Here is a 121,896-nt window from a genome sequence, read left to right on the forward strand (position 1 = left end):
CCACCCCCCCTCTCTCCGTCCCTCCCACCCCCGTCTCTCCCTCTCCGTCCCTCCCACCCCTCCGTCCCTCCCACCCCCGTCTCTCCCTCTCCGTCCCTCCCACCCCCGTCTCTCCCTCTCCGTCCCTCCCACCCCCCGTCTCTCCGTCCCTCCCACCCCCCGTCTCTCCGTCCCTCCCACCCCTGGTCTCTCCGTCCCTCCCACCCCCGTCTCTCCCTCTCCGTCCCTCCCACCCCCCGTCTCTCCCTCTCCGTCCCTCCCACCCCCCGTCTCTCCCTCTCCGTCCCTCCCACCCCCGTCTCTCCCTCTCCGTCCCTCCCACCCCCCGTCTCTCCCTCTCCGTCCCTCCCACCCCCCGTCTCTCCGTCCCTCCCAACCCCCGTCTCTCCCTCTCCGTCCCTCCCACCCCTGGTCACTCCGTCCCTCCCAACCCCCGTCTCTCCCTCTCCGTCCCTCCCACCCCCCGTCTCTCCCTCTCCGTCCCTCCCACCCCTGGTCACTCCATCCCTCCCGACCCCCGTCTCTCCCTCTCCGTCCCTCCCACCCCCCGTCTCTCCGTCCCTCCCACCCCCCGTCTCTCCGTCCCTCCCAACCCCCGTCTCTCCCTCTCCGTCCCTCCCACCCCCCGTCTCTCCCTCTCCGTCCCTCCCACCCCCCGTCTCTCCCAATCCGTCCCTCCCACCCCTCGTCTCTCCGTCACTCCCACCCCCTGTCTCTCCGTCCCTCCCACCCCCTGTCTCTCCGTCCCTCCCACCCCCGTCTCTCCCTCTCCGTCCCTCCCACCCCCGTCTCTCCCTCTCCGTCCCTCCCACCCCCGCCTCTCCCTCTCCGTCCCTCCCACCCCCCGTCACTCCGTCCCTCCCACCCCCCCTCTCTCCGTCCCTCCCACCCCCGTCTCTCCCTCTCCGTCCCTCCCACCCCCGGTCTCTCCGTCCCTCCCACCCCCGGTCTCTCCGTCCCTCCCACCCCCGTCTCTCCCTCTCCGTCCCTCCCACCCCCCGTCTCTCCGTCCCTCCCACCCCTGGTCTCTCCGTCCCTCCCACCCCCGTCTCTCCCTCTCCGTCCCTCCCACCCCCGTCTCTCCGTCCCTCCCACCCCCGTCTCTCCCTCTCCGTCCCTCCCTTCCCCCGTCTCTCCATTCCTCCCACCCCCGTCTCTCCCTCTCCGTCCCTCCCACCCCCCGTCTCTCCGTCCCTCCCAACCCCGTCTCTCCCTCTCCGTCCCTCCCACCCCCCGTCTCTCCGTCCCTCCCAACCCCCGTCTCTCCCTCTCCGTCCCTCCCACCCCCCGTCTCTCCGTCCCTCCCACCCCCCGTCTCTCCGTCCCTCCCACCCCCCGTCTCTCCGTCCCTCCCACCCCCCGTCTCTCCGTCCCTCCCACCCCCCGTCTCTCCGTCCCTCCCACCCCCCGTCTCTCCCTCTCCGTCCCTCCCACCCCCCGTCTCTCCCTCTCCGTCCCTCCCACCCCTGGTCACTCCGTCCCTCCCAACCCCCATCTCTCCGTCCCTCCCACCCCCCGTCTCTCCGTCCCTCCCAACCCCCGTCTCTCCGTCCCTCCCACCCCCCGTCTCTCCCTCTCCGTCCCTCCCACCCCCCGTCTCTCCCTCTCCGTTCCTCCCACCCCCCGTCTCTCCGTCCCTCCCAACCCCCGTCTCTCCGTCCCTCCCAAACCCCGTCTCTCCCTCTCCGTCCCTCCCAACCCCCGTCTCTCCCTCTCCGTCCCTCCCAACCCCCGTCTCTCCGTCCCTCCCAAACCCCGTCTCTCCCTCTCCGTCCCTCCCACCCCTGGTCACTCCGTCCCTCCCACCCCTGGTCACTCCGTCCCTCCCACCCCTGGTCTCTCCGTCCCTCCCACCCCTGGTCACTCCGTCCCTCTCAACCCCCGTCTCTCCCTCTCCGTCCCTCCCACCCCCCGTCTCTCCGTCCCTCCCAACCCCCATCTCTCCCTCTCCATCCCTCCCACCCCTGGTCACTCCGTCCCTCCCACCCCCCGTCTCTCCCTCTCCCTCCCTCCCACCCCCGTCTCTCCCTCTCCGTCCCTCCCACCCCCCGTCTCTCCGTCCCTCACAACCCCCGTCTCTCCCTCTCCATCCCTCCCACCCCCCGTCTCTCCGTCCCTCCCAACCCCCGTCTCTCCCTCTCCGTCCCTCCCACCCCCCGTCTCTCCCACTCCGTCCCTCCCACCCCTGGTCACTCCGTCCCTCCCACCCCCGTCTCTCCCACTCCATCCCTCCCACCCCTGGTCACTCCGTCCCTCCCACCCCCGTCTCTCCCTCTCCGTCCCTCCCACCCGCCGTCTCTCTGTCCCTCCCACCCCCCGTCTCTTCGTCCCTCCCACCCCCCGTGTCTTCGTCCCTCCCACCCCCCGTCTCTCCGTCCCTCCCACCCCCCGTCTCTCCGTCCCTCCCACCCCCGTCTCTCCCTCTCCGTCCCTCCCAACCCCGGTCACTCCGTCCCTCCCACCCCCCGTCTCTCCCTCTCCGTCCCTCCCACCCCCCGTCTCTCCCTCTCCGTCCCTCCCACCCCCCGTCTCTCCCTCTCCGTCCCTCCCACCCCCGTCTCTCCCTCTCCGTCCCTCCCACCCCCGGTCACTCCGTCCCTCCCACTTCCCGTCTCGCCCTCTCCGTCCCTCCCACCCCCCGTCTCTCCGTCCCTCCCACCCCTGGTCACTCCGTCCCTCCCACCCCCCGTCTCTCCGTCCCTCCCACCCCCCGTCTCTCCGTCCCTCCCACCCCCCGTCTCTACGTCCCTCCCACCCCTGGTCACTCCGTCCCTCCCAACCCCCGTCTCTTTCTCTCCATTTCTTATGGGGCTGAGTTAAGCATAAGCAAATAATTAGGTAATTGCCCTCTTGATTGAGCTCAATAGGAAACGTTTCAATTAGGCTAAAACTGCACCAGGAGGAAGTAGGCTCTTACGAAGGGAAACATTCCTTGTCATGCAACTGTCAACCCCCAGCCCACACCACTCACTCGAGCACACACATAAACACAAACACACACACACACAGACCCTGAGCCCACACCACGAGCCTGGCTTAATTGGATACCAGAAGAGGAAATTATGGGGAGAAAAAATGAACTTGTTTCAGACAACAACAAAAAAGAGAGTCACGGAGAGGATGGAGAGAGGGATAAGAGGAGTGGGGATGGAGAGAGGGATAAGAGGAGTGGGGATGGAGAGAGGGATAAGAGGAGTGGGGATGGAGAGAGGGATAAGAGGAGGGGGGATGGAGAAAGGGATAAGAGGAGTGGGGATGGAGAGAGGGATAAGGGGAGGGGGGATGGAGAGAGGGATAAGAGGAGTGGGGATGGAGAGAGGGATAAGGGGAGGGGGGATGGAGAGAGGGATAAGAGGAGTGGGGATGGAGAGAGGGATAAGGGGAGTGGGGATGGAGAGAGGGAAAGGGGGGTGGGGATGGAGAGAGGGATAAGAGGAGTGGGGATGGAGTGGGGATGGAGAGAGGGATAAGAGGGGGGGTGGAGAGAGGGATAAGGGGAGTGGGGATGGAGAGAGGCATAAGGGGAGTGGGGATGGAGAGAGGCATAAGGGGAGTGGGGATGGAGAGAGGGATAAGGGGAGGGGGGATGGAGAGAGGGATAAGGGGAGGGGCGATGGAGAGAGGGATAAGGGGAGGAGGGGATGGAGAAAGGGATAAGAGGAGGAGGGGATGGAGAGGGATAAGAGGAGTGGGGATGGAGAGAGGGATAAGGGGAGAAGGATAAGAGATGGGGGGATGGAGAGAGGGATAAGAGGAGGGGGATGGAAGAGAGGGATAAGAGGAGGGGGGATGGAAGAGAGGGATAAGAGGAGGGAGGATGGAGAGAGGGATAAGAGGAGGGGGGATGGAAGAGAGGGATACGAGGAGGGGGGAAGGAGAGAGGGATAAGAGGGGGGATGGAGAGAGGGATAAAAGGAGGGGGGATGGAGAGAGGGATAAGAGGAGGGGGGAAGGAGAGAGGGATAAGAGGAGGGGGGAAGGAGAGAGGGATAAGAGGAGGGGGAAGGAGAGGGATAAGAGGAGGGGGAAGGAGAGGGATAAGAGGAGGGGGGATGGAGAGAGGGATAAGGGGAGGAGAGAGGGATAAGGGAAGGGGGGATGGAGAGAGGGATAAGGGGAGGGGAGGGGGAGAGGGATAAGGGGGGGTGGGGAGAGGGATAAGAGGAGGGGGGATGGGGAGAGGGATAAGAGGAGGGGGGATGGAAAGAGGGATAAGAGGAGGTGGGATGGAGAGTGGGATAAGAGGAGGGGGGATGGAGAGAGGGATAAGAGGAGGGGGGATGGAGAGAGGGATAAGAGGAGGGGGGATGGAGAGAGGGATAAGGGGAGGAGAGAGGGATAAGGGAAGGGGGGATGGAGAGAGGGATAAGGGGAGGGGAGGGGGAGAGGGATAAGGGGGGGGTGGGGAGAGGGATAAGAGGAAGGGGGATGGGGAGAGGGATAAGAGGAGGAGGGATAAGGGGAGGGGGATAAGAGGAGGAGGGATAAGGGGAGGGGGATAAGAGGAGGGGGATGGATAGAGGGATAAGGGGAGGGGGGATGAGAGCGGGATAAGGGGAGGGGGGATGGAGAGAGGGATAAGAGGGGGGATGGAGAGAGGGATAAGAGGAGGAGGGATGGAGAGAGGGATAAGAGGAGGGGGGATGGAAAGAGGGATAAGAGGAGGTGGGATGGAGAGAGGGATAAGAGGAGGTGGGATGGAGAGTGGGATAAGAGGAGGGGGGATGGAGAGAGGGATAAGAGGAGGGGGGATGGAAAGAGGGATACGGGGAGGGGGGATGGAGAGAGGGATAAGAGGAGGGGGGATGGAGAGAGAGATAAGAGGGGGGGATGGAGAGAGAGATAAGAGGGGGGATGGAGAGAGGGATATGAGGGGGGGGTGGAGAGAGGGATAAGAGGAGGGGGGATGGAGAGAGGGATAAGAGGAGGGGGATGGAGAGAGGGATAAGAGGGGGGATGGAAGAGAGAGATAAGAGGGGGGATGGAGGAGGGGGGATGGAAGAGAGAGATAAGAGGAGGGGGGATGGAAGAGAGAGATAAGAGGAGGGGGGATGGGGAGAGGGATTAGAGGAGGGGGGATGGAAGAGAGAGATAAGAGGAGGGGGGATGGAAGAGAGAGATAAGAGGGGGGATGGAGGAGGGGGGATGGAAGAGAGAGATAAGAGGAGGGGGGATGGAAGAGAGAGATAAGAGGAGGGGGGATGGGGAGAGGGATTAGAGGAGGGGGGATGGAAGAGAGAGATAAGAGGGGGGATGGAGGAGGGGGGATGGAAGAGAGAGATAAGAGGAGGGGGGTGGAGGAAGGGGGATGGGGAGAGGGATTTGAGGAGGGGGGATGGAGAGAGGGATAAGAGGAGGGAGGATGGAAGAGAGAGATAAGAGGAGGGGGGATGGAAGAGAGAGATAAGAGGGGGGATGGGGAGACAGCAAGACATGATTGCAGTAATTATAGCTCTATTTCAGCTGGTCTTTGCTCTGTCCTCTTCCCAAATTGCACTTATTCCCTTTTTAGTGGACTACTTTTTGGGGGGTGGAAAGTAGTGTGCTGTGAAGGGAGTAGGGTGCCATTTTGAGACTCAGCCTCTCTGATATGATTTGCTGCTGATCCCTTGTCTAGATAAGACTGAGAGTTCTCGGGTGGCCCAGCCTCACCGCCTGTGAGTGAGTTTGGAAAGACTTACTGAAAGGATTTGGAGGATAAATGTTTTTTCTGCACCGTCCATTGCTTTAAAATAAGTAACAATTGCCTCATCCTGGGTTTGGATTTGGACTCCCATGCTAACCCATCTCCTATGCCTTCAACCCTAACGGGTCTGACGGAGGTGAATGACAGCCTTTCCTTCTGTCGTCACTCTGACCTCTGCGGCACTGCACTGTTTCAGCAGGCATAGCACAGTTCGTGTGTGTGTGTGTGTGTGTGTGTGTGTGTGTGTGTGTGTGTGTGTGTGTGTGTGTGTGTGTGTGTGTGTGTGTGTGTGTGTGTGTGTGTGTGTGTGTGTGTGTGTGTGTGAGAGAGAGAGGAGGCTCTGGCCTGTGGTCTCTCCAGCCATGTCCCAGTGGGTAACAGTGTGGTCAGGAGAGTAAACTGTGGTCTGTGTTAATACACTTCCTGTCTCTGGCCCACCAGCTCACTCTAGCTGAGTGGTTCACCTCCGTACTCTCTCTCTCTTCTCTCTCTGTCTCTGTCTCTCTCTCTCTCTCTCTCTCTCTCGTTCGTCTCTTCACACACTATTTCTCACACAGCTGAAGGGTTAACGTAACGTCTGGATTCCTCACACTCTGTCTCCTTCTCTCTCCCTCTTCCTGTCGCTCTGTCCGCCTGTCTCTCCGAGTAAGCATGAGGCAATATAGCCGCAACAGGTGGAGTGGTAATTCCAATTGACAACCATGACAATCTGACCCATACTGACCTGGACCGCCCCAGACCCAACCCAGTCCCAACTTGTCTCCGAGGGCTCACTGCTCCCTCCCATCCTGTCTGAGTTGAGTTAGGCCGGACACACACACACTCACATCCGCAGTTATAATTCAGTAGTTTGTGCATTGTGTGACAGTGTTGAGTAATGACTGCCCTGGAGTCAAGTGCCAACCTTCGCCCACCCCTGTTTCGTCCCCCCTCTGCTTCCTGCCAAACGTGCAGCCTTTGCCTGTCTGTGCTCAGGTGCATGCTGCTGAGTGGGTTGAATGGGAGGGCTGTCAGGGGAGTGGTGAATGGTTTCTGCTTTAAACGTGCATTTTATGGCCTCCCGTGCGCCGCAGCAGTCTAAGGCACCGCATCGCAGTGCTAGAGGCGTCACTACAGACCCTGGTTCGATCCCGGGCTGTAACACAACCGGCGCCGTCCGGGTTAGGGGAGGGTTTGGCTCAACGCGCTCTAGCGTCTCCTTGTGGCGGGCCGGGCGCCTGCAGGCTGACCTCGGTCGTCAGGTGAACAGTGTTTCCTCCGACACATTGGTGCGGCTGGCTTCCCGGGTTAAGTGGGCGGGTGTTAAGAAGCGGGGTTTGGCGGGTCATGTTTTCGGAGGACACATGACTCGACCTTCGCCTCTAGAGCAGCGATGAGACAACATCGAAAATGGGGAGAAAAAAGGGGGTAAAATACACCCCAGAAATACATGTGCATTTTATTGAATAATACGAACCATATTCGGCGATATCCTCCTTGTTTGTGGTCACTGGGTGGCAGAGCTGCTGGGTTTTCTCAGGACTCGTAGTAGTATAATGAACCATGCAGTTTTACGTCCAAGCAGCACACACACGGGCACTCACTTATAGGGGCACCAGTAATCATTTCATTTAGCTAGCCGACCCACCTCATTTACATTTTCCGGGGCATTTTTCATCATAAGCGTATTCTGTCATCAGTATTTTGGAAGGTAGATTGAGGGTTAGCATCGTTAGTGTTGTAGAGAAGGCCAGGGCCCGGCTCAGTGGAACACCAGGGCCATTATAGAACCCACTAGTGTGTGTGTGTGTGTGTGTGTGTGTGTGTGTGTGTGTGTGTGTGTGTGTGTGTGTGTGTGCATTTGACCCAGGAAGGCTGCACCAGGAGCTGGCAGGAGGAGGAGGCACCCCTGCTAATGTTTTAGCCCTAAAATGAGTTCCATTCCCTGGGAAATGGTGCTCAGAGTCAGGGGTGTAATACTCATATGGAGCAGTTTATGAGGATTAGGTGGTTTTATTTAGTCTACAGGGTCCAGACCCAGACCTGGGCTCCTCTCTGCCTCGTCATCCTCTCCTTTTCTCTCTCGCTCTCTTTCTCTCTCGCTCTCTCTCTCTCTCTCTCTCTCTCTCTTGTTATTCTCTCTCTCGTTTCTCTCTCTCTCGATATTCTCTCTCTCTCATCATTCTCTCGTTATTCTGTCTCGTTATTCTCTCTCTCTCGTTATTCTCTCTCTCGTTATTCTCTCTCTCGTTATTCTCTCTCTCTCGTTATTCTCTCTCTCTCGTTATTCTCTCTCTCTCTCGTTATTCTCTCTCGTTATTCAATTGACTTTATTGACATGGCAAGTTCATTATTACTTACATTGTCAAAGTATACAAATCGAAAAATAAAAATCAAATATATATTTATATATATACAAAATATATATATATTTATATATAAATAAATGGTGGGACCAACAGTAATAATAATAGTAGTAGTGGACATGGGATTACCATTAACAACAACTACAACAACAATATTAATCAGAACAACAATACATTAAATCAATGGTAGTAGACCAGTGTCAACATGACTTGAGAAGACATATGACCTGGTATGAAAGACAAAACAAAACTAAGCTAAATGGGAAATATTATCAACATTACTTTGCATTTTTCACTGGCTGTCCCTCAGGCTGTGGCAGGAGGACACATATTTGGCTGCCAAAACTGCACATTTTGGCTTATCACCCAATAAATATTAGATTTTTTTCTTCATCTTTTATAGTTTCAAATTCTTTGTATTGAGTTATAATTTTGGGAAAAAAAATATGCTCTTAGGTCTGAGTATTCTCTCTCTCTCGTTATTCTCTCTCTCTCGTTATTCTCTCTCTCTCTCGTTATTCTTTCTCTCGTTATTCACTCTCGTTATTCTCTCTCTCTCGGTATTCTCTCTCTCTCTCGGTATTCTCTCTCTCTCGGTATTCTCTCTCTCGTTATTCTCTCTCTATCTCGTTATTCTCTCTCTCGTTATTTTCTCTCGTTATTCTCTCTCGTTATTCTCTCGTTATTCTCTCTCTCTCGTTATTCTCTCTCTCTCTTGTTATTCTCTCTCTCTCTCGTTATTCTCTCTCTCTCGTTTCTCTCTCTCTCGTTATTCTCTCTCTCTCTCGTTATTCTCTCTCTCTCGTTTCTCTCTCTCTCGTTATTCTCTCTCTCTCGTTATTCTCTCTCTCTCTCGTTTCTCTCTCTTGTTATTCTCTCTCTCTCTCTCTTGTTATTTTCTCTCGTTATTCTCTCTCGTTATTCTCTCTCTCTCGTTATTTTCTCTCGTTTTTCTCTCTCTCGTTTCTCTCTCTCTCGTTATTCTTCCTCTCAATATTCTCTCTTTATCGTTATTCTCTCTCTCTCGTTATTCTCTCTCTCTCGTTTCTCTCTCGTTATTCTCTCTCTCTCTCGTTATTCTCTCTCTCTCTCGTTATTCTCTCTCTCTCGTTATTCTCTCTCTCTCTCGTTTCTCTCTCTCGTTATTCTCTCTCTCTCTCGTTATTTTCTCTCGTTATTCTCTCTCTTTATTCTCTCTCTCTCTCGTTATTCTCTCTCTCTCGTTATTCTCTCTCTCTCGTTATTTTCTCTTGTTTTTCTCTCTCTCGTTTCTCTCTCTCTCTCGTTATTCTCTCGTTATTCTCTCTCTCTCGTTATTCTCTCTCTCTCGTTATTCTCTCTCTCTCGTTATTCTCTTTCTCTCTCGTTATTCTCTCTCTCGTTATTTTCTCTCGTTATTCTCTCTCTCGTTATTTTCTCTCGTTATTCTCTCTCTCGTTATTCTCTCTCTCGTTATTCTCTCGTTATTCTCTCTCTCTCGTTATTCTCTCTCTCTCTTGTTATTCTCTCTCTCTCGTTATTCTCTCTCTCTCTCGTTATTCTCTCTCTCGTTATTCTCTCTCTCTCTCGTTATTCTCTCTCGTTATTCTCTCTCGTTATTCTCTCTCTCTCGTTTCTCTCTCTCGTTATTCTCTCTCTCTCTCTCTCGTTATTTTCTCTCGTTATTCTCTCTCGTTATTCTCTCTCTCGTTATTCTCTCTCTCTCTCGTTATTCTCTCTCTCTCGTTATTTTCTCTCGTTTTTCTCTCTCTCGTTTCTCTCTCTCTCGTTATTCTTCCTCTCGTTATTCTCTCTTTATCGTTATTCTCTCTCTCTCGTTATTCTCTCTCTCTCGTTTCTCTCTCGTTATTCTCTGTCTCTCTCGTTATTTTCTCTCGTTATTCTCTCTCTCTCGTTATTCTCTCTCTCGTTTCTCTCTCTCGTTATTCTCTCTCTCTCTCTCGTTATATTCTCTCGTTATTTTCTCTCGTTATTCTCTCTCTCTCTCTCGTTATTCTCTCTCTCTCTCGTTATTCTCTCTCTCTCGTTATTTTCTCTTGTTTTTCTCTCTCTCGTTTCTCTCTCTCTCTCGTTATTCTTCCTCTCATTATTCTCTCTCTCGTTATTCTCTCTCATTATTCTCTCTCGTTATTCTCTCTCTCTCGTTATTCACTCTCGTTATTCTGTCTCTCTCGTTATTCTCTCTCGTTATTCTGTCTCTCTCGTTATTCTCTCTCGTTATTCTGTCTCTCTCGTTATTCTCTCTCGTTATTCTCTCTCGTTATTCTGTCTCTCTCGTTATTCTCTCTCGTTATTCTGTCTCTCTCGTTATTCTGTCTCTCTCGTTATTCTGTCTCTCTCGTTATTCTGTCTCTCTCATTATTCTCTCTCGTTATTCTGTCTCTCTCGTTATTCTCTCTCGTTATTCTGTCTCTCTCGTTATTCTCTCTCGTTATTCTGTCTCTCTCGTTATTCTGTCTCGTTATTCTGTCTCTCTCGTTATTCTCTCTCGTTATTCTGTCTCTATCGTTATTCTCTCTCGTTATTCTGTCTCTCTCGTTATTCTCTCTCGTTATTCTCTCTCGTTATTCTCTCTCGTTATTCTCTCTCGTTATTCTGTCTCTCTCGTTATTCTGTCTCGTTATTCTGTCTCTCTCGTTATTCTCTCTCGTTATTCTGTCTCTCTCGTTATTCTCTCTCGTTATTCTGTCTCTCTCGTTATTCTGTCTCGTTATTCTGTCTCTCTCGTTATTCTCTCTCGTTATTCTGTCTCTCTCGTTATTCTCTCTCGTTATTCTGTCTCTCTCGTTATTCTCTCTCGTTATTCTGTCTCTCTCGTTATTCTCTCTCGTTATTCTCTCTCGTTATTCTGTCTCTCTCGTTATTCTGTCTCGTTATTCTGTCTCTCTCGTTATTCTCTCTCGTTATTCTGTCTCTCTCATTATTCTCTCTCGTTATTCTGTCTCTCTCGTTATTCTCTCTCGTTATTCTGTCTCTCTCGTTATTCTCTCTCGTTATTCTGTCTCTCTCGTTATTCTCTCTCGTTATTCTGTCTCTCTCGTTATTCTCTCTCGTTATTCTGTCTCTCTCGTTATTCTCTCTCGTTATTCTCTCTCGTTATTCTGTCTCTCTCGTTATTCTGTCTCTCTCGTTATTCTCTCTCTCTCTCTCGTTATTCTCTCTCTCTCTCTCGTTATTCTCTCTCTCTCTCTCTCTCATTATTCTCTCTCTCTCTCGTTATTCTCTCTCTCTCGTTATTCTCTCTCTCTCGTTATTCTCTCTCTCGTTATTCTCTCTCTCTCTCGTTATTCTCTCTCTCGTTATTCTCTCTCTCTCTCATTATTCTCTCTCTCTCTCTCATTATTCTCTTTCTCTCTCTCGTTATTCGCTTTCTCTCTCTCGTTATTCTCTTTCTCTCTCGATATTTTCTCTCGTTATTCTCTTTCTCTCTCTCGTTATTCTCTTTCGTTATTCTCTTTCTCTCTCTCGTTATTCTCTTTCGGTATTCCCTTTCTCTCTCTCGTTATTCTCTCTCGTTATTCTCTTTCTCTCTCTCTCCCTACCTATTCACGTTTATTTGTTTTCCTGCTATTGGACAAACATGATGTAGGGACTGTGGTGTGGAATAGTGGTAGACTGTGTGTGCCCAGGCGGCAGGCCTCTCTCTCTGTGTCAGTCTCTTCTCTACTGGCTTTGACGAGCACCAGGCCTGTAATAGTGAGCACTACCACACACATACACCTGCAGATACGGACAGACAGCCCGTCCAGGCCTCTCTCTGTGTCAGTCTCTTCTCTAAGGGTAGTGACTGGCAACGGGCCTGCTGTAATAGTGAGCACTACCACCTGTGGCAGGTGGGCTGTGTAGCAAAGACTAAAGTTAATCCCGGCTCGTATCAAAAATGTTCAACTCCATTTGGACTCCAAAGTTTCTTCGTTCTAGTATCTGTCTGTTGTGGAGTTTCTGTGTTCTTGTGTCTCTAAGTACTGTTCATACTGTGGGTTTGCATCTGTCTGTGTGTGAGAGAGGCAGGCGGTGAGTGTGTCAATCAAAATGTATTTATAAAGCCCTTTTTACATCAGCAGATGTCACAAAGTGCTGTACAGAAACCCAGCCTAAAACCCCAAACAGCAAGCAATGCAGATGTAGAAGCACGGTGGCTATGTGTGTGTATTTCCTCCCTCTTTTTCCCAGAAGGGAAAGTCTCATGTTCTCTCCTTAACTCGTCGCTGCAGAAGGTCAATTGCAACCAGTTGGCTGCCAGGCTGGTCCAAAGTAAACATTTAGAGAGAGGGGAGCGAGAGGAGGGAGGGGGGGCTGTACAGGCAGGTATCTGAGGCCCCGCGGGCTGCTTTGATCAGCTCAATGCTGATTTCCCCCCTTTCCTTTGACCTAACTACCTCCTCTCTCTTTCTACCTCTCACTTTCACTCTTCCTCTACTGCTTCTCTCTCTCTCCCCCTCTTCCTCCTTCATGCTAGATGGTTGGTGGGCCTTGTTCCCCTCAGGGTGAGGAGCTGCCAGGGCGCGCGCACACACACACACACACACACACACACACACACACACACACACACACACACACACACAGTCAGTCTCTCAGGGATCCGAGCGGCTGCAGCTCTGTCCTGTCTGTGAGATGGTCCGTCTCCTGGGCTACAGTCTCCAGGGAAACCGTCTACACGTCAGGCCCGGCTGTAGTCCGGTTAGTTTAATAGAGCTGGGGGATCACAGACAAGCACAACTCTCTGGCCCAGTGTGTGTGTGCGTGTGCGCGTGTGCGCGTGTGCGCGTGTGCGCGTGTGCGCGTGTGCGCGTGTGTGTGTGTGTGTGTGTGTGTGTGTGTGTGTGTGTGTGTGTGTGTGTGTGTGTGTGTGTGTGTGTGTGTGTGTGTGTGAGAGAGCCCGCCCAGCATCTGATATGTATACACTTTAAACATAAAACCACAGAGACATCCCCCCCTAAATGTATAAGCTATACTCTGTCCGGGGTATGGTTCTCATTTGCACTGCGCCTTCTAGATTTATGCAGGTCGAATCTGTGGCCCGTTCGTGTTGGAAAGGTGTGTGTGTGTTGCGCGTGTGTGTGTCCTAGACAGGTCTGTTGGTTATTTGCTGTGAAGTGTCACGCATGGTGTAGCTTGGTCAAAGGAGAGGGACAATACACACACACACACACACACACACCCTTGAGCCTGATGGCAAGCGACTGGTTCAACTGGAGCTGGGGGAGCATTATGCAGAGCTCAATAAGCCCACATTAATCACACTCCCATCAGTCTCCATGCCTATCAGCAGGAAAAGCTCGTTAGTTAACCTCATTAGCATAATGTATTCAGGCCGGGCTTACTTTACACACAGGGCCACACTCCAAGACCCTTTTGAGCTGGAAAGTGGAATGATACTTTTTCCGTTGAGCACATACCATGAATAAGACACTGAAAAAAACGTCATTCCGTACAGCCTTAAGCTTATGTATCGCAAATAAATTAGTAATGCAGAAATACAACATTTTTTTTCACTGGCAAAAGAGGATTTGATATTGTAGCCTTTTCCTGAAACACCAATACCGTCTCATCTGGACCACAGTCCTTTGCAGTTTTCAATGTTCCTGCTCGAGAATCCTTACCAAGTCATGAGAAAACTTGAAAGGAAATTGATTGAGGGTTTTGAGGCCTTTCTTTTCTGCGGGACTTGAGGGGTGGGGGCCTGACCGGGGGTATGGAGGGGCAGAGGGTTCGTGAGGCAAAGGGGGTCTGGCCTCCTCTCTTTTTGTCTGGGAGGGAAAGTGAAAGCACGCAGAGAGACAGAGAGGACCGTGCCTCCAGGCAGCCACTCTTGCTACAGGTGCTTATCGTTTACTCTGTGACTCATCCTTGTTTTGTTTTGGAGGCGTCACCTTCTCTAATGGCATCTTCTACCTCCATCAGTACCTCTGGACAACCAGGGTGTGGGATGTTAGACGTCCTATGGAAAGAAGTGGTCTCACACCATCGTAAAGAGAGTCTTGCGTCATCTATCTATGCCTGCTTGTCTGTATTGAGATGTAACACTCTTGAGTATTCAAATCCCTCACGTACACTCTCTCTCCCTCCCTTTCTCTCTCTCCCTCCCTTTCTCTCTCTCTCTCTCGCACACAGACGCCACACACACACACACAACACATACTCTCGCTCTCACACACATTTGCATACATACGGAGCGCGGTGTGTTGTCTTAGTGTCGGGTGGTAGGGCAGCAGGCTGGTCGTTGGGCCTGTAAATCAGCCTCTTCCTGATGGAACTCTGATGGACAGGAAGCTAATGTGTCCCTGGTTGATCATTACAGCCAACCTCCCAGATCGCCTCCCTCCCTGCCTGCTGCAGATCCATCCTGCTGCTCCCCTCATCTACACACACACACACACACACACACACACACACACAGGGACGGACGGATGGACGGACACACACACACACACACACGCACACACAGGGAAGGACGGATGGACACACACACACACACACAGGGTCGGACGGATGGACACACACACACACACAGAGTGAGCCATCCCAGGCTGCTGCCTGCTGGAGACCAGAGAGACAGTAACAGAGACACACATGTTGAACATAAACTGGCTGAGCTGTGTCAAGAGTTCATCGGCAACATCTGTCATAGCAGAGCAGGCACCCAAACGGCTATATCCACCCTCACACCATCACCACTTTCCTCTCTCTTTCTCTCTCACCCTCTATATCCACCCTCACACCATCACCACTTTCCTCTCTCTTTCTCTCTCACTCTCTATAGCCACCCTCACACCATCACCACTTTCCTCTCTTTCTCTCTCACCCTCTATAGCCACCCTCACACCACCGCCACTTTCGCCTCCCCTAATCTCCCCCTCTCTCACCGCGAACTCCCCCTCACACTCCCCTCTCTAAATCCTCCGATCAAAGAACCTACGGTAGAGACCCTACAGTCTCCTTCACACTACTGTCATCACCAATCAATCACTACCCACTACCCTTCTTCATCTGCCCTTCTTCACATCCACTGCAGTCAGGTAGCAGTTCTGCTGTCACAAGCAGCATTCAGATGCAGATGTCTTAGTAGTCACACGTGTAGGGTTGCAGGTGTGATTGCAGAGGACACTGAAAATCTTCGGCTGCGAACTCCAACATGCAGGACTAGTGAAATAAAATAATGAAAATGGTAATACACATTTTTTGAAAAATCGCTATATACATCATAATAACTGTGGCAGTGATGAATACATAAATATCTATTGGGGTGGAGGCAGAGTACAGATTGTTGAGGAGGTGGGGTGGAATGAACATAGGGGGAGCATCATTGGACAGGTTTTCTCTCAGTCCCATGTAGGGCTGGGCGATATGGCCAAAATATTATATCACCGTATAAAAAAAATAAAAAAAAAATAAATGGACGGGATGACTGGGTTTGACGGTATTTTTAGTTTTTGATTTATTAAAGTTGTACATTTGCTTTATGAGTAGTGAGTGATCCTAGGGTGCCAGCCAACACATACATTCTAAGTGACTTCAATGAGTCTTTCTCCATTATGATTGTTTTATGCTGTTCAATTCAACTTCAACCAAAACAAATCTCAGCACTTTTATCATTTCTGCATTTCCTGCACTCAATTGCAGTGGTGGAAAAAGTACCCAGTTGTCATACTTGAGTAAAAGTAAAGATACGTTAACAGAAAATGACTCAAGTCAAAGTGAAAGTCACACTACTTGAATAAAAGTCTAAAAGTATTTGGTTTTAAATATACTTAAGTATCAAAAGCCAATGTTATTGATAAAATGTACTTAAGTAGAAATAATTCTTAAAAGTAGAAATAATTCCTTATATTAAGCAAGCCGGATGGCACCATTTCCTTGTTTTTTTAACTTACGGATAGCCAGGGGCACACTCCAACCGACATAATTTATACGGTTCAAAGTACCCAGATCAGAGGCAGTAGATGACCAGAGATGTTCTCTTGACAAGTGTGTGAATTGGACCATTTTCCTGTCCTGCTAAGCATTCAAAATGTAACGAGTACTTTTAGGTGTCAGTGGAAAATGTATGGAGTAAAAAGTACAGTATTTTCTTTAGGAATGTAGTTTAGTAAAAGTTATCAAAAAAAAAAATTTGTAAGTTCAGATACCCAAAAAACTGCTTAAGTAGTACTTGAAACTATTTTTACTTAAGTACTTTACACCACTGCTCAACAGAGATCATTGCCACGTAGGACTGCACGATATGGGCAAATAATCTAGGACTTCTTTTTAACCAAATGTTGCAATTGCAATTTGACTTGCGAATTAGAGCAAAACTGTTGGAATCATAAAAATAGAATGACTATTCTAATTCTAAAGTTAGAATATAATAGTTGGCACTTTGAATACAGTGTTTGAGATGAAAACAAATTAAAATGCCAGGGAGGAGTTATTGTGACAGGGTAGGGACTAAAGTGTTGATAAGTGTTTCCTAGGGAACCCTATAAGCTTTGGCTACATTGCATGTTTTCTCTTAGCTACTTCCTGTATCTAACATATTCTTCCTTTGCATATTCCTCTTTGATTTAGAAGATGCTGTTGCACAAACAACATGCTGATTTAGGTCTACACCATCACTGGTATTATCAGGCTGTATTAGCTAGCTACATTTGCCCTTATTAGCTAGCTATTAGCATTAGCGGCTAACAATTAGCGTCTCACAAGATTTAGGGCAACTTGCTCAAGACAAACTAGCTGTTTGCTGATGTACGAAACACAAACTAATAGTGTCCGTATAGAACGCTGTTGGATTTATATTGAGAAGCAAAGTGAAAACAGCGTTGTCGTCAACATTGTTGCATGTGCCGCATTGACCAATCAGACCGAACACAAGTGTCCCGTGGTTGAGGAACATGGAAAGTGGCACGGAGAGAAAGAGCGGAGAGAGATGACTCAAGTAGCGAAGTAAACTACAAAAATGGACATTACACATGGCGTATCACATTTAACAAACCAAACATTCACATACCGGTATAGAAGGTAAAGTAAAAACCCAAACCGGTCCCTAAAATACGGTATACCGCCCAGCCCTAGTCCCATGGTCTGTTGCCTATTTCATGCAAATTGACCTGTTCCTTCTACATTCCTTCCACTTTGGTTTGGAAATAACCTTTTTGAAGAGCAGTTTAATCCTGACAGGTCTTTAGGTATTTTGGATTTTCTTGATAAATGACAGGATCAAACAGTATAGTGATGAGTAGATCCGTGTTTGGTTCAGTTGGAGAGAGTCCAACACAGAGATCCAGACCCCTCAATTACGATATGATGGCGCTTGCTCTCAACTACGTGTCGCTGAATAACATTATCAACTGCAACAAGACCATGTGGAAGTGAACCGTATAACACTGAAGTTGCTCAACACTGATTTTGCTCATATTGTTATTTTAGATTGTTTTCATTTTTTGGGCCAGTGTATATGGTGCAACTTTGTGTGTGTGTGTGTGTGTGTGTGTGTGTGTGTGTGTGTGTGTGTGTGTGTGTGTGTGTGTGTGTGTGTGTGTGTGTGTGTGTGTGTGTGCAGGCCAATAGGCGGGTTTGTGGGAGCTTTTGTCTGTGGGAGGGTATTTAGATGGAGTTAGGTTTGATCTATGAAGTTAACCATAGTTGCAGTATTAGTTTTCCTCGCCGCGCTGAGAGAGAGACATGGCCTGAAGCCATCTGCCAAAACACCAGCCATCAAACAAGTGCCTTAGTACACACACACACACACACACACACACACACACACACACACACACTACACACACTCACCGTACGTACACAAACACACTCACCCACTAACCCACACCATGTCACAGAAACAGCCACTTCGTCACTCTGCCCCCCGCCCGGGACAATTAATTACCCTGATTTAAATAATGCCTATAAATCACACGCACAACACTGAGCCCCTCTGCTGATTGCATAATTATTGCATCAAACCGCCGCCGTATGTAACATAATCACACTCTCTCATCAGGCCTAAACCACCAACGTGCACACGGAGTTGGTTTATGTAATGTTTGGAAAGAGAGATGGAGAGAACTCTCTCTTTCTCTCTCTCTCTCTCTCTTGTGTGCGCTCTGTGTGTCTTGGGGAAAGTCAGAGGAAATGGCATGTGCTCTCCATCTCTCTCTCTCTTTCTCCCTCTCCTCTCTCTCTTGCAGACCTAGACCACTGTTAGCAGCAAGCCCTGCTGCTGTGTTTGTGTGAGGAGTGAGGTTTTTTCTTCTTCAGAGTGGTGAAACATGTTGGGACTGTGTTTGGCCAGTGATGGCTGAGTGCGTTTACACTTCAGTAATGACTTCCTGCCTCTGAGTCTCACGCTGTGAGGAATCCTGCATACTACTACCTCCTACTACCACCTTCTACCACCCCCTACCACCTTCTACCTCCTACTACCACCTTATACCTCCTACTACCACCTTATACCTCCTACTACCACCTACTACCACCTTATACCTCCTACTACCACCTTATACCTCCTACTACCACCTTATACCTCCTACTACCACCTACTACCACCTTATACCTCCTACTACCTCCTACTACCACCTTATACCTCCTACTACCACCTTATACCTCCTACTACCTCCTACTACCACCTACTACCACCTTATACCTCCTACTACCACCTTATACCTCCTACTACCACCTTATACCTCCTACTACCACCTTATACCTCCTACTACCACCTTATACCTCCTACTACCACCTTATACCTCCTACTACCACCTTATACCTCCTACTACCACCTTATACCTCCTACTACCACCTTATACCTCCTACTACCACCTTATACCTCCTACTACCACCTTATACCTCCTACTACCACCTTATACCTCCTACTACCACCTTCTACCTCCTACTACCACCTTATACCTCCTACTACCACCTTATACCTCCTACTACCACCTTATACCTCCTACTACCTCCTACTACCACCTTATACCTCCTACTACCTCCTACTACCACCTTATACCTCCTACTACCACCTTATACCTCCTACTACCACCTTATACCTCCTACTACCACCTTATACCTCCTAGTACCACCTTATACCTCCTACTACCACCTTATACCTCCTACTACCACCTTATACCTCCTACTACCACCTTATACCTCCTACTACCACCTTATACCTCCTACTACCACCTTATACCTCCTACTACCACCTTATACCTCCTACTACCTCCTACTACCACCTTATACCTCCTAGTACCACCTTATACCTCCTACTACCACCTTCTACCTCCTACTACCACCTTATACCTCCTAGTACCACCTTATACCTCCTAGTACCACCTTATACCTCCTACTACCACCTTATACCTCCTACTACCACCTTATACCTCCTACTACCACCTTATACCTCCTAGTACCACCTTATACCTCCTAGTACCACCTTATACCTCCTACTACCACCTTCTACCTCCTACTACCACCTTATACCTCCTAGTACCACCTTATACCTCCTAGTACCACCTTATACCTCCTACTACCACCTTATACCTCCTACTACCACCTTATACCTCCTACTACCACCTTATACCTCCTAGTACCACCTTATACCTCCTAGTACCACCTTATACCTCCTACTACCACCTTATACCTCCTACTACCACCTTCTACCTCCTACTACCACCTTATACCTCCTAGTACCACCTTATACCTCCTACTACCACCTTATACCTCCTACTACCACCTTATACCTCCTACTACCACCTTATACCTCCTACTACCACCTTCTACCACCCCCTACCACCTTATACCTCCTAGTACCACCTTCTACCTCCTACTACCACCTTATACCTCCTAGTACCACCTTATACCTCCTACTACCACCAAATACCATTTACTACCACCTTATACCTCCTACTACCACCTTATACCTCCTAGTACCACCTTATACCTCCTACTACCACCTTATACCTCCTACTACCACCTTATACCTCCTACTACCACCTACTACCACCTTATACCTCCTACTACCACCTACTACCACCTTATACCTCGTACTACCACCTACTACCACCTTATACCTCCTACTACCACCTTATACCTCCTACTACCACCTACTACCACCTTATACCTCCTACTACCACCTTATACCTCCTACTACCACCTTATACCTCCTACTACCACCTTATACCTCCTACTACCACCTTATACCTCCTACTACCACCTTATACCTCCTACTACCACCTTATACCTCCTACTACCACCTTCTACCTCCTACTACCACCTTATACCTCCTAGTACCACCTTATACCTCCTACTACCACCAAATACCATTTACTACCACCTTATACCTCCTACTACCACCTTATACCTCCTAGTACCACCTTATACCTCCTACTACCACCTTATACCTCCTACTACCACCTTATACCTCCTACTACCACCTACTACCACCTTATACCTCCTACTACCACCTACTACCACCTTATACCTCCTACTACCTCCTACTACCACCTTATACCTCCTACTACCACCTTATACCTCCTACTACCACCTTATACCTCCTACTACCACCTTATACCTCCTACTACCACCTTATACCTCCTACTACCACCTTATACCTCCTACTACCACCAAATACCATCTACTACCACCTTATACCTCCTACTACCTCCTACTACCACCTTATACCTCCTAGTACCACCTACTACCACCGTATACCTTCTACTACCACCTTATACCTCCTACTACCTCCTACTAACACCTTATACCATCTACTACCACCTTATACCTCCTACTACCACCTTATACCTCCTACTACCTCCTACTAACACCTTATACCATCTACTACCACCTTATACCTCCTACTACCTCCTACTACCACCGTATACCTTCTACTACCACCTTATACCTCCTACTACCTCCTACTAACACCTTATACCATCTACTACCACCTTATACCTCCTACTACCACCTTATACCTCCTACTACCTCCTACTAACACCTTATACCATCTACTACCACCTTATACCACCTACCACCGTATACCACCTACCACCTTATACCACATTATACCTCATACTACCACCTTATACATCCTACTACCAACTTGTACCTCCTACCACCTTATACCTCCTACCACCTTATACCAACTTATACCTCCTACTACCACCTTATACTAGCTACTACCACCTTCTACCACCTTATACCACCTTATACCTCCTACTACCACCTACTACCGCATTATACCTCCTACTACCACCTACTACCACATTATACCTCCTACTACCACATTATACCTCCTACTACCACCTACTACCACATTATACCTCCTACTACCAACTTGTACCTCCTACCACCTTATACCTCCTACTACCACCTACTACCGCATTATACCTCCTACTACCACCTACTACCACATTATACCTCCTACTACCACATTATACCTCCTACTACCACCTTATACCTCCTACTACCACCTACTACCACATTATACCTCCTACTACCACCTACTACCACATTATACCTCCTTCTACCTTATACCTCCTCCTGCCTCCTGTTACCAACTTATAACACCTACTACCATCTTATACCTCCTACTACCACCGTATACCCCCTACTACCAACGTATGCTACCTACTACCACCTTATACCTCCTACTAGAACCGTATACCTCCTACTACCACCTTATACCTCCTACTAGAACCGTATACCTCCTACTACCACCTTATACCTCCTACTAGAACCGTATACCTCCTACTACCACCTTATACCTCCTACTAGAACCGTATACCTCCTACTACCACCTTATACCTCCTACTACCACCTTATACCTCCTACTACCTCCTACTACCACCTTATACCTCCTACTACCACCTTATACCTCCTACTACCACCTTATACCTCCTACTAGAACCGTATACCTCCTACTACCACCTTATACTACCTACTACAACCTTATACCTCTTACTACAAGGTGGTAGTAGGAGGTATAAGGTGGTGTTAGGTGGTATAAGGTGGTGGTAGGAGATATAAAGTGCCACATACTATAACCTTATACCTCCTGCTTCCACCTACTACCACCTTATATCACCTACTACCATCTAGTACCACCTTATACCACCTACTACCGTTTTATACTTCCTACTACCACCTAATACCACCTACTACACAGCTCCTACATACCTCCTATGCAGCTGGTTCACAATATCTAAGGAAGTATCGAGCTGTTGCCCGCCTGAGGTAGAGTTTCTCATAATAATCTGCACACCACATTACCTACCGAGAGATTTTTCATCTATATTCTTTGTAGCTGTTTACTACTCCACACATAGAGATGCATACAAAGCTCTCCCTCGCCCTCCATTTGGAAATCTGACCATAATTCAATCCTCCTGATTCCTGCCTACAAGCAAAAATTAAAGCAGGAAGCGACTAGATCAATAAAAAAGTGGTCAGATGAAGCAGATGCTAAGCTACAGGACGGTTTTGCTAGCACAGACTGGAATATGTTCCGGGATTCATCCAATGGCATTGAGGTGTACACCACATCTGTCATTGGCTTAATCAATAAGTGCATCGATGACGTCGTCCCCACATAACCGTACGTACATACCCCAACCAGAAGCCATGGATTACAGGCAGCATCCACACTGAGCTAAAGGCTAGAGCTGCCGCTTTCAAGGAGCGGGAATCTAACCCGGAAGCTTACAGGAAATCCCGCTATGCCCTCTGACGAACCATCAAACAGGCAAAGTGTCAATACAGGACTAAGATCGAGTCGTACTACACCAGCTCTGATGCTCGTCTAATGTGGCAGGGCCTGCAAACCATTACAAACTACAAAGGGAAAACTGTGGAGAGCTGCCCAGTGACACGAGCCTACCGGACAAGCTAAACTACTTCTATGCTCGCTTTGAGGCAAATAACACTGAAACATTCATGAGAGCATCAGCTGTACCGGAAGACTGTGGGATCACGCTCTCCGCAGCCGATGTGAATAATACCTTTAGACGGGTCAACATTCACAAGGCCGCAGGGCCAGACGGATTACCAGGACGTGTACTGCGAGCATATCAACTAGCAAGTGTCTTCACTGACATTTTCAACCTCTCCCTGTCCAAGTCTGTAATATCAACATAATTTAAGCAGACCACCATAGTGCCTGTGCCCAATAACACTAAGGTAACCTGCCTAAATGACAACCAACCCGTAGCACTCACGTCTGTAGCCATGAAGTGTTTGAAAGGCTGGTCATGGCTCACATCAACACCATCATCCCAGAAACCCTAGACCCACTCCAATTTGCATACCGCCCCAACAGATCCACAGATGATGTGGTCTCTATTGCACTCCACTCTGCCCTTTCCCACCTGGACAAAAGGAACACCTATGTGAGAATGCTATTCATTGACTACAGCTCAGTGTTCAACACCATAGTGCCCTCAAAGCTCATCAATAAGCTAAGGACCCTGGGACTAAACACCTCCCTCTGCAACTGAATCCTGGACTTCCTGACGGGCCGGCCCCAGATGGTAAGGGTAGGTAACAATACATCCGCCACGCTGATCCTCAACACAGGGGCCCCTCAGGGGTGCGTGCTCAGCCCCCTCCAGTACACCCTGTTCACTCATGACTGCATGGCCAGGCACGACTCCAACACCATCATTCAATTTGCTGATGACACAACGGTGGTAGGCCTGATCACCGACAACAACGAGACAGCATATAGGGAGGAGGTCAGAGACCTGGCCGTGTGGTGCCAGGTCAACAACCTCTGCCTCAATCAAGACAAAGGAGATGATTGTGGACTACAGAAAAAAGAGGACAGAGCACGCCCCCATTCTCAACGACAGGGCTGCAGTGGAGCAGGTTGAGAGCTTCAAGTTCCTTGGTGTCCACATCACCAAAAAACTAACATGGTCCAAGTACACCACGACAGTCGTGAATCACGCACGACAAAAGTTATTCCCCCTCGGGAGACTGAAAAGATTTGGCATGGGTCCTCAGATCCTCAAAAGGTTCTACAGCTGCACCATCGAGAGCATCCTGACTGGTTGCATCACTGCCTGGTATGGAAACTGCTCGGCCTCTGACCACAAGGCCCTACAGAGGGTAGTGCGTACAGCCCAGTACATCAAGGGGGCCAAGCTTCCTGCCATCCAGGACCTCTATACCAGGTGGTGTCAGAGGAAGGCCCTAAACTCAGACTCCAGCCACCCTAGTCATAGACTGTTCTCTCTGCTACCGCACGACAAGCAGTACCGGATCACCAAGTCTAGATCTAAGGGCTTGTAAACAGCTTCTAGCCCCAAGCCATAAGATTCCTGGACATCAAGTCAAATGGTTACCCAGACTATTCGCATTGTCCTCCCCCCCCCTCTCCACACCACTGCCACTCTATGTTGTCATCTATGCATAGTCACTTTAATTAACTCTAACTACATGTACATACTACCTCAACTAACCGGTGCCCCCGCACATTGACTCTGTACCGGCACACACCTGTATATATTGTTATTTAGTTTTTTACTGCTGCTCTTTAATTGCTTGTTACTTTTATCTCTTATTCTTATCCATATTTTTTTAAACGGCACTGTTGGTTCGGGGCTCGTAAGTAAGGTCTAAACATGTTGTATTTGGTGCATGTGATTAATACAATTTTATTTACTACCACCTTATACCTTCTACTACCACCTTATACCATCTTATCCTACTACCACTTTATACCACCTACTGCCACCTTCTATCACCTTATACCATCTTATCCTACTACCACTTTATACCACCTTATACCATCTTATTCTACTACCACTTTATACCATCTTATTCTACTACCACTTTGTACCGTCTTATCCTACTACCACTTTATACCATCTTATCCTACTACCATCTTATCCTACTACCACTTTGTACCACCTTATACCTCCTACTACCACTTTATACCACCTACTGCCACCTTATACCACTTTATCCTACTACCACTTTATACCATCTTATACCATCTTATTCTACTACCACTTTATACCATCTGATCCTACTACCACATTGTACCATCTTATCCTACTACCACTTTATACCATCTTATCCTACTACCACTTTGTACCACCTTATGCCTCCTACTACCACCTCATACCATCTTATCCTACTACCACTTCATACCACCTACTGCCACCTTATACCACATTATACCATCTTATCCTACTACCACTTTATACCACCTACTGCCACCTTATACCACCTTATACCATCTTATTCTACTACCACTTTATACCATCTTATCCTACTACCACTTTATACCACCTACTGCCACCTTATACCATCTTATCCTACTACCACTTTATACCATCTTATTCTACTACCACTTTATACCACCTACTGCCACTGTATACCGCCTTATACCATCTTATTCTACTACCACTTTATACCATCTTATTCTACTACCACTTTGTACCATCTTATCCTACTACCACTTTATACCATCTTATCCTACTACCACTTTGTACCATCTTATCCTACTACCACTTCATACCATCTTATCCTACTACCACATTGTACCATCTTATCCTACTACCACTTTATACAATCTTATCCTACTACCACTTTATACCATCTTATTCTACTACCACTTTATACCACCTACTGCCACCTTATACCACCTTATACCATCTTATCCTACTACCACTTTATACCACATACTGCCACCTTATACCACCTTATACCATCTTATCCTACTACCACTTTATACCATCTTATTCTACTACCACTTTATACCACCTACTGCCACCTTATACCACCTTATACCATCTTATTCTACTACCACTTTATACCGTCTTATTCTACTACCACTTTGTACCATCTTATCCTACTACCACCTTATACCATCTTATCCTACTACCACTTTGTACCATCTTATCCTACTACCACTTCATACCATCTTATCCTACTACCACTTCATACCATCTTATCCTACTACCACTTTATACCACCTACTGCCACCTGATACCACCTTATACCATCTTATCCTACTACCACTTTGTACCACCTTATACCTCCTACTACCACCTCATACCATCTTATCCTACTACCACTTTATACCACCTACTGCCACCTTATACCATCTTATCCTACTACCACTTTATACCACCTACTGCCACCTTATACCACCTTATACCATCTTATCCTACTACCACTTTATACCAGCAAATTCTACTACCACTTTGTACCATCTTATCCTGCTACCACTTTATACCATCTTATCCTACTACCACATTGTACCATCTTATCCTACTACCACTTTATACCATCTTATCCTACTACCACTTTATACCATCTTATCCTACTACCACTTTATACCATCTTATCCTACTACCACTTTATACCATCTTATCCTACTACCACTTTATACCATCTTATACCTCCTACTACCACCTCATACCATCTTATCCTACTATCACTTTATACCACCTACTGCCACCTTATACCACCTTATACCTCCTACTGCAACCTTATACCAACTACTTCCACCTACTGCCACATTATACTACCTTAAACCTCCTACTACCACCTTATACCACCTACTACCACCTTATACCACATATTATGCCTTGCTGCATCTCTCCCACCCTGCTCCCTGCTCCCAAACAGGCCAGCAGAAAGGAATGCTTCTAGCCTGGAAGAAGGTTTTACTTGCAATGATCGCGATACGGTGTTTTACCTTCTTCAGTTGAATGCACTGATGTGGAAGTCATTCTGGATAACAGTGCGTGCTGAAGCACTAGAATGTGGCGTGAACACCGAGGGGAGGGACCACCCTGTCAGCTGCTTCACTGTAGCAGTCCCTCCCTGGATGTTTTCTGGACCGTAGAGATCCTATCATCCTTCAGGAATGTCCGTTGTTTCTAGCTCGACTGCATCATTTGCATGTATCTACCTCGCAGACACCGTTAGATATTGTAGCTTTGCAGTCGGTCTTTCCACCATTTAGATCTGTATTGTAATGTACTGCAGGTAGGGCTCTCGGGTGGGTTCCAGGGCTGCAGTAGGCCCCTGGCTGGGGAGCTGACAGGGATGGCTCGGAGTCACCCAGAGCCTCTATCATTTTTTGGGGTCTGGTTGCATGTCTTTTGGACACCCTTTATTAACCCTACCAGCCATTTAAGGCTCTCTCCACTTAGTCTATTCAAGCTGCTAAGACAATGCAGTCTGTTAGTGTATGTGTGGCCAGTCAGTCCAGAGACATGGAGCGTAGGCCTCCTCGGCCAGCGTGTCTGAAGAGAGACAGGAGTGTTAACAACTAATGAAAAGATTTTACTGCCTTACTAAACCTCCATTGGTGCTGTTCCCCAACCCTAACTAACCCTACCCGTGATCACACCCATTATCAGCTTTTATGGACTGAGTTTTTGAGAGAAGCGGACTGGGTTATGCACTCTTGGGCCAAGTGCTGGCTCTTCAGTCAGGGAGAACTCTCTCTCTTTCTCATCTCTCCCTCTAGTCTCCAGTAGCCCTGGTCATCCCTCCCTCCCTCCCTCCCTCCCTCCCTCCCTCCCTCCCTCCCTCCTGCTCACCTCACCCCTCCCTCTCTCTCTCCCTCCCTCCCTCCCTCCTGCTCACCTCACCCCTCCCTCTCTCTCCCTCCCTCCCTCCCTCCCTCCCTCCCTCCCTCCCTCCTGCTCACCTCACCCCTCCCTCTCTCTCTTTCCGTCTGTCTCCTGTCTCACCCCCCCCCCTCCCCTCCCCTCTCTCTCTCTCTCTCCACTAGGTGACAGTAATGACACAGCTACCTCTTCTGATGGGGGTGGAATCATTGTCACACACACACAGGCGCAGGCACACACACACTTTTGTGCTGACATTTGGACTGACACATCAGATATGGCAACAGTAGCAAAATATTGCAACAATACAAATTCCAAGGATGGGCACTATCAACAGTTTTTCCCAGAATATTCTATGGAAGTATGAATATAAAATGTGTGGGTTAACGACAACTGGCGGCCCCGCTTTCGAAGGCCTGCGGACCAATTTCACCCCCAAAGTAAAGAATAATAAGTTGTTTTTTTTCTTCATTTTCACTTCTTTTTTCTACTTTTTCGACTTCCTGTTGAGAGTTCGAATAGTAGAATAGACAAGGTGCAATTTACTTGCATCAGCAGTCACTCAATTAGCCCATGTCAGCGGAATAGTTTTTAGACTGGTAAGTTGGTCTAGTCAAAACGTGTAGTAAGCATGGTCGAATTACCAACCGGGATGGGGGGGCCCATTGATCATCTAAAATCATATTAAAAATGCAAAACATTTGCCCCCACCCTGTGTCAAATTGCATGAAATGAGTTATACAATTGTCAAATGTTCTCTACGCCCCATGGGAAAATGTGCAGAATTGCAGGAAATGAACTGGGAGGTATGGATGTGGGTACGCAGACCCACGAGCCTCTGCAGCCCCTCACGATGACTTCCGTTTTTTTGTGTCCCCCGCCCACATCAAAGTTGCCACCCCTGGTCTAGTGTCAGTGGGATACTGTTGATCTCTGTTGACACTGATGCTATGGACTAATCCTGAAAATAACCAGCATTGTCTCATTGTCTGTGTTGAGAGTTCTGGCTGGAAGGATTTACTGAATGACAACTAATGTGTTTGGTGAGGAACTAAGACAATGTATTTTTTTGCTCATTTTATTGTACAGGTTATCTTACCAGTACAGATGAGGAGGGAACATACTGACTGAAATGATTGAGTTTCAGGCAAATTACTGATATTTGAAACCATTTTCAGTTTATTTCTCTACCGGTATATAATATTGTTCAAAAGCTTGAATAGTTGTGTGTGTGTGTGTGTGTGTGTGTGTGTGTGTGTGTGTGTGTGTACTCTGTAGACAGTAGAAGATGTTAGTGAAAACGAAAGTTTTCGAAAACATTTCTGGCAGTTTGAAAGGTGAAGCTGAGAGGAGTTGATAGATTGCCTCGGGCCTGCTGAGAGAGAAAGTGAGTGTGAATGTGCTGGGGATCACTTACTCCCTCCATCTCCCCCCTTCTCTCTTTCTCTAGAAATCCCCTTTGTTAGAATACACGGAACAGCGGAGGGCATTTATCGTAAAGCATTCTGACAGGTGTAGTTGGAGGTCATTTGTTTAAAAGTACCGCTGGTGAATAGGACAAGCCCGGGGTTGGCACGGAGGACTTCCTATCAAACATCAGTTACAACAGGGTTTTGCATTTAGTTTATTTTTCTTCTGCTCTTCTGCTCTTCTCGCCCGCTTCCGTGCGGCCGGTTGGTGGAGGCGCCCTCATTTGCATTCTGATGGACGAGCTCCGAACGCTAGACGATCGACACGTACGCTCCAATGGCAGGGACAATCTAACCTCCGTGACGGTGACACCTGTGGCAACTGTCGCTCAGTAAAAAAAAATCACAAGACCTCTCGGCTACAGGGACAGTTCGCCCACGTGTCGCTAGCTGACGTCTCAGCCGGTGCCGTCACATTCCTCATTTTTGTCGGTCATTTTCGTCTATCGTCATATTCACCTCGGAGAAATCACGACTAGTCTTTACCCGTCATTTCCCGTGACATTTGTCTCTCTCCGTGGTTCAATTACCAGGGGCCGGTGATAAACGTGTCATGCACTCGAAACACACTTCCGTTTTGATCTATACACATACCCGTCTTGTCTTGTGTTTCACCTGACTGGTGACTAGCGTAGTGTGGTGTGCTTGACTGGACGTGAGAGATGTAAGTAGGAGGCCGATCTCCGTGTCGTGGACGGGATGCTAGGTTCTGTCTTTTCTTGGTTATTGAAGAGGATCGTTCCAGATAAAGGAGCGGCGGAGAGGGGGAGGATGAATCATCTTCCCGTCTTATTATCCCCCCTCCTGCTTCCCAGCTCCCTCCCTCTCAGCTCGTCTGATTCATAGCCGTTGACCCGGGAAACAAGAGACGCTCTGCCTCACTCTCCCTCCCTCTCTCCCAGTGATAGTTGACACCACTCGACTCCCAGTCCACGGAGAGACTGACAGAGGTGATAACAGATGAAGTAACAGAACCAGTAGCAGCCAGCAGTAATGACACACACACACACACACACACACACACACACACACACACACACACAGTAGTCAGGGCCGTCAAGGCACCAGGAACGCCTGTGTGTTTGCAGTTGTAGGAGCAGATGCAGCGCGGGTTCAGCTCTCGACAGGGGCCCTCAATAAAATCCCCTGCTGTCATTGGAGAAGGCCCCGCTTGTTTTTGTAAGCGCCCTTTGAGCTTTCCTCGAGCAGAATTAGAGACTGTTCAGAGAGTTGACTGGGGTGTGTGTGTGTGTGTGTGTGGTTAACTGGGAGGGATGTTACGCTGCTCTGCTCCCAGAGACAGGAAGCGTGATTGGGGGGCATTTTAGTCATTAATAGCTGTATCCTCCATGTGTTCTTCTCTTTTTCTACCTCTGTCTGACTCTCTGTCTCTCTGTCTGACTCTCTGTCTCTCTGTCTGACTCTCTGTCTCTCTGTCTGACTCTCTGTCTCCCTGTCTGACTCTCTGTCTCTCTGTCTGACTCTCTGTCTCCCTGTCTGACTCTCTGTCTCTCTGTCTGACTCTCAATTCAATTCAAGGGGCTTTATTGGCATGGGAAACATATGTTATCATTGCCAAAGCAAGTGAGGTAGATGATGTACAAAAGTGAAATAAACAATAAAAATGAACATTAAACGTTACACTCACAGAAGTTCCAAAAGAATAAAGACATTACAAATGTCATATTATGTATATATACAGTATAACGATGTACAAATGATTAAAGTACAAAAGGGAAAATAAATATGCATAAATATGGGTTGTATTTACAATCTCTCTCTGTCTCTTTCTTTCTCTCTCTGTATCTCTCTCTCTGTCTCTCTCTCTGTCTCTCTCTCTCTGTATCTCTCTCTGTCTCTCACTCCATCTATCAATTCAATTCAATGTACTTATTGCCAAAGCTTACTTTGGATATTTACAATATGAAAATAATAAGAATCAAAATTGTCAACGGGACAACAGTAACAACAATAACCAAGGGACAAAATAACCATACATTGTACAATACCAATAAGCATACAGTGGAGTACATGTGCAGGTTGATTGGTCTGTCAGACACTGTCCCTCATCTTATGGCAGGCAGCAGTGTAGTGCGCTGCCAACCCACAGCTCTCTGCGTCCTCCCCCAACAGGACGGGCAGCCTAATTTGGAGGAATGACACTCTCTAATTGTTTTGTATTTGTGACATTTTGTCAGGAAATGCAGCTCTGTCTCAGGTTCTGCTGTTGTGCAGTGGTTACACAGCCTTTCCTCTACAGGGAGCCGTGTTATCTCTCTCTCTCCCTCTCTCTGTGTCTATCTCCCTCCTATTCATTATAGCTCTCTCTCTCTCTTTCTGTACGTGTGGTGTTTTTGGGGCTGTAGCTCTTTCCTTTCCCAGATGGTCCTGAATAAACCATTAGACGAACTCTTGTTTTGTTTTTTATATGTAAATTCCTTCATAATCAGTACCTCAACGTCCGTATTTGTTTAAGGGGGTTGAAGGTTTATTCCCCCAACTGGTTCTACTTTGTTCTCTCTCTCTCTCTTCCTCAAATACTCTGAGAACAGAATGATAAATGATAAATAGGACGCAGCCTTTATCGTTCTGTTCTCAGGATAGGTTCACTTGGGACGCATACCTAGACTCCCTGACATGAGAGGAGCTCTGAAATGAGGAATCGTAAATCACTGATATTAATGAACTTTCTTTCCTCTGCTAAAGGCTTTAATTGCATTTTAATATCCGCCAGTGTATGTGTACTTTACTCGTGAAATACCAATTTTTCTGCCATATTTCCTCCTCCCCTCGAGCCCAAATGAGGTGATTATTGTCGCGGCCCAAATTGTGCCCTCTTTCCTATGTAGCGCACTGCTTTTGGCCAAACCCTATTGGGTCCTGGTTTAAAAAAAATAATTAAAAAAGTAGTACGCTATATAGGGATTAGGATACCGTTTGGGACGTAGAATGTGTTTAATGGGTTGGTCTGTGCCCACTTTGGTTTGAAAATGGTTTAAATTCCCAATTTCACTTTAATAGGATTACATTTGAATGGGCGAGTCTGCTGTTTGCTGTAGAAACAGAGTTGATTCTCTCAAGGCACCATTTCAGCGTTAAAGTGTCGGCCTGCTGCTATAAGTAATACGTTTAGTTTATTGGTCCAGCACCGATCCGGTCGCGTGTGAATTTAGGTCCCTAATATTTTACATTGAGTTATATTCTCCGTCTCCCATTCGGACGGACTCGTTCATCTACATGCCTAATGTACAGTGTGTGCTTGGAGGCTATGCTGTGTCGGTGTTGAGCCGGCTTGTTACAAATGATTCACCCGTACGAAAATATACCTATGTACTACTGTAAGTAGCTGTCCATTTTAAGCGTCCATTGCTTTTATTCATGGAGACAGTCATGTTAAAACACGTGTTGAGTTCATAAAAGTTTGTCACACAAACATCCTTCCTTTTTCTTCATTGGCGCGTCAAAAGTACGGTATACTTACTCCGTGGCGTGCCCCTGAATCTTCAGTGTACTCCGGTACTGCAGGGACTAACCCGGGAACAGTTCTGGCTGGGACCTGTGCGTACATACTTGCCTCGTCAACCAGTTCTTTCCGTCCTGACACTTAAGAGAACCTGAACGTCACCTGCGTGTTGATGGATCCTCTGCTTTGTTCCACTTGGATGACAAACGGAGGAGTGTTGTGGCGCTTGTGTTTGTTTTGCGTTGTAAAATCGAATGTGTTGTGAAACGGGGGGGAACATTCAGCCGTCAGCTACAGGTTCAGGTGAAGGGTTCTCCCGGGCATATCGTGTCAGAGAGCTGAACTTAAGTGCCTGGGAGTGCGTCTCTGTGGCGATTAGAGTCTTCTCTTGGGAGTCGATGTGCCGTAACCATTGGTCATGTATGGCTGATGTCCTAAATGATATGGCCAGTAACTCACTGCTGTTACTGTCCCAGAGAAACGGCACCGTAAGTAAGGCCATATCAAATATGATATTGAATAATTTAATAGAGACTAATCATCTAGAAATGAATCTAGTATTTGTAAAGCCAGTGCCGTGTCAAGGGGGAATTTCACAGGGGGAATTCCAACTTCCTGTGACCTTTCCTCTCTGACTACTCGGAATTGGGACTCCTGTCAGTCTCTGTGATTGATGACACCTGTGCGGTCACGTTGAGCAATCACTCCCCGGCACCCTGGCACAGCTCTGTTTTCCTTTCTCACTTCTGCGTGGGAGCGAACTGCGTAGCTCCCTGAGCCAAAACCAACCCGGATAAATATCTCATCTGCGTGATGTATGATCGTGTGTCTCTTTCTTTCTGTAAGACAAGTTGAAGGGACGGGTTGCCCATGTTGGTGCTTGTTAAAGCTATAGGACACAGTGGGTGCCTCTAGCCTGGTATTCTACCCTGGACAAATAGAATCTGTTCTAATAATGTATTTCTATGGTCTACCCTATGGTTATTTCAAGTAGGCCGATCTATTCTATTTGACCGTTCTTTAGCACAGGCCTACAATCCAGAGTCCCTCTGACTACTGAGTCCTGCCCGTAGCCACCCGAGTTCTTCCTACGGGTCCCGTGTCTAACACGATCCCAGAATCCCATGCGTGTTAAACACTGGCACACGATGGAAACAGCTGGCGATATAAATCGGCATTCAATCAACAACAAAAAGCAAGATGTCCCCGTGAAATCTGTGTCGTTTTTTTAAATCGTAGGCACTAAGTCTTTTTTTTTGGTCAAGTAACACTGATATTTAACACAGAGACGGTTTTGGTGAAGTAGAGTATCAATACAGTAGCTGATTGCGTAACGTGGCTGTGTTCCAGACAGAGCTGCCGCTCTCGCTCGGTGTGTGTGTGTGTGTGTGTGTGTGTGTGTGTGTGTGTGTGTGTGTGTGTGTGTGTGTGTGTGTGTGTGTGTGTGTGTGTGTGTGTGTGTGTGTCTACATATTTGTTTTCCTACCTTATCAGGACCTCAATGTCATAACAATTCACCCAAATGTCCTAACGAGGTAGTACAGTACGTGTCAACTTTTTAGAAAAGTTTATGTCCTGAAATTGTTCAAATGCTATTTTAAACCTAATGTTATGGAGTTTGAGTTGAGGTTTTAGGGGTTAGGGTTTGGGAAAATACATATTTTTCTTCTCCTGAAAGTTCACAAAAATAAAGCTGCGGGGGGGGGGAGCCCTGGTTGACAGGACCTGTCAGTGCCATTTTGACACCGGAGACAAAATAAACGGTAAATAATGGAATCCACCAACATTTCACCCAGTGTGGTGGATGAGAGCTACAAAACCCAGCCAGATGGCAGGTCACTGTGATATTACAGCAGTACAACTATTCTACGCCAGCGGTAGGAGCTCTCTGTTCTCACAGAAACATGCCAACCGAAGACAATATCATGCTTTTATCCAAAGGGACACGTTCTTCTAATCTACTGTATGTGTGTAGATTTTAGTATGTGTATGTGATCGCTGGGGGAATTGAACCGACAGCCCTGGCATTGCCAGCACCACACAGGAAAAACCTCATGATGTCCAGTTGTTGTCTCCGCTCATCGTTCAACACGTGCCTGCTATCATCAGTCTGTCCCTGTGGTTGCTCTTCCCACAACTCGACCAACCTCTCTGAAGAAGACGAGTGAAGGCCCTCCTGCTCCACAGGGCACCAGTGCGTCGTGGGGGTTTCCCTTCAGCCGTCAGCACGTGCTACTGGCCAGCATCAGCACCGAGACCCCTCAAACACTCCAGGGTACCCTTCACACACTTCTCCCGTCCTTCCCTCCACGCTCACACCAGCCCTTCCCCTCACACTCATCAGCCGCGGAGAGGAACAAGCGCAGGAGGAAATGAAACGAAACACGGACTGATCAGTGATGGTATGTGGTTTCGAGGTGGTGCTCGAGGAATGTTCTACTGTAGTCCGGGCACCAGTCTGTTTAAGCTAACATGCCACTCCCTTGTACTCCGTGTCGTGTTTAGCTGGACAGGAGTGGCAAGGAGTGGAATGAAATCTCACCAGACTGGTAACCAGACGAGTTCTACGTAGGAGCTGGGTCAGATCTGGTTTGGTTGAGGTTGGAGTTGTTCGCTTTCTGTCAGGCTCGTTGTTTGTCTTTTCTTGTTGTTGTTTTTTGTCCCGGTTATCACCTTGCTTCTCAGGCATCGCGTCGAGTAGTCCGATAACCACACACAGCTAACCCACATCAGACAGACAGCCTACAGTTTATAGTAGTCACGCCTACTCTGCGGTGCGTCTCTGTAGCAATTAGATTTCTCTCTTGGGAGTCGATGTGCCGTAACCATTGGTCATGTATGCCTGATGTCCTAATTGATATGGCCAGTAACTCACTGCTGTTACTGTCCCAGAGAAATGGCACCGTAAGTAAGACCATATCAAAGCCCCAAATCTATTTTAATCTGCTTCCGTTGGAAACACACAAGTTTAGTAGAGGCCTTCACTCTGAGACCGTTGTTGGCCTCATGCATATAGAAACACTCGTTCTCTCTGTCTTGTCTCTCTCTCTCTCTCTCTCTCTCTCTCTTTCTCTGTCTCTCTCTCTCTCTCAGCTCGGTTTTCTCTATTTTCCAGAACTGAAACTATGAGAGAGAAAACATGCCTTTAGCTTAGTCCATGAGAATCTAATCGTCAGTCTGCTCCAGTCCCCCTGAGCTACACGGGCAGTCAATGATGAATTAACGATAAACCTTCTCCTAATGTTGTTGTGTGTCTGACTTGGGTTGCGTTCCAAATGGCACCTTATTCACTTGGGCTCTGATCAAAATGGTGCATTAGGTAGGGAATAGGGTGCCATTTGGGATGCAGACTAGGCTTGGACTTGTTCGGACCGGGTGTGTGGAGACATGGAGGAATCTTTTTGCATTGCTGTTTTGTTCGTTCATTTCTCTGTTTGGTTTCCCCTTAATGTGGATCCGAATGCTGTGTGTGCAGGAATAGAAGAACGACTTGTTCTTTCCCAGCAGTCCTCTGTTTGAAAGGCTTAGTGTGCATGCAGGCAGACAGACAGGTTGGGGTTTGAAACGGCTTAGTGTGCAGACAGACAGGTTGGGGTTTGAAACGGCTTAGTGTGCAGACAGACCGGTTGGGGTTTGAAAAGGCTTAGTGTGCAGACAGACCGGTTGGGGTTTGGAGTGTTTGAGCGTCACGTCCTCAGGTGACCTGGAGGAGAGGAGATCCATTGGCTCTCAGCTTTCAAGACAACACTATTCATAGTAACAGCAATCTTTGGCAAAATGTCCCGGACTGAGAGGGACTGTGGGTAAGATCCATTCATGTGACTAGAAGATTATTAAGGTCAAATGTTTACGGTAGTAATCGCTAACGACCTTTTTCCCCCCGTTTGAATTCATATCAACGACGGGAGGCTCTGGCCTACCTAGACAGTTCTACCGACGCATAGCTAGTGCCCATATTAAGATGCTCTCTCTCTCTCTCTCTCTCTGTGGTATTTCTCTCTCGTGATAATTGGCTTCCTGGAAAACCCCCAAGGAGACACTCTTGTTGTTTATAGACAATATATTTAATGGAGCTTAATTAGAATGAAGCCGTGTTGCAGAGCAGCTGTGTACACACCGAGGGAATCTGCGAGGGGAAACCATTCAACACAATGGCAGACTTAAGAGCGAGAAATGCAGTGAGAACGACGAATCTGACTCTATAATGGCGGAATGTCTCCAGTGTTGGAGCGCAATGTTTTTTTTTTTTTTTTTTAACTCAGATGTACTTCGTTATACTGTGTGTGTGTCTCGTTCACAGACAGAATATTACCATTTGGCTCGGGGTTCTGAGATAAGTATGTGTGTTGGACTGGGACCACGAGGCCCTCACTGATCAACAAGGCTCTACATTGATGATCCAACAACCCATGGAGGTTTGGTGACTTGAGCCCATCTAGCCTGGTACTACGCTCATTGCTTGACAATAGCAACAACCATAGGAGATGGCAGGACAGCACAAACACAGCTGGGAGCACCAGGCTAAGCTACACATCACAATCACCACGAATAGGATTATAGCCACTTAGCGCCTGTTTGGGGGGGGGGGGACCAACTCACCAGTCACCACTGCCTTCCTCGTCACTACCGAGAAGGCTTACCACACCCTGGACAGTCAGCCGGTAAAAATATGATTTGTGTGATGATTCATGTGGGTCTATCCCACCTTGTTTGGTCTGTGGGGTGGTACCAATGATGATTGGGTGGTACGGAGGTTGGCTGGCTGACTGGGTAATGATGAAGTGAAAGACGTGACAGAAATCGGTTGTTTGGTTCATCATTGTATCTCTACATCTCTTACTTTTTACAATGTTCGCCAGCCAAAGGAGCCCTCCTTTTGCCAAACAAATGACTGTCAGGTTGAAAGTGTGCACCTTCGGGTAAATGAAGAGCAATATTGTGATGAGTCCTACTTTCGTCTCTCTCCAGGTCTGGTGGAGATTCTGCTGATGCACCCTCTAGATGTGGTGAAGACCAGGTACGTCGCCCTATAAAACACACACACTTTTAATCTAAATCCAATGGCTGGATGGCGGCATTCGCACGAAATTGAAAGCGCGATCCACCGCATTTAACCATGGAAAGAGTTCTGGAAATATGGCTGAATATAAACAGTGTAGTTATTCCCTCCGCAAGGCAATCTAACAAGCGAAATGCCGGTACAGGGACAAGGTGGAGTCGCAATTCAACGGCTCAGACACGAGACGAGTCTACAAGAAATCCCTACAAAAAGAAAACCAGTCACGTCACGGACACCGACGTCACGCTTCCAGACAAACTAAACACCTTCTTTGCCCGCATTGACGATAATACAGTGCCACCATCGCGGCTCACTAACAAAGACTGCGCCCTCCTCTTCTCCGTGGCCGACGTGAGTAAAATATTTAAACGTGTTAACCCTCGCAAGGTTGCTGGCCCAGACGGCATCCCTAGCCGCGTCCTCAGAGCATGCGCAGACCAGCTGGCTGGTGTATTCACGGATATATTTAATCGCTCACTATCCCAGTCTGTTGTCCCCACATACTTCAAGATGGCCACCATTGTTCCTGTACCCAAGAAGGCAAAGATAACTAAATGACTACCACCCCGTAGCACTCACTTCTGTCACCATGAAGTGCTTTGAGAGGCTAGTTAAGGATCAAGTCACCTCAACCGTACCTGTTACCCTAGACCCACTTCAATTTGCTTACCGCCCCAATAGATCCACAGACAATGCAATCACACTGCACACTGCCCTATCCCATCTGGAAAAAAGAATAGCTATGTAAGAATGCTGTTCATTGACTACAGCTCAGCATTCAACACCATAGTACCCTCCAAGCTCATCATCAAGCTAGAGGCCCTGGGTCTGAACCCTGCCCTGTGCAACTGGGTCCTGGACTTTCTGACGGGCCGCCCCCAGGTGGCGAAGGTAGGAAACAACATCTCCACTCCGCTGATCCTCAACACTGGGGCCCTACAGGGGTGTCTTCTCAGACCCTCCTGTACTCCCTGTTCACTCACGACTGCGTGGCCATGCACGCCTCCAACTCAATCATCAAGTTTGCAGACAACACAACAGTAGTAGGCCTGATTACCAACAATGACGAGACAGCCTACAGGGAGGAAGTGAGGACCCTGTGAGTATTGTGTCAGGAAAATAACCTCTCACCCAACGTCAACAAAACAAAGAGGATGATCGTGGACTTCAGGAAACAGCAGAGGGAGCAGCCCCCCATCCACATAGATGGGACAGCAGTGGAGAAGGTTGAAAGTCTTAAGTTCCTGGGCGTACACATCACGGACAAACTGAAATGGTCCACCCACACAGACAGTGTGGTGAAGAAGGCGCAACAGCGTCTCTTCAACCTCAGGAGGCTGAAGTAATTTGGCTTGTCACCCAAAACCCTGACAAAGTTCTACAGATGCACAATCAACAGGCTCCTGTCGGACTGTATCACCGCCTGGTACGGCAACTGCTCCGCCCACAACCGTAAGGCTCTCCAGAGGGTGGTGCGGTCTGCACAACGCATAACCGGGGGCAAACTACCTGCCCTCCAGGACACCTACAGCACCCGATGTCACAGGAAGGCCAAAAAGATCATCAAGGATAACAACCACCCGAGCCACTGTCTGTTCACCTCGCTATCATCCAGAAGGCGAAGTCAATACAGGTGCATTGAAGCTGGGACCGAGAGACTGAAAAACAGCTTCTATCTCAAGACCATCAGACTGCTAAATAGCAATCACTAACTCAGAGAGGCTGCCGCCTACACTGAGACCCAATCACAGGCCACTTTAATCAATAGATCACTAGTCACTTTATACAATGCCACTTTAAATAATGCCACTTTAATAATGTTTACATATCTTACATTATTCATCTCATATGTATATACTGTATCTTATATCATCTATTGCATCTTGCCTATGCTGCTCGGCCATCGCTCATCCATATATTTATATGTACATATTCTTATTCCATCCCTTTAGATTTGTGTGTATTAGGTATTTCGTTTTTGGGGAATTGTTAGAATACTTGTTAGATATTACTGCACTGTCGGAACTAGAAGCACAAGCATTTCGCTACACTCGCATTAACATCTGCTAACCAGGTGTATGTGACCAATACAGTTTGATTTGATGACAGGGTGACATTTTTTGGGTTGAATTCACGTTAGTTGACTACTTCAACCAAATGTCAATAAAAACTAGAAGTTGAAGTGATGTCTGCGCCCAGTGGGTTGGGCCTATATTCTGGAGTTTTCTCAGACCAGGGCTTTCCCCCCGCTGCTTAGCTCAGTGGGGCTGGATCTGGCCCGCACTGTATTCTCCCAGTGGTGGGCAGCATCCCATGCCAAAGCCCTAAACCATTTTGTGGAAAATGAAATGCATCATTTACCCATTCCACCCCACAATGTTTAAGTAATAAGTTTTTATGTTTTGCAAATCGCTTACATTTTTTACCTCATTATTTAATTTGATCCCATCCTTTTTTTCATGGCCTCTGGGTTGCTGCTGAAAAAGAACCAAACAGAGAAAATAAATCTGAGTGCAGTTTTGGATTTTTTTTTTTTTCTCCCTCCCTCCCTCCCTCCCTCTCTCCCCTCCCTCCCTCCCTCCCTCCCTCCCTCCCTCCCTCCCCTCCCTCCCTCCCTCCCTCCCTCCCCTCCCTCCCTCCCTCCCTCTCTCTTTCTCTCTCTCTCTCTTTCTCCCTCCCTCCCTCTCTCTTTCTCTCTCCCTCCCTCTCTCTTTCTCTTTCTCCCTCCCTCTCTCGCTCTCTCTCTCTTTTTCTCCCCTCTTTCTCCCTTCTCTCTCTTTTTCCCTCCCTTCTCTCTTTTTCTCCCTTCTCTTTCTCTCTTTTTCTCCCTTCTTTCTCCCTTCTCTTTCTCCCTCCCTCCCTCTCTCTTTCTCTTTCTCCCTCTCTCTCTCTCGCTCTCTCTCTCTTTTTCTCCCTTCTCTTTCTCTCTTTTTCTCCCTTCTCTGTCTTCCTTCTCTCTCTCTTTCTCCCCTCTCTTTCTCCCTTCTCTTTCTCTCTGCCTCTCTCTCTTGTTCTCTCTCCCTCTCTCTCTTTTTCTCTCTCTTTCTTTCCTGTCCCCCCTCTCCCTCTCACGTAACGGTGGCAGTGCTGTGAGGGTAGAGGTGTAGGAGGGTGATCAGGACCCTCACACCACAGCCACTCAGCCATCCATCCATAAACAGGTCGTGGGCTGCTACTTACGCTTTATAGTCTTTCACAGTCCCAGCAAGACCGCTGGCAAGGCCTCAACCCCTCCTGCCCTAACCCTCCGCCCTTCCCTCTGCCCTTTTCTCTCCTCCCCTCCACACCCCACCCGTCCACTCTGCTGCCGCCCTCCAAAACCCTCCCCTCCACCCGCCCTCTATAAATTCTGCTGCTTCTCTGTCATTTACAGCAGTAGTTTCTTGGTAAATAAACTTTCGAAGGCTTGCCTTTTAAAAAGTGAAGTTGGAATGGAGGCCACGACCAGAGGAGAAGAGCGAGGAGGAGTGGAAAGGCAGGAGGGATAAAAGGAGAAGGTTGTTGGAGGAATACACTCAGACACACAAACACCTCACAGACACACGGAGACTGGCCGGGCAGTGTCGTATTAGTAGATATCTGATACTCTCAAGCCTGTTGTGTGATTTACAGCCCTGTGTAGAAGTTATAGAGGGTTTATTACAGGTAAGGGCTGACCACAGCCTGTCTGTCCTCACACACAGGGGTCAGGGTTAAAAGTGCAAGAGCTATTTTCTTTGTAATGCCCTTCTTTAAAGAGCGCTAAAAGCACCCGTAAAAAACGACAGCTTTATTGAGATGTTATTGATCTGTTTTGCGCCTGTGTGTCCCCGTGTCTCTGCCTGGCCCATCAATCGGGGGGGGGGGGGCGTGTGTATGTGTGTGTGTGTGTCTCTGCCTGGCCCATCAATCGGGGGGGGGGGGGGGGGTGTGTGCCTGCCCAATCAATCAGTAGCTCTTTGGGGATCCATGTATCCATCTATGTGTTTGTCTTGTTTTCAAAGGGATTTCCCTTTTTGTCATCAGGACATTGCACTCGATGTCCCACTCGATGTCCTTATTCCAGAGGTCTCTGAATGCCGTCTTCTTTAACAGATGGAATAAACAGACAACTCTTTCTATTTTGGAACTGGATCTCCGAGCCAAGGCCAGAAATATGGAAAGTTTATTGAATCTGCCTCTTTAAACTTCAGGAGGTTTCTGGCTGCTGAAGGACAAGCTACACACACACACACACACACACACACCCACACACACACATGCTTACACACTCACACTCTCATTTTCTCTCTTTCCCTCTCTGTTTCACACACTCATTCAGAACATCTACACATTAGGTTATGCACACAGCAGAATGTACACACACTAGCTAGCTAGCTAATTGGGACCGAGAAGCAGGAGCTGAAAGCTATTAGCAGGTGGGAGGCTTGGAGCTGGCCAGGCTGACTGGTAGCTGATGAGGCCTTCAGACACACACACACCTCCACTGGGTCGGTCTCTCTCTCTCTCTCTCTCTCTCTCTCTCTCTCTCTCTCTCTCTCTCTCTCTCTCTCTCTCTCTCTCTCTCTCTCTCTCTCGTCAGCTCGTACTCTCTCTCTCTCTCTCTCGTCAGCTCGTACTCTCAGCTCTCAATCTCTCAGCTCGCACTCTCAGCTCTCAATCTCTCTCAGCTCGCTCTCTCTCAGCTCGCTCTCTCTCAGCTCACGCTCTCTCAGCTCGCACTCTCTCAGCTCTCTCTCTCTCAGCTCGCACTCTCTCAGCTCTCTCTCTCTTAGCTCGCTCTCTCTCAGCTCGCTCTCTCAGCTCGCTCTCTCTCAGCTCGCACTCTCTCAGCTCGCTCTCTCTCAGCTCGCTCTCTCTCAGCTCGCTCTCTCTCAGCTCGCTCTCTCTCAGCTCGCTCTCTCTCAGCTCGCACTCTCTCAGCTCGCACTCTCTCAGCTCTCTCTCTCAGCTCGCTCTCTCTCAGCTCGCTCTCTCAGCTCGCACTCTCTTAGCTCGCACTCTCTTAGCTCGCTCTCTCTCAGCTCGCTCTCTCTCAGCTCGCTCTCTCTCAGCTCGCACTCTCTCAGCTCGCACTCTCTCAGCTCGCACTCTCTCAGCTCGCTCTCTCTCAGCTCGCTCTCTCTCAGCTCGCTCTTTCTCAGCTCGCGCTCTCTCAGCTCTCTCTCTCTCAGCTCGCACTCTCTCAGCTCGCACTCTCTCAGCTCGCACTCTCTCAGCTCGCTCTCTCTCAGCTCGCTCTCTCTCAGCTCGCTCTCTCTCAGCTCGCTCTCTCTCAGCTCGCTCTCTCTCAGCTCGCTCTCTCTCAGCTCGCTCTCTCTCAGCTCGCTCTCTCTCAGCTCGCTCTCTCTCAGCTCGCTCTCTCTCAGCTCGCTCTCTCTCAGCTCGCTCTCTCTCAGCTCGCTCTCTCTCAGCTCGCTCTATTTTCTTTCTTGCTCTCTCTATTTTCTTTCTTGCTCTCTCTCTCAGCCAGGCCAGGCATGGCTCTTATTAGGGCCTGGCTGGTTAGCTCCTGCTCCTGTCTTTAATGTCCACTGGCCCAAATTGGACTTCAGGCGACTGGAGTAAATTAAGTTTTTTCCACCGAGCCGCCAAACATGAAAAATCAAAGGGATTTTTAATGGACTTTCTCTTCTGAAGGGGGGAAACCTGACAAAATATGTACCTGAGAATTCATGTTTACTCATTTTCCCAAAATGAGGGCCCACTCCCATCNGTCTGGTATATGACCACATATCTTTAACATACACAGTGACTCAAATAATAGGCCTTTCTGTCTCTCGTAGACAAACCTTTCCCATTCAACAAGATTTGAGCAATGAGCTTTTCAGGACAGAAATGACGTAGTGATCACTCAGTCAGAATAATGTATTTATTTGTATCTATTTATTTTCCCTTCGATAAAGAAAGATAAGAGATGAGAGCAAGGGGTTGTGGAACTCAAGGCTGGCTGTTAGCAGATGCTGCTGCCTGTGTCCTGTGTTGTTTTGGTTGGCCTCCCTGGGGTTTTTACTGGCTAGCCCTAGTTCTGACCCCTGTTACACACACACACACTCTCTCTTTTTCTTGCTCATCTCTCTCTCTGCTCTTTCTCAGCTCTTTGTCTCAGCTCTTTATCAGCTCTCTCTCTCTCTCAGCTCTCTCTCTCAGCTCTCTCTCTCAGCTCTCTCTCTTGCTCTCTCTCAGCTCTCTTGTTCTCTCTCAGCTCTTTCTCAGCTCTCTCTCAGCTCTTTCTCTCAGCTCTCTCTCTCTTTCTCTCTCAGCTCTCTCTAGCTCTGACCCTCGTATCCAGTAATTACCGTCTACGTGTCTCACATTTGAGTGAGTGTTGCAGTTGTACAGATAGTAAACTGTGGATTACCCCTGTCCGGAACCCTCCCGCCACTCCTCCTGAACTCAGTATCCGTAGGACGAGGAATGTGGCCATTGTCGGCGTGTTCGCGTGTATGGGCATACTCCACAGAGACAGTGGGGCTGCGTGGTTGTGCCGTTACAGCCCCCCATTAACCTGGAAAGCACCTAGTTACATGGTTCACGGGCTGGTCTCAGCTCACTTGGAGGTAACAAAGGGTGTCGGGCGGCGCTCTGGGCAGGGGGGCGGTGGGGGGGGGGGGGGGGGGGGGGGGGGGGTGCTCCGGGGCTGGGCCATCTGACTCTGATCAGGCAGGTCGCTAGGCTGGCCGGCCCGACGCTGGGACCCTGGGCCGCTACTCCCTCATTAGAGAGGACTAAACACATACACACAGAGGGAGAGAGACACGCATGTATGTACACACTCACACAAGCACATTAGAGAGGACTAAAGAGCCGACAGCTCCCTTCATGTTAGGATCCTGTTGCATTATAGGCCCCACCCTCTGCATATACACTACCAGTCAAAAGTTTGGACACCTACTCATTCAAGGGGTTTTCTTTATATTTTACTATTTTCTACATTGTAGAATAATAGTGAAGACATCAAAGAGATCAATAGTATCAAAGACATCAATATTAGTGATGTTAGTCTGGGGATGTTGGCCATCATTGAGTTCCCACATATGCTGAGCACTTGTTGGCTGCTTTTCCTTCACGCTGCAGTCCAATTCATCTCAAACCATCTCAATTGGGTTGAGGTTGGGTGATTGTGGAGGCCAGGTCATCTGATGCAGCACTCCATCACTCTCCTTCTTGGTCAAATAGCCCTTACACAGCCTGGAGGTGTGTTTTGGGTCATTGTCAGGTTGAAAAACAAATGACAGTCCCACTAAGCGCAAACCAGATGTGATGGCATATCGCTGCATTATGCCGTGGTAGCCGTGCTGGTTAAGTGTGCCTTAAATTATAAATAAATCACTGACAGTGTCACCATCAAAGCACCCCCACACCATCACACCTCCTCCTCCATGCTTCACGGTGGGAAGCACACATGCGGAGATCATCCGTTCACCTACTCTGCGTCTCACAAAGACACGACGGTTGGAATCAAAAATCTCAAATTTTGACTCATCAGACGGAAGGACAGATTTCCACCGGTCTAATGTCGATTGCTTGTGTTTCTTGGCCCAAGCAAGTCTCTTCTTTTTATTGGTGTCCTTTAGTAGTGGTTTCTTTGCAGCAATTTGACCATGAAGGCCTGATTCACACAGTCTCCTCTGAACACGTCACGCCCTGACCTTAGTTATCTTTGTTTTCTTTATTATTTTGGTTACGTCAGGGTGTGACGAGGGTGGTTAGTTTAGTTTTTGTATTGTCTAGGGGTTTTTGTATGTCTAGGGGTTGTTGTAAGTCTAGGTGTTTATATGTCTATGGTTGCCTAGATTGGTTCTCAATCAGAGGCAGCTGTTTATCGTTGTCTCTGATTGGGGACCATATTTAGGTAGCCATATTCCTTGGGTAGTTTGTGGGTTCTTATTCTATGTTTAGTTGCCTGTCTGCACTTCTCATATATGCTTCACGGTTCGTCCTTATATACCCCTCTCCCTGTCCTTATATACCCCTCTCCCTGTCCTTATATACAGGGGCAGCAGGTAGCCTAGTGGTTAGAGCGTTGGGCCAGTAACCAGAAGGTTGCTAGATCAAATCCCCGAACTGACACGGTAAAAATATGTCGTTCTGCCCCTGAACAAGGCAGTTAACCAACTGTTCCCCGGTAGGCCGTCATTGTAAATAACAATTTGCTATTAACTGACTTGCTTAGTAAAATAAAGGTTAAAGAAAAAATATATATACCCCTCTCCCTGTGACATAAGTATGGAAGCAAAAACCCTCTAAGTATATCTTTCTTAGATTCTTAGGAGTCTGGATAGTTAAGCTTCACTCACCGTGAGTAACAAACACACACACACACACACACACTCTCTCACCAGTCCAGCAGAGACACAACTCTGGTCCCTGATTAGAAAAACCTGGGGTTACCCCTTGCCTCACGACGGTATCCATGACAACTCAGCCTCCATTTGATCCCAGCATGGATGCAAGTATGTCTCTGCTTGAAGGCTAGTGGATAACAATCTTTGACGAGGGCCTTTGACAGATGACGTCCTGTCCTGTAAGTAACGTGTGTGTGTGTCCGCACGTATATAGACACAGCCTGGGGCTTATTCTCTCCTCCCCCTCTCACCCCCGACTGCTGTGTGAACCCTGCTGCCCTCCTGGAGGAATCCCTGACACGGTGCTCAAACAACAGGCCACAAAAGCTCTGAGGGGCCGATAGCTGATCCTTCCTTGTAAAGGAACACGCAGGTCAGCAGCAGTCAAGTCTCCTCCTGAACCTCTATACCCTGAAAGACTCCTCAACGAGAGTCCCCTCTGACGGTGTGGAAGACGCCGTCTCGAGCCCCCTTCACCCACGTCGTGGAGTCAATACGGACCATTTAGAGGAGGGAGAAGGCGTTGCTACTTACAGTATCTTGTGTGTGTGTGTGTGTGTGTGTGTGCGTGTGCGTGTGCGTGTGCGTGTGCGTGTGCGCGCGTGTGCGTGTGCGTGTGAGAAATGTACTTCCGCTCTCCTCGTGTTCAATGCCCCTGCACTGCGACTCATCCCTGCCTCTGCCACTCTTCCCCTCCTAACCCAACGGACCGCCCAGTAAGCTCACTACATAACACCTGCCTCTTCCTCCATCTGTGGACCTTATCCACTCATGTCTGGCGTGATCTGATCATATATCCGGCCTGTTATTTCAAGAGAATCGCCGGTTGCATTTCTTACTTGCGTCCTAGTTGGTTTGACTGTCTTTGCCTATGAAGTAGCATCCACTAGGCCTATGTTTGAGGAAGGTAACTGGATGGATAGCTACTGTCATCTTCGTCCGATCCTCTCCTTGCTGCAGCGCTGCAGGCCAGTCCTGTCTCTCCCGTGGATCTCCCACTAGCTCTACTTACTTCCCTGTTGCTGCTCCTGCCACTACACATGATGACCGGGTGTTTAACAGGACCGCTACCTAGGAGGTGTCAGAGTCACAAACACCTCAACGCATTATGTTACAAAGATTGAATTGTTTAAATACTACAACTGCGTCTGAAATGAGCCGTTTTAGAGTGGCAGTACGGGACTTGATGGAAACTCATTTGTTCCAGCGTCTTCGGGGACGCCTGGAGGCATCTGGAACCTTCTTCACATTTCTCCTCTCTCTCTCTCTCTCTCTCACACACACACGCACACACACACACACACACACACACGCACACACACACACAAAGCGCTGGGCCTTGGGAGGCAGGGGAGAGAGGAGAAGAAGGGATAGTCATCGGCAGTAATATAGAGGCTCGGGTTTCGCCAAGGACCAAGGAAACGCGTAGGAAAGTTGTCTTCTGTCCGGAGAGCGTGTGCGTCTGTGTGCGCGGGCGTGCGTTCTAGCCAAGTCACCCCCGCTGTCGGAGAAGTCTCCAAAACCACGCAGCGTTTCCTCACTTCAAAGTGGTGCTTACTTTCCTGTCCTTTGAGCTGGGGCTAGTATGTTCTGTGCTATCTCTAGAGATCCTGGCTTGTGCTCGGCACTTATTCTCTTGCTTTGATCTCCTCTCGCTCAACCTGTAACTTCCACGTATTTTCAAGAAGTTCAGTACTTACTATGACTGTGATATGTGGTTAAGATAGCTAGGTGGTTGTCTCACTCACGTAGCCATCTTAAGTGCGACTTAAATGTGAGTCGCCCCTGGATACGAGCGTCTGCTGAATGGTTGGAATGTAAATGTCAAATGTTCAGCATGGTAGGCGAAACATCATCGGCATGGTGGGTTTTGAGCTCGGATATTCGTTTTCTGCTCTTTCTGTTGACATTGGTTCAAAAAGGGATGTTCACGGACACCACTGAAGCTCTTTATTGTCCTATTCCTCTACTACTACTAGTTGACCCTTCTATCACCCATCTTCGGGTCTCTCGTCAGCTAGTTTTATGCCGTACTTCCTGCCCAGAAGTCTGATCAGCACAGTGTGATCCAAGGGCCGAGGGGTCACAGTACATGAGGAGAAGACATCTGGGTCCCAGGGAGAGAGAGAGAGAGGTAGCTTCACCAGCCTGATCACTAGAAGTAGACTTCGATTTCGGACGTTTGGAAAAGGTCAACGCAACGTCGATATATGCCTTCCTCGGTACAGAGAAACGGTTGCCCAGGACTGGGCGTGAACACTGTGATGCCCGGAGCACGCAGACTAGACCACTGCGCCACCACAGTTCACAATTATCTAGCAAGCTGTAACAATACCTGATGATAGTAGACGGAAACAACGCTTTGTTTTTCATTATTTTGTTTTAAGCCTTCCCCAAACCATAGCCTGAAACTTCACCACTCAGAATTAATGACTAAACTGTTAAACATTTGAGTTGTTTCTGTTTCAACCCTGTGACCACGAGGAATGAATGCGTCTCGAAAAGATGTTTACCCAAAATACGTTGAATTTCGAAGGGAAATGATGAGATCATGTTGAGCTTGCCGTTGAAGAACCACAGGAGTCATGTTTATCTGAACTCACACACACACACATTCACACACACATACAGTATATATACACATACACATACACACACACACACACACACTCACAGTATATGAGTAGACATCTGGGTCCCAGCCATGGACTGAGGTAGCATCTCAGTGGGGATCCAGACCAGTCAAGTTTATCTGTGTGAGAAGTAAAGAGAAGAAGCCCCAGTAGGAGACAGGGTTAGGGCCAGTAGGAGACAGGGTTAGTAGGAGACAGGGTTAGGGCCAGTAGGAGACAGGGTTAGTAGGAGACAGGGTTAGGGCCAGTAGGAGACAGGGTTAGGGCCAGTAGGAGACAGGGTTAAGGTCAGTAGGAGACAGGGTTAGGGCCAGTAGGAGACAGGGTTAGCCCCAGTAGGAGACAGGGTTAGGGCCAGTAGAAGACAGGGTTAGTAGGAGACAGGGTTAGTAGGAGACAGGGTTAGGGCCAGTAGGAGACAGGGTTAAGGTCAGTAGGAGACAGGGTTAAGGTCAGTAGGAGACAGGGTTAGGGCCAGTAGGAGACAGGGTTAGTAGGAGACAGGGTTAGGGCCAGTAGGAGACAGGGTTAAGGTCAGTAGGAGACAGGGTTAGGGCCAGTAGGAGACAGGGTTAGTAGGAGACAGGGTTAGTAGGAGACAGGGTTAGGGCCAGTAGGAGACAGGGTTAGTAGGAGACAGGGTTAGTAGGAGACAGGGTTAGTAGAAGACAGGGTTAAGGTCAGTAGGAGACAGGGTTAAGGTCAGTAGGAGACAGGGTTAATAGGAGACAAGGTTAGGGCCAGTAGGAGACAGGGTTAAGGTCAGTAGGAGACAGGGTTAGGGTCAGTAGGAGACAGGGTTAGGGCCAGTAGGAGACAGGGTTAGGGCCAGTATGAGACAGGGTTAGGGCCAGTAGGAGACAGGGTTAGGGCCAGTAGGAGACAGGGTTAGGGCCAGTAGGAGACAGGGCCAGTAGGAGACAGGGTTAGGGCCAGTAGGAGACAGGGTTAGGGCCAGTAGGAGACAGGGCCAGTAGGAGACAGGGTTAGTAGGAGACAGGGTTAGGGCCAGTAGGAGACAGGGTTAGTAGGAGACAGGGTTAGGGCCAGTAGGAGACAGGGTTAGTAGGAGACAGGGTTAGGGCCAGTAGGAGACAGGGTTAGGGCCAGTAGGAGACAGGGTTAGGGCCAGTAGGAGACAGGGTTAGGGCCAGTAGGAGACAGGGTTAGGGCCAGTAGGAGACAGGGTTAGGGCCAGTAGGAGACAGGGTTAGGGCCAGTAGGAGACAGGGTTAGGGCCAGTAGGAGACAGGGTTAGGGCCAGTAGAAGACAGGGTTAGGGCCAGTAGCAGACAGGGCCAGTAGGAGACAGGGTTAGGGCCAGTAGGAGACAGGGTTAAGGTCAGTAGGAGACAGGGTTAGGGCCAGTAGGAGACAGGGTTAGCCCCAGTAGGAGACAGGGTTAGGGCCAGTAGAAGACAGGGTTAGTAGGAGACAGGGTTAGTAGGAGACAGGGTTAGGGCCAGTAGGAGACAGGGTTAAGGTCAGTAGGAGACAGGGTTAAGGTCAGTAGGAGACAGGGTTAGGGCCAGTAGGAGACAGGGTTAGTAGGAGACAGGGTTAGGGCCAGTAGGAGACAGGGTTAAGGTCAGTAGGAGACAGGGTTAGGGCCAGTAGGAGACAGGGTTAGTAGGAGACAGGGTTAGTAGGAGACAGGGTTAGGGCCAGTAGGAGACAGGGTTAGTAGGAGACAGGGTTAGTAGGAGACAGGGTTAGTAGAAGACAGGGTTAAGGTCAGTAGGAGACAGGGTTAAGGTCAGTAGGAGACAGGGTTAATAGGAGACAAGGTTAGGGCCAGTAGGAGACAGGGTTAAGGTCAGTAGGAGACAGGGTTAGGGTCAGTAGGAGACAGGGTTAGGGCCAGTAGGAGACAGGGTTAGGGCCAGTATGAGACAGGGTTAGGGCCAGTAGGAGACAGGGTTAGGGCCAGTAGGAGACAGGGTTAGGGCCAGTAGGAGACAGGGCCAGTAGGAGACAGGGTTAGGGCCAGTAGGAGACAGGGTTAGGGCCAGTAGGAGACAGGGCCAGTAGGAGACAGGGTTAGTAGGAGACAGGGTTAGGGCCAGTAGGAGACAGGGTTAGTAGGAGACAGGGTTAGGGCCAGTAGGAGACAGGGTTAGTAGGAGACAGGGTTAGGGCCAGTAGGAGACAGGGTTAGGGCCAGTAGGAGACAGGGTTAGGGCCAGTAGGAGACAGGGTTAGGGCCAGTAGGAGACAGGGTTAGGGCCAGTAGGAGACAGGGTTAGGGCCAGTAGGAGACAGGGTTAGGGCCAGTAGGAGACAGGGTTAGGGCCAGTAGGAGACAGGGTTAGGGCCAGTAGAAGACAGGGTTAGGGCCAGTAGCAGACAGGGCCAGTAGGAGACAGGGTTAAGGCCAGTAGGAGACAGGGTTAGGGCCAGTAGGAGACAGGGTTAGGGCCAGTAGGAGACAGGGTTAGGGCCAGTAGGAAACAGGGTTAGGGCCAGTAGGAGACAGGGTTAGGGCCAGTAGGAGACAGGGTTAGGGCCAGTAGGAGACAGGGTTAGGGCCAGTAGGAGACAGGGTTAGGGCCAGTAGGAGACAGGGCCAGTAGGAGACAGGGTTAAGGCCAGTAGGAGACAGGGTTAGGGCCAGTAGGAGACAGGGTTATGGCCAGTAGGAGACAGGGTTAGGGCCAGTAGGAGACAGGGTTAGTAGGAGACAGGGTTAGGGCCAGTAGGAGACAGGGCCAGTAGGAGACAGGGTTAGGGCCAGTAGGAGACAGGGCCAGTAGGAGACAGGGTTAGGGAAAGTAGGAGACAGGGTCAGTAGGAGACAGGGCCAGTAGGAGACAGGGCCAGTAGGAGACAGGGCCAGTAGGGGACAGGGCCAGTAGGAGACAGGGTTAAGGCCAGTAGGAGACAGGGTTAGGGCCAGTAGGAGACAGGGTTAGGGCCAGTAGGAGACAGGGTTAGTAGGAGACAGGGTTAGGGCCAGTAGGAGACAGGGCCAGTAGGAGACAGGGTTAAGGCCAGTAGGAGACAGGGTTAGGGCCAGTAGGAGACAGGGTTAGGGCCAGTAGGAGACAGGGTTAGGGCCAGTAGGAGACAGGGTTAGTAGGAGACAGGGTTAGGGCCAGTAGGAGACAGGGCCAGTAGGAGACAGGGCCAGTAGGAGACAGGGCCAGTAGGAGACAGGGTTAGGGCCAGTAGGTGACAGGGTTAGGGCCAGTAGGAGACAGGGTTAGTAGGAGACAGGGTTAGTAGGAGACAGGGCCAGTAGGAGACAGGGTTAGGGCCAGTAGGAGACAGGGTTAGGGCCAGTAGGAGACAGGGTTAGGGCCAGTAGGAGACAGGGTTAGGGCCAGTAGGAGACAGGGTTAGTAGGAGACAGGGTTAGTAGGAGACAGGGTTAGTAGGAGACAGGGTTATTAGGAGACAGGGTTAAGGTCAATAGGAGACAGGGTTAAGGTCAGTAGGAGACAGGGTTATGGCCAGTAGGAGACAGGGTTATGGCCAGTCGGAGACAGGGTTAGGGCCAGTCGGAGACAGGGTTAGGGCCAGTAGGAGACAGGGTTAAAGTCAGTAGGAGACAGGGCCAGTAGGAGACAGGGTTAGGGCCAGTAGGAGACAGGGTTAAGGTCAGTAGGAGACAGGGTTAAGGTCAGTAGGAGACAGGGTTAAGGTCAGTAGGAGACAGGGTTAAGGTCAGTAGGAGACAGGGTTAAGGTCAGTAGGAGACAGGGTTAGGGCCAGTAGGAGACAGGGCCAGTAGGAGACAGGGCCAGTAGGAGACAGGGCCAGTAGGAGACAGGGCCAGTAGGAGACAGGGTTAGGGCCAGTAGGAGACAGGGTTAGGGCCAGTAGGAGAGAGGGTTAGGGCCAGTAGGAGACAGGGTTAGTAGGAGACAGGGATAAGGTCAGTAGGAGACAGGGTTAGGGCCAGTAGGAGACAGGGCCAGTAGGAGACAGGGCCAGTAGGAGACAGGGCCAGTAGGAGACAGGGTTAGGGTCAGTAGGAGACAGGGCCAGTAGGAGACAGGGTTAGGGCCAGTAGGAGACAGGGCCAGTAGGAGACAGGGTTAGGGTCAGTAGGAGACAGGGCCAGTAGGAGACAGGGTTAGGGCCAGTTGGAGACAGGGCCAGTTGGAGACAGGGCCAGTAGGAGACAGGGCCAGTAGGAGACAGGGTCAGTAGGAGACAGGGTTAGGGCCAGTAGGAGACAGGGCCAGTAGGAGACAGGGTTAGGGTCAGTAGAGGACAGGGTTAGGGCCAGTAGGAGACAGGGCCAGTAGGAGACAGGGTTAGGGTCAGTAGGAAACAGGGTTAGGGTCAGTAGGAGACAGGGTTAGGGAGACAGGGCCAGTAGGAGACAGGGCCAGTAGGAGACAGGGTTAGGGTCAGTAGGAGACAGGGCCAGTAGGAGACAGGGTTAGGGCCAGTAGGAGACAGGGCCAGTAGGAGACAGGGTTAGGGTCAGTAGGAGACAGGGCCAGTAGGAGACAGGGTTAGGGCCAGTTGGAGACAGGGCCAGTAGGGGACAGGGCCAGTAGGAGACAGGGTCAGTAGGAGACAGGGTTAGGGCCAGTAGGAGACAGGGCCAGTAGGAGACAGGGTTAGGGTCAGTAGAGGACAGGGTTAGGGCCAGTAGGAGACAGGGCCAGTAGGAGACAGGGTTAGGGTCAGTAGGAAACAGGGTTAGGGTCAGTAGGAGACAGGGTTAGGGCCAGTAGGAGACAGGGTTAAGGCCAGTAGGAGACAGGGTTAAGGCCAGTAGGAGACAGGGTTAGGGCCAGTAGGAGACAGGGTTAGGGCCAGTAGGAGACAGGGTTAGGGCCAGTAGGAGACAGGGTTAGGGCCAGTAGGAGACAGGGTTAGGGCCAGTAGGAGACAGGGTTAGGGCCAGTAGGAGACAGGGTTAGGGCCAGTAGGAGACAGGGTCAGTAGGAGACAGGGCCAGTAGGAGACAGGGTTAGGACCAGTAGGAGACAGGGTTAAGGTCAGTAGGAGACAGGGTTAGGGCCAGTAGGAGACAGGGTTAGGGCCAGTAGGAGACAAGGTTAAGGTCAGTAGGAGACAGGGTTAAGGCCAGTAGGAGACAGGGTTAGGGCCAGTAGGAGACAGGGTTAGGGCCAGTAGGAGACAGGGTTAAGGTCAGTAGGAGACAAGGTTAAGGTCAGTAGGAGACAGGGTTAAGGCCAGTAGGAGACAGGGTTAGGGCCAGTAGGAGACAGGGTTAGGGCCAGTAGGAGACAGGGTTAGGGCCAGTAGGAGACAGGGTTAGGGCCAGTAGGAGACAGGGTTAGGGCCAGTAGCAGACAGGGTTAGGGCCAGTAGGAGACAGGGTTAGGGCCAGTAGGAGACAGGGTTAGGGCCAGTAGGAGACAGGGTTAGGGCCAGTAGGAGACAGGGTTAGGGCCAGTAGGAGACAGGGTTAGGGCCAGTAGGAGACAGGGTTAGGGCCAGTAGGAGACAGGGTTAGGGCCAGTAGGAGACAGGGTTAGGGCCAGTAGGAGACAGGGTTAGGGCCAGTAGGAGACAGGGTTAGGGCCAGTAGGAGACAGGGTTAGGGCCAGTAGGAGACAGGGTTAGGGCCAGTAGGAGACAGGGTTAGGGCCAGTAGGAGACAGGGTTAGGGCCAGTAGGAGACAGGGTTAGGGCCAGTAGGAGACAAGGCCAGTAGGAGACAGGGTTAGGGCCAGTAGGAGACAGGGTTAGGGCCAGTAGGAGACAGTGTAAAGGTGTCTAGGCAAACCAAACGAGTGTGCTCACATACTCCCTTAAAAGACCTTCGCTTGAAAAACAAGAAAACAGTGGCAATTGTACTGTTTGTCCATTTGAGACACCGTATACACTTCCTCAAAAAGATAATCTGTCATAAATATTTACATTTTTTGCCTAGGATTTCTCCTTGAGAACATGTCCATGAATACGAGTCTTCTGTCGTTAAATGACAACAAAGACTTTATTGAAGAATCCCTACTGTTGACCAATCACCGACGAAGGGGCGTAGACTTCGGCTTGCCGCAAGACATTTTTTGTGTGCCCGAACAACCGAGAGAGAAAAACTTACCGAAGTCCTAAATGAACAAAAACGTCACAAAATGCCATCGTAATATATGCACAAACTCTTCGGAACGGTTTCGGCTGGGAAGCACGCGGACACCTTTAGTAGAAAAAAGGGTTAGGGTTAGGGGCAGTGGGAGGCAGCGGTAGTAGTCATGTCATGGAGATGTCATGGCTGTGAATATGTGAACAACTGTAATAGCCACCCTCCCTACCTCCTGTATAACGTGGAGGCCTTCATGACCTGGGTTACGTCCACATACGTGGTCACGCATGGAGGCTCGTACACGTACAATATACGCTTTCTGTCTGTGACGCACTCTTTCTCTCTTACCTCTCTCTCTACCTCTCTACCGCTCTACCTCTCTCTCTCTCTCTCTACCTTTCTCTCTACCTCTCTCTCTCTCTACCTCTCTTACCTCTCTCTCTCTACCTCTACCTCTTTTACCTCTCTCTCTCTCTCTCTCTACCTCTCTCTCTACCTCTCTACCTCTCTCTCTCTCCCTACATTTCTCTCTACCTCGCTAGTCTCTCTCTCTCTCTCTCTCTCTCTCTACCTTTCTCTCTACCTCTCTACCTCTCTCTCTCTCTCGCTCTCTCGTTCTCTCTCTCTCTCTCTCTCTCTCTTTCTCTCTCGCTCTCTCGCTCTCTCGCTCTCTCGCTCTCTCGCTCTCTCGCTCTCTCTCTCTCTCTCGCTCTCTGGTCCAGTGTGCCTGTGGTGCAGGTGAAACCCAACCTGGTCCAGACAAAACCCTGGAGTCCGGCCGGGGTCACAAGTGCCATGACTTTATCACTTCCTTTCTCTTCTCTTTTCTCCTCTCCTACTCTCATCTCTCATCTTCCCCCTCTTTTTCTTTATCTCTTTCCCACCAAAGGATCGGCTTTATTGGCCTCCTCTTCCTTTACCCCCCCCCCCCCCTCTCCCTCTCTCTCTCTCCACTAGCAGTTTGTCAAGGAAATAACGACTTTTATTCCCGAATGGGATTTACAGTAGTCTTATTACTTTTCCTTGTTGTTGACTTTTTAAAATCTATCACTTTAAGGTGTGCACGTCTCCTGGAATTATCATCTAACTTTATGAGCACTGAGAAGAAGATAAGGCCGTAATCCATTGCTACATAGCGGACATCCTGTAAAGATGTCACTATATCTGCATGTATTCACGTCGTTTAACTAGCTCTACACTAAGCAATTTGGTCAGTACAGTAACATCGTGATTTATCCAGGCAATCTCTCAGCGGATGTTAGAGGAACCATTTTGTTTTGGTCTCTCCCTTCCTGCTCTGACGAGCGATTGGTCCTCCCTACCCGGGGCTCTGATTGGATGCTGCCCCACCCTCTGTGTTCCATGTTGTATCATTTTAGGTTAGAAAGCTGATCTGTCCTTAACCTCATGTACCGATGCTATGGACTTGTGCCGTCTTTATGATCTCCCTCATTAAAATTAACTGTCTGGCTGTAAAAAAATGATTTCCTTTTAATGCTGCCTTCTGGATTCTCTTATGCACTTCAGATCTCAGATGATGGATAACCAACAGAGTGACTCTCTTCGGGTCTCTGTCTTCTCTCTCTCTCTCGCCCTCTCTTTCTGCCTCTCTCTCTCCCTCTCTTTCTGCCTCTCTCTCTCCCTCTCTTTCTGCCTCTCTCTCCCTCTCTGCCTTTCTCTCTCTCTTTCTGTCTCTCTCTTTCTGTCTCTCTCTTTCTCTCTCCCTCTCTCTCTCTTTCTGCCTCTCTCTCTCTCTCACTCTCTGTCTCTCTCTCTCTCTCTTTCTGCCTCTCTCTCTCCCTCTCTGTCTCTCTCTCTCTCTCTTTCTGCCTCTCTCTCTCTTCCAATTTTTCTCCACCACTCATTTACTCTTTACACTCTGTCGTGCACGAAGGTGTAAGCTAACAGACCAGGAATGGGACTCTGGGACTGGCTCTATAGCAAACTGTCCACATAGATACCAACAAACAACCACTATCTGACGCTAAACTATTAAAACATTTACGATGGAGAACATGACGTATTTTCTAATCTTAGATGTAATAAATATAGGGCTCTGTAACTATTTACATCATAAAACCATCGTATTTATTATTTTCAATGAATATTTGGGATAGAAGGGGTTTGAAGTGCTAAATGTCATTTATGGGAGAGACTGAGAGCCCCCTCCCCCCTCTCTTCTCTCTTCCCCTCCCCTCCTCTTCACTCTCCTCCCCTCCTCTCCTCTCTCCTCCCCCCTCTCCTCTCTCCTCCCTCCTCTCCTCTCTCCTCACCTCCTCTCCTTACCTCCTCTCTCCTCACCTCCTCTCCTATCCTCTCCTCACCTCCTCTCTCCTCCCCTCCTCTCCTATCCTCTCCTCACCTCCTCTCTCCTCCCCTCCTCTCCTCTCTCCTCACCTATCCTCCTCTCCTCTCTCCTCCCCTCCTCTCCTCTCTCCTCCCCTTCTCACCTCCTCCCCTCCTCACCTCCTCTCCTCCTCTCCTCTCTCCTCACCTCCTCCCCTCACCTCTCTCCTCACCTATCCTCCCCTCCTCTCCTCTCTCCTCACCTATCCTCCGCTCCTCTCCCCTCACCTATCCTTCCCTCCTCTCCTCTCTCCTCACCTATCCTTCCCCCACCTCCTCTCTCCTCACCTATCCTCCTCTCCTCTCTCCTCACCTATCCTCCCTTCCTCTCCTCTCTCCTCACCTATCCTCCCCTCCTCTCCTCTCTCCTCACCTATCCTCCCCTCCTCTCCTCTCTCCTCACCTATCCTCCCCTCACCTCACCTATCCTCCCCTCACCTCCTCTCTCCTCACCTATCCTCCCCTCTCCTCTCTCCTCACCTGTCCTCTCCTCCTCACCTATCCTCCCTTCTCTCCTCTTGCCTCACCTCCTCTCCTCTCTCCTCACCTCCTCTCCTCTCTCCTCACCTCTTCTCTCCTTACCTCTCCTCCCCTCCTCTCCTCACCTATCCTCCTCTCCTCTCCTCTCTCCTCCCCTCCCCTCCTCACCTCCTCTCCTCACCTCCTCACCTCCTCTCCTCACCTCCTCTCTTCCTCTACTCACCTCCTCTCCTCCTCTCCTCTCTCCTCACCTCCTCTCCTTCTCTCCTCTCTCCTCACCTATCCTCCCCTCCTCTCCTCTCTCCTCTCTCCTCACCTATCCTCCCCTCTACTCCCCTCTACTCTCTCCTCACCTATCCTCCCCTCCTCTCCTCTCTCCTCAACTATCCTTCCTCCTCTCCTCACCTATCCTCCCCTCCCTTCCTCTCTCCTCACCTCCTCTCCTCCTCTCCTCACCTATCCTCCCCTCCCCTCCTCTCCTCTCTCCTCACCTATCCTCCTCTCCTCTCTCCTCACCTATCCTCCTCTCCTCTCTCCTCACCTATCCTCCTCTCCTCTCTCCTCACCTATCTTTCCCTTCTCTCCTCTCTCCTCACCTATCTTTCCCTTCTCTCCTCTCTCCTCACCTATCTTTCCCTTCTCTCCTCTCTCCTCACCTATCCTCCCCTCCTCTCCTCTCTCCTCACCTTTCCTCCCCTCCTCTCCTCTCTCCTCACCTATCCTCCCCTCCTCTCTACTCCTCACCTATCCTCGCCTCCTCTCCTCTCTCCTCACCTATCCTCCCCTCCTCTCCTCTCTCCTCACCTATCCTCCCCTCCTCTCCTCTCTCCTCACCTGTCCTGTCCTCCTCACCTATCCTCCTCTCCTCTTGCCTCTCCTCCTTTCCTCTCTCCTCACCTATCCTCCCCTCCTCTCCTCTCTCCTCACCTCTTCTCTCCTTACCTCTCCTTCCCTCCTCTCCTCACCTATCCTCCCCTCCCCTCCTCTCCTCTCTCCTCCCCTCCTCTCCTCACCTCCTCTCCTCTTCTCCTCACCTCCTCTCTTCCTCTACTCACCTCCTCTCCTCTCACCTCACCTCCTCTCCTTCTTTCCTCTCTCCTCACCTATCCTCCCCTCCTCTCCTCTCTCCTCACCTATCCTCCCCTCTACTCCCCTCTACTCTCTCCTCACCTATCCTCCCCTCACCTCCACTCTCCTCAACTATCCTTCCTCTCTCCTCACCTCCTCCCCTCCTCTCCTCTCTCCTCACCTATCCTCCTCACCTATCCTCCTCTCCTCTCTCCTCACCTATCCTCCTCTCCTCTCTCCTCACCTCCTCTCCTTCTCTCTACCCGACTCCTCATCTAAACTCCTCTCTCCTCATCTATCCTCTCATCTAATCTCCTCTCTCCTCACCTATCCTCCTCTCCTCTCTCCTCACCTATCCTCTCCTTCTCTCTACCCGACTCCTCATCTAAACTCCTCTCTCCTCACCTATCCTCTCATCTAATCTCCTCTCTCCTCCCCTCCTCTCATCTCTCCTCACCTCTTCTCTCCTTACCTCTCCTCCCCTCCCCTCCTCTCCTCTCTCCTCCCCTCCTCTCCTCTCTCCTCCCCTCCTCTCCTCTCTCCACCTCTCCTCTCCTTCTCTCCTCACCTCCTCTCCTCCTCACCTCCTCACCTCCTCTCCTCCTCTCCTCCTCTCCTCCTCTCCTCCTCTTCTCACCTCCTCTCTTCCTCTACTCACTCTTCTCTCCTCCACTTCTCTCCTTCTTTTCTCTCTCCTCACCTATCCTCCCCTCCTCTCCTCTCTCTTCTCTCCTCACCTCTACTCTCTCCTCACCTATCCTCCCCTCACCTCCACTCTCCTCAACTATCCTTCCTCCTCTCCTCACCTATCCTCCCCTCCTTTCCTCTCTCCTCACCTCCTCTCCTCCTCTCCTCTCTCCTCACCTATCCTCCCCTCCTTTCCTCTCTCCTCACCTCCTCCACTCCTCTCCTCTCCTCTCTCCTCACCTATCCTCCCCTCACCTCCTCTCTACTCACCTATCCTCCCCTCCTCTCCTCTCTCCTCACCTATCCTCCCCTCCCCTCCTGTCCTCTCTCCTCACCTATCCTCCCCTCCTCTCCTCCCCTCCTCTCCTCTCACCTATCCTCCCCTCCTCTCCTCACCTATCCTCCTCTCCTCTCTCCTCACCTATCCTCCCCTCCTCTCCTCTCTCCTCACCTATCTTTCCCTCCTCTCCTCCCTCCTCTCCTCTCTCCTCACCTATCCTCCCCTCCTCACCTATCCTCCCGTCACCTCATCACATTTCCTCCCCTCACCTCCTCTCCTCTCTCCTCACGTATCCCCCCCTCACCTCCTCTCCTCTCTCCTCACCTATCTTCCCCTCCTCTCCTCTCTCCTCACCTATCCTCTCCTCTCTCCTCACCTATCCTCCTCTCCTCTCTCCTCACCTATCCTCCTCTCCTCTCTCCTCACCTATCCTCTCCTTCTCTCTACCCGAATCCTCATCTAAACTCCTCTCTCCTCACCTATCCTCTCATCTAATCTCCTCTCTCCTCACCTATCCTCCTCTCCTCTCCTCTCTCCTCACCTATCCTCCCCTCCTCTCCTATCTCCTCACCTATCCTCCCCTCCTCACCTATCCTCCCGTCACCTCATCACATTTCCTCCCCTCACCTCCTCTCCTCTCTCCTCACCTATCCCCCCCCCTCACCTCCTCTCCTCTCTCCTCACCTATCTTCCCCTCCTCTCCTCTCTCCTCACCTATCCTCTCCTCTCTCCTCACCTATCCTCTCCTCTCTCCTCACCTATCCTCCTCTCCTCTCTCCTCACCTATCCTCCTCTCCTCTCTCCTCACCTATCCTCTCCTTCTCTCTACCCGACTCCTCATCTAAACTCCTCTCTCCTCACCTATCCTCTCATCTAATCTCCTCTCTCCTCACCTATCCTCCTCTCCTCTCCTCTCTCCTCACCTATCCTCCCATTCCCTCTACCCGACTCCTCATCTACTCTTCTCCCCTCTCTTGTTCCCTACCCCCCCTTCCCTCTCCTCTTCTCTCATCCCCTACTCCCCCCTCCACTCTCCTCTCCTCTCCTCCCCACCCCTTTCTCCTCTCCTCTCGCATAGGGAATACCCAACACAATTTAACAAGGCCAAATTTAAAAGACTCCTTTTAAAAGAGCGGCCTGCCCTTTTAAAATCAGGCCCATCAAACCTCTTGCCTTTTGATCAACCCAATAACCCCTGCCCCTTCCCATCGGCAGTTATTTTAAATCATTATGTGTGTGTGTGCTTGCGTGTGTGTGCTTGCTTGCGTGCGTGTGTGTGTTTGCTTGCGTGTGTGTGTGCTTGCGCGTGTGTGTGTGTGTGCTTGCGCGCGCATGTGTGTGTGTGTGTGTGTGTGTGTGTGTGTGCTTGGATTTCTGATGCGATGTATGCCAATGAGAGGCTTTGTAGCCACCGGTCGGCCATATTGGCACTCCTCAGAAGAAGCAATCCGCCACAGGAATGAATGGAATTCTACCGTATTTCAATAAAATATTTCAAGGACAAAATGACACGTGTCTAAGTAGTTTTGTTGTTGTAGTGGGGACAGTAACATTAGAACTTATACAATAAGAATTTTTTGGGTTATTTTTTGTTTTGTTTGTTTAGCATAATACAATTTAAAAGTATGCAGGTGTCTGCAATAGAATAAATGTGGCAAAAACAAATGTAGACATTAATAAATGCATTTTTATAGCTTCTAAAATCTTTTTTAGAATGGTGGGGGGAGTGTCAAGATGGAAGTGCAGTGACTTCAAAACAGCGGCACCTGTCAGTCATCTAGTGTATATATAAATTAATTGGTTGGTCCCCAAGCCCCGGTTTCCCATTACCTCTGGGGTATGTTAGGGGACACGGCCCCTGGTCCAAGTTGCCCTGTTTGGCCCTGAAACACTGCTGCTTCTGCCTATATAGGCCCCGATGGGCTTTGGTCAAAACTAGTGCACTGTAAAGGGACTAGGGTGACAAATGAGACGCAGCCTAGGATCTGTGTCTTTTATAGGGAGGTTGGGGTCAGGTGGTTGGGGTGGAGAGGTGACGGGGTGGAGGATTATTTAACCCTGAATGCTATTCTCCAGTCTATAGGCTCACAGAAGCACCAATCTGCCCTAGCCTTCACCCCCTTACCCCCTCAACCTGGCCAGTCTCATGGTGAAGCTCCCAGAGCTTGTAAAACTGGGCCAGAAAGAGTGGAGAGGGTAGTAGGGGAGAGGAGGGGAGTAGAGAGGGGAAGTGACTGTTGATGAACTCCCACATCTCATCACCTCTGAGTACATCTCGTCCGGTTCTGGCCCGGGAAGAGAGGGAGGGAGAGAGGGACGCTGGGAGTGTGATGTTTTAAAGAAGCCCCTGGGCTTTCCTCTGGTTCCTGTTCTGTCTGTCTGTCTGTCTGCTGAGTTTACGACGCCAAGACGGCTGCTCCTGGCTCCAAGGATCCAAGGCCGAGAGGATCCGCCAGAGCAGAGTCACTCACTAACGCCAGCTTATCTCTCTCTTTACCAGTCGACCAAGCCACTCAGCGCTCAGCGTTTCGTCTGGCTCACATTAACACTGGAAGCTCCTTGTCTACTTCAGAAAGCTGCTTATCTACTCTGCAGAACCCGTGCCTTGTCAAACTCGATATTCTCCTGCAGGGCAAATGACGATCGTCATGATCAGTGTTAGTCATTTCAGCACTTCTTCACATTGATTGTGAAAGGCAAGGCAACGCTAGTAGTCACACCCTCCCACATGAAGACCACTGAGGCCTGAGGTTGCCTATTTCTCCGGGCCCACAGGCCTCCTCTCCTCTGGTTCCTATTTCTGTGGTCCTCGCCATTATCTCTCCTCCTCTCTACTCGAGGCTTCTTTCTCCTCCAGGGCCATGGCCTCCTCTCTCTGGTCGCCCTCCCCATTATCTCTCCTACTTCCTCTCCTATTGAGGCTCGTAGCTTCCTCCCCATTATCTCTCCCTCCTTGAGCCTAGCTCTTTGGTCCTGGTTTTATGGCAGGGTAGAGAAGGGCCATGAGGAAATGAGCTGACCCCAGGGTCAGGTGTGGAGTCAGGGGGCTGAGACCGGACCATGGCCCTACCACCTCTACCCTGCTTTCTCCATCTCTGTCTCCGATCCACCTCTGTGTCTCTCTCTCAGTCCACCTCTCCCCCAACCCCCCCGACCCGAACCCCCCGACCCGAACTGGCCCTGAGAGAGAGATAGGAGAGAGCGAGGCGAGAGGGATCGGGGGTTACTAAGGGACAGGACCCCTTTAAGCCTTGACCCTGGACTCATATGCCTTTAATTAAGCTCGATTTGAATTTGTTTACAAGCCCCACTGGTATTAAATCTTCTGGGTATGCCCCCACCCTACGGCACCCCAATTCCCCCGTACACCCCTCCAACACCGCCCTCCTTTCTTTCATAGTCCCCCTTTTCTTCCACTCCTTTTCTTCTTATCTTTAATATGGTGTTGGACGTCTCTTTATTACTGTGTTTTAACCTAGGCTCAGCCACGGGTTACAAGCTATTGGGGAATCCACCAAATATGATTTTGGGGACACTCCCTGTAAGAGTGTGGCGCTATGAGGTCTGCTCACAGCACTAAACCTCACCCGTCCTCCCTCTTCTCCAACCTCCTCTTCCTCCCCTGCCCCGTCCCTCCCCTGTCATCGCCCCTACTCCTCTCCCTCTCCTCCCCCCTCCTCCTCCCCCCTTCTCTCCTCTGCCCCTATTCACTCTTTTCCCCCTCCTCACCCATCCTCCCCTGTTAGGACCTGTGGCCCTTTATGGCTCCATCAGGCACCCGCCTGGACGACTTACTGCTGACATCATGACCTACCACTGAGAGCCGTACGAGGAGAGGATCTTTCTCTCCTTCCTCCCAGACTCCTCTCCACTATATCTCCGTCACTGAGCTCTTTTCTGTCTCTCGTTGTCTTTCTCTCCTTCCTCCCAGACTCCTCTCCACTATGTCTCCGTCACTGAGCCCTCTTCTGTCTCTCGCTGTCTTTCTCTCCTTCCTCCCAGACTCCTCTCCACTATGTCTCCGTCACTGAGCCCTCTTCTGTCTCTCGTTGTCTTTCTCTCCTTCCTCCCAGACTCCTCTCCACTATGTCTCCGTCACTGAGCCCTCTTCTGTCTCTCGTTGTCTTTCTCTCCTTCCTCCCAGACTCCTCTCCACTATGTCTCCGTCACTGAGCCCTCTTCTGTCTCTCGTTGTCTTTCTCTCCTTCCTCCCAGACTCCTCTCCACTATGTCTCCGTCACTGAGCCCTCTTCTGTCTCTCGTTGTCTTTCTCTCCTTCCTCCCAGACTCCTCTCCACTATGTCTCCGTCACTGAGCCCTCTTCTGTCTCTCGTTGTCTTTCTCTCCTTCCTCCCAGACTCCTCTCCACTATGTCTCCATCACTGAGCCCCCTTCTGTCTCTCGTTGTCTTTCTCTCCTTCCTCCCAGACTCCTCTCCACTATGTCTCCGTCACTGAGCCCTCTTCTGTCTCTCGTTGTCTTTCTCTCCTTCCTCCCAGACTCCTCTCCACTATGTCTCCGTCACTGAGCCCTCTTCTGTCTCTCGTTGTCTTTCTCTCCTTCCTCCCAGACTCCTCTCCACTATGTCTCCGTCACTGAGCCCTCTTCTGTCTCTCGTTGTCTTTCTCTCCTTCCTCCCAGACTCCTCTCCACTATGTCTCCGTCACTGAGCCCTCTGTCTCTCGTTGTCTTTCTCTCCTTCCTCCCAGACTCCTCTCCAATATGTCTTCGTCACTGAGCCCTCTTCTGTCTCTCGTTGTCTTTCTCTCCTTCCTCCCAGACTCCTCTCCACTATGTCTCCGTCACTGAGCCCTCTTCTGTCTCTCGTTGTCTTTCTCTCCTTCCTCCCAGACTCCTCTCCACTATGTCTCTGTCACTGAGCCCTCTTCTGTCTCTTGTTGTCTTTCTCTCCTTCTGTCTTCCAGTTGTTTGTCATGACAATTGTAATGTTCAGGGGGTGCGTTTGTGACGTCAATGTGCTGATTTGTGATTCTGTTCGCTGTGCCATCCTTTCATTGGTCGAGGAGTCATGTCCAGAGAGCCAAAGGGCCTTCAGCAGTGAAAAGAAAATCATTTCAAGGCATCCCAACCTCCTCTTCCCCAAATATATAACGTATAACCCTTCCTAACCATCCTCTCAACAATACCCCAGCCTTGATGGCCCCCAACCTACCCCTGTTTATTGCCTCGCCACTGCTCTGCAGCCCTCACCAAAACCCCAGCCCTACCGCCCACCTCTCAGTATCCCCGCACTTCCAGCGGTTGTATCATGTAAAAGATTTACACGGAGCTCAGACGTCTTTATTAGGGGGTTTAGCAGCATGTTTAGCACAACACAAAATCCCATCGACTGCTTCTATCATATTAAAACGTTTACACGTAACCCAGGAGCTGTTACAATGCGTCTTACTAGCGTGTTAGCAGAACTCAGCGCTAGCTACGTAAAGGTTGGTCCCGGTCCTGAGGAGTTGAGGGGCTAATTGGATATAGGCTGGGTTAAGTAAATGTTTGACTTCTCCTCTGGGCTGCAGGGACCTGTGGTTAGGAGTGGAGGGGGGAGAGTAAATGGATAAGTGTGGACATTTACATGATAATTCGGACGATGATGTCCCCTTTGAAATCAATCTATGACGCGCACGTAATCGATATTCCAAGATGAGAGTTTCTCGAAGAACAGCCCCTCTCACGTATCCAACTAAGCTGTTCCCGATATTGGCTGTACTCGGTGCGTATTGCATTTGTTCTGATGCGATGTCGTTCCGTCAGGTTTCAGATCCAGAGAGGCACCAGTGATCCACACAACTACAAGAGCCTCGTCGACTGCTTCAGAACCATCTTCCGCAACGAAGGGTAAGTGTACTGGCAGCCAGTAGACATGCTGGCCTTGTTTTAACAGTAATCGCACGCGGTACAGCACCTGTACCTCGACACAGTCGAGGCATTCAATGAATACCCTCATGTTTCCCTCTAAAAACAGGTGTGTGTTCCCATGTTATTTAGTGTGTAGACAAATAACATAGCACGATGCACCTGGTGGGAGTTTAACTGAAACGATGGTGACCTCTACTATAAATGATCGTTATTTGTTTTTTTGTCTGTTTTGTTTTTGTCTGTATTTCCCTGTTCATTAGCAGGTTAGCATTTTTCGCCATGAATGTTGTTCTGGAGGCAGCTCTGCAGAGTGGTCACTAGCTGGCACAGCCACAAAGTCATTCCATCTGGTTTTAAAACTAACCTTAACCACACTGCTAACCGTAATGCCTAACCCTAACCTTGAATACATTTTAGTTTTCATGATTTTTTTCAATATAGCCAATGTTGACTTTGCAGCTGGCCATCAGTGCATTCGAAAAGTATTCAGACCCCTTGACATTTTCCACATTTTGTTATGTTACAGCCTCATTCTAAAATTGATTGGATTGTTTTTTTCACTCATTAATCTACACACAATACCCCATAATGACAAAGCAAAAACTGTTTTTTAGAAATGTTTGCAAATTATTATTTTTTAAATACTACTTAAATGTCACATTATGTAAGTATTCAGACCCTTTACTCAGTACTTTGTTGAAGCACCGTTGGCAGCGATTACAGCCTCGAGTCTTCTTGGGTATGACACTACAAGCTTGGCACATCTGTATTTGGGGAGTTTCTTCCATTCTTCTCTGCAAATCTTCTCAAGCTCTGTCCAGTTGGATGGGGAGTGTCGCTGCACAGCTATTTTCAGGTCTCTCCAGAGATGGTCGATCGGGTTCAAGTCCGGGCTCTGGCTTGGCCACTCAAGGACATTCAGAGACTTGTCCCGAAGCCACTCCTGCGTTGTCTTGGCTGTGTGCTCAGGGTCGTTGTCCTGTTGGAAGGTGAACCTTTGCCCCAGTCTGAGGTCCTGAGCGCTCTGGAGCAAGTTTTCATCATGGATCTCTCATCAGAGCAGAGAATCTTGTTTCTCATGGTCTGAGAGTCCTTTAGGTGCCTTTTGGCAAATTCCAAGCGGGCTGTAATGTGCCTTTTACTGAGGAGTGGCTTCCTTATGGACGCTCTACAATAAAGCCCTGATTGGTGGAGTGCTGCAGAGATGGTTGCACCTGAGCTCAATTTCAAGTCTCATAGCAAAGGGTCTGAATACTTATGTGAATAAGGTATTTCTGTTATTATTTGTAATACATTTGCAAAAATGTCTAAACCTGTTTTCACTTGGTCGTTATGGGGTATTGTGTGTAGATTGCTGACGAAAACAAGTGATTGAATCAATTTTAGAATAAGGCTGTAACGTAACAAAATGTGGAAAAAGTCAAGGGGTCTGAACCCTTTCCGAAGGCACTGTATCTAAGGGGAAATCCCTCAGTTCTGCCTCCGGGACAAGACTCGTGGCAATAAATGCCAACCTGCTGTTCATTCGGGAAGTTATCCAACATTTAGCTCAATTTCTAACGGAGAGATAAGTCCATGCTCGGTATCGAGTGCCATTTTGCTACATTTTCAGTAAGAGGAACTCACTCTGAGTAAATCTAGCTGAAGAGAAATGGTACAACACATGGGGCCTTCCTTCTTCCTCTCACTCGCCATCCCTCTGGTAAAAGTGTCTCTCTCGCTCTTTCTCTCTTTCTCTGGTGAAAGTGTTTTTCTCCCTCCCCTCTGTTCCTGTGACAGGGCAGTGAGACAGAGACAGTGTACAGAGCCAGGTGAAAGTGTGTGCCACTCAGCCTGTTTATGGACAGACGACAGCTTTATAGTGGATATAAAATTGATGTGTGAGCGTGTGTGTGCTGAGCGGCTGCCTGGTGACAGTTGGGGAACTTCTTTCCTGGCTAACAGCCCACAAACCCTGCTACTGTTGGTTTGTGTGTGTGTGTGTGTGTGTGTGTGTGTGTCAAATCAAATAAATTCTAATCAAATTGTATTTGTCACATGCGCCGAATACAACAGGTGTAGACCTGACAATGAAATGTTTACTTACGAGCCCTTAACCAACAATGCAATTTTAAGAAAAAATAAGAGTTAAGAAAATATTAGCTAAATATACTCAAGTGTAAAAAGTAACACAATAAAATAACATTAACGAGGCTATATACAGGGGGTACCGAGTCAATGTGCGGGGTTACAGGTTAGTTGAGGTAATTGAGGTGATATGTACACAGACGTACGTGAGAAGTGACTGTGCATAGATAATAAACAGCAAGTAGCGGCAGTCAATACAAAATAGTCCGGGTTTAGTCCCAGGCTCTTTAGCTTAGTGATGAGCTTTGAGGCCACTCTGGTGTGTGCGCTCGCGCTCGTGTGCCTGCATGTGTGTGGGTGAATGTGTCTGAGTATGTGTCTGTAATTGCTATTTATTTATACCTCTCACTTTATCTACTTGTAAATAACCATTTGATGACATAGCACAGTACATAGTACATACCGTTACTGCTAGTTTTACTCCTACTTTTAAATATGTGTTTACCACTTATTGTGTTACTGTTGTTACTTGTGTGCTCTGTGTTTTGATATTTCACTGTTGAGAGGTCGCTTGCAGGTAGGCATGTCATTATATTGCACCATTTCCACCCCCACTGTATCCTGTGTCGAGGTTTTATGAACTTGGGTTAGATGTCATTTTGATTTGATTTGATTTGATTTTACAGTAAGGATGCTTGGCATCTCAGGAGACGCGGGTGTAAAAAGGGAATGCACCAGGGCTATGTCTCCGGATATACTCAGCCAGGAGGGCTGTACTGCTCAGAAATGGCACCCCAGCAAGCAGGGCACATCTGCTGGGCAACAGGGGATACAGTTCAGCCTTTACAGGGAAAAGGCCTTCAAATTGGTGGTTGAAAATATTACTGGTATGCTGGGTATTTGGTGGCATTGATGCAGAGAGAATCTGCCTCTCAGCCAGCTAGGGGTGACGCTAAAAAACATACAATTAAGATGACTTTCTGCCAGCATCCAGTCCACACCCTTACCCCGTCAGTCAGCCTGCTGTCCTCCGCTCCTGTACATGCTACTCCACCACGTGGGCCTCTGTCCTCACCACCTGTGGTCTGATGTCCCTCAGTCACCCTGCTGTCCTCTGCTCCTTACAGGCTTGGTATTCTGGGTCTATTCTGATGGAACCAGAGATCAGTCTATCTGCATTTTCAGCTAATTACAGTTGAAGTCTGAAGTTTACATACACCTTAGCCAAATACATTTAAACTCAGTTTTTCCACAATTCCTGACATTTAATCCTTGTAAGAATTCCCTGTCTTAGGTCAGTTAGGATCACCACTTTATTTTAAGAATGTCATTTTAACATGGAAATAGCTGTTCTGTCATTCCGCCTAAAGTAGCAGCAAATGTGTGCTGTTCAATGTAGAACTACATTCCATGAGACTTTTAAAAAAAACATGCAGGTCTTGACATTAACCTGTTTCTCCACTTGTCCTTCAGACAAGGAGGTGACTGAAAATGTTGTGTTGTTTGATGCAAGAGACCACTTTACAAAATAAAATGCATTATTATTCCAATACCATTATTACAGAGAATCAGACAAATGATGCTACTCTCTGCCTATTGGCTACTTAGCTTATTCAAGCCTGTCTTAAAATACAACACTGCCCCTTTAAGACAAAAAAAAGCTCTCTAAAGCTCTCTAAGCTCTCTAAAATATGTCTAGAAATGTATAAGTTTTGTGCTCTTGTAGGAAGCAGTCACTCCCCTATTGCTGACTACAAATTGGCTAACAACTCACTAACTAGCAAAGGATATGAACAAAAATGTGCAAACGTGGCTACATATAGCTCTCACTTTGATCTCAAAACAAACGCATCTACTCACAACCACTCATGCTGTTAACACAGTCCAGTTCAAAGTAAACGGCACAGATCCAAATGGCAATGGTCTATTTGCATATAGGCCTACTGCATCTCTGATTGTTGCACCGGTCTGTACATTTTCTGAGTCAAGATCACTTTGAGTCAAAATGCTAAATTTACCGATCACATTTTTTTTTTCACTCGACTTAAAAAATGTAAAGTCTATGCAACATTAACCTATTAAAAACAGTTCTGTATCTATGAGATTTATGCAGTGAGCCCAAATTTTACTGAGCTGCGCCTGAACGTTAGTCTCAGGGACGGAGAGAGCAGCAGACTGAGGGTCCACCTCTCAACATCCCTCCGCTGAGGGGCCGCCTGTCAAAATCCCTCCACTCTCCCTTTCCTCCACTAATACTGGCCAAAAAGGGACACTGTCTTCCAGCTGATGCACCGCATTATTTCTGTCTTATGCACAAATTCACGTTGTTACTCCTATGAACAGAGAAAGTGTAAAGACCCAAGCCTCTAATGATAACAACGCAAGCCTATAGATACACGTTCCTACTCATTCATTACTGCTGCAAAAGTGTTGAATAAAAAGTGTTGACAGTGCTGAGTAAGAACTTAAACATGAACTCACTCATGAAACCAGCATCTCTTTGCTGTATTCTTTGACAGTCTCTCCCTAGTCATGGTTGTAAACGTTTAGAAATCTCACAGTATCAACTTGGCTGCAGCTTCCTTTTATGCCTGTTTACTGCAGACACGGTAATCTTAGCCATCCGATTGGCCAGCGGTAGGCCTCTAGTGCACTTGATTTCCTCTTCGGGTCCACCGGGAAGGCAGAGTTTGTACCTTCAGACACATGAAATGGTTCCAAATGGCAACAGTTTGCCGACCCGGCGCGCAGGGTTTCTGAATCAGCTCCCGTCAACAGCCCGAGATGAATAAAAAAACAGGAACACATGGCTTTATGGGTTGGGTTTATTACAGAAATGTTTGACGATCAACTAGGAATGCCTTGGATGTCGACCAGTCGCTTGCGATCGACCAGTTGGTGACCACTGCTCTAGAAATTCAATCTCGTGCTTCTCTCTGTGGGCTGATATTTCTTCTGCATGTCAGTCCCAGGGAGCTGCATGGGGGGAGCTGCACGGTAGTATCGGCTACCGCACGTGTGCAGTTTAGAGGGAACATTGGCCAGGACCATTCACAGCTGATCTCGCTCACTTAAGTTCAACGCTGATTTGGGTATTATTTTATCAATTTTATCAAGAGAAGCCAAATGCTCGCTGGCTTTCCTTGCATTCAATGCTACGGGCAGCAACAATGTCATACTCTTTTTAACCAGACAGCATAAATGGGCTACACATACAGAGACAGGGGGGCGCTGTTTCGTTCGCTTGGATGCTTTCTCCGGTGAGATACATTCAGCCTCTTGTGAATTGAAAGACATTTATGAAACACTGCGAGACAAAATATATTCATTATTTTGTATGTTTTTTTTTTCTTGGTCATTATTTGGGGAAGCCTGGCTTCCCTTGGCAACCATGAATACATGCCACTGGATGTATGCTATTAGTCAAGAGTATTCTTCCCTTCCTCTTAATTCACTCTGAGCACAAAAACCCTTAGCTGAATGCTCTAAATACATTTTGATGAAATTTATGTCAGTATTTGAATGCTCCCTTGTATAAACTATTTTGTTTTCATGTGTCCTGTGTGTATATTTCAAATTCGTGTTGGGTTCACTGATTTCAAACAGTTGGAGTATATTTCTGGTTCTTCCTCCAATTCTCTGTCTTCTTAGCTAACGTTACTGTTTCAATTTAAACCTGATCTTATATCAATAGATTAAGCCCTTCCTCTTAATTGGGACAAACAAAAATGTAACTCCTGTGGTGTATTGGTTCACACATTTACCCTTCTAAGTTTAAATCCTGACATGGGTGAGGGGTTAGACAAAAAGAGACAGGTTTTTATATTAAAAGTGATGGGTGATGATGACAGATTTACAGGGTGAGAGGAGTGAGGGTAGTCGGAAGAAGCCTGATGGTTTTCTGCGATCAGATTTTGACGGTAAAAAAATTCGAAGCTAAATACAGCAGCCCGTGTCATGATTGGATGTCGGCGTCGGCGAGTCTGACATTTTTGGTCGAAAATGACCCCCCGAATTCTCTACAATTATGAATTATCGGTTGCGCAACCTTGACCGATGAGCTATAGCTTTAGCCTAGTGGTTAGCGCTTTGGGCCAGTAACCCGAAAGGTCGCTAGGTCGAATCACCGAGCCGGCAAGGTGAAAAATCTGCCCACGTGCCCTTGAGCATGGCACTTACCCATAATTGCTCTAGGGTCGCCATTGATAATAACAGACCCTGGCCGTGAACACACTCTCCACACTCTACCTCAGGGAGATATGCAACAACAAAAACATTTCCAATTCGTACGTGTATTAATACACTTGTGCATGTGTGAAATAGGACAAATATAAGCACCAACCAGATTATTATCTCTTTTTTGGGGGGCCTCCTTTTTCTCTTTTCTTTGACAGCAGCTTTTCTCTCTTCTCTATGGGAAATTAGTCTGTGGGGTCTTCAATAAAACTCTGTAATTGTTAGAGTATTTCTAAACGGTATATTACAGTATTTCATGTGCTTATCTTCAGCAGCCGCATATTATCCCCACGGAAAGCAGCTCTTCTCCCTCTGCTCTATAGACCAATTATCAGTGTTAGTATATGTTAGCTGAGTCTGTAATCACTCTCCAGTAGCTAGTACCAAGATCACCTCCAGGCCTAACCACTTAGTTATAATTTATACAAATACTACCAGGGCTCCACTGTTGTGGAATTATTATTAAAAATAAACGTCTCTTGTCGGTTCAGGCCAGGACTGAGCTAACACCGAGTTAACACTCTGTCTCTCTGTCTGTCAGTCGCAGGCCGTGGAGGAGTAACTTGAAACCCTCAGCACCAGCTTGGCAATTAAGCTAAAAGGGAAAGCAAAGAAATGAAAATCTTCCCATCTGTAACTCAGTTCCTAAAACACTTCCTTGGTTTTGATAATGGAGGAATAACGGATGTTGTGCAGAGAAAATTGAAGTCGCCCATTACAGGTATTACTTTTAGCATAGAAATACTGTATCTACATTGACTAAATGATTACTGTGTTAAATATGTAAAAATGATGAAGTGATAGTCCGTTTTCCGTAAAAATGTTTATCTGTTCCCTGTGAGTGTGTGTGTATCTGTATATGCAAGTGGTTGTGACTTGTACGGCTGTGTGAAATGCCTCAGCGGCACTCATCTTGCTGCGTTGTGTGGCGCCACGTCGTTCGGCTGAGTGCGGGAGCAGGGAGCATGCTTCATTCATCTGCTAAGTGGTTGTGTCTGGAGCCGAACAACAACAAAAAACCCAGACAGTATATTTTCAGCCTTCACATTATAACAGCCTCTCTCTCTCTCTCTCTCTCGGACAGTATATTCTCAGCCTTCCGATTCAAACAGCCTTTCAACCAGCCAGCCAGTATATTCTCAGCCCGCCCCTCTCTCCGTTAGCCACTATATTATCAGCCCTCAGCTAGATTCATGGCTGTGTCACCCTGCATGAGGGGCTTTTTAAAGTCCTGTGGGTTAACCACCTCCAGAAGCTCTGATATCCTTCTCCTACTCACTCCCCTCAGGTTGCCCGGCAGTACCAAACCACCTTCCTGCTTCTCTGTTCTACTTCCTCCTCTTCTTCATTTACTTTAGTTGGGCTTGATTGAGCTCGCCTGGCGCAATCAACCCCCCAAAATATTCCCACATTTATTTAATTTTTTATTTAACCTTTATTTAACCAGGTAGGCAAGTTGAGAACAAGTTCTCATTTACAATTGCGACCTGGCCAAGGTAAAGCAAAGCAGTTCGACACAATACGACAACACAGAGTTACACATGGAGTAAAACAATACAGTAGAAAAATAAGTCTATATACAATGTGAGCAAATGAGGTGAGATATGGGAGGTAAATGCAAAAAAAAAAAGCCATGGTGGCGAAATAAATACAATATAGCAAGTAAAAACACTGGAATGGTAGATTTGCAGTGGAAGAATGTGCAAAGTAGAAATGGAAATAATGGGGTGCAAAGGAGCAAAATAAATAAATCCAGTAAGGGAAGAGGTAGTTGTTTGGGCTAAATCATGTAAACCGCACGCATCTGGGGCACTCCAGGCAGTCTCAAACCAAACACTCAAAAGTATTTGTAAGATCTCAAATAGTATTTGAACCCAGGGTTATGCAATTCAGTGGTTTCATATGAACAGTTGGTGGGTTTATTGGTTGTGTCCGATTTTAGTTGTTGATGACCTCTAGAAGAACCGTGTTTTTGTGATGTAACCTGACCAGTGTGCCTCGAGTCCTATTTGTGCTCCCTTGGGTTTCTCTTCCAGGCAATGTCAAGGTTAAAACGGTCACTGGGGAAACAGCAATATTTTGCAGATGAAGCATGCAGGTTGTTTACTGGTTGTTGAAGCGGGAGAGAATGTCTTGCTTTTGTGACCCTTCCTATTTCTCATGGTACAGCAGGTGTGAGACCGAACCAGGGCAACATTAGCCTATTCAACACATTATTCAAGGGCTTCTCAACCACAAATACTGGTCGTTGTCGACAAGATTTATCGCATTGCCACAATTTATTAGCACTCTTGTCATCTTACAAGCTCCATTACCTGATTTGACTTGTTTCTCGCTTTGCGTTGTGATTTTGAACATTTAAAAACAGACGGAGGCTATGAGTTTAGGAAGGTTAAGTTTTATGAAAATCTAAGACAAACCACTGACTATGTACGCTCTCTGTCACACACACACGCGCACACACTGGCCAGCTGGGCCCACAGTAGCCGCCGTAGCCGTGGGAGAGAATTTGTTTAGGGAAGCCAAAAAGGGACTTAGTGTGTATTTTACATTTAAAATCAAATCAGGATTCAAATGAACCTCGGTCACGTGAGCTCTGAGTTTGTCTGTAACAAATGTCAGTCCTCCTTTCTCACCTGGTGGCTATGTCGACTGACCACACCCGGGAAATCTGTGGTGGACATTTGCATGGACGAACAAGACACAGACCAGGATCTTCCGTCCTTCTGTCTATGTGAAACAATTGGTAACATTTTACTACGGATGACAAGTGTAACCCTTTATTATGGGCTTGCAAGGCTTTGTGAGACTTGTCATGAGCGTGTCTTCCTCCCTTGTAAATGTCGTATTATCATCTCATAACGATCCCGACTGAATAACCGCCATTTTGAGCAGTTACAAAAGTTATTACGCTTTATACCTGTCGGTTTCAAGCGTTGCCAAACAACCCTACTAAACAGCCATCCATTTTGAGCCCAATTATAAGAGGGAGAGGATATGGCCTACAGAATGTCTTAGAGTGTATCGATACAGAAGACATGTATGTGTGTGGACAGGGAGGACAGGACGGTGTAGCCGGCGTGACTGGTGGTATAGGAACCTCTGCTTCTCTATTGTGGAAACACGCCTGGGGAAGACAACACACAGAGATGTTATCGGCTGTTTGGCTACAGGTGTCAATATTATGGTTTCAGAAACTAGAGATTTAGTGATAGTACCCCTAGAGCAGAACAGGGCCGTCTACTTTGTCTGCCACACTGAGCCACAGCTCATTCTGAAAACACTCTATTCCATCAACACCTGAGGTTTTTATTAAAGACTATCCAGCCTAGTAGTCAGTCAGTATCATAGAGGTCATAGCATCGGGGTTGTTACAGGTGGCAGTAACTGTACTTCCTCTAGTTGTTTATGCAGGTTTCACACCAACTACTGTCTCGTGCATAATGATCATACATGCCTTACAGCTATTGAAAGACTATGGCCGTCATTTAGCAATGCAAATGTGCACATGGTTTATCAATTTCAAGTAATCAGGCGGGCAAATGTGGCTGACCGTCACAAAAGGATTCCAGAACTTGATATCTTCTGTGGAGCTTTCATTTCCATTCCGAGAAACAAATTTCACTGCAAACCTCAGATAGGATTAATGTTACAATAGTGAGCCTTGAGTAGAGTGTCTGTTTGAATGAATAGGGTTATCATCCCAGCAATTAAATAGGTAAGATTGGCTTCCAGTGCAGCATTGTGACAAAGACTGGTGTCAGGTTCACGTTTATATAACTCGATCGCACAGTTTATTTGCTTATCAGACAACTGACTGAGGTCATTTTTAGCGTACCTAAACCAGCACTTCGTGTTAGGAAGCAACTCTACATATTGTTATCCCTAAAGAGGACACTAATACTATATTTCAGTTAAAAAGCCAATCGGCTGTTGAAACTATAACAAACCGGTGAAAAGCTGAGGGATGGGCATGGAGAAATGTAACCACTCTCAAATTCATAAACTGAGCGATGGATGCAAGGACTGAACATTCATGATATCAAAATTATCTTTTTAGCTGTGTTTTGAGGCTAAACAGTGTTTGTTTACATTTACAATGTTTACAGACATTGGAGTAAAACGAGCTTCTATTTTGGGTTCTGATGTGACAGTTGAACTAAGCTCATGAGGCATTTATAAGGTATATTCTTCAAGAATCAATGTAGATATATCATTCATTTATAAGTCAAAAAATGGATGTAACAACTCCAGATGTCCCTTTTATAAGGTTGATTTGAGAAAATACTGCACTTTTTTTGGTTTGTTTTATTGAACAATAACACAATACAATAAAAGTAAATATACAGACAAGAGTACATGAACTTCAAAAGAAAATGTACATTTGTCAACAAGTATTGTATTTTGGTACCTATACTACTTTTTTTTGTTTTCACATTTACTGATGATTTCCACACAAAAAAAAATCAGTTGTAAATTAAATAGGGGTTTGTTCTCCACCCACTTCATCTTATGAATAAAGAAACTTCCAATAAAAATAAGCTAATTAACTATGAAAATGTAATTGGGGTCCATATCTGTTGGTTCAAAATATCAGAATATTCCAAATAAACATGAAGGGATTAAGGGATTTCCCTTAAATTGGAACTGACTGCGTTTTAGCAACATGATATCTTAATAAAATCTGGTTCGTATTCACCCCCAGGCAGAATATGACACCTACTTTTACATTTTCTGAGAACACTTAGATATGGTTGATTTCACGTTTGCATAAATTCATAGAATGTTGGGAATGACGTATAGTAGCCAGTAGCTAGTGTAACGGTTTTCCTCCTCCTCTTCGTCCGAAGAGGAGGAGTAGGGATTTGACCAAAACGCAGCGTTGTGATACGACATGAATATTTATTTAAACAAGACGAAAACTAAACAAACTTGAGAATTTACAAAATAACAAAACCGATGTAGACAGACCTGAACATGGAACTTACATAACACGAAGAACGCATGAACTGGTACAGACGACACAAACGAACGAACCAACAAATGAAACAGTCCCGTGTGGTGCACAGACACAGACACGGAAGACAATCACCCACAAACAAACAGTGTGAACAGCCAACCTTTATATGGTTCTCAATCAGAGGAAACGTCAAACACCTGTCCCTGATTGAGAACCATATAAGGCTAATTACAAGTGACCTAAACATAGAAACACAAAACATAGAATGCCCACCCCAACTCACGCCCTGACCAACTAAACACATACAAAATAACAGAAAACAGGTCAGGAACGTGACAGCTAGCTAGCTAACATTAGGTTATGTGTTTTTAGCTTGCCAAATAACTAACTACAAAAATGGATACGCTAGCCCAGGGGTGTCAAACTCAGTCAGCGCATGCGCATTATTGAAAGAACAATGAATTCGCCGTCAGACATGCTTTTATAAAAGAAAACTGCAACTGCGACCCAAACTGGGCATTGTTTTATTTGAAAAAATGTGGCCCTTTATAATGTTCAATTATGTACATGTATATAGTATTTGAACATTACAACAAAATAAGAGATCAATCAGATTTGTCAAGCCTTTGCTTCTATGCTTGCAGATGTGCATAATATGCTGCGACCCTAATCAAGAAAGTATTTAACAACTCCAAATAACAAGTTTTAAGGTTGAAACTTATAACATGCTTTTAATTTTTTTGCACTGCATGGATCACTGGTGCGGTTAAATGCACCATTGCTGTGTGATGCTCTCAAAATGTCTTGTAGTTGAGTAGCCAGCCAAGGCTACTGCTCAAATACTGCTTTTTTAGGCCTACACGTTTCTCCTTTGCATGGTGTTTTGTTGCAGGTTTAGTTTTTTGGGTTATTCATTATCAAGCTTTAAAAACCGAAGCCGGACTGCAAACATTTTAGTAGCCTAGCTAGGACTGTTGCATGTGTCTGTACACTTTCCCTCCACTGCGCGGTAAACCGGACACGCAAAAGCAGCGCAGTTTGAAGTTGAATTCCCCAATGCAAGCGCATCAGGCTGTAATTTCAGAAATTAGATGACTCAACTGTTTGTACTCGCTTGTGTGTCCTATTCGGCCCACGGGCTTATTCGCTACGTTATGACTGACTTGTGATCATTTGATTGTATTTTGTTTAATTGTATTTACATACCCAGCCTTATTTACAGTCATCTGTTTTTGTTCTAAATATTGAGTCAAACTGAAACAGTGCAGTCCCGAATGGGTGGAGTCAGCAAACAATGTACCAGGCCAGTTGTGATTTACAACCTGATAGCAATATTTTTGGGACTACCAAGAAATGTATCGGTGAATTATATTAATCATGCATTGAAACGTATCCATCTATTCTGCCAACAATGCCTTACCATATGTCATGGAAATTTGAGTCAAATAGAACCTATTTTTAGTCTGTTTCATATCTGCAAAGTAGTTAAAACGCTGTTAGTTCCACTTTAAAATAAAGTATTCTAAATCGATTGTTCCCCTTGCCCTGCAAGGGCCTCGGCTTTTGTGGCGCGATGGGGTAATGATGCTTCGAGGGTGGCTGTTGTCGATGTGTGCAGAGGGTCCCTGGTTCGAGCCCAGGTAGGGGCGAGGAGAGGGACGGAAGCAATACTGTTACACATACAACACCCTTTTGTGCTTTCTTTGCAGAAATAGATAACATACGAGTCATTCCATGTCATTCTAGAAGGCCACTTCACACAGATTGTTCTGACATTGTTTATGTAGGTAGAAACAGCTAAGAGCATGCCTAGCATGCCTGAAACATTATTTTGTTGAAAGTTAATATGATCTCTGAGATATTAAGCTAATTTGATTGCACCCAAATTAGCCATTTTTATTGAAAGTATTTTTTTATCGGATTCCTCATGTCTTACTCATTATTAGGAAGAATGATGGTCCAAATCGGATATTAAATATTGAAGATTTTATGAATCCTATAAATTGAAATAGACCATTTGGGTGCAATCAATTAGCTTAATTTGTCAGAGATCAAATTATATTTCAACAAAACAATGTTTCAGGAATGCTACTCTTATCTGTTTCTAACGTGGGAAACGACTTCAGAACATTCTGAGATGGTGGGTGTCCATACACTTTCTTGTGCTTTTTAGGTGGAGAAGGTTTCCCATATACAGTACATAGGCATGATTGACAGCAGGGTAACATAAGCACAGTTTGGACCACTATCAACCAGTATATTCCACGTAAAGAGCAAAAATAGCCATAGGCAGGCCAAGGTGGTGACGAGATCTACATCTTGTACACTAATAGTTGTACTAGTTCCCATCCTGACAGACACCTCGTTAAGTTCGCTGATGACACTGCCTTCCTTGATCAGCCTGTTGCATGTTGACGAGGACAAACATGGCCCGGTCCTAAATGACTTTGTAGAGCCGGTGTGACGATTCACACCTGGTCCTCAATACCAACAAGACCAACGAGATGTGCGTCAACTTTAGGAAGCGTACAACACCTACCTCTGCAACATCTGTCAGAGGTCAGAATATAGAAATTGTAGTGGAATACAAATACCTGGGTGTCCTCTTGGACAATAAGCTTCAGTGGAGTAAATGTACAGACCTGATCTACAAAAAGAGTCAACAGAGATTGTACTTTCTCAAAAAGCTGGGATCTTTTAATGTTAATATACTGTACTATACTAACTGTGTTTTACAAATCTTTCACTGAGAGTATTTCAACTTTTTGTATTGTTTGTTGGTTTGGCAATGCCACTGTCAGCCAGAGAAATATGCTGAGAAATATTATCACCACAGCAAGCAAGGTACTTGGAGTCAAACAGACAAGCCTGGATGAGATCTTTAAGGTCAGGGCCCTCCGCAATGCTCACAAAATCATTTTAGACCCAAGTCACCCCCTGTAGCCGGACTTTGAACCAATCCCCTCTGGACGCAGGTATAGGGCACCCCTCAGCAGGAAAAACACAACTTCACAATCATTTGTGCCAGGTGTGATATCCCTACCAAACAGCTCAGGCTAATGTTCCTATCGACTCAGTAAGGCCAGCAGGCTAGTCTCTTTTTATAGGTATGTAACTGTTATGAAAGTTGTATTGTCAATTTGTACTAGTTGTCATGTTGTGTCATGTCTAATGCTCAGTATATTTTTATCTCGACAGTATATATGGCTTCTATAAGGGGATCCTCCCTCCAATCCTGGCTGAGACCCCAAAGAGAGCAGTTAAGGTAAGGCACAGGAAGTGTGACGCTGTTCGCCACATGCATGGTCAACGCGTCAGGTGGCGTCACCCCTACGCAATGCTCGTCACTCAGTGCAGGTGGAATCGCCGCGCTCTCTGACGTAAGACAACGCAACACATGCCCACTAGAGCTGTGGGGTGAATCACCTGTGTGACAACCCAGTAGGTTGTGTTCGTTAGGGCCCATCATAGCAAAACATTTCGCAATGGACCACCAAAATGAGGGCTTGTTATTGGACAAGTTCAAATAGTAGCTCCCTGTTTCACTCCATTTCCGAGTGTTTTCTCCCATTTCATGCTGAACACACCCCGGCTGGAGTTCCACACTTCAACTGTGTGGAAAATCTTCCCCAAGCGTGCTCGCTACTGCTGACAACCAGGGAACACAACACACACAACCTCCTCTGGGTCACTAGTTCTGGTATCTGCTGCTGCGTTTGCCTCTGGGAATAGTAAAGTGTTGTGATGGTGAGACACATGCACACAAACACACACAGCAGCGCCTCTCTCTGTTAGTGCCAGGGTACAGAACGTGCCATGGTTGTGTTCATCAGGCACCAAATGGAAGAAAACGGATGAAACCGGGAGGGACTACACCTGAATTTGTCCAATAAGAAATAAAAAAGGTTGTTTTCCGAGGCAAAGCATTTCCCCTACCTCCCCCTCCTTTTGTAATGAGGTGTGTGCGTGCATGCGTGCGTGCGTGCATGAATAATCTCATCGAGGAGACGGACGAATCACTTGCCGAGCTAGAGCTGGCTGTGCGATTGTAGGGGGAAATTCAAGTGAATTATAGGGAAGATTCACCCATTTTTTTTTATGTTATATTGTTTTTGTACATCTCATATGTACAAAACGCATCATACCGGCTGTATATCTGCCTGCTTGAACAGCGAATAGCTCAGATACACATAAAACAAAACAAATGACCCCGGGATAGATAGAACATCAAAAACAATATAACATTCCAACATGGGTCAATCGTTCCTTTAAACAGCAGATGTAATGACCTCTGCATGGCTTTTTGCCCTGAGCTCAGATAAACACATCTACTGATTTGTCGCCAGGCTGATACTCCTATTTCATTGCACATGAAATACAGGAAGGAGATAGGAAGTTGTGCTTTTTGTGCCTCTAATTGAGGCCTTGAGCATCACAACCCACAAATCACTGTCCTTAGGGACGGTATTAATATAGAGCAACCCCCATGGACTGCCTGTTATTGGTTCAAAGCTTGTTCAAAAGTATACAGTGCCTTCAGAAAAGTATTCACACCCCTTGACTTTTCCCACATTTTGTTGTGTTACAGGCTGAATTTAAAATGGATTAAATATAGATTTTTTTTTTGTGTCACTGGCCTACACAAAATACCCCATCCTGTCAAAGTGGAATTGTGTTTTTCAAAAAATGTTTTACAAATTTAATAGAAAATGAAAAGCTGAAATATCTTGATGTCAATAAGTATCCTAACAAATTTGCTATGGCAAGCCTAAATGCGTTCAGGAGTAAAGATTTGCTGAACAAGTCCCATAACAAGTTGCATGGACTCTGTGTGCAGTAATAGTGTTTAACGTGATGCTTGAATGACTACCTCATCTCTGTACCCCACACATACAATTATCTGTAAGGCTCCTCGGTCGAGCAGTGAATTTCAAACACAGATTCAACCACAAAGACCAGGGAGGTTTTCCAATGCCTCGTAAAGAAGGGATGGGTAAAGATAAATGAATAGTGAATATCCCTTTGAGCATGGTGAAGTTATTAATTACACTTTGGATGGTGTATCAATACACCCAGTCACTACAAAGATACAGGCGTCCTTCTTAACTCAGTTACCGGAGAGGAAGGAAACCCCTCAATTGTGACTTTAAAACAGCTACAGAGTTTAATGGCTGTTATAGGAGAACTGAGTCAACAACATTGTAGTTACTACACAATACTAACCTAATTCACAGAGTGAAAAGAGGGAAGCCTGTACAGAATACAAATATTCCAAAACATGCATCCTGTTTGTAACAAGGCACTAAAGTAATACATTACAAAATGTGGCAAAGCAATTCACTTTTTGTCCTGAATACAAAGTTTTATGTTTGGGGCAAATCCAATACGACACATTACTGAGTACCACTCTCCATATTTTCAAGCATAGTGGTGGTTGCATCATGTATGGGTATGCTTGTAATTATTAAGGTTTGGGAGTTTTTTAGGATAAAAAATAAACGGAATAGAGCTAAGCACATGCAAAATCCTAGAGGAAAACCTGGTTCAGTCTACTTTCCACCAGACACTGGGAGATTAGTTATCTTTTCAGCAGGACAATAACCTAGAACACAAGGCCAAATCTACACTGGAGTTGTTTACCAAGAAGACAGTGAACGTCCTGAGTGGCCGAGTTAGTTTTTAATTAAATCTACGGCAATAGCTGAAAATGGTTGTCTAGCAGTGATCAACAACAAATTTGTTGATCATTTTGGAAATAATAATGGGCAAATGTTGCACAACCCAGGTGTGGAAAGCTCTTAGAGACTTACCCAGAAAGACTCACAGCTGTAATCACTGCCAATGGTGCTTCTACAAAGTATTGACTCAGGGGTGTGAATACTTATGTAAATGGGATAGTGTATTTTCAATACATTTGCAAAGATGTCAAAAAAGCTGTTCTCACTTTGTCATTATGGGGTTGGATGTGGTAATGAATCCATTTTGAATTCAGACTGTAACCCAACAAAATGTGTAATAAGTCAAGAGGTATGAATACTTTCTGAAGGCACTGTATGGGTGCATCATAGTAGGCATACATGTAAGTGCCAGTTTTCCCACCATTGTGTGACTGTGTGTGTCTTTATGTAATGAGTCTGTCTATAACTTCCTCCTCCTGGCTTGGACACCTCATTTGTTTTCATCTCTTCTCTCCATAGTTCTTTACCTTCGAGCAGTACAAGAAGCTGCTGAGTCTCACCGGTCTGTCCGCTGGTCTAGTAAGTTACACAAACACATACACACACTCAGACAACTTTGTGCCGGGTTTTTTCACTTCAGATTTTCCACGCACAAAACAAAAGCGCCCAAGTATATCTAACCCCATCACTCAAGCCCCGGTAGATGGATAGCTGGATGCCCACTGACTGACCGTCAACATTCTTACCTTGACTAAGATTTTTCTTCTGGCTGACTGTGTGAGTCAGATGTGTAACTGAGACTGAGTCACCTCTACAAGGAATGACCCCGCCTCCACACCCAGCATCCATTCGGCTGACAGATGTGTGTCAGGTGTGATTTCTGTGTGATGGATGGCCTACCTGTGCTAGCCTGTACCTGTATGCACTTCACAATGACTAGCCTAGCTGTACCTGATCTGGCGTAAATACCGCAGCGTGTTTGCTTAGCCATCCACAGAGAAATGTTTACCTGTCCCATCAATCACTCCTCTCCACCCCCTTCAGTCTCCCTAAGCGGCCTCCAACTCTCCTCCCTACCTCCCCCTCCTCTCTAAGCCTCCCACAACCAACCCCACCCTCCCCTCAGGCACTGTCTGTGTGGTTATGTAATGTAACGTCATTAGTAGTGAATTAGTGGGGGGGTGGGTGAGGGACGTGTGTGTGGGATGGGGGGGTGTTTGTGTGCTCGCCCCAGGTCAGGACCCATCCTCACAGACAGACAGACGGACAGACTCAGCCACGTCTTCCTCACTACCTTCTTATTGCTGTTATTCCTCCCTCCTTCATCATCAATCATACTGAGGCTGTTCAGCTGCATACCCTGAACAGGATGACACACACCCACACACACGCACACACCCGCATGCTCACACACACATACAGTACAAAACACACACACACAGGTACAGGGGCACGTAACAGACAGACAGACAGGAGGACAAAGCAAGAGAGTAATGACCTGCAGACTTGTTCCTGACGTTTTCCCATTACGCCTGTCGCAGAGCACGCACACGCATGCAGTACAAGCCACACACACATCGTGCACACACACACACACACACACACATGCATACACACACCTGGACCTGCACCTGGACAAGAGGAATACCTATGTCAGAATGGTGTTCATCGAGTACAGTTCTGCTTTCAATACTATAGTGACCTCCAAGCTTGTCACTGAGCTCAGGGCCCTGGGTCTGAACCCCTCTCTGTGCAACTGAGTCCTAGACTTCCTGACTTCCTGACGCCAGGTGGTGAGGATAGGCAACATCTCCGCCACGCTGATCCTCAACACGGGGGTCCCACAGGGTTGTGTGCTCTTCCCCCTCCTGTACTCCCTGTTCCCCACCGACTACCCGGCTACGCACAATCTCAAACTCAATCATCTGACGACATGATAGTGGTGGGCCTGATTACCAACAACGACGAGACAGCCTACAGGTTAGATCCCTGGCGGAAAATAGCCTCTCCCTCAACGTCAAAACAAAGGAGCTGATCATTCACTACAGGAGACGGAAGAGGGAGCACGCCCCCATCCACATAGACATGTCCGCAGTGGAGAGGGTCAAAAGCTTCATGTTCCTTGGCGTGCACATCACCGAGGACCTGAAATAGTCCCATCATACTGACGCCGTGGTGAAGAATGCACAACAGCGCCTCTTCAACCTCAGGCGGCTGAAGAAATTCTGCATGGCCCGTAAGTCCAGGCTGTATCACAACCGACTATGATTGGGAGTCCCATAGGGTGGCGCACAATTGGCCCAGCGTCATCATTGTAAATAATAATTTGTTCTTAACTGACTCACCTAGTTAAATGAAGGTAAAAAAAAATGTAAGGGCCTTAAACTCCCAACAGATGCACCATTGAGAGCATTCTGTCGGGCTGCATCCCCGCCTGGTACGGCGATTGCACCTCTCCAGAGAGTGGTGCGGTCAGCCCAACGCATCGCCAGAGGCACACAGTCTGCCCTCCAGGACAGTTACAGCATGCGGTGTCAAAGGAAGGCCAAGAAGATCATTAAGGACCTCAGCCAGCCGAGCCACAGTTCACTCTACAACCATCTAGTAGACCGAGACAGTACAGGACCGATAGACTGAGAAACAGCTAATATCACCAGGCCATCAAACTGTTAAACAGCCATCACTAGCCGGCTACCTGCCTGGTACTCAACTCTGCACCTTGAGACTAGTGTTCCATCTATATAAAGTCGTTGAACACTGGTCACCTCATATTCTGTTTATGTACTGTTGTTTACTCACTGTGTATGAGCAGTTGAAGTCGGAAGTTTACATACACTCAGGTTGCAGTCATTAAAACTCGTTTTTCAACCGCTCCACAAATTTCTTGTTGAACTATAGTTTTGGCAAGTCGGTTAGGACATCTACTTTGTACATGACACAAGTCATTTTTCCAACAATTGTTTACAGACAGATTATTTCACTTATAATTCCAGTGGGTCAGAAGTTTACATACACTAAGTTGACTGTGCCTTTAAACAGCTTGGAAAATTCCAGAAAATGATGTCATGGCTTTAGAAGCTTCTGATTGGCTAATTGACATAGTTTGAGTCAACTGGAGGTGTACCTGTGGATGTATTTCAAGGCCTACCTTCAAACTCACTGCCTCTTGGCTTGACATCATGGGAAAATCAAAAGAAATCAGCCAAGACCTCAGAAAACAATTGTAGACCTCCACAAGTCTGGTTCGTTCTTGGGAGCAATTTCCAAACACCTGAAGGTACCACGATCATCTGTACAAACAATATTACGCAAGTATAAACACCATGGGACCACGCAGCCATCATACCGCTCAGGAAGGAGACGCGTTCTGTCTCCTAGAGATGAACGTACTTTGGTGCGAAAAGTGCAAATCAATCCCAGAACAACAGCAAAGGACCTTGTGAAGATGCTGGAGGAAACAAGTACAAAAGTATCTATATCCACATTAAAACGAGTCCTATAGCGACATAACCTGAAAGGCCGCTCAGCAAGGAAGAAGCCAGTGCTCCAGAACCACCATAAAAAAGCCAGACTACGGTTTGCAATAGCTCATCCTAATATACCCGGCCGCCCGGGCTGCGCCACCAGAGTCTCTGGGTTCGCGCCCAGGCTGGGCTGGGTTCGCGCCCAGGCTCTGTCGCAGCCGGCCGCAACCGGGAGGTCTGTGGGGCGACGCACAATTGGCATAGCGTCGTCCGGGTTAGGGAGGGTTTGGCCGGTAGGGATATCCTTGTCTCAGTATGTAAAATGTAATAAAATGTATGCACTCTACTGTAAGTCGCTCTGGATAAGAGCGTCTGCTAAATGACTAAAATGTAAAATGTAAATATACCTAATACTGTACATGCACTACATGGCCAAGTATGTGGACACCCCTTCAAATTAGTGGATTCGGCTATTTCAGCCACACCCGTTGCTGACAGGTGTATAAAATTGAGCACACCGCCATGCAATCTCCATAGACAAACATTGGCAGTAGAATGGCCTGTACTGAAGAGCTCAGTGACTTTCAATGTGGCACCGTCATAGGATGCAACCTTTCCAACAAGTCAGTTCTTCAAATGTTTTCCCTGCACCAATCAACTGTAAGTGTTGTTATTGTGAAATGTAAATGTCTAGGAGGAACAACTACTCAGCCGCGAAGTGGTAGGCCACACAAGCTCACAGAATGGGACGGCCGGTATGTACCGCGTAAAGATCGTCTGTCCTCGGTTGCAACACTCACGACCGAGTTCCAAACTGCCTCTGGAAGCAACGTCAGCACAATAACTGTTTGTCGGGAGCTTCATGAAATGGGTTTCCATGCCGAGCAGCCGCACACAAGCCTAAGATGCGCAATGACAAGGGTCGGCTGGAGTGATGTAAAGCTCGGCATTGGACTCTGGAGCAGTGGAAACGTGTTCTCTGGAGTGATGAATCACGCTTCACCATCTGTCAGTCCGACAGACGAATCTGGGTTAGGCGGATGCCAGGAGAACGCTACCTGCCCCAATGCATAGCCCCAACTGTAAACTTTGGTGGAGGAATAATGGTCCGGGGCTGTTTTTCATGGTTCGGGCTAGGCTCCTTAGTTCCAGTGAAGGGAAATCTTAATGCTACAGCATACAATGACATTCTGGACGATTCTGTGCTGGCAACCGTTTGGAGAAGGCCCTTTCCTGTTTCAGCATGACATTGAGATGTGTAGAAGAACTTGACTGGCCTGCACAGATCCCTGACCTCAACCCCGCTACACTCCTTTGGGATGAATTGGAATGCCGACTGTGAGCCAGGCCTAATCGCCCAACATCAGTGCCCAACCTCACTAATCCTCTTGTGGCTGAATGGAAGAAAGTCCCCGCAGTAATGTTCCAACATCTTCCCAGAAGAGTGGAGGCTGTTATAGTAGCAAAGGGGGCACCACCTCCATATTAATGCCCATGATTTTGGAATGAGATGTTCGACGAGCAGGTGTCCACATACTTTTTTTTAACATTTTCTTAACAAATTATATACTGTATATACACACCATGTATTTATATTCTTGATTCTTACACATGCTCACTCTAATACAGTGCCTTCAGAAAGTATTCAGACCCCTTGACTTATTGCACGTTTTGTTGTGTTACAGCCTGAATTCAAAATGTATTAAATATTGTATTTTTTTACCCATCTACACACAATACCCCATAATGACAAAGTAAAAACATGGTTTAAGGAATTTGAGCAAATTGATTGAAAATGAAATACAGAAATAGCTCATTTACATAAGTATTCACACCCATGAGTCAATAATTTGTAGAAGCACCTTTGGCAAAGATTTCAGCTGTGACACTTTCTTGGTAAGTCTCTTAAGAGCTTTCAACACCTGGATTGTGCAACATTTGCCCATTATTCTTTAAAGAAAATGTGTAACGAATGCCGTCGGGAGAAGAAGAAGAGGACCAAGGTGCAGTGTGGTAAGTGTTCATATTACACTCGACAAAACAACAAAAACGACAAACGAACAGTCCTGTAAGGTGAACAGGGACCCTTACCGCCGACCCCGAACCGGGGACCCTCGCAGCGGGCCCCGGACAGGGGGGCGACTCCGGCTGCTCCGGACAGGAGGGCGACTCCGGCTGCTCCGGACAGGAGGGCGACTCCGGCTGCTCCGGACAGGAGGGCGACTCCGGCTGCTCCGGACAGGAGGGCGACTCCGGCTGCTCCGGACAGGAGGGCGACTCCGGCTGCTCCGGACAGGAGGGCGACTCCGGCTGCTCCGGACAGGAGGGCGACTCCGGCTGCTCCGGACAGGAGGGCGACTCCGGCTGCTCCGGACAGGAGGGCGACTCCGGCTGCTCCGGACAGGAGGGCGACTCCGGCTGCTCCGGACAGGAGGGCGACTCCGGCTGCTCCGGACAGGAGGGCGACTCCGGCTGCTCCGGACAGGAGGGCGACTCCGGCTGCTCCGGACAGGAGGGCGACTCCGGCTGCTCCGGACAGGAGGGCGACTCCGGCTGCTCCGGACAGGAGGGAGACTCCGGCTGCTCCGGACAGGAGGGAGACTCCGGCTGCTCCGGACAGGAGGGAGACTCCGGCTGCTCCGGACAGGAGGGAGACTCCGGCTGCTCCGGACAGGAGGGCGACTCCGGCTGCTCCGGACAGGAGGGAGACTCCGGCTGCTCCGGACAGGAGGGAGACTCCGGCTGCTCCGGACAGGAGGGCGACTCCGGCTGCTCCGGACAGGAGGGCGACTCCGGCTGCTCCGGACAGGAGGGCGACTCCGGCTGCTCCGGACAGGAGGGCGACTCCGGCTGCTCCGGACAGGAGGGCGACTCCGGCTGCTCCGGACAGGAGGGCGACTCCGGCTGCTCCGGACAGGAGGGCGACTCCGGCTGCTCCGGACAGGAGGGCGACTCCGGCTGCTCCGGACAGGAGGGAGACGCTGGAGGATCCGGACTAGCTTCCTTCGTTGGAGGCTTCTTGCCATGGATCATCACTGGAGGCTTTGTGCCATGGATCATCACTGGAGGCTTTGTGCCATGGATCATCACTGGAGGCTTTGTGCCATGGATCATCACTGGAGGCTTTGTGCCATGGATCATCACTGGAGGCTTTGTGCCATGGATCATCACTGGAGGCTTTGTGCCATGGATCATCACTGGAGGCTTTGTGCCATGGATCATCACTGGAGGCTTTGTGCCATGGATCATCACTGGAGGCTTTGTGCCATGGATCATCACTGGAGGCTTTGTGCCATGGATCATCACTGGAGGCTTTGTGCCATGGATCATCACTGGAGGCTTTGTGCCATGGATCATCACTGGAGGCTTTGTGCCATGGATCATCACTGGAGGCTTTGTGCCATGGATCATCACTGGAGGCTTTGTGCCATGGATCATCACTGGAGGCTTTGTGCCATGGATCATCACTGGAGGCTTCGTGCCATGGATCATCACTGGAGGCTTCGTGCCATGGATCATCACTGGAGGCTTCGTGCCATGGATCATCACTGGAGGCTTCGTGCCATGGATCATCACTGGAGGCTTCGTGCCATGGATCATCACTGGAGGCTTCGTGCCATGGATCATCACTGGAGGCTTCGTGCCATGGATCATCACTGGAGGCTTTGTGCCATGGATCATCACTGGAGGCTTCGTGCCATGGATCATCACTGGAGGCTTCGTGCCATGGATCATCACTGGAGGCTTCGTGCCATGGATCATCACTGGAGGCTTCGTGCCATGGATCATCACTGGATGCCTCTTGCCATGGATCATCACTGGAGGCCTCTTGTCATGGATCATCACAGGAGGCCTGGCTCTAGGAGAAGGCACAGGACTCACCAGGCTGGGGAGACATGCAGGAGGCCTTGTCCTTGGCCGAGGCACCGGATACACTGGACCGTGGAGGCGCACTGGAGGTCTCGAGCAAAAAGCCTGCACAACCCGTCCTGGCTGTATGGTGACTTTGGCCCTGCACATGCGGGGCGCAGGCACAGGACTCATTGGGCTGTGCAGACGCACTGGAGACAGAGTGCGCAAAGCTGGCGCAGGATAACATGGGCCGAGGAGACGCACTGGAGACCAGATGCGCTGAGCCGGCATCATCCCTCCTGGCTCGATGCCCACTCTAGCCCAGCCGATTCGAGGAGCTGCGATGTAGCGCACCGGGCTATGCGTGCGCACTGGGGACACTGTGCGCTTCACCGCATAACACGGTGCCTGCCCAGTCACTCTCTCGCCACGGTAAGCACGGGAAGTTGGCTCAGGTCTCCTACCTGAGTCCGCCAATCTCCCCGTGTGCACCCCCCCAAAAAAAATCTGGGGCTGCCTCTCGTGCCCGTTACCTTGCGCCAATTCCTCGTAGTGTCGCCGCTCCGCTCTAGCTGCCTCCAGCTCCTCCTTCGGACGGCGATACTCCCCCGGCTGTGCCCAGGGTCCCTTACCATCCAAAATTTCACACAAAACAAGGACAACAGACATAGAATGCCCACCCAAACTCATGCCCTGACCAACCAAAATAGAGACATAAAAAGGATCTCTACGGTCAGGGCGTGACAAAATGTCAAGCTCTGTCAAATTGGTTGTTGACTATTGCTTAGATAACCATTTTCAGGTCTTGCCATTATATTTTCAAGTAGATTTAAGTCTAAACTGTAACTCGGCCACATTCATCGTCTTCTTGGTACGCAACTCCAATGTAGATTTGGCCTTGTGTTTTAGGTTATTGTCCTGCTGAAAGGTGAATTAATCTTCCAGTGTCTGGTGGAAAGCAGACTGAACCAGGTTTTCCTCTAGGATTTTGCCTGTGCTTAGCTCCATTCTGTTTATTTTTTATCCTGAAAAACTCCACAGTACTAAATGATTACAAGCATAACCATAACGTGATGCAGCCACCACTATGCTTGAAAATATGGAGAGTGTTACTCTGTAATGTTTGTATTAGATTTGCCCCAAAAATAACACTTTGTCTTCAAGACAAAAAGTTAATTGCTTGCAACATTTTTTGCAATATTACTTCAGTGCCTTGTTGCAAACAAGATGCATGTTTTGGAATATTTTGTATTCTGTACAGGCTTCCTTCTTGTCACTCTGTCAATTAGGTTAGTATTGTGGAGTAACTATAATGTTGTTGATCTATCCTTAGTTTTCTCCTATCACAGCCATTAAACTCTGTAACTGGTATAAAGTCACCATTGTCCTCGTGGTGAAATCTCTGAGCAGTTTCCTTCCTCTCCGGCAACTGAGTTAGGAAGGACACCTGTATCTTTGTAGTGACTGGGCGTATTAATACGTAATTAAAGAACTTTACCATGCTCAAAGGAATATTCAATGTCTGTTTTTTTAACCCATCTACCAATAGGTGCCCTTCGTTGCAAGACATTTGAAAACCTCCCTGGTCTTTGTGATTGAATCTGTCTTTGAAATTCACTGGTTGACTGAGGGACCTTACAATTACCTGTATGTGTGGGGTACAGAGTGTGGCGGTTCTAGCTAAAACTATATAAATATAAAAATATATACAAAAATAAGACTCATAAATATCATAAAGAAGTAACAAAGACAAATAGAAACAAATTTGTGTTGATTTGGCACTCGAGCATCAATACATTACCCATCCACCAACACTGTCAACCAAGAGTCAAGACTAAACCAATTCACCTTGGTGGTGTGCAGACTGGTTTAATATTATTCTTAAAGATTTCACACAAACCCAGAAAAAAATACAAAAATATGTCTGTGAAACTATATATTCACAGTATTATGAATGAATTGTGTTTTATTTGGTAGCATTTCGTAGTGTGACTGGTTTTACTAATTGCATTAGTACTGTACAAAGTTAGAGGTGCGCTATTTGATAGATTCCCCCGCTCCCCCTACCTCGGGCTTCCATTGGGGTGACCTGAGGTCAACCTACCCCCGCTCCCCTCCCCATCTCGTACTTCTGAGTTGGAGACCTTCCCAGGCAGTAGCCTGCCTAGCTCACAAACTAGAATCAGGGCGCCCACTCTGACAAGGTTATTTGACCCACAGTCCCACACGGTGACATCATATCATTGACGTGACGTTCAAATGAGCGATAGAAAACCGATCGTACAAATGTCACCATTCCAACATTTTTGGTGCAGGTGCCCTGTGCCGCCCTGGGCAGCTGCCCATGTCGCCTATACCTAAATCCGCCACTGGGTACAGAGATGAGATAGTCATTACAAAATCATGTTAAACACTATTACTGCACACAGAGTAAGTCCATGCAGCGTATTATGTGACTTGTTAAGCAAATCTTTACTCCTGAACTTATTTAGGCTTGCCATAACTAAGGGGTTAAATACTTATTGACTCAAGACATTTCGTCTTTTCATTTTTTATTAATTTGTACAAAATAAAATAAAAAAATATGCCACTTTCACATTATTGGGTATTGTGCCAGTCACCAAAATCAAAATGTAATCCATTTGAAATTCAGGCTGTAACACAACAAAATGTGGAATAAGTCGAGGGTGTGAATACTTTCTGAAGACAATGTATATCTACTTGTATTGTTATTTCTTGATTCTTGTTTAGATTTTTTTGATTATTTTGTATTGAGAGTTATTTGTATTGTATTTGCGAGACATTCTACTGCACTGTTGGTAACTTAAGCATTTCTGCACCTGCCGTAACACCTGAAAATATGTGTACTTGGCCAAGAAACGTTGATATGATGCATGCACACACACACGTATGCATGCACACACACACACACACATCATACGCTGGTCTTTTCCCCTCACACATGCTCGACACACATTGACCACCCTTCGCTGTACGTCAAACACACACTTAAGTACTTCATGCTAAATGTCCATTCGATTGGACTGTTTTACTTTTCTGGAGAAACGGTCGCTTCACCCCTCTTCCACCAGTCGTCTTGGGCTTTTCCCCTTGTTTTTGAAAGCGACAACTTCCTCCACCAGTCCAACAGTTCTCTTACAAGAACAGATCCGCCCTTGCGTCCTCCTCATCCGTCTTCGACGTTTATGACATCCGCCTCTCCTTTCTCTCACTCGCTCTTTCATTCAGCCCCTTCTCTCCCTCTGCTCCCTCTATCCACCGCTTTGTTAGCTCTTTACATTTGTAGACATGCAACAATGGCTGTCACAGCATGACTGAGACTGATGTCCTATGTCCGTGTGTGAGAGAGACTGGTTTCTGTCAAAGCCATATGCCCTGTATGCCATGAAGCTTTCAGTTGTACTGTTGTCTTAAACACACTACTGTGCTCACAATGTAAACCCATATAATCCATCTTATACTATATATCTTATGTATGTACACCTTATAAACAAATACGCCCTGTACCTTTCCCTGTGGCTACCTGCCCTTCTCTGTTTCTCTCTTCTGATGTCGAACTTTAATCTTGTATTTCACTCCTGTACGTCTCCCTCTTTAACCATCTCCCTCCTTCTCTCCTGCTTTCCCCCTCCCTTCCTCTCTCCCCAGGCTCTGTCAGTAGCAGGTCTAGGGTGCGGTCTGACCGAGGCATTGGTGGTCAACCCATTTGAAGTGGTCAAAGTCGGCCTGCAGGCCAACAGAGATTCTTTCCAAGTGGTGAGATTCAAAAGCACTGTTTAATAGGAACTTAATACACTGCAATATCTCACTGTTGTCACTTCCGATGGCCCGAATCCTAACTTGAGATCTGCAATCTTAACTTGCCCTTTACCATTGATGTTTATCTTGACAGTAACCATTGACACCGATGCTTGGTTTTGCGATAGACGAGTTAAGGATTCCGCCCTTATAGTGGATATTTGCTCTTCTCAGTCACTGACGCGTGCTCCCATACGGCATGCAGCCTTCCATGTGTTCTTGAGGTCGTTTTCTTAACTGTTTATTTTACTCTCATAAAGTAGAACTATTTTATTCTCCGTCATTGACATTGTGCTCTTTTCTTCTCTTCCTGACCTTGCCCCTACACAGCAGCCCTCCACGTTTGCCCAAGCACGGCACATCATCAACGCAGACGGCTTTGGCCTGCGAGGGCTGAATAAAGGGTTAACGGCGACCCTGGGGCGCCACGGTGTCTTTAACATGATCTACTTTGGATTCTACTTCAACGTCAAGGACGCCATTCCTGCCAGCCAGGTATCAGGAGATTAGATTGAATGTGCCTGTCTGTGTTGTTGCTGTCCTGGCCTGTATCTCTGTTGTTTTTTTCCATAGACTTTCCGTTTTCACACCAAACAGACCAAGGACTTTTGACTTTCCTTTACATTAGATCAGTTGGATGTAACTGTATGTGTACAGTGTTTTTTTGTGTGTTAAGTTGTATTGTGGGTCATAGACTATATATTCCTAAACCAAACTGCCCAGCCACCAAGTGACTTTCCCTTACAGTAGATCTAATTGTTATGTCCTGTCCATAGACAAAGCCAGGCCTATTAATCACTTTGAGAGCCTTTCAAACAGCCTCTCAGTCTAATATACTGGATAAGTGGCTCTCAGCCACTTAGCAACAGGCCTGTGAAAATACCAATTTTATGGCAGTTGGATTGGTTAGCCATGCTCTAGGTACTACAGTTGGATTGGTTAGCCATGCTCTAGGTACTACAGTTGGATTGGTTAGCCATGCTTTAGGTACTACAGTTGGATTGGTTAGCCATGCTCTAGGTACTACAGTTGGATTGGTTAGCCATGCTCTAGGTACTACAGTTGGATTGGTTAGCCATGCTCTAGGTACTACAGTTGGATTGGTTAGCCATGCTCTAGGTACTACAGTTGGATTGGTTAGCCATGCTCTAGGTACTACAGTTGGATTGGTTAGCCATGCTCTAGGTACTACAGTTGGATTGGTTAGCCATGCTCTAGGTACTACAGTTGGATTGGTTAGCCATGCTCTAGGTACTACAGTTGGATTGGTTAGCCATGCTCTAGGTACTACAGTTGGATTGGTTAGCCATGCTCTAGGTACTACAGTTGGATTGGTTAGCCATGCTCTAGGTACTACAGTTGGATTGGTTAGCCATGCTCTAGGTACTACAGTTGGATTGGTTAGCCATGCTCTAGGTACTACAGTTGGATTGGTTAGCCATGCTCTAGGTACTACAGTTGGATTGGTTAGCCATGCTCTAGGTACTACAGTTGGATTGGTTAGCCATGCTCTAGGTACTACAGTTGGATTGGTTAGCCATGCTCTTGGTACTACAGTTGGATTGGTTAGCCTAAGTACTGCAGTCAGGGAGGCAACTGAGAGGAAGGGAAATCAGAGAGGAGTTGGGTAGAGTGCCGCTAATACCTCGTCTGTTTGCTCTCTACAACATCCTCAGAGGTTCACGTTACACATCCGGCATAGAGGGCCTGATTCCCAAACAAAAGTACATTTTGTTGAATGGAAACGTTACCATACGCCAGCCTGTTCACCGTGTATAAACTGGAGACGGCATTAGGGCCTGCGTCCCAAATGTCACCCTACTCCAGATACTGTGCACTACTTTTGACCAGAGCCCCATGGGCCCTGGTCAAAAGTAGTGCACTACATCTGGAATAGGATGCCATTGGGGATGCATCCTAGATGAACTTCCATGGACTAATTGAAAGCAGACAGTGTGTTATTATTTCAGGAGGAAGTTAGTTCTACAGTGGGGTAGATGTGGAAGCCGTATTTTTATTGGGTGAATTCACCCCTGGTCTGCATGATTCTGGCATTTATGGATGGCGCTTATGGATAGTTATTATCATGCGTGAACTGTATTAAAGTGATCATAGAGGGAAAATGACCACTTCTTAGGCTTGGTTACCTTAGCTTCTGAGAGCGATCCTTTGGGGAAAACCAGTCATATCTCTCTATGCAGGAATTTTCCTACTGACTCAGAATGGCTGGTATTTAGACGGTATCATTATGAGATGGAAAAAGGGGGTCATATAAGTCTAACTATGCATTATAACTGCATCATAATGCATTATACCTACCTGCAGGCTTGGCTGGAGTTGAGCCTGTTTTAGGTGAAGCTCAGCCCGTTGTGTAGTTACAGGACAGATATAAGTTGCTCCAGCAGAGACAGGCTGGACTGATTATTGAACCCCTTCAAAGGCTTTTGTTAGCAGGGTGAGCAATGAGCATCGCAACTCAGTCGTGTCGGCAGTCAAATTCACCGTGCCACGTTCATGTGCATGTGAATGGGCTGTTCCGAACACAGTGCTATCAGAAGTGAATGTGTGAGTTGGTGCTTATTGTAAGTACATGGTTGGTGTACAGAGGCCAGACTAAAACGTCACCTCCTGCTTGAGTACCCCAACTCTTTTATGAGTACCGGTACTGTAAAACTAAAACGAGTACCGGAAATTTTTATTCCACTTCAAGCAGTTCCGTACTCCACATTCTACTTTAAAAAAAACAACAACTCTAAGATTATCTGTTATTTAACTCAGCAGCACTCAGTGTCCAGATCTTTGACAAGATACAGGCTTGTCCAGGATCTGCGTTTCTATAGGCTTCTGTCATTTGTATAAAAAAATATATATATCCTGACCAATTAACCTTCAGAGTTCTCTGGGCCGACCGGGACTTCTCTGTCTCTCTTTGGTACAGTACACACACACACACACACACACACACACACACACACACACACACACACACACACACACACAGTAATACCCCTGTGCTGCAGAGAGAGTCAATGCCCAATTAGACTAAATTGTCCCCATATGCCTCCACCAGTCTGCCTGCATGAACCCTGTTTATAAATCCTCTCTCTCTCTAGCAAGCGCACGAACAGACAGACATGTGCTTCAGCCAATCAGAGAGGTGGAAACGGCAGACAGGAAGCGCTAATTTGCCCCCTTGCTACCATAAAATGATCAGGGTTTTCATGCCAGCTTTGCTTTGCAATCATATGCATGAGTCAGAGTCATTGCTCTCTCTCTCGAACCCCCCCGCCACACACACATTGTCCTTACATCTATCCTGTTGGGTTGGATTTAATCACTACACCATCGAGATATATACAGTTGAAGTCAGAAGTTTACATACAACTTCACAAAATACATTTAAACTCAGTTTTTCACAATTCCTGACATTTAATCCTAGTAAAAATCCCCTGTCTTAGGTCAGTTAGGATCACCACTTTATTTTAAGAATGTGAAATGTCAGAATAATAGAGAGAATGATTTATTTCAGCACAGAAGTTTACATGCACTCATTTAGTATTTGGTAGCATTCCCTTTAAATTGTTTAACTTGGGTCAAATGTTTTCTGGTAGCCTAACACAAGCTTCCCACAATAAGTTGGGTGAATTGTGTCCCATTATTCCTGACAGAGCTGGTGTAACTGAGTCAGGTTTGTAGGCCTCCTTCCTCGCACACGCTTTTTCAGTTCTGCCCACAAATTTTATACAGGGTTGAGGTCAGGGCTTTGTGATGGCCACTCCAATACCTTGACTTTGTTGTCCTTAAGCCATAACTTTGTAAGTATGCTTGGGGTCATTGTCCATTTGGAAGACCCATTTGCGACTAAGCTTTAACTTCCTGACTGATGTCTTGAGATGTTGCTTCAATATATCCACATAATTTTCTTTCCTCATGATGCCATCTATTTCGTCAGGTGCACCAGTCCCTCCTGCAGCAAAGTACCTCCACAACATGATGCTGCCAAACATAACAATGGTCATGATGGCCAAACAGTTCTATTTTTGTTTCATAAGACCAGAGGACAATTTTCCAAAAAGTACGATCTTTGTACCCATGTGCAGTTTCAAACCGTAGTCTGGCATTTTTATGGTCGTTTCGGAGCAGTTGCTTCTTCCTTGCTGAGTGGTCTTTCAGGTTATGTCGATATAGGACTCGTTTTACTGTAGATATAGATAATTTTGTACCCGTTTCCTCCAGCATCTTCACAAGGTCCTTTGCTGTTGTTCTGGGATTGATTTGCACTTTTCGCACCAAAGTACGTTCATCTCTAGGAGACAGAACGCGTCTCCTTCCTGAGCGGGATGACGGCTACGTGGTCCCATGGTGTTTATACTTGCGTACTATTGTTTGTACAGATGAACGTCATACCTTCAGGCGTTTGAAAATTGCTCCCAAGGATGAACCAGACTTGTGGAGGTATACAATTGTTTTTCTGAGGTCTTGGCTGATTTCTTTTGATTTTCCCATGATGTCAAGCAAAGAGGCAGTGAGTTTGAAGGTAGGCCTTGAAATACATCCACAGGTACACCTCCAATTAACTCAAATTATGTCAATTAGCCTATCAGAAGCTTCTAAAGCCATGACATCATTTTCTGGAATTTTCCAAGTTGTTTAAAGGCACAGTCAACTTAGTGTATGTAAACTTCTGACCCACTAGAATTGTGATACAGTGAATTATAAGTGAAATAATCTGTCTGTTAACAATTGCTGGAAAAGTTACTTGTGTCATGTACAAAGTAGATGTCCTAAGCGACTTGCCAAAACTATAGTTTGTTAGAAAGAAATTTGTTGAGTGGTTGAAAAACAAGTTTTAATGACTCCAACCTAAGTGTATGTAAACTTCCGACTTCAACTGTAGATATCACTATCTCTTTCTTTCATATAAAAGGCCGATTATAAAATAGAAAAAGATGTCCAGGCAGATAAATGAGAGAGGGACATCCATGGATACAGCTGCAGCACAGACCTCTGTCGCTTTAGTGAACATCTCTCTCCCTCCCCCTATCTCTCTCCCATCTCTCGCTCTTCTATGTCTCGCTTCTTTGTCCCTGCCTCACTCTCTCTTCTTTGTCCCTGTCTTTCTCTGTTCTATGTCCCTGTCTCTCCCTTTTCCCCTGGCAGGACCCAACCCTGGAGTTCCTGAGGAAGTTTGCTATTGGCCTGGCCTCAGGAACCATCTCTTCCTGTGTCAACATTCCTTTCGACGTGGCCAAAAGCCGCATCCAGGCTCCCCAGCCCATACCGGGAGAGGTCAAGTACCGGACCTGCTTCCAGACCATGGGGCTGGTCTACCGGGAGGAGGGGTACGTATGGAGCGCTGAAGTCAGGGAGGTTGCCTCAGCCTGGACTCCAACCCGGGTCCAGCGACTCAACCCCTTATCTATTACACCAAGAGATCTGAACCTCTTGATGTGGTTCCTAGGTGTTGTTGGGTCGTGTATTGTGTATTGTAGTGTATTGTCTGGGGCCTGGGGGGGGGGGGGGGGGCTGATGCTGCTGTAGGAGTGGCACTGACTCACTGCTGGGGGAGGGAGAGAGAGAGGTCTACTCTCAGCCCACTCCGTCCAGTCCCCATGCTCTAACACAACACAGTCGCAGCTAATTAGTGGTCCCTATGGGGGACGTCGTTAAGGCCGTCCTAACGAGCCGCGCGGCGCTCCGCGGGTCAATCTAATCAGACAGAGGGGCAGGGAGGAAGTGGGTCGAGCCTTATTAACGCCATCAGTGGCGGGGGTAGGGGAGCAGGAGCCGTAGTGTGGGACGGGGGAGGGAGGGGTGACGGGTAGGGGAGCAGGAGGCGGCCAGCGCCGGCCAGGAACACTGATCACCTTGAAAACATTAGGGTTAGGGCAGATAGTAGGTATACCCTTAAGTTACACTACACTAAACACCAATGGCTATTAGTGTTCTTTCTCTCTCGCTACCTGACCTGCGAGGGAGACAGAAACCGGGCAGGCAGCCGCATCTGCTAGGCCCAATAATGCCAACACTCGTAATTACACACAAGTTCATTCATGCACACGCACATACACTCACACACACTGTACAGGGATTTAGAATAAAATGGATCCCAGTATTATTTATTTTTAAAAAGTAATGTTACATTTTTTTCTTAGGATATGAAAGTACTAAGACGTCATGCTACTGCCTCTCTCCAGATGTAATATTATATTATTATTTCTCCAGATACTTGGCGCTGTACAAAGGACTGATCCCCAAGATCATGAGACTCGGACCAGGTGACGTTGCTACAACTATTCAATTCACTTTCTTCCCAAACGTTTGGTCATGACGGACTGAGAAATGATAATATAGCATTTTTATCAGAGGAGCAATGTTTTTGGTAAAGAGAAGTATGCTATTTGTTACAGGGCATCTTGAATGTTATGGCTAATTTAAGATGTAGCCTACGTCTTTCATCATATTACTAAATGAGAAGTTGATTATACACTGCTCAAAAAAATAAAGGGAACACTTAAACAACACAATGTAACTCCAAGTCAATCACACTTCTGTGAAATCAAACTGTCCACTTAGGAAGCAACACTGATTGACAATACATTTCACATGCTGTTGTGCAAATGGAATAGACAAAAGATGGAAATTATAGGCAATTAGCAAGACACCCCCAATAAAGGAGTGGTTCTGCAGGTGGTGACCACAGACCACTTCTCAGTTCCTATGCTTCCTGGCTATGCTTCCAGACCCTTTGCTATGAGACTTGAAATTGAGCTCAGGTGCATCCTGTTTCCATTGATCGTCCTTGAGATGTTTCTACAACTTGATCGGAGTCCACTTGTGGTAAATTCAATTCATTGTACATGATTTGGTAAGGCACACACCTGTCTATATAAGGTCCCACAGTTGACAGTGATTGTCAGAGCAAAAACCAAGCCATGAGGTCGAAGGAATTGTACGTAGAGCTTAGAGACAGGATTATGTCGAGACACAGATCTGGGGAAGGGTACCACAAAATGTCTGCAGCATTGAAGGCCTCCAATAACAGTGGCCTCCATCGTTCTTAAATGGAAGAAGTTTGGAACCACCAAGACTCTTCCTACAGCTGGCTGCCAGGCCAAACTGAGCAATCAGGGGGAGAAGGGCCTTGGACAGGGAGGTGACCAAGAACCCAATGATCACTCTTACAGAGCTACATAGTTCCTCTGTGAAGATGGGAGAACCTTCCAAAATAACAACCATCTCTGCAGCACTCCACCAATCAGGCTTTTATGGTAGAGTGGCCAGACGGAAGCAGTCTTCAGTAAAAGGCACATGACAGCCCGCTTGGAGTTTGTCAAAAGGCACCTAAAGACTCTCAGACCATGAGAAACAAGATTCTCTGCTCTGATAAAACCAAGATTGAACTCTTTGGCCTGAATGCCAAGCGTCATGTCTGGCGGAAACCTGGCACCATCCCTACGGTGAAGCATGGTGGTGGCAGCATCATTCTGCGGGGATGTTTTTCAGCGGCAGGGACCTCGAGACTAGTCAGGATTGAGGGAAAGATGAATGGAGCAAAGTACAGAGTGATTCTTGATGAAAATCTGCCCCAGAGGTCTCAGGAACTCAGACTGAGGTGAAGGTTCACCTTCCAACGGGACAACGGCCCTAAACACACAGCCAAGACAACGCAGGAGTGGCTTCGGGACAAGTCTCTTAATATCCTTGAGTGGCCCAGTCAGAGCCCGGACTTGAACCCAATCTAACATCTCTGGAGGACCTGAAAATAGCTGTGCAGCAACGGTCCCCATCCAACCTGACAGAGCTTGAGAGGATCTGCAGAGAAGAATGGGAGAAACTCCCCAAATACAGGTGTACTAAGCTTGTAGCGTCATACCCAAGAAGAGTCGAGGCTGTAATTGCTGCCAAAGGTGCTTCAACAAAGTACTGAGTAAAGGTTCTGAATATTTCTGTAAATGTGATATTTCCATTTTGTATTATTCATATATTTGCAAAACTTTCCAAAAAACAGTTTTTGCTTCGTCATTATGGGGTATTGTGTGCAGATTGATGAGGGAAAAAAACGATTTAATGCATTTAAGAATAAGGCGGTAACGTAACGAAATGTGGGAAAAGTCAAGGGGTCTGAATACTTTTCGAATGCACCGTTTGTGTTGCAACCATAGGGTCACTACTCATAAAGCAAAATGAGACCTTTTATTAATCAAAAACATCAAATAATGTTCAATACCGTCATACCGTCCAATTCTTTTTAATTCCATGATATGATATTTTGGCCATGTCGCCCAGCCCTACAACTCCACACATGGAATTAGATGACATTATTAGTATTATAATTTGTAGTATTGTATTCATCTCTATGCCCCGTTGTCTTCTCCTCCTCCTAGGTGGAGCTGTGATGCTGCTGGTGTATGAATACGTATCTGGATGGTTAAATAAGAACTGGTGATGAGAAGAAGCCCACCAGCATGCCTTAAGGTTCCCACCAGGCAGCCTATTAGGATGCCCACCAGGCAGCTGCCTTAAGGGGCCTGCTGTCTCAGGTTCCAACATCCACAGGCCTCCCTAAACCCTCTGACCTCTAATAGACTGTTCCAGCTAGTGCCCGTCCCATACATACAACCAAAGTATGACCAGAGTGTAACCATTGTACAACCAGAATGCAACCATAGTATAACCAGAAGACAACCATAGTACAACCAGAATACAACCGTAGTATAACCGGAATAGAACCATATCGCAAAACACTGATCTGTTATCCATATTACGTCTTCCATTACAATCAATAATAATCCACCTCGACAAATCAAGGCCCTGCCTCATTTAATACACAAACATTATTGGGAACAATTTACACATCTAATACAATAGCCATGCATGCCATTACATACTGTGTGCAGAGATGAGTCCTATATTGTATCTCGCTGCCATACTAATGTAAACCTATTTAACATACAGGGGATTTAGTGTCCACTACAAATTATTACACACACACAGCCACGGTGTTCCAAGACCAAATGTCCAGATTACACACACACACACACACACACGCTCCACCCACAGTGCATTCATTCAAAGACGACTTCACATAAACGGAATCAGGCACAGGATGAAGCCTCCTCTAAAATTCTGCCATTTTTGTACACATTGAATAGAAATGACAAAATCATCATAGAAGACAATAGAGACTCGCATTGATATCTTGAAATAGTTTGTGATTTTAATGTATTCTGTCATAGCATATCTTTTTCAAAGTCCCTATGAAGCTGCCTACTTGTATGTGACAAATTAAAACGCATCAAACTTGAAGTGTGTGTGTTTGTGTGTGGGAGAGAGAGAGAGAGAGAGACGTGTGTGCGTGCAGGAGTGTGTGTTCCTGTCAGCCATAGAAGCTGTTAGCCAAGACTGTGTCTTCATATCAGTCTCCTCTCTGGGTCTGTGGGGCTAACTGAATCACTGGTGCAGCATAGCTTACAACAAACTAAAGTTACCTTGTAACCTCGAGATATTAAAATATTTGAGCAGAGAATGGAGTCTACAACACACTCTCTCATTCTGCTCTATATATCCTGTTGGCACTCTCTCTCACACACACACACACACACCTGTGGCTTAGCCTGGCTCTTTCTCTACCCCCCCCCCCCCCTCTACTGGCAGCAGTCAGCAGTAGGCTATGTTGAGTCAGGTTGCTATTTGACACTCATCATTAATGTGTGAGCTGCTCTCTGCCAAAATGGAAAGGCTCCCGGTTCTTTGCCCCGAGGCCCAACTGTACGGTCGGTGATAGACTAACAACTGAAGGCTGTGGATGGATGGAACTGTAAATACTTAACCTGTTCTCTTCGTAATGGAGTGTCGAATGCCTGTGTTTGTTCGCGTCTCGCCTTCTTGCAACGTGTGTTCGGTACGTGCACTGGAGTAACGTAGCATCGCAGTACACTCCTCCCTCACACACGCATACAGGCATGCAAACGGTAACGCCTTCCCCCTTACTGAACATATACCGCCACGCTCGACCCCGGCCTCGCCGTTCTCCGTTCCTCACTCCCCCACCTGTGTAGGAATTCCTTGCTCTCTCTTGTCTGTCTCCAATGCTGACAGGTCTTCCTCAGAATGGCCTGTCTCTGTCTCCTCTTTGACAGCCGTGCAATCAGGGGAAAACATACAGTAGTCTTGTCACAGCTTAAATGAAGTATCAGCTTGTTTTTTCCCTACCAGACCACAGTGGATATAGAGGGAAGTAAAATATGAAAATACTACAGTATTTGTAGGCAGTGTTGGGGTGTAGTGAACTAGATGTAGTTCAACTGCATTTTGCAGTAGCTTGGTGGTAGTTTAGCGTCGTAGCTAACAACTGTAACTACACAATACTTATTTTGCATAAGGAAAAGACAATGCAATCATTTCCTTTCTTTTTCGGCATCAAACCTGCCTCATTATCACTTGAAACATTTGTTTTTTGTGTGTGTTTAATAGGCAAAATGACATTGTGTTAACATACAGTATGACCCCAAAAGTGATTTGTTCTTGTAATTTGTAGTTTATGACATTTCAGATTGAAATATGATGATTTATCAATAAGTAGTTTAGCTGTAGTGAAACTGCTTTTTCAAAGTAACTTCAGTTAAGTAAACTATATATATTTTTTAAGCGTAACTTGAGTGTATTTTCACATTTTTCAGTGTGAAGTAATTGGTAGCTTGGTACACTGTATTTTCAAAGTAGCTTCCCCAATACTGTGTGTAGGATCCACACTTTGAGTTTTACGGTAGTGTTCTGTGCTGACATGGTTAAAAATGGAAGGTACACCTACCCTAGTCTCTGGTAAAGCATCATGACACACACACACACACACACACACACACACACACACATACCAGATGTGCAGTGGTTTGGCTCCCCAGAACGGATCTGCTCATTTATAGTTTTTACTCACCTGTGTGTTTAAACATGCTGTTTTTAAGACACATAGAAAACAATCTGTCTATTGTCACCTTCTTTTTCAAAAGTCCAATGAACAAGAGGGCACCTAACCTCATGTATTTCTGTAGTTGTGTGTGTAGCACCCTGCTTAGTGTTACTTTAGTAGACTGTGTGTGTGTGTGTGTGTGTGTGTGTGTGTAGCACCCTGCTTAGTGTTACTTTAGTAGACTGTGTGTGTGTGTGTGTAGCACCCTGCTTAGTGTTACTTTAGTACACTGTGTGTGTGTAGCACCCTGCTTAGTGTTACTTTAGTACACTGTGTGTGTGTGTGTGTGTGTGTGTGTGTGTGTGTGTGTGTGTGTGTGTGTGTGTGTGTGTGTGTGTGTGTGTGTGTGTGTGTGGCACCCTGCTTAGTGTTACTTTAGTACACTGTGTGTGTGTGTGTAGCACCCTGCTTAGTGTTACTTTAGTACACTGTGTGTGTGCGTGCGTGCATTAAATGCGCGCTTAACCCATGTATTCCGGTAGTAATGTGTGTGTAGCACACTTTACATGGAGCTTGTCTTGTTTCTGATTGCGTGTAGTGGAGTAAAGATAACCATATGACATTTGGAGGCAGACTCAACATCATTAATTAACAACATGTGTCCCCCCCCCCCCCTTCATTCTTAAAACGACAGTTTCCCTATTAGACCTCACTTCCATAACGTTTGACCTACATTATCCCGAAGAGTGCCCAGATTAGACTAAAGAGTACCCATAGTTTTACATCAAACTAGTTATGGTTGTTTACAAACATTTGGATCAGAGATTTTCTGGCTGTTACTCTGGAATTGTTTTAATCGTTTTTTTGTTCTACTATTGAAAAGCGTTATGTAAGTCCCATGTATTATTATTCGATAAAAAAAAAAAAAGCATTGGCTTAATTTACCGTGGTTAAATTTTTTTGGTTTCGTTCCTATGAGCCAAAAGAAATGGACTTTGTCCAAGAGTGATGTGCGTTTTAGTTGTTAAAGAAAACCGTGCTTCTCTTGTTTTAGTTGATTTGTCAGTGTACATCAAACCCCATGCTGTGTAGTACAGCCAATCTTTTCCCACCTCATGTCTTAAGGTTTAACGTTGTGACTGGGTTGTTCTCCCTGTAGTTTGATGATGGGTGGAGGGAATCTAAGTAGGGCTGGTACAGTGTATGTTTATCTCACGAACAACACTACGATCCCAGAGTAGTAGTGCTGATCTAGGATCAGTCCCCCCCGCCCGTCCGTCCGTGCAATCTGTCATTGGGATCTAAAAGGCTAAACTGATCCTAAATCAGCACTCATACTGCGAGACACTTTATATATGCGGCTCCTGATCATCTCACTGCAGCTCTGTGATGTGGCTCACGTACGGTCAAAAACAACACTGGGATCCCTGATGCAACGGTCCGTGACCACTGGATGCGGGGGAGAGTGCTTTCCAAGTCAAATAAGCACCGGCCTGCAAAGGACAGAGGAATGTTTACACTGTCGCACAAACAGAGGGACTGTTTATGCTGTAACACTGGCGGGCTGGGCTGGTGGGGACTTGGGCACCCATCCCCTTTTCCTTTGTGGCGCATATATAATATGTTAATGTGAAATAGCTCCCGAGCTCCATCAAGCTTACACACACTTCTCTCTCACACACACACACACACACACACACACACACACACACACACACGTATATATATATACACACACCTCTGAATCCTACATCCTTGCCTATGTAATATATTAATGAAGTATACTTTGTAAAAGAGCTGCCATGTTTCATCAAGCTCACACAGACACACACAAACACGTACACACCTCTCTGCAGCACAACCTCAGCCTGGTGCTGCAGGCCTGCTGTTTGCTAAGGACTTAATGAGTGTACACACTCTAGGTCAGGTGGCTGGTGACCTCACAGACCACAGGCAAAACAGTATGTATTTTGTCGGTGCTAGTCTCCGAGTTGGAGTGGAGGTCGGTTTGCTACTCCAACATGCATACATACATACACTCTCTCTCCTCCTCCCTCCATCAGCCCCTTGATCAGACAGACACAATGCCATTAGAGGCACAAAGGCTTTTACTTATACCTAGATGACGAAAACAGGTACCAAAACAGTGGCCTTGTGGTTACAGTGCTTTTCCCAGTCCATGGTTGAATGGACCTTCTGAACATCATCTGTCTTTCATGTCAAACATTTCTTGAGACATTCATTGAATCACTCTCAATATTTTCAGATCCATTTGAGACTGAAAAAAAGTATTATTAAAAACAAATTGATACATTTCTAATGTGTGTCTTAGAAAAAAATGTATTTAAAACTACAAACAAATAAATGTTATCTACGCCAAAAGCTGTGCATTTTAATATGGGTAAAGAAATTATCGGTAGGAGAAGGAGGTTACAATGGTCAAAATGAATTCAACACATGCGTAATTGGAATGCGGCCTACCTATTCAGTCAAAATGCCATAAAGGGGAAAATGAGAAAGAACGAGATGTATTCTCTCTGGATTACGAAGTTGGAGAGCAACCTTCCAACGTTTTCCTCTCCCAAATTCCAAGTGAATCAATTTTATATGAGACAGCCGACGTACACCACTCTGCCATGACATCACTACGCCCGATGCACTATTGGAATCACGCACGCAACATTCGGTCCTTCTCGCCTCATGGCAAGCGAACATTAGGTTGGCAAAAGAAAGTAGCAACACACAGAAAATGTTTCGAGAAGTTATTGTAAATGATGTCGATTTTCAGCCATTTTGAACCTCGAGTCGTAGCCAACAAATAGCCTAATAGCACTGACAAGTTTTAACGATTTTATGACCATCAAAAATCTTTCATGTAGACCTAAGCGCTTGCTTAAAAATGTATCAAATGATTGCATATATTTATACAACACGGTTCATTTAGTACAAAGACGCGTGTGACTTTTAAAAGTGGGTAGAATATTATTTCACGCAGAAGGTATTTTTTTTTATAGTCCTTCTAACACATGAGTTTTTGAAATGTCTTTGAAACAACTGCTACAATTCAGGAAGAATCGGGTCAAATCCAAAACAATTTCCTTTAATTAAGACACATTCAATTTCATTGTGGATAGATTGGACCTGTGCAGCTGTACTGTTTTATCACAGTGTAGTTTCAAACATTACGCAGAAGACTAATGCCAAATGCTGTCAAAGTGTGTTGGGAACATCCATATAGGCCTATACTGTTTCCACCGTGGCCTTCTGATGTAATAATTATACTTCGTTCAACCCTAGTACCTTTTAGTCAGTCTAATAAATAAACATGAAGATAACTTCTCCGAAGCTTTGGCGTACATTTAAGTCGAGAAGTGAAAAAACAATGTTCAATATTAAGATTGTAACTTGTCAAAAATAATAAACCAAAAAATACAAATACAAACATCCAAAACAATACCAATTGATATCACCCCTGAAACACTTAAATGCAGACGTTGTTTTCCTCATGGTTGTGATTGTCATACAATACTTTAACTCCCTGTCCCTAGTAACATTTGCAGAGAAGTGTGCAGAAATGGGTTTAAGAGGCAAGTTCTTGATGAGAATGGCACAATTTCCGCCATGGAAGTATGAGAAACAGCCAGTCAGTTCTTCAATACACCTGTCCTGCCAGCTTTCTGCGGGGCCACAGACCAGTATCATGTCTGTAGATAGTGTGGAACGTGTGGCATGGTTTCCCTTCCATGTCCTGTCTTGAACTGCATGTTAACTTGAGTTCTCCACACCGTGTCTTTGGTATGGAGGAGAATGTTGTGATGGATATGGGGCCTAGGTGAGGTCACCATATAAATACAGAAGAGGTGAATGTAATGAGCTGGCACCAGACCCATGGTAAAGGAGGACTTGTCTCTCCATTTCTCCTTCTGTCCTGCTACTTATCTCCTTCCTTCCTCCCTTCCTCCTCTTTTATCTCCATCCGCCCGTCCGTCTGTCCTGCTCCCCCCTCTTCTTCCCTCTGACTCTCCGTCCGACCGGCCCGTCTGTCTGTGTTTTACAGTGCTGAGGCGGGGATGGGGTGGGCATGGGGGTGGATGACGTCACGGTGGTGGGCTGTCATACCCTTGAAGGCCAGCGGAGCGGCGATGTTGTCACAGCTGTGGTGATAGAGAGCACTGCCACTGTGCGGCTGCCATGTGGGACCGGTCACATAGGCCGACGTGGTGGCGCTGTACCCCATGTAGGGCGACACTGGGGTGGGAGGGTGGTAGGCTGGGATGCTGGGCGCTGTGACATAACTGTTCACTGTGGGCAAGCCACTCTGCGTCTGTCAGGGAGAGGAGAGAGAGAGAGGATGGTGAGACCATTGAAGTAGAATGTCATTCTAGTTCTGTGAGTGAGACGCAGGTAAGAGCGGTAGGTGGAAAGACATAACTGTTCACTGTGCACGTGCAGGCCGCTCTGGGTCTGTTAGAGGGAGAGAGAGGAGAGAGAAACACAAGGTTAGACAGAGGTAGAAGGTGAGACATGGGGAGGAGGAGAGGCACAAGGGAAATGTGATATTGTATGGCAGTGAGGGAAGTGGAGAGAGAGGGAGAAGTGAGAGTTGGTGAGGGTTGAGTTAGAATTTGGGTGAAGAGTACAGTGGTGAGGTATACAACATGTGAAATGGGACAAGAGAGTGAATGGGGGCTGAATACCATAGGGGTTGGGAGAAGTTGAGGGTTTATTGAGAGAGGAGATTTGGAATGACAGAAATGAAGAAGGGAAAGGGGAAAGAAAAGTACAGGGTTAAGCATGAGTAACATTTGGCACCATGACAAAACATAACTTGAAGAATTCACACAATTGTTTCAACATTATATGCATGGGTGGTCTATTCTATGACTAGTGAGAATAAGAATGGTTTCTGCAGAAGTGAGCATACTTCTCGTTCCTGTCTAGTATTTGTCCAGGATCTCCTCAACCTAAACACTCATTGCATATTGTTTTTCTTTCGACTGAAATCCACAGCCATGACGGGGCACGTGCAATACTCCAATTCTAATCGCTTCCCGTTTTTATGGAGGCTATATATTTAACTGATATGTTATATTTCACTACGAAAAAAATGCTATGGGCCAACTTACATAATGGCATTTTAGTTTGAGGTTAAATTATCTACTTTTTCTACCGAGTATTTCCGTAGGCTTACTGCTTTTAATTTATGTTTAGTTTTTTCAAGATATTTCAATTTGTGAAAACTGAAAACAGTTCAGGAAGAAGACTTGCCTAGCCCATGTTGCCCATATCTTAATTTGATACAATGTTTTTTCCCCCGTTATTGGATATTGATAAATAATGAAATACACACATCACACACATACAGGTTTATTGGAATAGGCTGGATTCAGTCGATCAAATCATGATGTTCTACACGACTTGCTTTTCGCATAAGCCTAATTTTTGTTTGTTTCGCCACTTTATTTGTCAATATTCAATGTTAAGTCATACTTTAAAAAAATACAGTCCTTGGCTTGCCTGTTGTGCTCTATTAAAGTCTATCGATTCTACAGTCAATTCTGGCAAACGGAAAAGACAGGCTTACCAATTCATTTTTTTAAATTTCGTTACATAATTCGCATTATTTTTGATGATCGTTTCCATGCAGTGTATTCTTTTCTAACGCACAAGCATCTAACGAACCAGATGCCTGAGAATAATCAGTGTTGACGGATAAAAGCAGTTCAAATTACAATTGAATGGGCAGCCACTGAACTGATATAAGAGAACGCTGCCCAAGGCAGTCTTTAGCCCGATAAGAAATATGTTCTCATATTTAATAGAATCCAACATCTCGAGATATTTAGGCTACAGAAGCCTTGAACTGCATTCAATGCTGTAATAATCAATAATAGCTGAACTGTAGGGGAAAATGCTGCCGTATCCAAAATGTCAGTCAAAACCAGTGATTTGTCATTAGCGTGAAACCTAATGGTATATGTTATGTCTGATTAAAAAAAAACTGTCCTCTAGACTCTAGAGTTCCGGAGCGGAAGAAAGGCATTTAAACATCACATCCGAGCCGTGGGCACTGTTTATGTATGTGCGTGTCATTACCTTAAATCGAAAGTTAATGATTCAATTCTTCTTCCAAAGAGTGACATGATAGCTCACCCTCAGCCCCGTAGGCGCGGGACTGGGACTCCTCAAGTACAGTTAATTAAGAGAACATCAGGTACTACATGTAGGCCTACTGTAGGCCCATAGAACCCGAAGTTACGATGTATTTATTTGATTCCGGGCTAGGATACATCTTGAATTATTATTTTTTTTATGCTTACGTGTGTGTTGGATTAAAAAAATACATTTCGTCTTTATTCATCTGTTAACGCTTTTGTTGACCTGTCATTGGGAACTAGTTTTTTTATTTTTCATTCTTATCAGTAAATAGCTGTGCCGTTTCAGCTGCGTAGGCTACATGCGCTGTTCGCTGACACTCGAAAGATTTAGAAAAATAATCCTTGTTTTAGCAAAGTCTTTGAATTTGTACATAATCAATATATAGCAATTGACACTCATCTTTTTGAGAGAAAAAAACACTTCTTACTTCAGGCGCCACCAGACTACTCGAGTTGTATTATAAGGAGGGAGAGACTGTGGGTGTGCATGAGGTGAGGGCGGACGAGTAGTGTGTTCGAAAGTGCGTGCAGACTGCAGTATGTGTGTTGTGCCTTGAAATATGGACCTATAGGATAGCATATGCACCATTTTGAAAGGATTTAGTACATCAGCAAGTTATCGTCTACAAATAAAGTTCCATTGACAAGTATAGGCCTATAGCAGCCTGTGGCACGCAGAGAAAGTAATACGTTACAAACTACTATCAAAATAGTTGAAAATTAATCGAATTATAAGTATTTCTTATATTGTGATGATTGCTTTAGATCAGACTTTGACATATACAAAATATAAAGTACGTAGAAGTAAAAATACACACTTGACCTATAGCTGATTATGCAATTTATAGGCCTACTGATCATATAGGCATTGGGCTACGTTTTTTTTTCTTCATATTTTTATCCCAGGGAGTTATATCACTGGCGCCGCATGTGCTATTCTGCATCATTTGTCTCCATTGATGCATCAAACCGTAGCCTATTGAATATATTGAGGTTACCATGCATAACTCGAGATAGATCGCGTGGCTCCGACGATATATCATACTAATTATGTATGCCTCCCCCTCTCACTTTCTTACACATACTATATCCCTCATGCACGCTCTCGCTCACACTCCCTGTCCTCTCCCTTGTCCCTCTACCTCACACCTTGTTTGCACCGTTTGCAGTCGATATATTATTTTGCAACATAAAATGCACCATATTTTCTCACACAAGACTATCCCGAGTCTAGTGAGACGTTCTTCATTAAACCTTTGGAATGAAACAAAGTTTATACACACTAAAATATAATATGTTTTTCGACTATATGCCTATTAGTGGATGGGAAAAGTTTCGATGGAATGAACCCACAATTTCAGCAATGCCTTTCAACTTCTATTAGATCAGCGTGCAAATCATTATTGGGGGTTAAATAGGCCTAGATGTAGTCTACTGGTCAAAATATTTAAATGTGTCATTACTTTTGAATTATTTAAACTTCAGTCTTATTTTTCATTTACATTAGGCCTAATATTAGTTATTTTAGCACATTGGCTAAGACAATATGGAAATGTAATGCAATTAGGAAGTCCTAATGATCCTTGTAAGCATAACATATACAATCATAACACTCACATTTGAATTTAAACATTTAAATAATCTTTCTCCGACGGCTAGACTTTTATTATTATGAGTCGGCCTGTCTCCGTTTCGTGCTTACGGATTTTCTCTTCTCGCAACAAAAAATTAACCGTAGAAACTTGTCCAATGACGTAAATCAACGACCTGATTCCTCGTGCCACGTTCACTGGTCGAAAATATGAGGAATTGAGAAGTCTATACAAAATGTTTTTTTTCCTCGTTCATATCCCTAAAGTCTAAACCTTGTAAGACAAAGACAAGTGGCTGCAAAATACAAAGTTTTAAAAAAAACAACGATTTTCAAAAACAAAAAATACAAAATCGTTTCTCAAATATATTATGCCTACAGCGTTTGGCCATGCAACGTTTGGCTATATCGACCAAATCTGTTCAATTTCAATCTAAATTTGGCGTGCTACGCTAATGACAGCCACTGAGCTTCTCAGTACATGCCCATTTGTCAACATGCTATCACATGCAAGGAAATTGATGAGTCATGGGGTCCCAGGTACATGGTTAATTTGTCACAGAACGGAATCAATCATATGCCAATGATGGTTACAAAACTACAACACGTAATAGTAATGTAATTGCACAGTAGACCTAATGTAGCCGTAAGACCAACCCTTAGCCTAGGCCCAAAACACTCTGCGGTGCGGTGTCTTGTCTGGAGGCATTACCGCCCACACCCAGCGGAGAGAGCGTTTCAATATGACTGAAAGCACCGAGAAAGCATACTCTACGTTGATTATACAATAAGTGTGGGCCAAAAAATGGAAGGGTATCATATTGTACTACACCGTTGTTGAGATTAACACACATTAGGTTAGAGATGGGCGAGGATGCAATTTTATTGATCAAGGATGTGTTTCCTTTTACCTGTTTGTATTTTGCTTCAGGTTCTATAGAATGCGGTGGTTTATCCTGCACGCCATTGACTAGTGGAGAGCTTGCCGACGACGGAAAATGTGTCCTGTTTATAACGCTCCATTCTTCTAGTTTGGCACTGGGAAAGGGCGAACTGTCACTAACTGCATGGGGCAAAACAGACAGAGGAGAGGAAAGTCAGAGGAGATGAACCGAAGAGACTTCACGCTACCACTCCCACCTACCATTCTAGGCATTCATATCACCTCACCCCCTACAGATTTTTAGCAAAACCCTCAACATGAAGTTATCCAGCAAGACACGAAAAAAACTTGAAATAGCAACGATCATCATTTGCGATTTTATGCATAGACATTCCTATGCTTAAAAAAGCTTTTTGGCATGTCAAATCTGAATTAATTCTAAGTCAATTTATATTTGATACAGAGGGCGCCTAGATCCCGTGTTTGTGTGTGTGTGTGTGTGTGTGTGTGTGTGTGGTGTGTGTGTATTTGCCTTAGCCTACTGATCAAACCGGAACAGCTCATTGCTGTAATGGTCAGTAACATTTACCCAAACCAGTGACAAATTAGATGTACTTTAACCGTTTCCTCTTTGTACATGATGGATTTGATATTATACACGGGTGCTAACGTTTAGAATTGGAAAAGCAAGCCCACCAGTGTTGTAACTTGAGAAGACCATTGGGTCGATCATTTTTTTCTCGGCCCCCTTTTCTTTCTTTCTTTCTTTCTTTCAACAAAGCAGGTTTTACTTGGAGTTGTGTATTTTGTGCATAGACATTTGTTTAAATATTTTTGTCGGTCTAAAATGTTTGGGTCTCTTGCTATTTCCTAAATAATCATTCTTAGGTTAATTCGAGGAAGGTACATGCATGGTACTTTATTTTCCTTTCTTGATGGCATGGTAGGCCTGGTCGATAAACTAGTGCAATGCGAAAGGTGTGTGTGTGTGTGTGTGTGTGTGTGTGTGTGTGTGTGTGTGTGTGTGTGTGTGTGTGTGTGTGTGTGAGAGAGAGCGAGAGCCATTTGATGACCAACGCCTTTGGATATATCGCCATAATTCAAATGCAATTATGATGATTTACGCATCTTTACACATGACGACGATATTCGCCACATGCGTCAACGCTCTTCGTCTTAGAATAGGTCTACTGTATTCATCCACTGTTGTAGTGTAAACCCAATAGCAGTTCGATGTCATAGTAAGGGATTTGTTTTAAGAAAACCTGAGTCTCGAGGCTGGCGAAGTGATCGTGGCGCTAAAAGGCCTCACGTCATTCAGTGTACATGACACTTATTTCGGCTTTCAAAACCTGCAGCAAACATCTGCTAATAATTTGGAAATGCATAAGTTGTTTATAAAGGCATCCTTTGAGAACACATTCCTCTCCGTGAATTCTTGTTCGGCTCGAAGATCTGCGCTGCCTTTTGAGGGGCGATGCCTTGTTGTTTAGATTGTCGGAGTTAAGTTAGTACATGGAATGGCCGAGGCCTCGCGGATCTAATGAGGACTATACAAGCACTACGGAGAAGGGCATGTTTATATCCACAAGGCGGTGAGACTTGAGGCCGTTCTAACTTCTGACGGAAGAACGGGTATCACAAGCGCATAGGTGGTCGACTGACATCTAACACTCTGCTAACACAAGAAACGTTGTCACTAAAACTGGTATTCACAACAACCGTAATGTATCGTGATTGACGGAGGTCAGATTTGCTTTACAATGTTTCCAAAACAGACTTGTGTTTGTGGTAGCACACTAGTGAAAACGAACTGTCCAAACATGTCTGTAAGTAACAAAAACAAGTTCTCTAAACTCGGATAGAGCCTTTAGGGAACAACACGGGTCTAGTAGCCTAGTTCAATGTGGCCTATTGGAGCAGCCTGGTAGACTAAAAGCATGTGGAACTGCATTTCAGGGGAGTGTATTTTGAAGCAAGGCATGCAAGACCAAAATGTCTGGCTGTAAGACATGGCATGGCAAAGCTTTGAACACCTCATTTTGATTTGAGTTCATCTCCTCGTGCACCGCTGCGCCTTCCCTTCATTATCCCACTAATATTCCACATCCGCCCTTTAATTATTAGTGCAAGCCTTCCTTTAACCATCTGTTTTAATGCAACCTTTGAACTAGGAACTACATTTTACTCATGTAGGCACTCACCAATACTGGCAAAATAACACATAATTAACTTAGCCAATTTATTTTTTGCAGTTCGTTCCGGAACAGTCACTCTTTTATCTGTTATTAGTAAGTAATATCGTGCATATGCAGACCGGTATGTGCATTGATCATATTTTTTTTAAACTGCATACCTCCAAATTAATAAAGTTACACATCTTGCCACTAGGCTCACTACACACACATACCCTAACCCATGCGTTTTCCTATTAATTTTAACCATTTAACTACAGCAAATGGTTTGCCCATGTACCAAAGTAAAAATCATGCTTACTTTGTTGCTCTGTTATCGACCGAATCCCCAGAATATCTGTTACCGAGTGGGAGGAGGGCCATATCCTGTGCATAGCCATGTGTCCTGGGAGGGAGTGCATGCCCGGGGGAGTCGGTACTTTGGTCCCAGAGGCTCCGATGGGGGTCGGATACGAGTATATGTGGTTGTAGGGTAGCGTTGGTTGTGGTGGTTGGTGAGACGACTGCTTGCTGGACTCATAGTGGCTCTGCTGGGACAGATTCCCAATCTTGTTGCGGAGGATCCTACTGATGGAGCTCACAGATGGTAGATTGAATTTGTCACAAACTCCGTCAGCCAGTAGCCTGTCCCGGATCTCCCAGGCGAAGATACCCGGGTCCCTCTGCTTGTATGTCCGTATGTGCTTGACCACTGTAGGCGTGGTGACCCGTGGTTTGCTGCCCCCGATCGCTCCCGGGAGTATAGAGCCGGTCTCGTTGTACCGGGCCAGTATCTTGCTGACGCAGCCGTGGGAGACCCGGAGCTGTCTGCTGATGTCGCAAGGCCTGATGCCCAGCTGGGCGAGCTCTACAATCCGCAGCCGGATTGCGTTGGGAAGTGGTCTGCCGTTGACAAAAACCCCGCCGAGCTGGTTCACCTCTCCAAAGGCTGGCTCTGGTATCATGGAAACATACACAGAGGCAACACAATGAAACACAAATCTTAAATTAGACGACTTGTAGCTGTAGTAGCCTGTAAAGGCCCTTTAGGACTAGTGTTGTTAATCGTGCTTCCCCTTCCTGAGTCCTTAGTCGACATACTGCGGTCTGCAACGTCGTTTTTAACCCGTTAAGGACAAATTAAATGCTTATTTATAGCATATGAAATTGTCTTAAATGTATTGGGATATATATATTTAATGCACTCAAAACAGATGCGTAAGAACCGAATCTGTAAGCGTGTGATGAAAATAAAAACATGTCCCACCTTTAGGCTGCCCCTGCAAATAAAACCCCGCACATTTTCAGTTTGTGCATAACATACTGCTCCATTGTTATAGCGTTGTATTTGAATTTCAGTAAAAATATGTTTTACGCATAGCTATGCTATAGTTTTACTAATTGGCTATTAATACTGGCCACTGGAAAATCCCATAATAAAACCAACTGGAGCTCAAAACTGTTCGGCCTTTATTTGTAGCCATACCATCGCTATACAAGCCACAGGCCTACAATCATAATTGATTCATTAGAATGTAGGTATAATTCGTTCCTTGAAAGATGTAGTAATATCCGGTCGAGTGAATGCTACAGACCAACTCCATCATCGGCCACACAATATTTCCATATAAACTTACCCATTGCGTTTAGTCCACAAATTATTATTGGGATCTCGGAGTTACGCCTTCCGTCCAGTTCCGAGTCCAGTTTCGCTGGTGTCCGGAAACCTGTCTAGGGGAGCACAAATCCTCGCTCTCCTCCGGCCACGGGTACTGTGTTAACCGAACTAACGATAGTAGTGAGAAGGACAAATTCGCGATGTGTTTCCTGATAGCAGGAGAGACAGGCTTACATCTCAATCCAGACAAATCATGGGCCGGACTTCCAAAACTTTTCTTCTCTGTGAGGCTAGGTCCGCCAATGGAAGTTTGAGTTTATAGAGAGAAGCTTTCCTATTGGTCTGAAAGTTTGTGCTCGTGCAGCAAGGCAGCCTCCTCTCTTCCGGAACTACAGTCAGTGTTAACCTAACACCATGAATTGCAATTGTGAATTGCACTCTACTGGAATGGTAAGTTACATATAAGTAAGTAAAATTATATGAATATTGTGATTATGAATCATAACAATGAACTACACTACAGGATAAATCACCAATGCAATAATCCCAATATAATAGTCAGTGGCAATCCAAGTGTTTGGATTTTGTTTGCCTATATTGTCAGTGAGGTATTAATGTGGTATGAAAGTAAAATTGGTAGGCTACATATTGATATTCCCTCAGTTCAACTGGATAGCTTAACGTGCGTGGCTGTCTTCATTCACCAACCAAATACATAACATTAGACATTCAGAATAGTTGCACATCGTGACACGGACTCCAAAGCAAGGCAAACGAATCGTTTGATTTGGTATGTATCGGTAGCCTACAGAACACATCTGCTGTCTGAGTTGGGCTTTGGGTCTTACTGTAACTCATTCCATGTAGGCTACTAATACACGTTTGGTTCAATGTTGTTGTGTATAATCCTTATTATTTCTAAAATTGAGATACAAAAAAAAAGTATATTTCGACATATAGCCGTGGTTGTATATTGACATTCAACTGAGTGTTTAAAACAAAGTTACAACGCGCCAATAATTTGCATATTCGACAAAATTAATTTTACAAATAATAACTTATAATAGCATATTTCAAATACATTCTCCGTTATTACGAAATATTGTATTACAAGGAAGTGGATATGAAACAAAATGGATACGGATGTTTGCTGTTATGTCATGTTTATTTATTCAATTTATAAACTACCCTACATACCATGAATGTGCTGACTACCCCTGCACCTATATTTCACCCATCTGACAGGCAATACAGGACGCTTTTACACACGCAGGTAATCGGACGCTTCGTTTCCTGTTTACACGAGAAACCTTAGCTCTTGAAGCTCTCGATGGTTGACCTGTGCTCACGGTTTTCTCTTTCTCTTATTGCTAAGGGTCACTTCACAACAGTAAGCTTCGTTTGCTCCCCATCTTAGAAATACATTTCAGTAGATCAACACTTGCCTTTATATAGGCCCATGCTACACGCAGATACGTGCTCTAACTTATTCTGCACTTGATTTGTCAAGATTGGCGTAGACTCTAACCATCTTCTTACTGTCCGTGTCTTCCAGGGCCCTCGTCTGTTATAGCAGCGAGAGATTCCAGATGACTGATCACTGAACTCTGAATGTCTAGCTCGTTTTCCAGCTGCTCTATGGGTGTTCCTGGTGTATTTGTTCCGGCATGGCCGATTCCCCTGGACCCCGCTCGCTCATGGCAGTCACTAATGCGTTAAGGATAATGTTTACCATTGGAAAACGTGCTCAACTTGTTTCCATTGAGGTGCTTCCGATGACTGAAATAACAAAGGGTCACGTCCGAGGGATCAGAGGTCTCCGCTCAACAATTAGTAGGCTATTGTAGATACTTGCAGAAGTGAATGGTATTTGAAAAACATTTTGGTGTACTAATATTATTCTAATATTATTCAGCCCCATTCGGACCATGTATGGTGCAATGTTGATCACGATTTGAAGTAGCGTCTTTATGATTTATAAAACTAGCCTTTAAATCATAAGCAAACCAGCTTCAAGTGCGAATTCCCCAGGGGCGCGAGTGCATTGGGGCCAACTCAAAGCCTCAAGGGAATTTGCGTGCCATCCATTCCATCTCCTTAACATTCTAATAAGAATAGCTGAGTGTCTTGTGATGGAACTTCAAGTCCCTTGTCTGTTTAGCTCTGTTCTTTCTGTTCACACGTTTTGTCCAACTTAATCTTATGGCAGTGGGACATATATCTGAAGGGTTAATTGGGCATTGACAGATGAGTGTTAACAAGGTGTGTAGAGGAATGTGAAATAGATACACGTAGGGATCCTTTCGAGGTCTTTAGACTGCCTGCAGAGATACTAATTATCGTGTTTCATAAGCGAGATTTAGGCTAAAACGTATTACAGCCCAAGCGATATTAGGACTAGGCCAATATCAGATTAGGCTATTGTTGTTGTTATTGGTTGTATTTTTATTGTTATAGGTAGGCAATAAAATATGTATTTTATATATATTTTTGCCTACCTGTGGATTTCTTCCTGTAGCCTATATTGTTAATACATTATTTATAATATTGTTATAGCCAACCATATGGTAGGAATTCACCATATGAAATTACACGTTGTGTGTTCCATGTGTAAGCAAATAGGCTACAGTATCCTACAGTATCCTATGTATAACTGTATAATCTCTATCCTATTAATTCTAACCGATTTTTTTTTCTTTACACTATGCATTGTAATCCACCGAAATAGTTGGATTTATAATTTCATGACTACGGTATGAAATGACCTACCACTGAGGAGATTAAAGGTGACGAGCGATCAGTCACAGTAATTCCCATGGCACATCATGTAATCTATTAGATCAGCAGGAATCTTTTGATGTCCGTATTGCCACGATTTCTATTCTTTCATCAGATATTTTCCAATATATTAGGCTATAAACTTGACTCAAATAGTCAGTCACTAAATAATTATAGGCTATGTTTTGCGGCATTCTTAACGGCATGACTAAAAATGAATTCAACTCTGCTCTCCATGCATGTCCTTCGTTCAGGACAATGTCCCGCGCGCACGGTATAGGATAAAGCCTTGCGGTGCCCATCTTATTTGAAGTAGGCCTAACGGTATTTAAGGCATGTATCATAGCTGACTAAAACAGAATTAACCGTGTCGAATGGTCCTGACCGCAAGTCAACGTATCGTATCCTTCCTGATCCGTTAAACACGACTATCTTGTTTTAGGGCATGTGTGAGAACGACAGGACAGCTGACAGAATAACCCAATTTCAATATTTTCGTTTCTGTCTGTTGATCACGCTTGTAACCCATGCGGGAATCCTTACTTTTATGCTAAAAAAAATCATTTCTTCTTCGCGCACCAAATCTAGAATCAGGAGGAAAGGGACACGTACTTTTTTAGGCTAAGATAATGCATCCATTAAATGATCAACATTGGCACTTAGCATACTTCTGTTCTAGGCATATTAATTTTTAAAAGATAACCATGCATGCTTCTTATCATATGGCATGCGTGCTGATATTTTGGCTGCGTGGTGATATCATTCTGTTTCAATACTAATTTAGACAATTAAGGCATATGTTTAGATCAGTATTTGCAAATAAACATGTTTGAGTGTATCAGATAGCCTAAGGATGTTTTTTTATTACAGGACTATGCTTCGTTTTAATTGCACTGTGTAATCAATACCTAGATACGCAGATATTTCGACAACTATGAAATCAAAAACGTTGCAACCAGTGGGTTTAGTTGTGCCAAACAACACAGGGCGCATTGGATAGGTCTTGGAGTAGCTTAATGTGCCCTTATAAGGAGAAGACTAATGTGCCTTCAGCTCGGTAGGTACTGAATCTAAATAGTGCAGGAGGATGTACCAGACCCGGGATGCAGAGGATCATATGTCGTCTTCCCAGGCGTCTTCCATTCCCATAGAGGTAGGTTAACACACCTTCGACCATTATGTTATTGTATAAGTAGGCCTATACGCGTTATTATAATGTGATCTTATATGGCAGACTAAAGTGGCCCTCTCGGTGAATATAAACAGCGCGTGCAGGATGTTCCCGGGGTGGCTCGTGCCATTCTTTTATGCAAAGAGGAAAGGGGTTAATGTACCCCTCGACCAGGGTCGATTCCAGGCATAAGCGACATAAGTGGTTGCTTATGGCTCCAGCCGCTAGGGAGTTTAGGAACTCAGTCTGATCTTAATTTACTATTAAGAATAATAGTAGTAGAATACACGGGTGCAAATTCCAAATTTAGTTGTCCATCAACAGTTTTTCTCTTTTGTCAGTCACTGAGAGTCACTCAATTAGCCATGTCCGCTAACAATTTTTAGATTGGTAGTCTAGCTAGCTATCTAAATGTGCCATGGAGCCCTGACTTCTAGGGGGCCCCCGTGTTTTCATTTTGGTAGTCATTCTCACTCAGATATCATATTAACATGGCATAAATAAATAATTACAAAATTGGTAGAATTGCAGGAAACTTGCTTTAAAAGGTCCAATGCAGCCGTTTTTATCTCAATATCAAATCATTTTTGGGTAACAATTAACTACCTTACAGTGATTTGTTTTCAATGAAAATTGTAAAAAATTAACAAATTGCTTCTTGGCAAAGAGTAATTTCTCAAGCATGAATTTTGCTAGGACTGTCTGGGAGTGGTCTGAGTGGGGAGGGGGAAACTGAAAGTTAGCTGTTATTGGCAGAGAGGTTTGGAACTCTCTTTCTTATTGGTCCATTAATTAATTTTGACGTCACCATTGGAAGGCAAAAACTCCATTCCACCAAAACAGGCAGACATTTTAGGCGGTCTTTTCAAACAGCTCTTACACTAAAAAGGGCATTATCCACATGTTTACTATTTCACAACCTCATAGTGTAAATAAATATAAAGCATAGGTAAAAGTTTTTGACATTCCTCTACTCCCCATGGCAAAATGTGTAGAATTGAAGGAAATGAACTTTAAAACGTAACATTTTCTCTCCACCATCAAGAGGGGGGCCACTAAAATGTTTTGCTGCGAGGTGGGGGGCTACCAACCAAATCTGGTTTAGGGCCCCCAAAAGGCTACAGCCATACCCTGTTCTAGGCCATTCTGAATTTTAGAAGAGGAAACGCCTCCTATGTGTGTGTTCATGCTAGTCCCAGCATGATATCATGTTGGTTATTCCACTGTATTTTATATTGCATTGTCACCAGAT

At 46.7% G+C, this 121,896-nt stretch overlaps 2 protein-coding genes across 2 annotated transcripts; one reads left to right on the plus strand and one right to left on the minus strand.

The window, feature by feature from the left end:
- Positions 1–37,456: 37,456 nt before the first annotated feature.
- slc25a21 (solute carrier family 25 member 21) lies at positions 37,457–102,671 on the plus strand. Its single transcript, XM_055863673.1, has 9 exons — positions 37,457–37,542; positions 65,182–65,265; positions 79,748–79,814; positions 82,747–82,806; positions 93,213–93,320; positions 93,693–93,857; positions 98,523–98,704; positions 99,588–99,640; positions 101,750–102,671. The coding sequence occupies exons 1-9, from the start codon at positions 37,514–37,516 to the stop codon at positions 101,809–101,811; spliced, it is 810 nt and encodes a 269-aa protein (XP_055719648.1). The 5' UTR covers positions 37,457–37,513; the 3' UTR covers positions 101,812–102,671.
- Positions 102,672–107,355: 4,684 nt separating this feature from the next.
- On the minus strand, positions 107,356–116,918 carry pax9 (paired box 9). The gene is made up of 4 exons (XM_055863674.1): positions 116,715–116,918; positions 115,400–116,032; positions 112,932–113,083; positions 107,356–108,595 (listed from the first exon to the last, which is right to left on the minus strand). The coding sequence occupies exons 1-4, from the start codon at positions 116,716–116,718 to the stop codon at positions 108,323–108,325; spliced, it is 1,062 nt and encodes a 353-aa protein (XP_055719649.1). The 5' UTR covers positions 116,719–116,918; the 3' UTR covers positions 107,356–108,322.
- Between the last annotated feature and the right edge of the window lie 4,978 nt (positions 116,919–121,896).

Source organism: Salvelinus fontinalis, chromosome 15 (assembly GCF_029448725.1).
Source record: "Salvelinus fontinalis isolate EN_2023a chromosome 15, ASM2944872v1, whole genome shotgun sequence".
In the NCBI taxonomy this organism is placed as follows: Eukaryota; Metazoa; Chordata; class Actinopteri; order Salmoniformes; family Salmonidae; genus Salvelinus; species Salvelinus fontinalis.

Excerpts from the sequence above, each read along its gene's own strand:
- slc25a21 (XM_055863673.1), top strand. The coding sequence starts at position 37,514 with ATGCACCCTCTAGATGTGGTGAAGACCAG. Across the intron at positions 93,321-93,692 it reads ACAGAGATTCTTTCCAAGTG|CAGCCCTCCACGTTTGCCCA; the intron begins GTGAGATTCAAA and ends GCCCCTACACAG. Across the intron at positions 99,641-101,749 it reads GATCATGAGACTCGGACCAG|GTGGAGCTGTGATGCTGCTG; the intron begins GTGACGTTGCTA and ends TCCTCCTCCTAG.
- pax9 (XM_055863674.1), bottom strand. Across the intron at positions 113,084-115,399 it reads GTCGATAACAGAGCAACAAA|TTAGTGACAGTTCGCCCTTT; the intron begins GTAAGCATGATT and ends TGCCCCATGCAG. Across the intron at positions 108,596-112,931 it reads CTGAAGCAAAATACAAACAG|ACGCAGAGTGGCTTGCCCAC; the intron begins GTAAAAGGAAAC and ends TCTCCCTGACAG.